The sequence below is a fragment of the Artibeus jamaicensis genome, unplaced genomic scaffold, assembly GCF_021234435.1.
Source record: "Artibeus jamaicensis isolate MK-2021 breed Jamaican fruit bat unplaced genomic scaffold, CSHL_Jam_final scaffold_1283, whole genome shotgun sequence".
Classification (NCBI taxonomy): domain Eukaryota; kingdom Metazoa; phylum Chordata; class Mammalia; order Chiroptera; family Phyllostomidae; genus Artibeus; species Artibeus jamaicensis.
Genome location: NW_026522028.1, coordinates 1,304,680 through 1,448,858, shown reverse-complemented (window position 1 = coordinate 1,448,858; position 144,179 = coordinate 1,304,680). Strand labels below are relative to the sequence as shown.

Below are 144,179 nucleotides of genomic sequence, written 5' to 3'. Positions count from 1 at the left end.
TGTTGCATAGCAATGACATTGCTTCCACAGACAATAAACAGAATGTGTCAAGGGACTAAACTGCCAGCCCTATATTGATAGTCCCCGTCAGAGAGTTATAAAATGGGTTAAGTAAATAAAAATAAACAAGATAAAAAGATGCTATTTCAGTTCTTTTAGAATATATGAGTGTGGATGGATGGGGAAGATGATGACAGAGTAGGACGGAGCAAATTCCATTTCCCGTACACATGGGAGAAAATCCTGGCAGATCTAGGGAGGAACAGTGCAAACAGCCAACAGTTCGCCAGCATTTATGAAAATAAGAGACCAGAGATTGTGACGGACACTGAAGGACCAGACAGTGGCAGGTCAGTGAGGTCTCGAGACCTGAGTAAAGACAAGACCAGTGGCAGCGGGGACCAGTGCCCTCAGCCAGCACCTCGCGGCCTCAGTCAGGGTCCAGAAGCCTCAGACTGCAACCAGCGCTGGGGGCATCTGCCATGGACTCTTCAGGAGCCCCAGCACCCAGCGGGTCTACAGCAGACTCTTTGAGAGCCTTGGGCCTCCTTCAGGATTCTTGGGAGAGAACTGGGGCAGCTCCCTCCCTTCCTGTCTAAGCAAGGCTGGGCAACACCTGGCAGAGACCTGTCTGTTTGAGTTTACAGAGAGGGTAACAACAACAAAGGGCCGTATTCAACTGTGGACTCTGTGGTCACCAGCCCGGGAGAATTGAGAGGCACATTGTCCTCACCGGTGTGGCTGGGGATTGGGCTGGGCTGAGAGGCAGGCTTCCTGGAGAAGTGTTTTTGGAAACTGGACTGAGGTGTTCTCCTCTGACTGCAGTTTGACTTGCTTCACACCCAGCCTGGCAGCCATCCAGAGGAGGGGCAGAAGCACTGGACTTCCCCCGGAACTGGGAAGGACCGTGCCACATCCCGAGAGACCCAGGCAGCCTGGCCGGTGCGTGGGCGCCCTCACCCCAGTCTGGCAGCCTGGCTAGCGCCTGTGCACCCACACCCCAGCCCACAGAGAGGACCCCCGGGGAAAATGCGCTGAAAAGAACCTAGATAACCTTCGTGTAGCACTGAGAAGAGGCGACGGGGTAGCTCTTGGGAGAGCACTCTCCGAAAGCCCACACCAATGGACACGCAGCCTACTGCAAATAGAAAACCAGTTTGGAAAGTTTGAAACCAACAAGAGATGTTTTTGGTGGGGTTTTTTAGTTTTTGTTTTTTTTTTAGTAATCTTATATCTTTTTAATTTTATTATTGTTTTATCTTTCAATACTTTTTTCCTCTCCTTTCTTTTTTCCTGCTTTAGCCCTTCTTCCTTTCTTTCCAAACTTATCGCTTTTTCCTCCCTTCTCCTGCCTTTGTTTGTTTGTTTGTTTGTTTGTTGTTTTGCTTTCTTTTACCCACAAGGGACACAAAAAACTAGGGACTGCTAAAATGCTAGAGTGGGACCCAAAGGGGGGGAATCCCAACAGTAGAGACAAAGAGACAGATTTCACTTCGCTATTACAGAGAAATGGCAAGGTGCTACATATTTATATTATTATTTTCATTATTCTCACATCTTTTATTTTAATAGTATTTTTGTATTCTTCTCCTTTTTGTATAGTTTTCTTTGCTTGGTTGGTTATATTGTATCATCTGACAGGTTTCCCCTGTTCTCTCCTCCACAGTATATTGCTAATTTTCCATACTTGACACCACTTATTTTCCTTTAGCACACTACCCAAAGTTCTATACCCCCTATTCATAGAGATCACATAGAGTCTGTCATGATTGTTGCTCTACTATTATTGTAAATAATAGTTGTTCAATACAATTGTAAATACTTCACAACACATATCCTGGATCTCAGCCCACTTTACAGGTTCCTGAATTCTATTACTGTAGTGATTAACTCTATTTCCTCACACACTAAACCTATTTACTATTCTTTACTCTCACTTTACCTCAAAATCTGACCACCTGCAACCTTACTGCTTTCTAGATCCAAATCATGAGCCTTCCCTCCCCAACAGGAGACTTATCTGTTGTCCGTCATTTCTTAAAAGTGGCAAGTTGGGTTGAATATTATGGTTAACACTATATATAGCCTAAAGATCTTCTATCCCTTATCTACTGGCTGTGACTATAAATATCATAAAATAATCTCCAGCTGTCATAAAACATTTCGACTCCCCCTCCAACTGATCAAAAAAAAAAAAAAGAGTAGGTGGAAGCAGAGAACATCAGGATACCTGAAGGAGACTGTACCACTGATTTTCACAGGTATTCTACCACAGAAGTTCACACCATAAACCCAGGGAGTCAGAACAGATCAATTTAAGAAGCTGAAGCTGACAAGAAGAGTCTCACAAACAATAGGAAGACAAAGAAACAATCCCCCAATGAAAGTAAAGGAGGAAGCCTCAGAAAGAATGTTAGATGACATAGAGTCAAGTCAACTATCAGACACTGAATACAAAGAACTGGTTATCAGGAAATTTAAAGAGCTCACAATGAGCTACAAGAAATTAGAGGGGACCTACAATAAACTCACCACAAACTACATCAACATGAAAAAGAAAATAAAAACTCAGCAAAAGCCAAGAGAAAATGAAGGATACAATTTCTGGATTGAAGAGCACAGTAGAAGGAATCAAAAGCAGGATCGATGAAGCAGAAGATTGGATCAGTGAGTTGGAGGGCAAAGTAGAAAAAAACTCCTAGAAAGAGCAAGAAAAGGAAAAGAGGCTCAGAAAGCATAAAGAGAGATTCAGAGAAATGTAAGACAATATGAAATGTAATAATATCCAAATAATGGGGATAACAAAAGGAGAAGAAGAAGAACAAGGGATAGAAAACACATTTGAAAAAGTCATGCAAGAAAACTTTCTTAATTTGATGAGAGAAAAAATCACACAAGTCCTAGAATCACAGAGAGTCCCAATCAAGAGGAACCCAAAGAGGCCCACTTCAAAATACATCATCATTAAAATGGCAAAATTCCAAGACAAAGAGAGAATCTTAAAGGCAGCAAGGGAGAAAAAGGAAGTATCATATCGGGGAGCCCCAATAAGGTAAGCTACTGACTTATCAATGGAAACACTCCAAGCAAGAAGAGAATGGCAAGAAATATTCCAACTAATGAAAACCAGAGGCCTGAAACCAAGGCTACTTTACTGAGCAATGCTCTTAATTAAGATAGAAAGCCAAATAAAAAGCTTCCAAGGCAAAAGAAGTCTAAAAGAATATACCTCCACCAAACCAGCTCTGCAAGAGATGTGAAAATGACTGCTTTAAGAAAAGGAGAGAGACAGAGAGGAACACAGGTACAAAATTGGCAATGAATAAGTACCTATTATAAATAAACTTAAATGTAGATAGATAGGGAAGGGAACTTAAGGGGAAAAAGGGGGAGGGATTTTGAGGAACAAGTATGAAAGACACAGAGATGAGGACTGGGGGGGGGAATGGGAGGGAGTGGGGGAGACCGGGCGGGGGGGGGGAGAGAAAAAAATGTACTTGAAAAGTAACTAAATAAAATTTAATATTTAAAAAAAACTGAAAAAAAAAATGTAGATAGATTAAATGCTCCAGCTAAAAGACATAGAATAGCTGAATGGATAAGAAAGCATGACCCACACATATACTACATACAAGAAACACATCTCAGGACAAAAGACCTACACAAACTAAAAGTGAAAGCCTAGAAACAAATTTTCCAAGCAAACAGACAAAAAAAACCCAAAAAACCCAGGTTAGCAATTCTCGTATTAGACAAAATAGACTTCAAAAAAAGGGCCATAAAGACAGACCCAGAAAGTCAGTTCGTAATACTGAAGGGAAGAATCCACCAAGAAAATATTAACATCATAAATATATATGCACCCAACATAGAAGCACCCAAGTATATAAAGAAAATTATAGATGACTTCAAGAAAGATATTGACAGCAACACAATTATAGTAGGGGATTTGAACACCCCACTGTCAAAAAATGGACAGATATTCCAAACAAAATATCAACAAAGACATTGCGGCATTAAACAACACCCTTGATGAAATGGACCTAACTGATATATACAGAGCTCTTCACCCCAAAGAAGCTAAATAAACATTCTTTTCAAATGCACATGGAAGATTTTCAAAGATAGACCACATGATAGGATACAAAACCAGCCTCAACAAATTCAAGAAAATTCAAATCATACCAAGCATTTTCTCAGACCACAAAGGAATGAAATTAGAAACCAACCCCAAAGGAAAAACACCAAAAATCATGGAGACTGAATGGTATGCTATTAAACAATGAATGGGTCAAGAATGAAATTAGGGAAGAAATCAAAAGATTTATGGAAACAAATGAAAATGAACTCACAACAACCCAAAACTTATGGGACACAGTGAAGGCAGTCCTGAGAGGGAAGTTCATAGCAATACAGGCCTACCTAAAGAAGACAGAAACATTTCAAACAAACGACCTAACCCTACTCCTACAAGAACTCGAGGAACAGCAACAAAGACAGCCCAGAGCAAGTAGAAGTAAAGAAATAACCAAGATCAGAGCAGAATTAAATAACATAGAGACTAAAAGCACAATTATAAGGATCAATGAAGCCAAGAGCTACTTTTTAAAAAGATTTAAAAAACCAACAAGCCATTAAGTAGTCTCATCAAGAAAAGAAGAGAGAGAACATAAATAAATGCAATCAGAAATGAAAGAGGAGAGATTACACCTGACACCACAGAAATAGAAAGGGTTGTAAGAGATTACTATGAAGAACTGTATGCCAAGAAATTTAAAAACCTAGGGTAAATGAACAAATTTCTAGAAAAATATAATCTCCCAAACTCAATAAAAAAGAAGCAGAAAACCTGAATAGACCAATAACAGCAAAAGAAATTGAAGCAGTAATCAAAAAACTGACATCACACTAAAGCCCTAGACCAGATGGTTTCACAGGAGAATTTTACAAAGCATTTAAGGAAGAGCTAACCCCTATTCTCCACAGACTATTCCAAAAAATTCAAAGAGATGGAAAACTCCCAAAATCCTTTTATGAATCCAGCATCATCCTAATTCCAAAACCAGATAGAGACATAACAAAGAAAGAAAACTTCAGGCCAATATTGCTGATGAACATAGACACTACAATCCTCAACAAAATATTGGCAAATCACATCCAACAATATATCCAAAAGATCATACACCATGATCAAGTGGGATTCATCCCAGGGATGCAAGGATGGTTCAATATTCACAAATCAGTAAATGTAATACATCACATAAACAAAAGCAAAGACAAAAATCATATGATCATATCAATAGGTGTGGAAAAAGCTTTTGATAAGGTACAAAACCCATTTATGATAAAAACACACAGCAAAGTGGGAATAGAGGGAGCATTCCTCAATATAATAAAGGACATATATGTGAGACCTACAGCCAACATCATACTCAATGGGAAAAAACTAAAACTTTTTCCATTAAGATCAGGGACAAGACAAGGATGTCCACTTTCACCACTTCTTTTCAATATAATATTGGAAGTTGTAGCCACAGCGATCATACAAGAAAAGGAAATAAAAGGCATCCAAATTGGAAAGGAGGAAACAAAACTGCCATTGTTTTCCGATAACATGATAGTTAACATGGAAAATCCTATGGACTCTACTCAAAAACTGCTTGAATTAATAAATGAATTTGGTAAAACAGCAGGTTACAAAGTCATTATCCAGAAATCAAAGGCATTTTATATACTAACAAGAAATCAGCAGAAGCAGAAATCAAGAAAACAATCCCATTCGCTATAGCAAAAACAAAAATAAAATATCTGGGAATAAACCTAACTAAGGAGGTAAAAGACCTGTATGCAGAAAACTACACAATACTGAAGAACGAAATCAAGGAAGACACAAACAAATGGAAACATATACTGTGTTCATGGATTTGAAGAATTAACATTATCAAAATGGCCATACTACCCAGAGCAATATACAGATTCAATGCAATACCTATTAAAGTACCAATGGCATATTTCACAGACATAGAACAAACACTTCGAAAATTTATATGGAACCATAAATGGCCTCGAATAGCAGCTGCTCTTTTGAGAAAGAAGAACAAAGTAGGGGGGATCACAATACCTGATATCAAACTGTATTACTAGGCCACTGTAATCAAAACAGCCTGGTACTGGCATAAAAACAGGCACATAGACCAATGGAACAGAACAGAGAGCCCAGAAATCAACCCGACTCTCTACAGTCAATTAATATTCGACAAAGGGGGCAGTAACATAAAATGGAGTAAAGATAGCCTCTTCAACAAATGGTGTTGGGAGAACTGGACAGCTACGTGCAAAAAAATGAAACTTGAGCACCAACCTACACCATACAGCAAAATAAATTCAAGGTGGATAAAAGACTTAAATGTAAGCCGTGACACCATTAAAGTCCTAGAGGAGAACATTGGCAAGAAAATCTCAGATATTTCAGGCAGCAACTTTTTTACTCATATGTCCCCTAGAGCAAGGAATGTAAAGGAAAGAATAAACAAATGGGATCTCATTAAAATAAAAAGCTTCTGCATGGCTAAAGAAAACAGTATTAAAATAAAAAGACAACCAACTGTATGGGAAAACATATTTGCCAATGATACCTCAGACAAGGGTCTAATCTCCAAAATATACAAAGAACTCACATGACTCCACTCTAAGAAGACAACTAAACCAATTAAAAAATGAGAAAAGGAATTGAACAGACACTTCTCCAAGGAGGATATACAGAAGATCCAGAGACACATGAAGAGATGCTCAATACGGCTAGCTATCAGAGAGATGCAAATTAAAACCACAATGAGATACCACTTTACACCAGTCAGAATGGCTATAATAAACAAAGCAACAAACAACAGATTTTGGAGAGGTTGTGGGGAAAAGGGGTCCCTAGTTCACTGCTGGTGTGAAGGCAGACTGGTACAACGATTATGGAAAACAGTATGGAATTTTCTCAGAAAACTAAAAATTGACCTGCCTTTTGACCCAGCAATTCCACTGCTAGGATTTTATCCTAAGGACCCTGAAACACCAATCCAAAGAACCTATGCACCCTAATGTTCATAGCAGCACATTTTACAATAGCCAAGAGTTGGAAGCAACCTACGTGCCCATCAGTAAATGAATGGATCCAAAAACTATGGTACATTTACAGAGTGGAATTCTATGCAGCAGAAAGAAAAAAGGAGCTCCTACCCTTTGCAACAGCATGGATGGAAGTGGAAAGCATTATGCTGAGTGAAATAAGCCAGGTGTTGAAAGACAAATACCATATGATCTCACCTTTTACAGGAAGCTAAACAACAAAACAAACAAGCAAGCAAAATATGCCCAAAGACACTGAAATAGAGAATAAGATGACAGGGATTAGAGAGGGGAGAGGAGGGAATTTAGGAGGAAAAGGGGAAGGATTCACAGGAACAATCATAAAGGACACATGGATAAAAAATAACGTGGGAAGGGAATGGGAAAGAGGTGGGGAGCACTGGGGTGGGTGGGCTGGGTTGCATGCAAAAGACAAAAAACTGTACATTAACAATAACCAAATAAATTAAAAAATAATTAAATAGAAGCATATATAATGTTAAAAAAGAATATATGAGTGTGGTTGTTTATTTGCTAGGTAATTTTGGCTTCTGCTTGTTATTTAAAAAAACTTGAATGAAAACAGATGTCTAATAAATAAAACCAATGAGTAGTAAAATGATGATAGAGAATAAGGGATTTGAAGTTATTATTTCAGGCCAATTTTTTAAAAGTAAGAACATAATAGGAGGTGCATTGTATACTTGAATTCAGGTCAATAATTTTATTTTCTAACTTCTTATTTAAAAGACAGAAATTTCATGAAATACCTGTAGTTAAAATTTTCAGAGGGATTATCAAAAGTGACAGCAATAATAAGGTCACTTCTGATATATTTTAATAGACAGAAGAAGAATCAAAATTGGAAAAACTGCCAGGCAATTCTGAGATCCTTTAAAGTATAAACATTCACATGAAATTCTATAGATTAACTAGTTTTCAGCTGCTATGCACCAAGTCAGTATGCATTACAGCATTTTGCATAACCAATTTAATTGCAAATTAACCCCATTTAACAAATATCCTTTCTTAGTTGATTATTTTAACTAATAACGAGTAGAAGCAAAGTTGAGATGTGATAGTATAAAGAATGATAATTTTAAACATTTGATACAAACATGTCAAAGGCATATATAACTACAATCTCTGAATGAGTTCATGTACATCTTTTTTCTCCTGAATTCTACAGTGAAAGCTAACATAATTAGTTGCATAATTACGTGTTTTATCCTGGATACCAGAACTTAGCAATTTAAAAAGATAGAACCTAAAAATGGTGAATCATTGATCTCTGACATGGCAGTTTTGTTGTTTCAAGAGGGGAGCGAATTTCAGGAGAAAAGGGGAAGGATTTACAGGAACTAGTATAAAGGACCCAAGGACAAAAACTAAGCAGGGTGGAAATGGGAGGGAGGTGGGGAGCACTGGGAGGTGGGCTGGGATGGGAGTAAAAGACAGAAAACTGTACATGAACAACAATTAAATAAAAAATAAGCACTATCTCTAAAATTCTAATAAAATTTTGTTGTTTTGGGGCATAGTCTCTGATCCACACTTCAGAAATGTATATAGGCATATAAATGGTGGAATACAGTTTCTAGGCTAATATAAAGATTTAAAAAATAAACTAAATTTGGGGGGAAGATGAATACATTCAGAAAGTTTCTGACATAAAAGTAGTAGTAGCTTATGTCTCCATATTACTGTCATAGGAAACATTGTGATGTGCACCCAGTTACCTCTTCAATGAAGGAATTGTCCTAGCTGCTGAAAGTGCTCTGGAAAGAATATCTTTGTCAGTCTCTTAAGGAATTGTCTCAATTAAAGAGAACCACCTCCTCTAAGGTTGTATTGCTTTCCAGATTTATCTACATCAAATATCAGGTCAGTACTGGTGTGTAAATTCTTGGCCAGATCAGCCCTACTCTAGACAACTCTAAAGGTATATTCTAGCAGCAAAAGAATATCTCTCATTTTGAGAGTTCTGGCCAAGATGGAGGAGTAAGTAGAAATGCTTTACTTTCTGGCAAATCCAAAAGAAGAATAATAACCAATCTAAAGATAATAAACAATCAGAAGTGCCATAAAATCAAACTGTATGAAACCCCAACAACCAAGGATTTAAAGAAACATTCATCCAGACCAGTAGGAGGGGCAGAGACATGAGATGGCCAGCTAGTCAGAGAGGACATGCATGCAGCAAGGTGGCAGACCACGCAGGTGAGCCAGGGCTGGTGGGACAGGAAACTAAATATTCAAAGTTAGCTATAAACTATTGTGGGAGTTGGCACAGTGGACAAAACTCCCAGTCTTATGCAAAAGTTCTTTGGAAAGTGGGGCTAGAGCAGAGCAAGTGAGGGTCATTGTTCCCTCTCTGACCCCTCCCCCACAGACAGCACCACAATGCAGCAAAAAGGCTTGCCTCACCCTAGTGAATATCTAAGGTCCAGCCCCCTTACAACATAACAGGTGTGCCAAGACAAATAAATATGGCCCAAATGAAAGAACAGATTAAAACTCTAGAAAGAGAGCTAAGTGATGAAGAGACAGCCAACCTATCTGATGCAGAGTTCAAAACATGGGTAATCAGGATGCTCACAGAAACGATTCAGCTCAGTTGCAAAATGAAGGCTACACAAAGTGAAATAAAGCAAAATATACAGTGAACCAACCATGAAGGGAAGAAAACCAAGACTCAAATCAACAATTTGGCACAAAAGGAAGAAATAAACATCCAACTGGAACAGAATAAAGGAACAAGAATTTTTTTAAAATGAGGAGAGGCTTATGAACCTCTGGGACAACTTTAAGCACTTCAGCATCTGAATCATAGGAGTGCCAGAAGAATAGGAAGAGGAAGAAATTGAAAACTTACTTGAACAAATAATGAAGTAAATCTTCCCCAGTCTGGTGAAGTCCAGGAAGCCCAGAGAGTCCCAAAGAAGTTGGACCCAAGGAGTAATGCAAGAAGGTACATCATCGTCAAGTTACTCAAGATTAAAGATAAATAGAGAATCTTAAAAGCGGCAAGAGGAAAAGAGAGAGTTACCTACAAAGGAGTTCTTATAAGACTATCAGCTGATTTCTCAAAAGAAATCTTACAGGAAAGAAGGGACTGGAAAGAAGTATTTGAAGTCATGAAAGGCAAGGACTTACCTTTCCAAGATTATTCTATCCAGCAAAGTTATCATTTAGAATGGAAGGGCAGATAAATTACTTCCCAGATAAGGTAAAGGAATTCATCACTACCAAGCCCTTATTATATGAAATAATAAAAGGACTTATCTAAGTAATAGAAGAAGATCAAAAACTATGAACAGTAAAATGACAACAAACTCACAACTCTCAACAACTGAACCTAAAACAAACAAACAAACAAAAAATAAAACTAAGCAAACAACTACAATAGGAACAAAACCAGATAAGTGGAGATCACATGGAGAGTTTTCAGTGAGTAGAGGGAGGGAGAGAAGGGGGGGGTAAGGTACATAGAATAAAAAGCATAATTGGCAGGCATAAAGTAAGCAGGGAGAAGTTAAGAATGGTATAGGAATAGAGAAGTCAAAGAGTTATAGGTACCTAAACATGGACCTAAACTAAAGTAGGGGGAATGATGGAGAGTTGGAGGGTGCAGAAAGGAGGGTGGATAAAGGGGAGAAAAAAATTGGAAAATTCTAACAGCATAATCAATCAAATATACCTTTAAAATATCCCTCATTTTGAGTCTCTTTTGCTCTGATCTTCTCTCTTCAGGAAAGACTTGATCCTCTTTAGAATGTTTCCCCTGATTAAGTCAAGCTCAGACTTTACAATCTCACTTTTGATTGTGTCAAAGACTTCATATGGAGGGCACAGAGACATATGCAGACAACTGTGCTTGAACAACAATAAAATATTTTCCTAAAAAAGAAAAGACACTCAGCATCATTAGCCATCAGAGAGATGAAAATTAAAACTACAATGAGATACCACTTCTCACAGGTCAGAATAGCCACCATAAACAAATCAATAAACAACAAGCACTGGTGAGGTTGTGGAGCAAAGGGAACACTAGTGCACTGTTGGTGGGATTGCAGACTGGTGCAACCACTGTGGAAAACAGTATGGGATTTCCTCAGAAAACTAAAAATGGATCTGCCTTTTGACCCAACAATTCCATTGTTGGAACTATACCCTAAAGAACAGTGAAATGCCAATTCAAAATAACCTATGCACACCAATGTTCATAGCAGCACAATTTACAATAGCCAAGTGTTGGAAACAACCTAAGTGCCCATCAGTAAATGAATGGATTCAAAAACTATGGTACATTTGCACAATGAAATTCCATGCAGCAGAAAGAAAGAAGGAGCTACTACCCTTTTGACATCATGGGTATAACTGGAAAGCATTATGCTAAGTGAAATAAGCTAGGCATAAAAAGACAAATGCCATATGATCTCACATTTAACAGGAACCTAATCAATAAAACAAACAAGCAGGCAAAATATAACCAAAGGCACTGAAATTGAGGACAGGCTGACAGTGACCAGAGGGGAGAGAGGAGGGGATTATAGGGGGAAAGGATGAAGGGTTTGTAGGAACTATTATAAAGGACACGTGGACAATAACAAGGGGGGTGGAAACAGGGGAGGGAGGTGGGCAGGGCTGGAATGGTGGGGAGGGATGGGGAGGGAAAAAGGCATAACTATACTTGAACAACAATAAAAATTGTTTAAAAATAAATAAAGACTGTTCATTAGTAAATTTGATTAAAACCACAAAATCTTTTCACATTCATGATGCATAATAACCTAATTGAGGAGAGAAATCTCATTCTATTTACAGGTCTGCACACACTCAAGGGGAACAGATTATAGAAAGTCTATGTACATGGGGGAGAAGATTTTTGGAGTCTATATTAGAATTCTGCCTACCACATATTGGTTTTGTATTTGTAAACACCATATTTTCCAATAAATTAAATAACTTCATATATCTACTTCTTTCAACTGATACTTTAAAGCTTTTCAAGTTAATTGCCATACATTTTATGTGAGGTGTGTGTGTGTGTGTGTGTGTGCATGTATGTATGGAGTATAAAAAATTAGAGGGAAGAAGAGAACAAATTTGGGGAAAAGAGCAATGTGCTACCAATATAATAGAAGTCACAGGTTTACCTCAAGATTAATTTGAGGAGGAAATTTTTTTGGCTAATTGTTTCCAGACATGATGCAGAACAAAGGGTTGCTAGTTCATGGTCAGGGCACATGCCTGGTTGGGGGCATGAATGACAAACATTCAATATTTCTCTCCCTTTCTCTCTTCTTCCCTTCCCCTCTCTCTAGAAATAAATAAAGTCTTTTTAAAAAGACATGATGATATTACACATTAAATTATTGATTTTCATTTATAAGTGCAAATAATTGGAAAGAACTAGCCCAGAAGTTACAGTTTATAACCCTATAAATTAATAACCAGTTTTGTATATAATCTAGCAATTTTATATATTTCTTTATTATATTACTTCTACATAACTCTCCAATTTCTCTTTTAATCTCAACATTGTGCTGGTTCCCTCATAAATAAATTATTTAAATAAGTATTCTACTTCATATATTTGTATGAAAGTCATCCCAATTATATGAATTATCTATTTAAATGGTTATATAATACAGCTATTTACCTGAAACTTCAATATTTTTATACTACTGCTACCAAATTCTTTTTAAGTTTGAGCATTATCTGTCTTGAGGAATCACGTTATTTGTTCATGCTTCCTTTCACTTGTAAATTGACAGAATGTTACTCCTATAATGAGAGATGATTGTGCGTTTTTCAAGTGATATCTACCTATATGTATACAAGATCAGATGAACTTTAGCAGCCTATAGAATATACTCAATGAATATTATTGAACCATTGGATAAATTATTGAAATGAGAGAAAGAATTGCTATTTTAGGTGAAGATTTTTAAAGAATACTATTTCATGGCAGTCTTGTAAAAGTTTCATAAAGAGATTATTTGAAAGGATAGAAGTTATTTAGAAGTCTAGTTTAATTGGATTAATTAGCAGTAATCCTTCCCCCAAAACCAAATGTTCTTCATGAAAATATTAACAGAAATACATTCACAATTATTTTATTGCTACACAGGTCCTTGAGTCCTGTTTTTTCCCCAGTATTTTTTCATTCTTTTTTTTATTAATTTTATTTAGTTATTTTTCAAGTACATTTTTTTTCTATTTTTCCCATCCCAGCCTACCCCGCCCCTTGCTCCCCACCTCCCTCCCATTTCCACCCTCCTTACTTCTCGTCCCGGTGTCCTTCCTATTTGTTCCTCCAAATCCCTCCCCCTCTTTCCCCTTAACTTCCCTTCCTTCTCCCCTCTGGTCACTATCCCCTTGTTCTCTATTTCAGTGTCTTTGTTTTTTTCTTTTTTCTGCTTGCTTGTTTGTTTTGTCACTTAGCTTCCTGTTAAAGGTGAGATCATATGGTATTTGTCTTTCAGCACCTGGCCTATTTCACTCAGCATAATGCTTTCCAGTTCCATCCATGTTGTTGCAAAAGGTAGTAGCTCCTTCTTTCTCTCTGCAGCATAGAATTCCATTGTGTATATGTACCACAATTTTTGGATCCATTCATTTACTGATGGGCACCTAGGTTGCTTCCAACTCTTGGCTATTGTAAATTGTGCTGCTATGAACATTGTGGTGCATAGGTTCTTTGATATTGATGTTTTAGGATTCTTAGGATATAATCCCAGCAGTGGAATTGCTGAGTCAAAAGGCAGGTCGATTTTTATTTTTCTGAGAAAATTCCATACTGTTTTCCATAATGGTTGGACCAGTCTGCAATACCACCAACAATGGACTAAGGACCCCTTTTCCCCACAACCTCTCCAACATTTGTTGTTTATTGCTTTGTTTATGATAGCCATCCTGACTGGTGTAAAGTGGTATCTCATTGTGGTTTTAATTTGCATCTCTCTGATAGCTAACGATATTGAGCATCTCTTCATGTGTCTCTGAATGTTCTGTATGTCCTCCTTGGAGAAGTGTTTGTTCAAGTCCTTTTCCCATTTTTTAATTGGGTTGGGTGTCTTCTTACAGTGGAGTCATGTAAGTTCTTTGTATATTTTGGATATTAAACCTTTGTCTGAGGTATCATTGGCAAATATGTTTTCCCATACAGTTGGTTGTCTTTTTAATTTAATACTATTTTCTTTAGCCATGCAGAAGCTTTTAATTTTGATGAGATCCCATTTGTTTATTCTTTCCTTTACATTCCTTGCTCTAGGGGACATATCAGTAAAGAAGTTGCTGCGTGAAATATCTGAGATTTTCTTGCCAATGTTCTCCTCTAGGACTTTAATGGTGTCACGACTTACATTTAAGTCTTTTATCCACCTTGAATTTATTTTGGTGTATGGTGTAAGTCTGTGCTCAACTTTCATTTTTTTGCACGTAGCTGTCCAGTTCTCCCAACACCATTTGTTGAAGAGGCTATCTTTACTCCATTTTATGTTACTGCCCCCTTTGTCAAATATTAATTGACTGTAGATAGTTGGTTGATTTCTGGGCTCTCTGTTCTGTTCCATTGGTCTATGTGCCTGTTTTTATGCCAGTACCAGGCTGTTTTGATTACAGTGGCCTTGGAATACAGTTTGATATCAGGTATTGTGATCCCCCCTACTTTGTTCTTCTTTCTCAAAAGAGCAACTGCTATTCCGGGTCGTTTATGGTTCCATATAAATTTTTGAAGTGTTTGTTCTATGTCTGTGAAATATGCCATTGGTACTTTAATAAGTATTGCATTGAATCTGTATATTGCTTTGGGTAGTATGGACATTTTGATGATATTAATTCTTCCAATCCATGAACAAGGTATATGTTTCCATTTGTTTGTGTCTTCCTTGATTTCGTTCTTCAGGGCTGTGTAGTTTTCTGCATACAGGTTTTTTACCTCCTTAGTTAGGTTTATTCCCAGATATTTTATTTTTCTTTTTGCTATATCAAATGGGATTTTTCTCTTTATTTCTGCTTCTGCTGATTCACTGTTGGTATACAAAAATGCCTTTGATTTCTGGATATTGACTTTGTGACCAGCTGTTTTGCCAAACTCGTTAATTAGTTTGAGCAGTTTTGGGGTAGAGTCTATAGGATTTTCAATGTATACCCTCATGTCATCTGCAAACAGTGACAATTTTGCTTCCTCCTTTCCTATTTGGATGCCTTTTATTTCCTTTTCCTGCCTGATAGCTGTGGCTAAAACTTCCAATTCTATTTTGAATAGAAGTGGTGGAAGTGGACAACCTTGTCTTATTCCTGATCTTAGTGGAAAAGCTTTTAGTTTTTTCCCATTGAGTATGATATTGGCTGTAGGTCTCTCATATATGGCCTTTATTATTTTGAGAAATGCTCCCTGTATTCCCACTTTACTGAGTGTTTTTATTATAAATGGGTATTGTACCTTATCAAAAGCTTTTTTCCCATCTATTGATATGATCATATGATTTTTGTCTTTGCTTTTGTTTATGTGATGTATTGCATTTACTGATTTGTGAATATTGAACCATCCTTGATTCCCTGGGATGAATCCCACTTGATCATGGTGTATAATCTTTTTGATATATTTTTGGATGCAATTTGCCAATATTTTGTTGAGGATTTTAGCATCTATGTTCATCAGCGATATTGGCCTGAAGTTTTCTTTCTTAGTTGTGTCTCTATCTGGTTTTGGAATTAAGATGGTGCTGGCTTCATAAAAAGAATTTGGGAGTTTTCCATCTCTTTGAATTTTTTGGAATAGTCTGTGGAGAATAGGGGTTAGCTCTTCCTTAAATGCTTTGTAGAATTCTCCTGTGAAACCATCTGGTCTGGGGCTTTTTGTGTGATGGGAGTTTTTTGATTACTGCTTCAATTTCTTTTGCTGTTATTGGTGTATTTAGATTTTCTGCTTCTTTTTCACTGATTTTTGAAGATTGTATTTTTCTAGAAATGTGTCCATTTCCCCTAGGTTCTCAAATTTCTTGGCATACAGTTCTTCATAGTAATTTCTTACAATCCCTTCTATTTCTGTGGTATCAGTTGTAATCTCTCCTTTTTCATTTCTGATTGTGTTTATTTGTGTCCTCTCTCTTCTTTTCTTGATTAGCCTACTTAAAGGCTTGTCTATTTTGTTTATCTTTTCAAAGAACCAAATCCTGGATTCATTGATCCTTAAAATTATGCTTTTAGTTTCTATGTCATTTAATTCTGCTCTAATCTTGGTTATTTCCTTCCTTCTGCTTGCTCTGGGCTGTCTTTGTTTTTGTTCCTCGAGTTCTTCCAGGCGTAGGGATAGGTTGTTTGTTTCAAATGTTTCTATTTTCTTTAGGTAGGCCTGTATTGCTATAAACTTCCCTCTCAGGACTGCCTTCGCTGTGTCCCAAAAGTTTTGGGTTGTTGTGAGATCATTTTCATTTGTTTCCAGAAATGTTTTGATTTCTTCCCTAATTTCATTGTTGACCCATTCGTTGTTTAATAGCATACCATTTAGTCTCCATGTTTTTGGGTACTTTGGGTTTTTTTCCTTGGGGTCGGTTTCTAATTTCAGTCCCTTGTGGTTAGAGAAGATGCTTGGTATGATTTCAATTTTCTTGAATTTTTTGAGGCTCGTTTTGTGTCCTATCATGTGGTCTATCTTTGAAAATGTTCCATGTGCATTTGAAAAGAATATGTATTTAACTTCTTTGGGATGAAGGGCTCTATATATATCAGTTAAGTCCATTTCATCTAGGGTGTTGTTTAATGCCACAATATCTTTGTTGATATTTTGTTTGGAAGATCTGTCCATTTTTCATAGTGGGGTGTTCAAATCCCCTACTATAATTGTGTTGCTGTCAATATCTTTCTTGAAGTCCTCTAAGATTTTCTTGATATATTTGGGTGCCCCTATGTTTGGTGCATATATGTTTACAATGTTAATGTCTTCTTGGTGAATTCTTCCCTTGAGTGTAATGAAGTGACCATCTGGGTCTCTCTTTATAGCCTTTTTTTTGAAGTCTATTTTGTCCGATATGAGAATTGCTACCCCAGGTTTTTTTTCTTGTCCGTTTGCTTGGAAAACTTGTTTCCAGCCTTTCACTTTTAGTCTGTGATGGTCTTTTGTCCTGAGGTAGGTCTCTTGTAGGCAGCATATGTGTGGGTCATGCTTTCTTATCCATTGAGCTATTCTTTGTCTTTTGATTGGAGCATTTAATCCATTTACGTTAAAGATTATTATTGATAGGTACTTATTCATTGCCATTTTTGTACTGTGTTCCTCTCTGTCTCCCTCTTATCCTTCCTTTCCTTAAAGCAGTCCTTTTAGTATTTCTTGTAGAGCTGGTTTGGTGGAGGCATATTCTTTTAGACTTCTTTTGTCTTGGAAGCTCTTTATTTGGCCATCTATCTTGATTGAGAGCCTTGCTGGGTAAAGTAGCCTTGGTTGTAGGCCTCTGGTTCTCATTACTTGAAATATTTCTTGCCATTCTCTTCTTGCTTGAAGTATTTCCATTGAGAAGTCAGTAGCTAACCTTATTGGGGCTCCCTTGTATGTTATTTCTTTTTTCTCCCTTGCTGCCTTTAAGATTCTCTCTTTGTCTTGGAATTTTGGCATTTTGATGATGATGTGTCTTGAAGTGGGCCTCCTTGGGTTCCTCTTGGTTGGGACTCTCTGTGATTCCTGGATTTGTGAGACTTTTTCTCTTATCAAATTAGGAAAATTTTCTCTCATTACTCGTTCAAATACGTTTTCTATCCCTTGTTCTTCTTCTTCTCCTTCTGGTGGTCCTATTATTCGGATATTATTACGTTTCATATTATCTTGCATTTCTCTTAATCCCTCTTCATTCTCTCTGAGCCTCTTTTCATTCTCTTGCTCTTTCTGTGACATGCTTTCTACCTTGTCCTCCAACTCACTAATGCTATCCTCCACTTCATCTATCCTACTTTGGAAACTTTCTACTGTGTACTTCAATTCGGAAATTGTGTTCATTTCCTCTTGTCTCTTGTTGATAGTTTCCATTTCCTTTTTGATGTTGCTGTAGTTTCCAGAGAGATCATTATAGTTCCCCTGTAGTTTCTGGTAGTTCACTGTGAGCTCTTTGAACTTTGTAATAACCCGTGCTTTGAATTCACTATCTGATAGTTGATCAGCCTCTATTTCATCTAACATTCTTTCTGAAGTTTCTGCCTTTTCTTTCATTTGGGGATTGTTTCTTTGTCTTCCCATTGTTTGAGACTCTTCTTGTTAGTCTCTGCTTCTAAAATTGATTTGTTCTGAAACCCTGGTTTTATGGAGTAAACTTCTGTGGTATGATCCTTGTGAAGTTCAGTGGTGCAGACTCCTTGAAGTTTCTTGATGTTCTTCGTCTCCACCTACACTCACGCTGGTCCTCGTGCTTGTCCCTGAGTTGGTCGCCTACCACTGCTGAATGTCCCGGCTCTAGTAGCCACCTCCTCAAACACCCAGGCCCATTACTACGGCAGTGGCACAGGGTCTGGGAATGTCCAGGCTCCCGTATCTGGCTCTCTCTGCCACCCAGGCCCGTCACAGGGGTTTGGAGTGTCCCAGTTTCCGTACCTGACTCCCCGGAGTCTAGTCCTGTCTCTATGGCAGTGGCACAGTGGCTTAGAATGTCCCAACTCCCGTACCTGATTCCCCAGTGTCCAGTCCCGTCACTATGGCAGCAGCACAGGGGCTGAGAACACCCCAGTTCCCGTAGAGGGCTCCTCTGCCACCCAGGGCTGTCTCAGGTGTTTGGAGTGTCCTGGCTTCCGTGCCTGACTCCCAAGTGTCCAGTCCTGTCGCTATGGCAGCGGCACAGGATCTGAGAACATCCCGGCTCCCGTAGCTGGCTCCTCAGGGCCCAGGCCTGTCTCTATGGCGGCATCACAGGGGCCTTTGGTGTCCCAGCCCCTGCAACTGACCCTTCCGTTGCCCAGGCCGGTAGCTATGGCATCGGCACAAGGGCCGAGAATGTCCCCGCTCCGGTTCTTGACTCTTCTGTCTCCCAGGACCATCACAGGGGCTTGGAGTGTCCAGCTTCCGTACCTGACTCTTCGGCTCCCAGGCCTGTTGCTCTGGTGGCAGCACAGGGGCTGCGTGAGACCCAGCTCCAGTAGCTGACTCTGCCGCCGTCTGGTGTTTCAGCATCGGTCACAATCTCTGGTCTTTTAATTTCATAAATGCTGGGTAACCGATGGTTTATTGTTCTGTTTCTCTATAGATCTGCCAGGATTTTAACCCATGAGTACAGGAGCTAGTATCACCTCCATCTTACTCCGTCGCCATCTTCCCAGCATCCCTCATTCTTCACATTATATAATTTCTATTGCTCTGTCTTTAAATTCACAATTTTCCCCTGTCATCTTTATCTTCAATCTGCCATTAATTCATTCAATGATTATTTCTTTTAAATTTCAGACTTTTTTTAGTTCTAAAATGTCTATTGATTTGTTTAGGGTTTAATTTTTCTCCTGATAATGTATATCTTTTCATTTCTAAATATGTTCACCATGGCCTCATTGAATATAGTTATAATAGATGACTTTAAGTATTTGTCTAATAATCCCAACATCTGTATTATCTGAGGGCTGGCAATTGTTGGTCTTTTCCTTTAACTTTAATCACATTTCTCAACTTCTTTGTATGCTGAGTAAGTTTGGAGTGTATCTTGGATATTTTTAATATTGTGCTGTGAAACTCTGAGTCTATTAATATCATTTGGAGACTGTTGCTTTTGTATGTTTCTTTTACTTGGAAATCAACCCAGTTAGTTTCAGAATGCAACTTCTGTCTCACTGTCTGTGTGTGGTGGCTCTGATGCCAATTGAGTTTTTTAAGCTCTTTCATGCTGTTTGGGTCTGACTACCGCATGCCTCTCAGAGGCCAGTCTGCTACTTAGGCAGTTGTTTATATAGTAAGTTTCTTAAGTTTGGCACATTTATTTGGATTTGTACTGCTCATTAACAGCTGAAGACTCAGACTGGAATTTTATGTTGCTTCATATACAGGTTTAAGAGATGCTTTTCTTCACATCTCTTCTCTCCCATACTTCTCCCACACATTCCAACTCTCCAAGCCCTTTTTAGTGATGCCTCTGGCTGGAAAATGAAGTTCTCTTAGAGTTCTAGGCTTTCATGCTGAAGATTTCAAATCTTAAAGACAAAGTGGTGAGGGAAAAAGTAAAGAAAAAATAACAAGAATTGTCTTCACATTTTTTGGCCAATAAGAGTTCCTTTTTCTATTTCCTCTGGCCAAAGAGACGGGTCGTCTTTGTGGTTTTAAGTACTTGTATTGCAGACACCATCACCGTGCACTTCTATGACTATGGCTGTCCTCAAGACAGTGCTGAAAGAAAAAAAGGGAGGAAAAAAAGACATTTTCCTCCTATTCTTCGATGTGAGCTGCTTTACTTGTTCTTTAACTAAACCAGGTGGGTTTTGCTATTTCAGAATTTGGGTGAAGGCCAGAAGACAAAAAAAAAATCATAATATTGATTTTCACTATGGGTTATTATTCAGGCTTTGATTTCTGTCTTCAATCTACCTGCTCTTGTTTACATTGCAGATTTCTCAGATGGTTGCCTTCTTTGTCCAAAGATGTTAGTTGTAATCAATGGGAGATATAGGCCAACATGGCTGATTATTTTAAATGGATAAAATATAATGTGTTGCACATCTAACCCAAACTCCCAATTTTATAAAATGTATTGAAACTATAGATAGATGGATAGATAGATATCATATTGCTCTGCCAAATCCTGATTTTTTATATCATCAAATAATATGGTTAGTATGGTGAATGCTTGATATATAAATAAGAGCTTATTCTCTTTCATTGTAATCTCTTTGTCTCTCCCTTTGCTTTCTTTTTTACAATCTTGTTAAGTTAAACAAAAACAACATCTAAATATAATAGATTCTGTGGGAATGCTCTCATAAAAATGAATGATGACAGAAAATGGCTCACACTGAGTATGAGATTGTGATTCCACTCTTAATACCATGGATATCTAAGGGGAAAATCCTCTTCATTGAAATTCAATGAAATGTCTTTAGCACAATTTCTCTAAGAGTTGGGGTTATAAATGTAAAAATTGGAGAAAAAAGGTTACATTAACAAGTATCTTTATTCTATAAAAGTTGATATTACATACTAACAGGTATTCTACTAGAAATATGCTAATTGAGAGATATGATTTATGGGTATGGTTATCTAAACATTCTGAATTTTCTCCATAATTGCACATGAGCTAATTTGGAAATACTTACAATGTATTTTATTGTTAACAGGACAGAATTCTAGCATTAAATTGAGAGGAACTACAGATGTAGCTGCATAGGGAGTCCTTGTTTATCAAAGATATAAGCTGATCTGAAGTTTGGGAGAATATTTTAATTAAACTTGAAATTTAGTTTGTATGCCAGGATCTTTGTTAAATTATTAATTAGAGGATAAGAAGCAACTCTTACCATAAATAAGAAATAGGGCAAATGAAGTTCAAATCTCATTTAATGAGGAGAAAAGAAGAAGAAATACAGAGATGAGGCACTGAAAAAAATAAGAGGAAGAAAGATAGAGTCTCAGATTAGTAAGTTCAACTCTATGCTTTGCACATGAGGAAAAACAAATTCTAATTTAATAAAAATATTTAATATAGATCATGGAAGCACTGGGAGAGAGAATTCAGGAAGAGGTAAGGTCAGGGAACTTTCTTTGTAAAAGAGACAGATAGTAAATATTAAGGCTTTGTAGGCTACATGGTCTCTGCCACTGCAATGTAAAAGCAGCCATAAACAATAGGGAAATAAATGGGCATGGCTAAATGCCAATAGAAATTTGTTTTGTGATACAGGTAATGAGCCAGAGCTAGCACGTGGGCTGTAGGTTGCTGAACCCTGGTCTAGAGTACAAAACTCTTGATTCCCCATTGGATTACATCTGCATACCTTGTGCAGGCAAAGGGGCTTTACTTTTCTAGAAGAGTACAGGAATTAAAATTTAATATGACAGGGGTCAATATTTCTGCTCTCTGCAACTTACTTTAAAATGCATTTAAAAATAAGATGGATTGGTGGATAGATTAATGTGATGAGCAGCTACACTAAATGTTAATTATAGAATCTATGTGATAGGCATATGTATATTCCCTATATAATTATTTCAATTTTTCAATATGCTTGAAAATTTTCATATAGGAAGAAATTATTTTTAAAGATTTTATTTATTTATTTTTAGAGAGAGGGGAATGGAGGAACAAAGTGAGGGAGAGAAACATGAATGTGTAATTGTCTTTGATACACCCCCACTGGAGACCTGGCCCACAATCCAGGCATGTGCCCTGACTGTGAACCAAACTGGGGACCCTTTGGTTTGCAGGCCAGCACTTAATCCATTGAGCCACACCAGTCAGGGTTCAAATTTCTTAAAATGGATAAGGTTCTCTATAAAATAAGAGGTATTTCTTGTTAAAAATTTTAGTGAAATATTCTTATGACATTTAAAACATGGAATTTAACAAATAATATTTTCAAAGAATTATATATGAATTATACTTCACATTAGCCATAAATTTTGAATACTATTTCTTGATGTGTCTTTAATTTATTATAGAGCTCAGTTTATTGCCAAAAAGGGCAACAACAGATAGTTAAGTTAGATGACATAAATTTGGTTACTAATCCACTTTGTAAGATTTGTTTTACCCAGTCATACAAACATTAATTTTATTTGGAGTTTTAAGGAAAATCATATTGTGATTTTTATTCAAAATTCTGTTAAAAATAAAGTCATAAGAAATTATTATATTACTTGGTACACATACATTGAAAAGTTAAGAGAATCCACCCCATGGATAATTAACTGTAGCCTTCATATATTTTTTCCAGAAAGTATCCAGTCATGTAATATGAATAATCAACAAAATAAACAAGTAAGGAAAATACAACCAGAGATATTGAAATAAAGAACAAATTGACAGTAACTAGAGAGGAAGGGGGAGAGGGATAATAGGAGAAGGGCCATGAAGGAACACATATAAAGGACACATGGACAAAGCCAAAGGAGGAGGGCTGAGGGTGGGAGGTAAGGATGGGTGGGGCAAGGGGCATGGTGGGGTGAAAATGAAGACAACTATACTTGAACAACAATAAAAAAGAAACATTAATTATTCTAACAGTAAAAAAAGAAAAATTAAAATAGAGACATTTATTGAAGAAGATACAAGGAAAAGGAAACATTTTACATAGGACAATGACACCTCAGTCCCTGTCAAAGTAGGTACCTTGCGACCTTACACAGTTCTCCCAATCACCATCAGCTGCCCCATCATATTTTCCTGAATCTCAGCCGTGGTCTGAACTCTTCTCTTTCAAAGGTGATTTTTAGTTTTGTGAAAAGCCAGAAGTTGCAGGGTGCTAAATATGGGCTGTTGGGGGGGCTGAGTCACCTGAGTGATTTGATGTTTCACCAAAATCTCTGCACAAGACATGATGGATGACTTGGCACATTGTTGTGACGAAGCTACTGATCACCAGTCACTCATAGCTGCAGACTTCTGAATCATACAAATAGTTTCCATGGAAGAATGTTCAATGAAGCTTAACACAAAATTTGATGCAGATAACCTTACTCTACTTGCTCAATCATTTTTAATGCGATGGCCACACAGTACACACTCTCACTCAACAGTGTTTACCACCCCCACTGACCAGTACACTGAAGTGGTCATTGTTCATGCACGTGCATTCCAGTTCGCTCCAGTTCTTGTTTGCCAGGTTACTTCAACGTCACCCAAACCCTTCTTGTTATAGTAAACACAGGTTGGACTTTCTCTGGCCGACTTTACACATAATTTTTTTCTCAGAGGAGAAAGCTAAATGGAATTAGAAAGTGACTTCTTGCCACTCTTGTTGTAATAGTATGGCTAATTTGAAAGTTATTATTGTTCTTGTTACAGTATAATCCCATTAAAGACAAATTGGGCATTATTTTTTCCAGTGAAACATTATTCTTAATGACACCATCCATTAGAGTTTATATAGATTTTTGTAGTATTTGCCTTTAACTAAGTGCATATGCAATGTATTGTTTTTAAATATTTTGATCAATATGGATAATATGAAAACAATTGACTGATGCTTTTTATTTTCATATCTTGTCAACTCAAATAGTTAATGAGGAAATGTACCAGAGAGTAGCAAAATGGGTTAATCAATCATGAAGAAAATCACTCCTACTTTCTCTGTTATCACATTAACACTTAGATGTGGTGTTGATACATATATATATTTGATAACATCCTTGAAAACAAGCATGAGAAATTATTCCCAAAGCTAAATACATGAAAATCATTTAAAATTTCAAGTTGTTCAAATATTAAAAATAGCAATAATTCTCAAAATTTCTGTGTATCTTAACACTGTTAAAATCAGGCCAAAAGCATGTTCCTTTTGCCTGGGTTGCTCAGGTAGTCAACACCTCATATTTGAATTAATAACTCACAATTTTGAGCCTTCGTTTTTTTAATTAGCAGGCTAGCAAGTAGAAAGAAAAAATAGAGCAAATCATCTGAAATAATAATCACTCACAAACAGTTAAGGAAATATAATTTAGCAAACAAAGGATGAAACCTGGCTACTTTTTAACCATTGAGTTAAATAGAGACCAGAGTTGCATTTGTTCAACCTAGTAAAGCTGAGGGTTTTCACTGTTGATTTTTCTCTGGACAGTTACTTAGCCACTACCTTAAGAATAACAAAGCATATGCGGTCAAGTGGAGTTCAATTCCACTTCGAAAAGTACATTAAATAACACTACTGAACCAAAGCTTATAAATAATAAACATGTAAAAAATCAAAAGGAGATTGCATACATCTTATTATAGGTCTAGAACTATTTGGTTGGAAGGCATGCAAAAAAGTTTAAAGAAAAAACTGCATGACAGAAATGAGAAGTGACAACTTAAAGACGACGTTAATCCTAATACAACTGCAATAGAATTTCTATTTATTTAATACAGTCTCCTAATTAGGTGGACTTTTAAACACACTGAGCATGATATAAGCAACAAAGAAAGTTTCTGTGTGTTTTTTTAAATTCTTTTAAAAATGTTGTATTTTTATTTTTTTAAAGATTTTATTTATTTATCTTTAGAGTGGAAGGGAAGAAGAGAGGGAGAGAAATACAATGTATGGTTGCCTCTCATGCATCCCTTGCTGGGGACTGGCCTGCAACCAAGCCATGTGCCCTGACTGGGAATCGAACCGCAATCTTTTGGTTTACAGGCCCACGCTCAATCCACTGAGCTACACCAGCCAGGGCTTATTTTTATTATTTAAATAAAAGTATAATATTTCTAGCTTAGTTGATCAATATTTCTTTCATTTAGTAATTCACTACAGTGAACATATGTCAGAATAAGGAGCAAGGAGAGCACTTCAGCAACCTCTAAAAATTTACATCCATGTTACTGCATGGCATTTGTGAAGCAATAGCACCAGCTGAATCTACCATACATCCTAACACTTGATCTTAGGTTGATAATTCACTGTATATTGTAAGAAACTGTGACTTAAGAGTAACGTAGGCCTCAGTTAAAATCTCTGCTCTGTCTCTCACAAGTAGTTTGATCACAGAAAAGCTACTTTACCTCTTAGAGTCATTTTATTTCTCAGGATGAAGAAATGCATATTGTGGAACAATTCAAGTATGTGCTAAATGGTTGTTCTTTTCCTTATACCAGCATCACCAAAATTGGGTTTAAAATATCACTTACTGCTTTTCCAGCAATATCCTAGACTAGATATCCTGGGGAAAATATAAAACATTTCATCTAAGCACATTGCAATTCATGATTAAAATAATGTAATAAATGCAGAGATGAACACTTTCAATAAACAGATAAAAGAATCTCATAAGGAATCACGGAAATAAAAACAAAAGTAGACATTAGGGGGAAAAGAGAGGTGAGCTAGGGAAGATGCTAAGGCTATCTTGAGGGGTATTGGCTGATTTCATGAGCAGATTCTAATGTGTGGCAATGAGAAGCAAGAATTGACATCATAAGGAGTCAAAGCTGAGGCTGCAATTTAAAGCCAAGTGCCTTGAAGGGCTACACTTTCCGTGAAAAGGTAGATCAAGTCTACGTGCCAGAAAATAATATGATTAGGAAAACTGAGAATTTATAACCACATGCAAAACCTCATGTTGTGCGAGTGTTTGAATGTGCAATATCTCTATGATTTAAGAAATCTCCAAATCAAGATAGTACCATAAACCTGACTCAGGTTTACATTGTCAATAGCAAATCCTTCTAAGGATCACCTAGTATTCCCACAGTTAGAGCCCAATGAACAAGAAATCACAAATAAAGATTGCAAATACATGAGAAAACAAGCCATATGAACAAAAGTTAAAAAATTTAAACAGCAGAAATAAAATTTCCAAAACTACAATTAATTGGATATAGATTTGAAAATGTACTTTGGGGATCAGTCAGTTGAGAACTGGGGGTATGGAGTGGTATTTATTTTATCATAAGCAAAGCACGAACAAAGCTCAGAGGAGTTCAGTTTTGCTAGCATTTAAAAATATATATGTGTGTTAATTATCATCATCACCCAGATAGTGTTTATAGAAGATAATAATTATAGGGACTCAGTGTGGAGTCCTGGCTCTGTCAAGAAATATGGCTTTGGGAAAGCAACTTTTACTATCAGTGATACAGTTTCCTCACTTGTAAAATGAAGTTAAGTATAATATCTGAAATTAGTGGTTTTATAAGGACAGAATGAAATTGTAAAAGCACACAGGTAGTTGTTCAAAAAATATCAATAAATAGTCAATAGGGATGTTTAAATGTATTCATATTCAGGCATGCATTCAAAACATTTTACTACATGATGAATAGCATTAAACATTGGGGAAAAAAGCTGGTTAAGACAAAAGAAACAGTCAAGTGAGAAAAATAGTCATATAAGCTAGAAATTATAATGCAATTAATATCTTTGCCTTAGTATAGATGTAGATAAATTGAAACTAAAGTCTGGAAAAGTGAAAGGCAAAGATTTCATCACAATACAGTCAGCCAATGCTCCACATGAAAGGAAATATTCAAGCTGAATTGAAAATGGTTAATAAGAATTTCTTGGCTGAAAAAGAAAGGAATGCAGAGAACACTATGGGCAAAGTAAACAAGGCACACCAGATTATATCTAGATAATGACAAGTAATGACTTATGGGTAAAGTTTACTGTATTAAAGGGAATATAGAATAAAATAATGTAGATTAAAACAAGAGTGATATGGACCTGCAATGTGAATCTTCGGAAATGAGAACAAATATTAAGTGTCAGGAAATTTCCATTATTTAAATTATTTCTCATATAGACTTCAGTGTTTAGAGTTTACAGCAAAATTGAATAGAAGATACAGAAAATGTCCCCTGTCCTCACATATGCACAAACTCCTCACCATCAACATCCTGCACCAGGGTGGTACCTTTGTTACAATCACCGAATCACCATTGACACATCATTAACACCAGAATTCCATAGTTTACATTAGCATTCACTGTTGGTGTTGTACATTCTGTGGGTTTGGACAAATATAAAGTGACACGTATCCACAATTTTAATATACAGTACAAGATAGTTTTGCTGCTTTAAAAAAACATCTCTGTGTTCTGCCTAATTATCTATCGCTCCCTCCTAAACTCTGGCAAACATTGATCTTTTTACTCTTTCCTTAGTTTTGCCATATAGATGGAATCATAAAACATGCATTCTTTTCAGATGGGCTTCTTTTATTTATAATATGCACTTGATTTCTTTTATGTCTTTTCTTGGCTTGATAGCTCATTTCTTTTTAGTGTTTAAGCAATAATTCATTCTCTCAATGTTTATTTATCTATTCACCTATTGAAGAACATCTTGGTTGCTTGAAGTTTTAGCAATTATGAATAAAGCTATTATAAACTTGCAGGGTTTTGTGTGGACATAAGTTTTCAGCTCCTTTGGGTAAATGCCAAGGAGCATTACTGGTGAGTTACATAGTTAAGAGTATGTTTAGTTTTGTAAGAAACTGCCAACTATCCTCCAAAGTGGCTGTACCGTTTTACATTCTCACCAGCAATGAGTAAGCGTTCCTTTGTCCATCATCCTGAACAGCATTTGGTGTTGTCAATGTTCTGGACCTTAGTCATTTTAATAAGTAATAGTAGTATCTCTGTTGTTTTATTTTTCCCAGCTTTATTGACATATAATTAGAACATAACATTATATAAGTTTAAAATGTACAAAGTGATGATTGGATATATATATATTGTGAAATTCTCACCACAATAAGATTAGTAAACATCTCTGTAACTTCACACAATTACTATTTTTTTCGAGGGGTAAGAATTTTAAGATCTATTCCCTTGGCAGTTTTCAACTACATAAAACAATATTTCAAGTCACCATGCTAAACATTAGGTCAGAATATACTCATCTTATAACTGGAAGTATGTACCCTTCTCCCCATTTACTCTACCTCCCAGCCCTTGACAGTCACCATACTACTCTGTTTTTGTCAGTTTGGCTTTTAAAGATTCTTTATATTAAGTAAGATGATACCATATTTGTCTAATGTATTTCACTTAGCATAATGTGCTCAGGGTCCATCTGTTATGGGAGAAACTCCCAGAAATTCAGTTCTTCTCACTGACTCAGTAAAGAAATACAGACCAGTGAGCCTCATGGCATGCAACCAAAGTTTGTTTATTTATTTATTTATTTATTTATTTATTTATTGTATTTTTTAATAAAGTTTGTAATCCAATGGACACACAAAACAAAACTGCACTGAGAAAAACAGTTTCATAAATTAAAAAGTGTTAGGAAGTTGTGGGAGAGGTCAAGGTCACATAGGAAGTGGGAAGCCAGTCTTTTTGTAGTCTGTGTGTGTGTATATCTGTGTGTGTGTGTATGTGTGTATGTGACACTTCCAGATGGCGGGACACTAAGTTCTAATGGGAAAGCAAAGCAAAGGTGACTAGAATATGGGTGGCAAAAGTAGGGTGCCAAAGGTCAGGTAGCCAGGGCCCCATGCTGTGTGCTAAAAAGGGTCAGGAGAGAGTCCTTTGTTCTCAGAATTTACATAGTTGTCAGGATGGGTGTGAGGGACTTCCATTTTGATTGTCAGGTAAATGTGGTGCCAGCTTTCCCTGAGAGACGTGACTACTCAAAGGTAGGTATGTGTAGGGGTCAGTTAGTGGGAATGCTTATCTTGCTCCAGGCTTCAGTTGTTCATTTCACATATGTGATCAGAGGCAGGCAGTTAACCAAAATTGTTTATAGGCTCTTTCTTTGGACACTGTAGGCCGTTTCTTTTTCCCACTTTCAGGCCATGGGATGAATACACAGTCTCAAGGTTTCCTATTTCCCAGTTTGTGGAGATGATACACACAGACTTTCAAGGGCACCCTCTTTTGCACTATCATAGTTTACTTTGTCTTATGCAGAATGGTTGGCAGCCTTATGAGACCAGACTCCAAATTACTGGGTTAATTGGTGAGACATGTCTTCCTTTGCTTTTAGCCTCCTCTACTAAGTTCTTAATTAGATTGCAATGATAAGGTCCCTGCCTTTTTCTCCCCTCTGGCCACTCATTCCACCGCCACCATAACATATCTATGTTGTCACTAAATGGCAATTTTTCTTTTTAATGGCTAAATGAAATTCTATTGCATTTTATTTTATATATATATATATATATATACACACACACACACACACACACACACACACACACACATTTTCTTTAACCATTCACACGTGAAAGGACACTTAAGTTGTTTCCATGGCTTGTCTATTGTAAATAATGCTGCAATGAAAATAGGAGTGTAGATTGCAAATAACTCTTCAAGGTGGTGATTTCAGTTCCTTTAGATATATACCCAAATTTGGGAACGTTAGATCATGTGATAATTCTACTTGTAATCTTTTGAGGAATCTCCATACTGTTTCTCATAGTGGCTAGAGCAATTTGCATTGCCACTCATACTGATACAGGGTGCAGCCGGGGGGGGGGGCCAAAAAAAAGATTTGGAATGGTGTCCAGAATTCAAAGTGTATAGGAATATTGGAGAGACATATAAGATGTCCTCAACCCCCCCCCAGCAGGGGGAAGTGGAGCAGGGCCATTGAGAGCTGTTTTGCATAGCAACAGTTTTGCAGCTAACCTCTGGAGTGATTATTTAACATATCTATAACCTTTAACTGGTTTCATAGATATGTTACATAGCTGTGGCCAAGTTTTGAGCCAGGAAGAAGGGAGTGGTGGGGACCCAGGATGGAACTAGGGGCTGCGCCCTGGAGTGAGAAGCACCTGTGTGAGAGCTTGGAAAAGATGGGCTCCAGGACATGAGGGGATAACTGCCCAGGTGAGGAGAGGGCCACGCCGTTTAGGGCAGAATGGAGATCCCTACAGCCAGGTGAAGAAGAAAGCCACATGCTTTGGGTGGAGTGAGAACCCCTGCAGCTTTGGTAGAAGAGGCCCACGTGGCTTTGGGGTGCCCCTTTTGGCTGCGTGGCCTGGAAAGCAAGAGAGACTTTGACTGGAACTGGGTACAAAGAACTCTTGCCAGTGGACCTTGAGAGGGTACCACAGTACTTTGGATTAACTAGAGAGAGATCCTGCCTGCACGGTGACACAGCTGACGGTGCCAGTGGCCTGCAACACAGACGTGTGCTCTTTTCCTGATGTACGGTACCCGGAGTTGGGACAGTGGGAGAAGGGAGAGCTGTGTGGGTTTAGGTGTATACCCTAAAGGACTTTGCTATTTTAGTGGTGGTGTTAGGCCTGAATAGCATTAAATAAACATTTTGTTTCCTTTTTACAAATCTCTGGCATTGAGAGATGTCTTTCCAATTGGCAGCGGACAAAAGAGCCCAGTAGAATTTAGTATTATACCCTTGGGAGGGGCCCCTGTTGTGTAGCAGTTTTTGGCACCCCTAGGTGGGCCAAATATTGTATTGCCCCTCCCTCAGACCTCTTGCTCAGTAACAGTTTTGGGCGACTCCGCCGGGACAATAATTGTCGGTGGCAGACCGACCCCCTCAGGTGCAAGAGAGAGGCTTCAGAGTTATCTCAGTCTCTGAGGATTTCTCTGTGCTCTTGAGGGTATCGGCCGCCTAATCACGCCAGAAAGGTGAAAAGGAAACAAAGCGGGGAGGGAGCAGAGACGTCAAAGTGTTTGGGGTTGAAAAACTTGTTTCTGACTGCTCTTTTGCAATAATGGAGCTGGAATTGTGGGCGATAGCAGGGGAAATACCTGGTCTTTACGCCATCTGTATTCTTTTTGTTCCGAACCTTTGTTTGCTTTGATGGAACTGTGTGAGTAGCTCTACAGAGAAGTGTGTAATGGTTCAGAAGGAGAAAGGGGTCTTAGAATCCCTCCCTGATAGTAGATCACAGGAGGAGAATGATGATGAGGAAAGAAACCTCATTAATGATCTGAACCCAGGGAATGAGGGACCCCAGACAGCAGTAACTCCTGTGGTGACACTGCTTTCTGGGGAGGCAAGGCCCACTATGGCTTCTCCTGCCCTGCTAGTGGGAGAAGTCTCCACCATGGATTCGCAGCCTCTGCAAGAGGGCTCTGCTCACCTACCGCAACAGGGGTTGCCAGGAGCTGCATTAGCTCCCGATAATGGAGCTGCAGAGCCTCCACCTTCAAAGGTGGGTGGAGCCTGCTCTCCACCTGCATTTGTGACTGCAGCCTCAGTGAACCACCCCCACTGGGTGGAGGGTAGCTTTGTGGTGCTCCCATGCCTATGGGTGGAAGGGGCCTTGGGGGCTTTCAGGGCTCCTGAAACTGGAGTCTTGGAACCTACCCAGGTGGGTGGAACCAGAGTTGGGGTGCTGCCATTTTGGGTAAAATGGATGAGCCACGTGAGTGCCCCACCGTGGAGGACAGAGCATGCATGGGTGCCACTAACTGGGACAACCCCTCAGGCTTGGGTGCCGCCATGTTGGATGACCCCACGTGCATGGGCGCTGCCATGTTGGAACTGGATAAGGCTTCTCTTCTGATATATGGGCTGTATGCTGCTGCTCTGTGGGCACTGCAGCAGTCAGGTTCTCTGTGTAACTAGTTCTGATAGAAATGGCTCTGGTTTTGAAGGTCATGAACTGAGGTCCAAGAGTAACCATCTGATTTATAGGGTATTTGCAAGTTCTAAGCTTCAGAAAGTTGCAAAATGTCCCTGCAAATCTAGAGACTTTTAGTGGAAGATACCTATAGTGCTAGGGACTTTTAGCTACCACATACTGAGTTTAAGTACTGAGTTTAAGTATAGCCCTTCCCAGTGTGGGAAATGGACTGAGATTAAAAGATAGTGATGGTTAAATCTAGATGAGTAGAAATATGCATAAAGGATATGAACGTTTTAAACCTGGAGTAAAGGAAACCTCAACTACTTGTTTTCTAATTTCATGGGAAAAGCAAATTTCTCAAATGTGGTTCTGTTTCTGATCAGAAACCTGTACTGTAAGACCTGGGAAAGGTTGCTGTAGCCGGTTGGGGAGAATACCTTTGCCACCTGGGACCCAGGAAGGGTCATTTGGGGCTGATGAGTGTTTCAGCCTGAGGCAAAGCAGCATGTCTCTGCCATGAGACCGGGCCTGAAGGAGCATGTCTCCGTACTTGTATTGTAAGACCTAGGAAAGGTCACTGTAGCCGGTTGGGGAGAATGCTTTTGCCACCCAGGACCCAGGAAGGGTCAATTGTGGCTGATGAGTGTTTCAGCCTGTGGCAAAGCAGCATGTCTCTGCCATGAGACCGGATTGGAAGAGAGCAAGTCTCTGCCATTGGTTCTGCTTTCTGATCAGAAATCCTGTGTATCTGAAGACCTAATAAAGGTCGCTATAGCCAGTTGGGAAGAATGCCTTTGCTACCTGGGACCCAGGAAGGGTCATTTGGGGCTGATACGTGTTTCAGCCTGAGGCAAAGCAGCATGTCTTTGCCAAGAGACCGGGCCTGCAGGAGCATGTCTCTGCGAGGCACCAGTGGACGCATTGGTGCAGGAGAATGCCTCTACCTGTGTATTGATTCGGAACTCTATGTTTCGGATTTTGCTCTGTATCTGCTCTGAAAAAGAAATTAAAGGTTCCAAGAAAGGTTAAAACTTCATACTCTGTAAGAAAGTGAACAAAAGAAAGTGTAAGATATGTAAATGAAGAAGTGTATAAAAGGTTGTAGAAGTTTTTTGAATGTTGCTGAAGGGCTGTGAGAAGCTGTGAAGATAGCAGAGGGTGTGTAAAAGGTTGTAGAAATTTGCAAAAGTTTTGGAAAGGAGTTATGTGGAGTTAGTAATGGAAGGTATAAAGCATGGAGATGCAATCTTAGTGGGTATCAGAAGGAAAAGGATTTTCCATCACGCTTTGTATTATTTTCCTTACCTGATCCCTCCACAATTTGGCATTCTGAAGGAATGAGCGATGACGTAAGGTTTCTTTGCATAAAACCAGTAAGACCAATCTTTAATAGTGGTTTTGTTAACCAGGACTTTGACTGGAATGTCACGCCCAAAGGAGGCATGTATGGGTTCTGGTCATTACCAAAAAGTCCTGAGGAACCGAGAGTGACCCGTGAAGCTAGTGAAAGCCCATGAGAAAAGCCTGGTACTTTGGTTGGTTGTGTGGTTCGTGCCAGTATTTCTAGGGAAGGAACGAAGGTTGCTTTCCTGAAAAATGGCTAAAAAAGGAACCTTTAGGCACAATAGAGGCTCAAGGATTTGAGTGAAACAACTGGTACAGGTGAAGCCAGATGGCAGATGTGTGGCTCTGCTTCTGTGCCCTGAGGGGCGGACTGAGAAGTCAATCTAAGGGTTCCCTGTGTGAGTTCCAGCAAAGCAGACTTAAGGATCATAAGTGATCCAGGCTGCTCTTGGTGTGTTTATGCAAACAAACAGTCAAAATCAAAAGCAGGACTCAAAGCAGTTTTTGTAATAACAGTGAGGGTGATCTTAAGGAGAAAAATTGTAGTTCAAGGAAAATCACAGTGCTCAATATCGGACATCAGAATGGCACAGCTGTCTTGAAAGTTTGTTTTCATTAAAGAGTTGAAACCAGGTTTGTGATGTCACCAAAGATGTACAATTTACAGGTGCAAAGGACCTTGCAATGGAATGTCTTCCCAAAAGACAGTCTCACAGGCACAGAGATGGTTTGGGGATTATTGTGTGAATTAACCTGTGTGTTCTTCTGTTTTCATAGAGTGTATGCCTATGACCTGCCTATGCCTATGAGTGATTGGTTGCAATATAGGCCTCACCTAAGGAACCCATCTTTGTCATCGCCCCCCTGAGACTCAACAGTTTGGCTGAACTAAGTAGTTGGGTTGGTGAAGAGCTGGGCAGTCTGTGGGTTTCACTTTAGAACTGATTTTCCCTTTTTTGTCTTGATGGCTGGGACATAAAGGGCTCAGAAATCTGAAAGGAGGGAAATCCTAATGTATTTTCCTCAGCCTGAGTGGAGTATAGTGGAGCACAAGAGTTTTTAGATAGGTGTAGCATGCCTTGTACACCTTCCACTAGATAAGCCATTCTTTACTAAAGTGTCTGCCTTTGTCAATTAATGGTTATGATTTAATTGTGCTTCCAATTTCTTGCCTAATCTGTCACCTCCAGAATATGACCTGACCAGAATGCCAACAGTCCAGTAATGCCAGCCTTTGCACACCAAGCCTGCAAAGTCCAGGTGACAGCCAACTGACTAGGACCCTGTAAGGTCTTTCCCCTTACAGGAAGGACTCCCTCCGTGCAGCACCCGTCCCCCTTTCAGGACACCCCTGACCCAGGAGTAGGTAGGACAGCATCCATTTCCAGCCAGAAGCAGTTACAAGAAGATGAGACCTTCGTCCATTTTCCTATATATGATTATAAAGTGGGTGTATATCTGAAAGGAGGGATATTGATACAGGGTGCAGCGGGGGGGGGGGTCCAAAAAAAAAGATTTGGAATGGTGTCCAGAATTCAAAGTGTATAGGAATATTGGAGAGACATATAAGCTGTCCTCACCCCCCCAGGGGGAAGGGTTGAATGGAGCAGAGCCATTGAGAGCTATTTTGCATAGCAACAGTTTTTCAGCTAACCTCTAGAATGGCCATTTAACATATCTATAACCTTTAACTGGTTTCATAGATATGTTAAATAGCTGTGACCATGCTCTGAGCCAGGAGGAAGGGAGTGGCTTCTACCCAAGATATAACTAGGGGCAGGCCCCCTGAGTTACAGTGCCTGTGTGAACGCTTTGGAAAAGATGGGCTCTGGGACATGAGGGGATAACTGCGCAGGTGAAAGGGAAAACCACGCAGCTTTGCCAGAATGGAGATCTCTGCAGCCAGGTGAAGAAGAAGCCACATGATTTTGGTGGAGTGCGAACACCTGCAGCTTTGGTAGAAGAGGCCCATGCAGCTTTTGGGTGCTCCCTTTGGCCTCATGGCCTGGAAAGCAGGAGAGACTTTGACTGGAACTGGGTACAAAGAACTCTTGCCAGTGGACCTTGAGAAGGTGTCACATAACTTTGGATTAACTAGAGATCCTACCTGACACAGGGGACGATTCTAGCGGCCTGAGAAACAGACGTGTGCTCTTTTTCTGATTTACGGTACCTAGAGTTGGGACAGTGGGAGAAGGGAGAGCTGTGTGTGTGTAGGAGTATACCCTAAAGGATTTTGATATTTTAGTGGAGGTGTTAGGCCTAAATAGCATTAAATAAACATTTTGTTTCCTTTTCACAAATCTCTGGCATTGAGAGATGTCTTTCCAATTGTCGGTGGACAGAAGAACCCAGTAGATATTAGTATTCTGTCCTTGGGAGGGGCCCCTGTTGTATAGCAGTTTTTGGCATCCCTAGTTGGGCCAAATATAATATTGCCCCCTCCCTGGACCTCTTGTTCGGTAACAATACTACACAAGGTTTCCCTTTTCTCCACATTTTAACCAACAATTATCTCTTGTCTTCTTTATGAAAGTCAATCTAACAGCTATGAGGTGATATTTTGCTGTTGTTTTGATTTACATTTCCCTGAGAATCAATGATGTTGAGGATGTTTTCATATTTCAGTTGGCCTTTGTATATCTTCTTTGAGAGGAGGGCAAAGGGGAAAAATTGTGACAACTTTAATAGAATAACAATAAAAATGATTTTTAAAATGCCTATTCAGTTTTTCTGTTCTTCATTTGCAGTATGCCCTTAGGGCCACTTTAAGTGGTGGTCTTTTAAAGTAATTTTTACCAATTTTTATGGCAAGTTAGTCTATGGAGCTCCTCACACTGTCATGCCAGATATAAAATCTCATTTTTTTCATCATAACCAGATTTAACAATGTATTTTGTGTTATGACCCAGCAAACACATGACACACATATACAGCTGAAACCAGATTTTACAAAACAATACTTTTCTCACTAAGTGTGATTCTCTCCGATATTTTTCTATTTTATTTTGCTTAATTAACAGCAGCCAGAGGGTCCAGGGTTTGGGGGCTATGTGAAAAAGTGAAAGGATTAAGTAAAAATAAAAACTCATAGACACAGACAAGAGTACGGTGATTATCAGAGGAAAACAGGATGGACAGAGAACTAGGAAAGCATAAAGGGCAGATAAATGGTGAAGGAAGGAGACTTGGCTTAGGGTGGTGAACACACAGTACAATATACAGAGATGTTGTAGTATAGAACTCAATACCTGAAACCTATATAATTTTATTAACCAATGCCACCCCAATAAATTCAATAAAAATAAGTACTTAAAATTAAAATAAATAAATAAATAATATGCAAAAGTAAAATAGAAATAAATAAAATTTTAAAATAAAGTGGAATAACCAGAGGGGAGAAGGAAGGGAAGCTAAGGGGAAAAAGGGGGAGGGATTTGGAGGAACAAATAGGAAGGACACAGGGACGAGAACTAAGGGGGGTGGAAATGGGAGGGAGGTGGGGAGCAAGGGGCGGGGGAGGCTGGGATGGGAGAAATAGACAAAAAACTGTACTTGAAAAATAACTAAATAAAATTAATTAAAATAAAATAAAATAAAGTGGAACAGTGAAATAAATAAATTAAATTAAAAAATACTAGTTAGCAATATTTGGATTAATTTTAGCACTTAGTAATAGATTGTGATTAACACATTCAAAAACACTTTGATCATGTTGATTTGCAATCTTGATTTGTCCAACTAATTCCTGTTAATTAAACCTATAATTATTTAACATAGTAGTTCAATTTATACTTTTGAAAGTAAAAATATAAATGAAATACAATTCTTTATTCAAGGAAGTTTAAAATCTACTTGGATATTATGTTAATTGTAAAAATGCTATTGACAAGAGACATACCATTGGAAGTTTTTAAGTAGAGGGATAATGTAATAATGTACCTATGTTTCAGGAATTCAAATTTGGTAGTGGTTTATAGATTAAATAGGTAGTAGGGAGAAACTACAATCTGGCATATCAGTTTATAGACTTTTGCATTTAGTCCATAAACATGGTATGAACCCAAATTTAAAAGTTATACTAGAATCATATAAGAGAGAGAGTTAAGGGATGAGAATTCAACACAGAGTCAAAAAATGCAGTGATAGTTGGCTTTTAGGATGGTGTTTTCTTGTGCTGTGGAGGGTGCATGTTGCATTATTTACTTTAGATGGGAATATGAGGAAGAAAGAATATGTTTAGTGGGGAATGGAAAAGAAAGTGCTGATAATTTGTTCATAATTGAGAAAATGTGAACGGTAAGAAATTGATTAAGTAAAATTCTGGTAGAAATTTTAGGAATTTAACAGAAAATGAGACACAATTAAGTGAAAATAAAAATTATTGAGCAGCCCTGACATTTGGGAAATTAAATAATTTTGATTACAATATGTATAATGTAAATGTTTAGCACTATTGTTTTTGTGTCTTTGGTGTAATGCATATTGTGACTCATTTTAGTGAAAGTAGTAGTTTATTTAAAAAGAAAGCAATTAATTTAAAGAGTTAAGGTACATTAAAGTACAATGGTTTTATTTGAAATCATTTATGAACTAAATAATTTGCAAGGAGACTATGTTATCACTATATTTTGACATGAATAATAATGATGAACTATTTTAAAGTAAATTAAATAACTGAGTTTAAACATTTGCCACAGTGATCTTGATACTTCTAGGCTTATTAAATGTAGCAAAATAGAATTATTTAGACTTGCATATTATCTCTCTCTTTCTACCTACCCATTTTGTAGCTGAAGTAACATCTGCTCTGGCATGACCACTCACTTTGAAAATGAAATGTAATTTGATTCTTTAAAACTTGTTTATTCATCTATAAGTGAAAAGTAATACCAGCTCCCTCCTAGAGCTATTGTGAGGATTCGATACAGGAAGTAAATGAAAGGACCAGTCCCCACACCTGGCATTTAGTTGGTACAAATGAGTGAAATACAGGAAAAGATCTGTATTCACACATCAAACTTAGTAGTTCAAATGAGCAAACTGCTAAATCTGACACGCACAGCATATCTGGAAGCAATGCAAGGCAAGCATTATTCTCCCAGTTTAATAGCCATGTTGCCATGGTGCAGGCTAACTATTGTGTTTGGTGAAAACAATATTGTTGTTCAGATCATGCCATTTTAGTCAACGGTAATGAATGTAATGCCAAAAATTTGAGGACAAAGATAAATACATTAGAAACTACTGCCCAGTTAAATGTTTATCCATTAAAGTTGCTTATACAACATATTCCTATGAATTCACTAATTCTCAGCATTTCAAATAGGTCATAACATTAGGAACTGTTTTATCATTAGTAAATGACTAAAGTATGCCAATAATTTTCTAAATGATTACACATGATGTTCTAATATCTATGGAAAAAATGTCATATATGAGCTTCTATTAAATTAATTTTGTGTTATTTGAACATGAGAATATTATATATGAAGTTGTGGTTACCAACAATTTTTAATAAATTAGCTTAAATATCTTACCATAAGTGATGTTTCTACATAGTATATTTCCTTATAAAGTTAAATAATATAATTTGGGGGATTATTATATGAAAATAATTATCTTCAAGGGTCCTTTAGAAATAATAACCTATAAATGTACTCATTTAAACCCTTAATTGTGTATTTTGATTAAGTTTCAAGTACATTATATATATTTATTTATTTTTCTGTATCTCTCTATTTATTATCTATCTGTCTATCCATGTACTATGTGCCAGATATTGTGATAGATGGTACTAGGCATAAAATGAAGAACAAAATAAACAAGCAATATTACATTTTCTCATATTATTAGAAGCAATGATTTACAACAGGAATCACAAAATCAGTTAGTAGAAAGTCAATCATGTTTATAATCCAATATCCTGTATGCTGATAAATATATGGTTTCCTTTATAAAAATAAATGTTAATAGTAGATAAGTAAAATATCCAATATCACTTCCAGCTATTAATGAGAGATTTACTTTTCCCAACACTTCACCTATAGGGGTTCAAATATAATCCTACTACTTATAAATACTTCCCTAAACCCTCTGAGACTTCAGTTGGCCTTACAACTGCTGGCAGTGATGGCCGGACAGCCTGTAACTGAGACACAGCGGGCAGAATGATATTTCAGCTTTAGTCATTTCTTTTTGGTGTTCTTGGAGTAGTGTCACTGAATAATTTCCATTTGCCTGACCTTGGTGCAAAATGACTATCGGAGAGGAAAATAGACAGGGAACATGTAAATAAATGGTATCATATAGAAGTATAATAAACATTTTTCTCCCCTTTATTCCCCTCCACCTTACACTGCCCCTCCCACCAGCATTCCTACCAGAATTAGATATGGAAGTAGTACCACCCACGTATAATGTGCATCCTTATTTTTCCCCTTAAATATTTGTGCAAAAAGTGCACATTGAACACAGTAAAATATGGTGCTTTCAAAATTATCCCTTTGTCCTTGACTTTTGACAATTTAATATGTCTTGGTGAAGCTCTATTTGGGATTGTTCTGAATTCTTTGACAAACATTTGACATACCTACATTTCTTGAGTATTAGTTGTTGGACCTTTACTAGTTTCCTTCATGGGTGTAACGTTTTTTTATTCTTTGTGATCCTTGTATCCTTGCACTGATATCTGCACATTTGAGCAAGCATTCTCTTTTTTTCAGCCTTTATAGACTTCTTTTGACAAGGAAAGACCATTACCACTGTCTCAACCTGAAGTTCTGGATGGCCAACTGGTAGCCTCTTTGGGCAGGTGGGGTTTACTCTCTATTTGAGTATAGTCACTGTCCACATTCTGAGGCCTGAAGGAGCCACTGGTTGGGTTCCAGTCAAGCAGCTTTGTCAGCTGGTCTCCATGGTCAGGTGAGGCCATTGGCTGGGCTTTGCAATCACCTCTGGTCAAGCAAGGTCACTAGCTATATTCCCCAGTCAGGTATTGCTGCTGGCTGCACTCTGAATTTAGGCAAGGTACCAGGCTGTCCTTTGAGATCCTATGGGCCACTGGATGCACTCCAGAATTGGGCAGGTTTTGCTGACTGAGCTTGCGGCCTGGTCAAGGCTGTAGGCTGTCACCAGCCATCTAGCAGAGCTGTATGCTAGGCTCTATAGTCAGGTAGGTCTGTAAGCCGGATTCCAAGGTTTTGCAGGGGCATTCTTTGGGATTCCTAGTTGGACAGGCTGAGAGATGATGCTCTGCAGCTGGATGAGGCTGCTGGCTTGCCAACCTCTCTGGGTAGGGCTATATATAGAATGAGCTCCATGTGCCACACTGCTGGCTGGGGACCCAATCTGGTCAGAACTTCTGATCTGTGCCCTGGCTAGAGGAAACCACTGGCTCTATTCCACAGGTGGGCAGAACAGCTGAGAACCTCTGGCTATGCTTCTGATCAGGCACCACTGCCATCAGGTACACATTCCACCAAGACCTACATGCTAGTTGCTGTGAGCCCCATATCCCTTCCTTATATCTAGCTTATCTCAGGTTGTTTAGCCTTCCTGATTCTGCCAGTGTTCTTCATGAGATGATATAGGAGTGGGTCTTATGTGAAGTTTTCCGAATGCTGGGGAACTTGGATGTTCACATTGGGGTCTCTTTTCTCTACTGGAGAAGCCTCTTGGCACTTCAGCCTCACTCCCAGGTTCTGGGATTTTCACAAAGCCATTCTTTTGTGTGAATAGTTTCTAGTTGGTCTTTCTGTGAGAGAAACTGAAGCCAGGAACCTTCTCTTTTGTCATCTTGCTGATTTTGCTCCACCAATCAGACTTTCTAATATCCATAGGGAAATAACTAACTTCTAAATAATCACTTGAATCTACTACACATTTGCATATTTGTGTTTTTTCCTTCATTTCCTTAAATAAAAACATATTAAGCCTTGTGAATATTCATATTTTTCACATTACAATATGTGTATTTAGTGGATCTGTATTCAATAGATTAAGACCTATATTCTTTAAATAATTTTACATAATATCTACTACTTGACTACTATACTAAAATAAGAAAATTTAAATAAGATGATTAAAATAAGATCACTCACTCTTTAATAATAATAGAGAAAGCTCTTCAATAGAAATATAGATAATCAAATGGTCGTGACTTTAGGAAGTTTACATTTTTGTTAGAGTGAAAAGACAGATACTCTTGAAATTAAATAGCAATTAAAGACAATAATATTATAAATGTCTGAGTGATATACAAATTTATACTTTTCATAACCTACTTTTTGAAATTTAATTCCTTTCTCATATTAAGCTTCGAGATTTATTGATTCTGAAAGCTATTCATATTTTGGAACTGCATTACCTGCTAACCTTTCTACCACAAATAACATAAAAGAGATTCAGTGTCTAGCTAAAAAATATAAAGAACAAAGTAAGAGGAAAGAGAAAAAGTATATTAGCCTTTTGGAATTCTAACAGAAGAATCTAAAATAAAAAATAAGGTGAGATTTTATATGAGTAGACAAAATTCTCAGGATCAGTCTAGTTCTTAATAGCTACCATATATTGATTGCAATCAATGAGTTACATGTAATAAGTATCATCTTAAATGCATCACCTAATGTAATCCTTATAACATCTCATATCATTAGTCCCATTTTTTCTGATGTGTAATTATTCACTATAAACAAGTTCACACAGTTCGGAAGGCATGGAGTCAGGCTTTCAAGTGAGGACTATTTGACACAGAACCCCAAAAGTTTCATTGCTTTCTTATTTCATTTAAAAAATATATTTAATTGTATATTTTCCATTATCAAACCCATAGAATGGGAGAACATATTTGCCATTACATCTGATAAAATGTTAATACCCCAAATTTAAAAAACGTATAAAACTCAAAATCAAAGAAATCCCCCAAACAACCCAATTTAAAAATGGACAAAGGACCAGAATAGATACTTCTCCAAAGAGGATGTGTAGATAGCCAATACACATATGAAAAAATGCTCAATATCATTAATCATTAGAGGGATGCAAATTAAAACCATGAGAGATATCACCTCGCACCTGTCAGGATGTCTATCATCAATAAATCAACAAAAAAAACAAGTGCTGGTGAGGATGTGGAGAAAATGAAACCTTTGTTCACTGTTGGTGGGAATACAGACTGGTACAGCCAACTAGGAAGACTCAGCCTGCCCCACCAGGAAGTCTGTGTATCGGTGCCTCTGTAAAACAGTATGGAGTTTTATCAAAATATTGAAAATGAAACTAACTGCCTTTTGACCCAATGATCCCATTTCTGGGAGTATATCCTAAAAATCCCCACACACTAATTTGAAAGAATGTATGCATCCCTATGTTCATTGCAGTATTATTTACAATAGCCACAATCTGGAAATGATCCAAGTGCCCATCAGTAGATGAGTGGATTACAAATCTGCTGTACATTTACATGATATAATATGACTGGGCTGTAAAAATAAGAAAATCTTACCCTTTGGGACAGTGTGGGTGGACTGCAGATTATTATGCTAAGTGAAATGAGCCTGTCAGAGAAAGACAAACACTATATGATCTCATTTATATGTGGAATCTAATAAAATCTAATAAAAATCTAATAAAAATAAACTGACAAAATATAAACAGAGGCATGGATACATGGAACAGATTGACAGCTCTCAGAAGGGAAGGGTTTTGGAGACTGGATGTAAGAAGGTCAAGGGATTAAGCAAAAAAATACACACAAACACATATATAAAACACATAAACACAACAGTGTAGTGATAGGGAAAGAGGGCTGGGGTAGGTGGAGTTGGGCAAAGGGGGGATAAAATGGAGATGGAAAGAGACTTTGCTTCGAGGGGTGGGGGCATGATGCAGTATGCAGATGATGTTTTACTGAGGTGTACACTTGAAACCTGTATAGTTTTGTGAAAAAATATCATCCCCAATAAATTAATTTTTTTTAAAAAGCCATGGTGTATGTATATAATGGAATACCACTCAGCCATAAAAAGGAAGGAAATCTTACCTTTTGTGACAGCATGGATAGACCTAGAGAGCATTATGCTAAGTGAAATATGTCAGTCAGAGTAAGACAAGAACCATATTATTTCACTCATGTGGAATCTAGTAAACAAAATAAACTGTCAAAATAAAAACAGACTTACAGATAGAGAAAAGAGTGACAGATGTCATCGAGAATGGAGAGTTGCAGGGCTGAGTGAAGGAATTAAGAAAAAAATAAACCTCATAGACACAGACAACAGTATGTTTATTACCAGAGGTGGGGGAGGTAGAAAAGAGTATAGCAGGGGAATATATGGTGTTGGAAGAGGACTTGAGGTGGTGAACATACAATACACAGATAATGTATTATAGAACTGCATAGCTGAAACCTATATAATTTTATTAACCAATATCACCCCCAAAATCAATTTAAGTAATTTTAAAATTTTAGAAATAATGTATAGGATGAAAACAATGACATTTGGAAGGCTCTTGTCCTTCTCAGTCAAGATATTGACTGACAAATACAAGCAAAAAAATCTCCACTGCTCTTCTTAGAGAAGAGCAGTGAAGGTGGAGATGGTGAGGAGTAGTCACTTGAGAAGACATAGTGAAGTTATACCAAAGTGCAGAATAAAATTAGAGAAGTCAACATTGGTCTGAGCAAACTGGTGATTAGTGATGACAATTCACTAATTCCCCAACATGGGGAATATGGCAAGAAGAATAAATTTAGAGGTAGAAAATTATGAATGCCCTTGTGATCATGCTTTGTTTCAAATTTCTATTACACATACTGGTAGAGGTGTCACGTGCACAATTGATTGTTACAGTCTAGAGTTCTACAGCAAAGACACAAATTTGCAGATCAAAATGTACATATAATAGACACAATCATGATGATTGAATTACCTAGTTAGAGAGTCCTAAGACTGAGTTCTGGGTGAATCCAACCCTGACGTCAGAAACAGAAGAATTTCAAAAGAGAACTGAGAAGAGCAGAATGACAAGGAGCATGGTATTAGAAGTACAAAATGTATTTTTTTAAGTATTTCAAAAGGGAATGAGTTACTTACGAGGTTAAATGATCTTGAAGAAGATGAAAATTTTAGTTGGATTTTGTCATTTTCACCCTACTGGTGACCTGGACAAGACAGTCTCACTGGGATCATGGGACAAATCCTGATTTGCATGGATTCAAGAGAACATGGGAGATAAAGTGAACACTGGAATTTATAAAAAAAAACATTTTCTGGTAATTTTTCTATAAAATAGAATAGAAAATATAGACTGGTATCTAGAGATAAAAGTTATGTAAAGATAATTTTTATTTTGTTTTGTTCATTTCACATGATGTGAGTTTTAAGAGCTTTTTTTCTTATTTTTTAATGGTGGTAATTATCTCAAAAAAGAAAAATAAGGAGGCAAATTCAGGACAAATATTCGATTAGGCAAAATTTGGAGATCCAATACATAGATAAAAGGTTTTGCTTTGATAAAGAGTTCACCCTTTGTTTCAGAAAGAAGAGAGAATATGGCTACCTATGTAGCTGGCCTGGTAGATGTGGTGATTGGAGGAAAGGAGATTCTCTTGTATGTTTATTTTATCTATGAGTTGAAACAGTGCTCTGATAGGGAGGGACAGACACAGCATGTAGAGCAATTGATGACAGATGACAAATGAATTGATGACAAATAAAATTGTCATATTGGAAAATGGGAGAATATATTGAAGTGGGAAATGGTATAGAACTTTCAGATGCTGTTGAGGCTCATTTAAGGTTTACATCATATATTTATTTATTGTTCACTTATGTATTTTATCCTCACCCAGAGACATGCTTATTGATTTTTAGAAGGAAGGGAAGGGAGGGACAGAAAGAGGGAGAGAAACATCAATGTGAGAGAGAAATACTAATAAGTTGCCCCTCGGACACACCTCAACCAGAGATCAAACCCATGACCTAGGCATGTACTCTGACCAGGAACTGAACCCTTTGGTCTATGAGATGATGCTCCAACCAACTGAGCCACACTGACCAGGGCAAGATTTGTGCTATATATTTAACCAGTAAGCGTGGTATGTGACTTTCTCTAGCTATATTTAACTGTTTGGGCACAGGTACAAAAATAGCAGAGAAAAATATTTAACCAGGGTTGTAGTTTTATCAGAAGAATACAAGAGTGGGAGAACAGGGCAACAGAATTAAAAGTATCCTCCTGCAAGAAGTGATAGTGCACAATGGAATCTAAGATGGGAAAGTAAGAAACTGAAAACGTAAGGCATGATTAATGCTGAAAACGTGGTAAGAATTATTGGTTTGGAAATCACAGTAGAATTAAAGAATTAGAGATTTGGGAATATTGAAAAAGGTGGTAAAAAAGGTAAAAAGCAGGAATCAAAAAGCCACTGTAATTAAAACTGAGAGTTGAATGGGTGTATATTGCCAATGACAAACTATAGAATCTGGTTGCAGAGATTGGTGTCTAGTTATTTGAGGATAAGACTAGTAGAGGTAATGAGCTCAGAGAGCTCATACCAGGATTTAAATGGTCTCTGAGAATAATTAATTTATCAAGAATATTAAAGTGAGTAGTCAGAGGGAGCAAAACACTAAAAAACCTCAATGAGGGCCCTGGCTGGTGTAGCTCAGTGGATTGAGCATGGGCCTGCGAACCAGACAATTACGGTTCGATTCCTGGTCAGGGCACATTCCTGGGTTGCAGGCCAGTTCCCTGCAGGCCAATTCCCAGCAGGGGACGCACGAAAGGCAACCATACATTGATGTTTCTCTCCCTCTCTCCTTCCCTTTCCCTCTAAAGATAAATAAATAAAAATCTTAAAAAAAAAAACACCTCAATGAAAAAAGGGAAATTGAGTGAAAGGGAAGAAGTTATTGCAGCAAGAGTATTAGTGGATGATACAACATAATGGCTTGTGTTCCTTTCTTACAAGGATAAAGCATATAAATAGATTATATTTACAGATATATTCCTTTGTTACTGGAAGCAGAAGTACACTTCAGATCTGTACTAAGAATTTTTGAAGCTGTAAATTTTTCTGTCCCAAACAATTTTACCTACTATGTTAGACATATAAAGAAGATGCTTGATTTCTTATTTTAAATATATTAGTGAATTTTAAGTTGACATTCATGAGACCTCTGGCCAAGATGGACACATAGGTATACTTGCTTTGCCTCCTCATACAACCATAAGAGAGATAACGACAAACCTAAAAACAAAAAGCATCCAGAACTGGCAGAAAGTTGAATTGTATGAGTCTGACAACCAAAAATTTAAAGAAGAAACATTTATATAGATGGGTAGGAAGGGCGGAGAGGACACAGTATAGTGCAATGCCATGGTGGCGGCTGGAGGAATGAGTGGTCCCACATTCACATGTGGTGGGTAAAAACTGGGAGGGACAACTGGGGATACAGCTATCCCAGCTCCAGGCCACACTGGGCAGCTCAGTGTTCCAGTGCCAGGAAAATAAAGCCTCATAACTTCTGGTTGTAAAAACCAGTGCAGGTTGGGGCAGTAGAAAAAACTGTCAGTCTCTCTGGAAAGACCATTTAAAAAAGGCCCACAGGGTCCTAGAACATATGCAATCCCACCCACTCAAGGAATCAGCATCAGGGCAGCAACTGGAAGGGCACCAATCACTAATGGGAAGTGGGGGAAGTGACTGGAAATGTGGCAAGAGCCAAGCAAGCAGCTTTGTTCCCTCTCTGACCCCTGTCCCACATACAGAGCCATAATGTGCTGGTTGCACCATCTTGACAAATACCTAAGGCTCTGCCCCTTTCAACACAAAGGGTGTGCCAACATGAGGATTCAAAGGATATCATGCAAGGGCTGTAAGGGGAGCTGCCTCCCAGTTACAGAATGGGTTAAAGGCACACCTACCTCCCTAATCAACGTACTATGGATTTGCAAAATAACCATTTTTGGATAGCTGGTATGAAGTTGGCCAGCTGTTGGTAAGAAAAATAACCCTCAGTGGGAGAGAGGAAGATGGCGACAGAGTAGGACAGAGTGGATTCCACTTCCCCCTACACATGGGAGAAAAACCTGGCTAGTCTACAGAGGAACAGAGCAAACAGCCAACAGCACTCCGGCATATATGACAATAAGAGACCAGAAATTGTAGCAGACACTGAAAAACCAGATGGTAAGGAGACAGCTGCAGGAAAATAAGGTCCCAGGGACCAGCACAGAGACAGGCGGTAGCCTCAGCCCACGACCTGAGCCTGGGGCCCTTTGCTGGGTCTACTAGGGACTCTTTGGGGCTGCAGGGTCCTTGGGAGAGAGCTGGGTCATCAGTTCCCTCCCTCCCGGGGCAAGCAGTGTTTCAGCAACACCGGGAAAGACCTGTTTGCTTGAAGTTGAAGAGAGGGGAATAAGGACAAGGAGGCAAATACAAGGGTCATGATCACCCACGGATCTGTGGTCTCTGGCTTGGGAGAATTGAGAGACACAGTGTCCTGCTCAAAACCCGATGGTAACCGGTCTGGCTGGAGAATTAGGCCTTGCTGAGTGGCAGGGCTGAGTGGGAGGAATTTCTCAAAAAGTAAACTGTTTGGGGGATCCTCCTGTGACACAGCCCATTGGCCCAATCCCCACCCAGCCTGGCTGTGACCCTGAGGTTGTGCAGAAGGCCTTGCATTCCCCTACAGCACTGGGAAGAGTTCACGACCAAACCTGCGGGACCCAGGCAGCCTGGCCCAGCGTGTGCGTACCTGCACCCCAGCACATAGCAATGACTTCTGGGGAGAGAGTGCTCTGAAGAAGACCTGCATTCCCTGAGTGGGGCACTGGGGAGAGGCCCCAGACTAGCTCGTAGGAGAGTGCTCCCTAGACTGGCTGAGTACATATCAGGAAGAGAGAAAGGCCAAACCAATTGCCCCTCAACCTGCTACAGCCAGTGAAATGAGAAAAAACAGTTTGGCCAGTTTGAAATTAAGAGGTATTATCTTTTATTTTTAAAAATTTTACTATTGTTTTATCTTTCAATACCTATTTCCTCTCTTTCCTTCTTTCTTCTTCCTTTCTTTCCAAACTTTCCACTTCTTCCTCGCTTCTCCTGCCTTTTTTCCCCACAAATGAGACAAAAAACTTGGAACTGTGAAAAGACCAGAGTTGGACCCAAAGAGGGGGCATCCCAACAGTAGAAACAGAGAAACAAATTTCACTTTCCTATAGCAGAGAAACTACAAATTGCTGCGTATTTGTATTTTTCATTATTCTTACATATTTTATTTTAATACTACTTTTGTATTCTTTCTGTATAGTCTTCTTTGCTTGGATGGTTATATTGCATCATTTGACAGGTTTCCCCATTCTCTCTTCCACAGTGTATTGCTAGTTTAATAACTTTCACATCACTTCACTTCTTTTCCTTTAGCAACATTACTAAAAATTTATACCCCCTATTCTTGTTATCAAGATCACATAGATTGTCATACAACTGTTGCTCTAATGTTATTGTAAATAATAGCTGCTCCATACAATTGTAAATACTTCACAACACCCCTCCTGGATCTTAGCCTAGTTCACAGTTTCTTCAACTCTATTATTGTAATGGTTAACTTTATTCTCACACACACTACACCTACTTACTATCATTTACTCTCACCTTACCTCAGAATCTAACATCCAACAACCTCATTACTTTCGAGATCCAAGCCTGCCCTCCCCAACAAGAGTTTTATCTTCTATCCATTCTTTCTAAAAAGTGGCTAATTGGGTTGAAGATTACGGTTAACACTACACATACCCTAAAAATCTCCTACCTATTCTCTACTGGCTGCTACTGTGAATATCACAGAATACTCTCCTGCTGTCATAAACCATTTTTCCTTCCCCTCCAACTGATCACACACACACACAAAAAGAGTAGGTGGAAGCGGTAAACACCAGGATACCTACTGGAAGAGGAAACCCAACAACAAAGTAATCACCAACAGATAACAACAGCAGAAGGTGAAGGAGAGAGTGGAAACCACACAAACTTTAAACCAACACCTATCTGTAAATACAACTAAACAGTGGAGAAACTACCAAGTTCAAACAACTGAACAATTTCAAAAGAGAATCCTCAAAACCTTGTACACATGAAAGAACTAGCTTCAACACAACCTGCCTTCACCAGCACAACAAACTACAACAAGTGGTGGACAGAGGGACCATCAGTTATCCAGCTGGTGGGAAGGACCCACAAAAGAAAGACCCCAAAACACTCAAAACCAAAAGACAAACACAGAGCCAACTTAAAGGACAGCCCAAGACCAGTGACATCAGGACATCAAGGAGACTACACCACTGAATCTCACAGGTGTTCTACCACAGAACTTCACACCATAAACCCAGGAAGCCAGAAGAAATCAGTTTAAGAAGCTGAAGCTAACAAGAAGAGTCTCACAAACAATGGGAAGACAAAGAAACAATCCCCAAAATAAAAGAAAGGAGGAAGCCTCAGAAAGAATGCTAGATGAAATACAGTCCAGTCAGATATAAGATATTGAATTCAAAGCACTGGTTATCAGGAAGTTCAAAGAGCTCACAATGAGCTACCAGAAACTACAGTGGAGTTACGATGAACTAACTGCAAACTATATCAACATGAAAAAGGAAATAGAAACTATCAGCAAAGGCCAAGAGGAAGTGAAGAATACAATTTCTGAACTGAAGAACACAGTGGAAAAAATCCAAAGAAGGATTGATGAAACAGAAGATCAGATAAGTGAGTTGGAAGACAAAGTAAAAAAAGACACCCAGAAAGAACAAGAAATGGAAAAGAAGCTCAGAAAGCATAAAGAGAGATTCAGAGAAATGTAAGACAATATGAAATGTAATAATATCCAAATAATATGGATACCAGAAGGAGAAGAAGAAGAGGTAGGGATAGAAAACCTATTTTAAAAAGTCATGAGAGAAAATTTCCCTAATTTGATGAGAGAAAAAAAAATCACACAAGTCCTGGAATCACAGAGAGTCCTAATTAAGAGGACCCCAAAGAGTCCACTTCAAGACACATCATCATTAAAATGGCAAAATTCCAAGACAAAGAGAGAATCTTAGAGGCAGCAAGGGACAAAAAGGAAGTAACATACAAGGGAGCCACAATGTTAGCTACTGACTTCTCAATGGAAATGCCCCAAGCAAGAAGAGAATGGCAAGAAATATTCTAAGCAATGAGAACCAGCAGCCTGCAACCAAGGCTACTTTACCCAACGAGGCTCTCAATCAAGATAGAAGGCCAAATAAAGAGCTTTCAAGAAAAAAAAAGTCTAAAACAATACACCTTCACTAAACCAGTTCTACAAGAAATACTAAAAGGACTGCTTTAAGGAAAGGAAGGAAAAGAGAAACAGAGAGGTACAAAATGGCAATGAGTAAGTACTTATCAATAATAAGCTTAAATGTAAAATGATTGCATGCTCCAATCAAAAGACATACAATAGCTTAATGGATAAGAAAGCATGACCCACACATATGCTGCCTACAAGAGACCCACCTCAGGACAAATGACCATCACAGATCAAAAGTGAAAGGCTGGAAACAATGAATGAAGAAAAAGTCATGAGAGATGACTTTTTCATGCCAAAAATATGAAAACCTAGGTGAAATTGACAAATTTCTAGAAAAATATAATCTTCCAAAACTCAATGAAGAAGAATCAGAAAGCCTGAACAGACCAATAACAGCAGATGAAATTGAAGCAGTAATCAACAAATCCCAACACACAAAAGCCCTGGACCAGATGGTTTTGCAGAATTCTACAAAGCATTTAAGAAAGAGCTAATCCCTATTCTCCACAGACTTTTCCAAAAAATCCAGAAGGATGGAAAACTCCCAAATTCTTTTTATGAAGCCAGCATCATCCTAATTCCAAAACCAGATAGAGACACAACAAAGAAAGAAAACTTCAGGCCAATATCGCTGATGAACATAGATGCTAAAATCCTCAACAAAATATTGGCAAATCTCATCCGACAACATATCGAAAAGATCATACACCATGACCAAGTGGGATTCATCCCAAGGATGCAAGGATGGTTCAATATTCACAAATCAATAAATGTAATACATCACATAAACAAAAGCAAAGACAAAAACCACATGATCGTATCAATAGATGCAGAAAAAGCTTTTGATAAAGTACAACACCCATTGATGATAAAAACACTCACCAAAGTGGGAATAGAGGGAGCATTCCTCAATATAATAAAGGCCACATATGAGAAACCTACATCCAACATCATACTCAATAGGCAAAAACTAAAAACTTTTCCACTAAGATCAAGAAGAAGATAAGGTTGCCCACTTTCACCACTTCTATTCAATATAGTATGGGAAGTTTTAGCCACAGTGATCAGACAAGGAAAGAAAATGAAAGGCATCCAAATTGTAAAGGAGGGAACAAAACTGTCACTCTCTGCAGATGACATGATAGTATACATGGAAAATCTTACAGACTCCACCCCAAAATTTCTCAACCTAATAAATAAATTTGGCAAAACAGCAAGATACAAAATCAATATCCAGAAATCACAGGCATTTTTTTAAATTTTATTTAGTTATTTTTCAAGTACAGTTTTTTGTCTATTTTTCCCATCCCAGCCTCCCCCGCCCCTTGCTCCCCACCTCCCTCCCATTTCCACGCCCCTTAGTTCTCGTCCCTGTGTCCTTCCTATTTGTTCCTCCAAATCCCTCCCCCATTTTCCCCTTAACTTCCCTTCCTTCTCCCCTCTGGTTACTATCCCTTGTTCTCTATTTCAGTTTCTTTGTTTTTTGTTTGTTTTTTTTCTGCTTGTTTGTTTGTTTTGTTGTTTAGCTTCCTGTTAAAGGTGAGATCATATGGTATTTGTCTTTCAACCCCTGGCCTATTTCACTCAGCATAATGCTTTCCAGTTCCATCCATGTTGTTGCAAAGGGTAGGAGCTCCTTCTTTCTCTCTGCAGCATAGAATTCCATTGTGTATATGTACCACAATTTTTGGATCCATTCATTTACTGATGGGCACCTAGGTTGCTTCCAACTCTTGGCTATTGTAAATTGTGCTGCTATGAACATTGTGGTGCATAGGTTCTTTGATATTGATGTTTTAGGATTCTTAGGATATAATCCCAGCAGTGGAATTGCTGGGTCAAAAGGCAGGTCGATTTTTATTTTTCTGAGAAAATTCCATACTGTTTTCCATAATGGTTGTACCAGTCTGCACTCCCACCAACAGTGAACTAAGGACCCCTTTTCCCCACAATCCCTCCAACATTTGTTGTTTGTTGCTTTCTTTATGATAGCCATCCTGACTGGTGTAAAGTGGTATCTCATTGTGGTTTTAATTTGCATCTCTCTGATAGCTAATGATCACAGGCATTTTTGTATACCAGCAATAAAACAGCAGAAGCAGAAATCAAGAAAAAATCCCATTCGATATAGCAAAAAGAAAAATAAAGTACCTAGGAATAAACCTAACCAAGGAGGTAAAAGACCTGTATGCAGAAAACTACACTACAGTGAAGGAAAAAATCAAGGGAGACACAAAAAATTGGAAACATATACTGTGTTCATGGATTGGAAGAATTAACATCACCAAAATGTCCATACTACCCAAAGCAATTCACAGATTCAATGCAATACCTATTAAAGTACCAATGACATATTTCACAGACATAAAACTAACACTTCAACAATTTATATGCAACCATAAATGACCCCGAATAGCAGCTGCAATTTTGAGAAAGAAGAATAAAGTAGGAGGGATCATACTATCTGTTACCAAACTGTATTACAAGGCCAGTGTAATCTAAGCAGCCTGGTACTGGCATAAAAACATGCACATACCCCTGGCTGGTGTAGCTCAGAGGATTGAGTGTGGGCCTGTGAACTAAAGGATCGCAGTTCAATTCCCAGTCAGGGCACATGCCTGGGTTGCCGGCCAGTTCCCAGCAAGGGATGCATGAGAGGCAACCGTACATTGATATTTCTCTCCCTTTTTCCCTCCCTTCTCCTCTAAAGATAAATAAATAAAATCTTAAAAAAAAAACCAGTCACATAGACCAATAGAACAGAACAGAGAGCTCAGGAATAAACCCATATCTCTATGGTCAATTAATATTTGACAAAGGGGGCAGCAACATAAAATGGACTAAAAATAGCCTCTTCAACAAATGGTGTTGGGAGAACTGGACAACTACATGCAAAAAAAATTAAACTCAAGCACCAACTTACACCATATACCAAAATAAATTCAAGGTGGATAAAAGGCTTAAATATAAGCTCTAACACCATTAAAGTCCTAGAGAAAAACATTGTCAGGAAAATCTCAGACATTTCACGCAGCAACATTTTTACTGATATGTCCCCTAGGGCATGGGACATAAAGGAAAAAATAAAGAAATGGGATATCATCAAAATAAAAACCTTCCGCACAGCTAAAGAAAACAGTATTACAATGAAAAGAGAACCAACTCTATGGGAAAACATATTGCCAATGATACCTCAGACAAGGGTTTAATCTCCAAAATATACAAAGAACTTACATGACTCCGCTCTAAGAAGACAAGCAACCCAATTAAAAAGTGGGCAAAGGACTTGAACAGACAATTCTCCAAGGAAAACATACAGAAGATACAGAGAAACATGAACAGATGCTCACTATCACTAGCTATCAGAGATGCAAATTAAAACCAAACCGAGATACTACTTTACACCAGTCAGAATGGCCATCATAAAGAAAGCAACAAACAAGTGTTGGAGAGGTTGTGGATAAAAGGGGACCCTGGTTCATTATTGGTGGGATTGCAGAGTGCTACAATTACTATGGAAATCAGTATGGAATTTTCTAAGAAAACTAAAAATGAATCTGCCTTTTGACCCAGCAATTCCACTGTTAGGAGTATATCCTAAGGACCCTGAAACACCAGTCCGAAAGAACCTATGCACCCCAATGTTCATAGCAGCACAATTTACAATAGCCAAGAGTTGGAAGCATCCTAGGTGCCCATCAGTAAATGAGTGGATCCAAAAACTATGGTACATTTACAGAATGGAATTCTATGCAGCAGAAAGAAAGAAGGAGCTCCTACCCTTTGCAACAGCATGGATGGAACTGGAAAGCATTATGCTGAGTGAAATAAGCCAGGCGATGAAAGACAAATACCATATGATCTCACCTTTGACAGGAAGCTAAACAACAAAACAAACAAGCAAGCAAAACATGACCAAAGGCACTGAAACAGAGAACAGGCTGACAGTAACCAGAGGGGAGAGGGGAGGGAATTTCAGAGGAAAAGGGGAAGGGTTTGTAGGAACAAGTATAAAGGACACATGGACAAAAACTAAGGGGGATGGAAATGGGAGGGAGGTGGGGAACACTGGTGGGTTAGCTGGGATGTGAGTAAAAGACAGAAAACTGTACTTGAACAATTAAATAAATCATTTAAGTACATTTAAAATTTGTCATTCTGCAAAAAATAAAAATAACCCTCAATGGCCTTGCTTTATATGTCCCACCCCCAGTCCAGACTTGTGGGTGTGAGGATAACCTATATTTTTATATATCCTGGATATCCCAAATTCTAGACTGCATTTCAAATCCTTTGTTTCGGAGGGCCCTGGCTATATCCCATTACAGTATGTTTGGTTGGTCATTTTAATTTTGCATGTTTGAATAGGTGTGTAGTAGTTTGTCATTGTGGATTTAATTTTCATTCCCGTAATAGTAGTGTTGAGCATCTGTTTATATGCATATTGGCCATTTATACTCTTCTAGGGTGAAGTATCTGTTCAACATTTATGCACATTTTAAAACTGTGTTGATTAGTATTTCACTGAGTCTTTTTCTTTTAATTTTTAGAGAGGGGGGAAGGGAAGCGGAAAGAGAGGGAGAGAAACATCCCTGTGAGGGAGAAACATTGCTCAGTTGCCTCTCATACATGTCCCAATCAGGCACAAAACTCAGTCAGGTGTTCTGACCATGAATTGAAACTTTTGCTTTGAGGGCTGACACTCAAGCAAATGAGCCATGTCAGTCAGGGGTCTTGTTGAATCTTGAGGGTTCCTTGTGTATGTTGGATGGAAATTGTTTATCAAATATATGTTTTGTAAAATTTTCTCTGTCTATGGCTTGTCTTTTATTGTCTTAACAGTCTTTCAAAGAGCTGAGTTTTTTACATTTGATGAAGTCCAATTTATGGATTTGTTATTTGATGGATTGTTCTCTGTGTTGTAGCTAAGGAAACTTTGCCTAGCCAAAGGTCACAAAGGTTTTTTCTTTTTTTTCTCTGTGCTAAAAGTTTGATAATCTTAGGTTTTACAGTTAGATCTGTCATCTGTTTAAATTTTATTTTTTAGATGATGTAAGATACCAAAGTTTTCATTTTTATTTTTTTGCCTGTGGATATGCAATAGTTCCAGATTTTCATTTTTTTAGATACTAATTTTTATTTTACTGCTTTACTGATTTTTTCTTTTGCATCTGGTTATATTTTAAGTGTATTTTATTGATTATGCTATTATAGGTTTCCCATTTATCCCCCTTTATCATCCTTCTGCTCTGTACCCCCCCAACCCTCCAGCATTCCCCTGCTTTAGTTCATGTCCATGAGTTGTACTTATAAGTCATCTGAATTCTGTTTCCTATACCATTTTTGACTTCTCCCTGTCTATTTTATGCCTACCAATTATGCTTATTATTCCCTGTACCTCCCCCCCATTCCTCCCTTTCCACTCCCCACTGAAAACACTCCATGTGATGTCTATTTCTCTGATTCTGTTCCTGTTCTAGTTATTTGCTTAGATTTTGTCTTCATTGTTTTTCTTTTTTAGATTCATTTGTTGATCGTTCTGAGTTTGTTGTCATTTCACTGTTCATAGTTTTTTATCTTCTTCTGTTTCTTAGATACGTCCCTTTAACATTTCATATAATAACGACTTAATAATGATGAACACCTTTAACTTGACTTGATCTGAGAAGCACTTTATCTGCCCTTCCATTTTAAATGATAGCTTTGCTGGATTGAGTCATCTTGGATGTAGGTCCTTGCCTTTCATAATTTCAAATACTTCTTTACAACCCCTTCTTGCCTGCAAGTTTTCTTTTGAGAAATCAGCTGATAGCCTTATGAGCATTCCTTTGTATATAACCCTCCTTTCCTCTTGCTACTTTTGAGATTCTTTATTTTTAATTTTGGGTAACTTAATGATGATGTGCCCTGGTGTGTTCTACTTTGGGTCCATCTTCTTTGGAACTCTCTGGGATTCCTGGACTTCCTGGAAGTCTATTTCCTTCACCAGATTGGAGAAGTTTTCCTTCATTATTTTTTCAAATAAGTTTTCAATTTCTTGCTCATGTTTTTCTCCTTCTGGTACCCTTATAATTCAGATATGGGAATGTTTCAAGTTGTCCCAGTGATTCCTAAGAGTCTCTTCATTTTTTTGAATTCTCGTTTCTTTATTCAGTTTCAGTTAAATGATTATTTCTTCCTTTTGTCACAAATCATTGATGTGAGTCCTGGTTTCCTTCCTGTTACTGTTGGTTCCCTGAATATTTTGCTTTATTTCACTTTGGGTATCTTTTAATTGTTATTTCATCAAGCTCAATCAGTTCTGTGAACATTTTGATTATTAGGACTTTGAACTCTCCATCAGATAGGTTATCTATTTCCTCATCAATTAGCTCTCTTTCTGGAGTTTTTCTCTATTCTTTCATTTGGGCCACATTTCTTTGTCTTCATGTACCTGTTAAGGTGCACCAGGGCAGGGCAACCCTCCTTGCTGCATTGTGGTGCTGTCTATGGGAGAGGGGCCAGAGAGGGAACAATACAGCTAGCCTTCTTGCCTCTAGCCCACTTTCCAATGAACCCTTGTGTGAGACTGGGAGTTTCTCCGATCACTGCAAACCCTGCCATACTCCACATTCAGCTCTGAGTCCGTTTCCCATTCAGCCAGCCCCTCCCACATAATCCACCACCTCGCCCCATTTTCTATCAGTGGGCCCTGCTCTCCGGGTCCACAACCTCACTGCAGACTCTCTCCATCCACTTGTTTTACTAGTCTGGTTGGTCTGGTTGACTGCTTCTTTAATTTCTTGGTTGTCGGAATTCCAGGCAGTTTGATTTTCTGGCGCGTTGGGTTGTTTATTGATTTTAGATTGGCTGTTATCCTCCTTTTGGTTGTGCAAGGAAACAAAGGGTTTCTACCAACACCTCCATTTTGGCCAAATTGTGCCTAGATTTTCATTTGGAAAAGAGGAGATTTCTGCACTGAATTACCTTTGTTACTTTGTAGTTGTAAGCTGTCTATATTTCTGGGGGTCCAATTATTTTTTAAAATATACTTAATTGACTATGCTATTATCGTTCTTCCATTTTTTCTGCCCATTATTCCCATCTTCCCTGCACCCCCCTCCCACCAGTATTCAGCCCCCTCAGTTCATATCCATGGGTCGTACTTATAAATTCTTTGGCTTCTCCATTTCTTATGCTGTTCTTAACCTCCCCCTGCCTATTTTGTACCTACCAATTATGCCTCTTATTCCCTGTACTTACCCCCCATCCTCCCCCTTCCATCTCCTCACTTATAATGCTGTGTGAACTCCATTTCTGTGGTTCTGTTCCTCTTCTGGTTGTTTGTTTAGTTATTTTTTTAGGTTCAGTTGTTGATAATTTTGAGTTTGTTTTCATTTTACTGTTGATATTTTTATCATCTTTTTCTTACATAAGTTCCTTTAAAATTTCATACAAGAAGGGCTTGGTGATGATGAACTCCTTAACTTTGCCTTATCTGGGAAGCACAGTAGCATAATCAATAAAATGTAATTTAAAAAAGACAAAATATACCAGTGAGGATGTGAAGAAAATGGATTCCCTGTACACTATTGGTGGGAATATAAACTATTTCAACCACTATGGAAAACAGTACGAAGTTTCCTTAAAAAATTAAAAATGCAACTACCATATTATACAACAATTCCACTTCAAGGGAAATGAAATCAGAATTGCAAAGATATGTCTATGCTACCATGTTTACTACAACATTATTCACAATAGGCAAGGTATGGAAATAACCCGTGTCTGCTGATGAATGAATGGATAAAGAAAATGTGGTGCACATAAAAAACAACAACATAAACTCATACAAACAGACAGTAGAATGCTGGTTAGATTACATTTTGTAACCTGCTTTTATTCACTTAATAATATATTTGATGCTTTTCTATGCCAATAAACATATATGGACATAAAAAGGAGTATAATAAACAAATACATATACTTGACTTCCTTTTTTTCTCTATCAGTCCTTCTTTTCATCTCTGCTTTTGGAAGAAGGGGCTTTGAAACTGAAGATGAAGACATATCAATTGGGATTTTCATACATGTGTGCAGCAGCTAAGGAAGCAAAGTTTCAGGACAGCTTCAGGTACTCTGGGGCCCAGCCAACACACTGTCAGTCACTGTCTCTCTCACACACACACCACATATGTGCACATGTAGGGATGATGTCACCTACTCATTAACTTTATAAGCTCTTAAATTAAAGTTTCTATACTTATATTTAACATTCCTTAATCAAATTAGAGTTGAGCCTTAAACAATACAACGATTAGGGGCAACAAAACGACCACCTACCCTGAAGTAAAAAAATCCACATACAACTTTTGACTCTCCCAAACACTTTACTAATAGCTGCTGTTGACCAGAAGATTTAACAAGAACATAAACAGTTGATTAACATGCATTTTATATTACGTATACTATATACTGTATTCTTAGACTGAAATATGCTAGTGGAAAGAAAATATTATTTAAAAATATTAAGGAGGAGTAAATAACATTTGCAGTATTTATTGAAAAAAATGCACTTGTAAGTGGACCTCTGCTGTTCAAACACTTGCTGTTCAAGAGTCAACTGTATAGACTATTCCAAAAAAGTCCAGAAGGATGGAAAACTCCATAATTCTTTTTATGAAGCCAGCATCATCTTAATTCCAAAACCAGATAGAGACACAACGAAGAAAGAAAACTTCAGGCCAATATCGCTGATGAACATAGATGCTAAAATCCTCAACAAAATATTGGCAAATCGCATCCAACAACATATAAAAAAGATCATACACCATGACCAAGTGGGATTCATCCCAGGAATGCAAAGATGGTTCAATATTCACAAATCAGTAAATGTAATACATCACATAAACAAAAGCAAAGACAAAAATCACATGATCATATCAATAGATGTGGAAAAAGCATTTGATAAGATACAACACCCATTTATGATAAAAACACTCAGCAAAGTGGAAACACAGGGAGCATTTCTCAAAATAATAAAGGCCATATATGAGAGAACTACAGCCAATATCATACTCAATGGGAAAAAACTAAAAGCTTTTCCACTAAGATCAGGAACAAGACAAGGATGTCCACTTTCACCACTTCTATTCAATATAGTATTGGATGTTTTAGCCACAGCGATCAGGCAAGAAAAGGAAATAAAAGGCATCCAAATAGGAAAGGAGGAAGCAAAACTGTCACTGTTTGCAGATGACATGATAGTGTACATGCAAAATCCTATAAACTCTACCAAAAAACTGCTCAAACTAATCAGTGAATTTGGTAAAACAGCTGGTTACAAAGTCAATATCCAGAAATCAAAGGCATTTTTGTATACCAACAGTGAATCAGCAGAAGCAGAAATCAAGGAAAAAATCCCATTTGATATAGCAAAAAGAAAAATAAAATATCTGGGAATAAACCTAACTAAGGAGGTAAAAAACCTGTATGCAGAAAACTACACAGCCCTGAAGAATGAAATCAAGGAAGACACAAACAAATGGAAACATATACCTTGTTCACGGATTGGAAGAATTAACATCATCAAAATGTCCATACTACCCAAAGCAATGTACAGAGTCAATGCAATACCTATTAAAGTACCAATGGCATATTTCACAGACATAGAACAAACACTTCAAAAATTTATATCGAATCATAAACGACCCGGAATAGCAGCTGCTCTTTTAAGAAAGAAGAACAAAGTAGGAGGGATCACAATACCTGATATCAAACTGTATTACAAGGCCACTGTAATCAAAACAGCCTGGTACTGGCATAAAAACAGGCACATAGACCAATGGAACAGAACAGAGAGCCCAGAAATCAACCCAACTCTCTACAGTCAATTAGTATTGGACAAAGGGGGCAGTAACATAAAATGGAGTAAAGATAGCCTCTTCAACAAATGGTGTTGAGAGAACTGGACAGCTACTTGCAAAAAAATGAAACTTGAGCACAGACTTACACCATACACCAAAATAAATTCAAGGTGGATGAAAGACTTAAATATAATCTGTGACACCATTAAAGTCCTAGAGGAGAACATTGGCAAGAAAATCTCAGATATTTCACGCAGCAACTTTTTTACTGATATGTCCCCTAGAGCAAGGAATGTAAAGGAAAGAATGAACAAATGGGATCTCATCAAAATAAAAAGCTTCTGTGTGGCTAAAGAAAACAGCATTAAATTAGCAAGACAACCAATTGTATGGGAAAACATATTTGCCAATGATACCTCAGACAAAGGTTTAATATCCAAAATATACAAAGAACTTACATGACTCCACTCTAAGAAGACACCCAACCCAATTAAAAATGGGAAAAGGACTTGAACAAACACTTCTCCAAGGAGGACATACAGAACATTCAGAGACACATGAAGAGATGCTCAATATCATTAGCTATCAGAGAGATGCAAATTAAAACCACAATGAGATACCACTTTACACCAGTCAGGATGGCTATCATAAAGAAAGCAACAAACAACAAATGTTGGAGAGGTTGTGGGGAAAAGGGGTCCTTAGTCCATTGTTGGTGGGATTGCAGACTGGTACAACCATTATGGAAAACAGAATGGAATTTTCTCGGAAAAATAAAAATTGACCTGCCTTTTGACCCAGCAATTCCACTGCTAGGATTATATCGTAAGAATCCTAAAACATCAATTTCAAAGAACTTATGCACCAAAATGTTCATAGCAGCACAACTGACAATAGCCAAGAGTTGGAAGCAACCTAGGTGCCCATCAGTAAATGAATGGATCCAAAAATTGTGGTACATATACACAATGGAATTCTATGCTGCAGAGAGAAAGAAGGGAGCTCCTACCCTTTGCAACAACATGGATGGAACTGGAAAGCATTATGCTGAGTGAAAATAGGCCAGGTGCTGAAAGACAAATACCATATGATCTCACCTTTAACAGGAAGCTAAACAACAAAACAAACAAGTAAGCAGAAAAAAAAAACCCCAAAAAACAAAGACACTGAAATAGAGAACAAGGGGATAGTGACCAGAGGGGAGAAGGAAGGGAAGTCAAGGGGAAAAAGGGGGAGGGATTTGGAGGAACAAATAGGAAGGACACAGGGACGAGAACTAAGGGGGGGGAGGAAATGGGAGGGAGGTGGGGAGCAAGGGGCAGGGGAGGCTGGGATGGGAAAAATAGACAAAAAACTGTACTTGAAAAATAACTAAATAAAATTTTTAAAAAAATTAAAAAAAAAAGAAAAAAGAACTTCCAAGAAAAAAAAATAGCCATAGAAATTATAACCATTCTTTTTTTTTCATTGTTTAATTTAATTATTGTTCAAGTACAGTTTTCTGTCTTTTACTCCCATCACAGCCAACCTTCCCAGTGCTCCCCACCTCCCTCCCATTTTCACCCCCTTAGTTGTTGTCCATGTGTCCTCTATACTAGTTCCTGTAAATCCTTCCCCTTTTCCTCCTGAAATTGCCTCCCCTCAAGTCACTGTCCCCCTGTTTTCTATTTCAGTGTCTTTGGTTATATTTTGCTTGCTGTTTCTTTTGTTGCTAGCTTCTTGTTAAAGGTGAGATCATGTGGTATTTGTCTTTCACCACCAGGCTTATTTCACTCAGCATAATGCTTTCCAGTTCCATCCATGTTGTTGCAAAAGGTAGTAGCTCCTTCTTTCTCTCTGCAGCATAGAATTCCATTGTGTATATGTACCGAAATTTTTTGATCCATTCATTTACTGATGGGCACCTAGGTTGCTTCCAACTCTTGGCTATTGTCAGTTGTGCTGCTATGAACATTGTGGTGCATAGGTTCTTTGATATTGATGTTTTAGGGTTCTTAGGATATAATCCCAGCAGTGGAATTGCTGGGTCAAAAGGCAGGTCGATTTTTATTTTTCTGAGAAAATTCCACACTGTTTTCCATAATGGTTGTACCAGTCTGCACTCCCACCAACAGTGAACTAAGGACCCCTTTTCCCCACACCCTCTCCAACATTTGTTGTTTGTTGCTTTGTCTATTATAGCCATCCTGACTGGTGTAAAGTGGTATCTCATTGTGGTTTTAATTTGCATCTCTCTGATAGCTAACGATATTGAGCATCTCTTCATTTGTCTCTGGATATTCTGTATGTCCTCTTTAGAGAAGTGTCTGTTCAAGTCCTTTTCCCATTTTTAACTGGGTTCAATGTCTTCCTAGAGTGGAGTCGTGTAAGTTCTTTGTATATTTTGGAGATTAAACCTTTGTCTGAGGTATCATTGGCAAATATGTTTTCCCATGCAGTTGGTTGTCTTTTAATTTAATACTGTTTTCTTTAGCCATGCAGAAGCTTTTTATTTTGATGAGATCCCCATTTGTTTATTCTTTCCTTTATATTCCTTGCTCTAGGGGACATATCCGTAAAACTGTTGCTGCATGGAATATCTGAGATTTTCTTGCCAATGTTCTCCTCTAGGACTTTAATGGTGTCATGGCTTATATTTAAGTCTTTTATCCACCTTGAATTTATTTTGGTGTATGGTGTAAGTCTGTGCTCAACTTTCATTTTTTTGCAAGTAGCTGTCCAGTTCTCCCAACACCATTTGCTGAAGAGGCTATCTTTACTCCATTTTATGTTACTGCCCCCTTTGTCGAATATTAATTGACTGTAGAGGGTTGGGTTGATTTCTGGGCTCTCTGTTCTGTTCCATTGGTCTATGTGCCTGTTTTTATGCCAGTACCAGGCTGTTTTGATTACAGTGGCTTTGTAATACAGTTTGATATCAGGTATTGTGATCCCTCCTACTTTGTTCTTCTTTCTCAAAAGAGCAGTTGCTATTCGGGCTCGTTTACGACTCGATATAAATTTTTGAAGTGTTTGTTCTATGTCTTTGAAATATGCCATTGGTACTTTAATAGGTATTGCATTGACTCTGTACATTGCTTTGGGTAGTATGGACATTTTGATGATGTTAATTCTTCCAATCCATGAACACGGTATATGTTTCCATTTGTTTGTGTCTTCCCTGATTTCTTTCTTCAGGGCTGTGTAGTTTTCTGCATACAGGTCTTTTACCTCTTTGTATAGGTTTATTCCCAGATATTTTATTTTTCTTTTTGCTATATCAAATGGGATTTTTTCCTTGATTTCTGCTTCTGCTGATTCACTGTTTGTATACAAAAATGCCTTTGATTTCTGGATATTGACTTTGTATCCTGCTGTTTTGCCAAATTCATTAATTAGGTTGAGCAGTTTTTTGGTAGAGTTTATAGGATTTTGCATGTACACTATCATGTCATCTGCAAACAGTGACAGTTTTGTTTCCTCCTTTCCTATTTGGATGCCTTTTATTTCCTTTTCCTGCCTGATCGCTGTGGCCAAAACTTCTAATACTATATTGAATACAAGTGGTGAAAGTGGACATCCTTGTCTTGTTCCTGATCTTAGTGGAAAAGCTTTTAGTTTTTGCCCATTGAGTATGATATTGGCTGTAGGTCTCTCATAAATAGCCTTTATTATATTGAGGAATGTTCCCTCTATTCCCATTTTGCTGAGTGTTTTTATCATAAATGGGTGTTGTACCTTATCGAAAGCTTTTTCTGCATCTATTGATATGATCATGTGATTTTTGTCTTTGCTTTTGTTTATGTGATGTATTACATTTACTGATTTTCGAATATTGAACCATCCTTGCATCCCTGGGATGAATCCCACTTGGTCAAGGTGTATAATCTTTTGGATATATTGTTGGATGGGATTTGCCAATATCTTGTTGAGGATTTTACCGTCTATGTTCATCAGCGATATTGGCCTGAAGTTTTCTTTCTTTGTTGTATCTCTATCTGGTTTTGGAATTAGGATGATGCTGGCTTCATAAAAGGAGTTTGGGAGTTTTCCATCCTTTTGGATTTTTTTGGAATAGTCTGTGAAGAATGGGGTTTAGCTCTTCCTTAAATGCTTTGTAGAATTCTCCTGTGAATCCATCTGGTCCGGGGCTTTTGTGTGATGGGAGTTTTTTGATTACTGCTTCAATTTCTTTTGCTGTTATTGGTCTATTCAGGTGTTCTACTTCTTTTTCATTGAGTTTTGGGAGATTATATTTTTCTAGAAATGTGTCCTAGGTTCTCAAATTTCTTGGCATACAGTTCTTCATAGTAATTTCTTACAATCCTTCCTATTTCTGTGGTATCAGTTGTAATCTCTCCTCTTTCATTTCTGATTGTGTTTATTTGTGTCCATTCCCTTCTTTTCTTGATGAGCCTACTTAAAGGCTTGTCTATTTTGTTTATTTTTTCAAAGAACCAACTCCTGGATTCATTGATCTTTAGAATTGTACTTTTGGTCTCTATGTCATTTACTTCTGCTCTGATCTTAGTTATTCCCTTCCTTCTACTTGCTTTGGGCTGTGTTTCTTGTTGTTCCTCAAGTTCTTGCAAGAGTAGAGTAAGGTCATTTGTTTGAAATGTTTCAGTTTTCTTTAGGTAGGCCTGTATTGCTATAAACTTCCCTCTCAAGACTGCCTTGGCTGTATCCCATAAGTTTTGAGTTGTTGTGAGATCATTTTCATTTGTTTCCTGAAACTTTTTGATTTCTTCCCTAATTTCATTCTTGACCCATTCATTGTTTAATAGCATACCATTCAGTCTACATGATTTTGGGTGTTTTGGTTTTTTTCCTTTGGGGTTGGTTTCCAGTTTCAGTCCCTTATGGTCAGAGAAAATGCTTGGTATGATTTCAATATTCTTGAATTTGTTGAGGCTTGTTTTGTGCCCTATCATGTGGTCTATCTTTGAGAATTTTCCATGTGCATTTGAAAAGAATGTGTATTTAGCTTCTTTGGGGTGAAGAGCTCTGTATATATCAGTTAGGTCCATTTCATCTAGGGTGTTGTTTAATGCCGCAATGTCTTTGTTGATATTTTGTTTGGAAGTTCTGTCCATTTTTAATAGTGGGGTGTTAAAATCCCCCACTATAATTGTGTTGCTGTCTATATCTTTCTTGAATTCCTCTAAGATTTTCCTTACACATTTTGGTGCTCCTATGTTGGGTGCATATATATTTATGATGTTAATGTCTTCTTGGTGGATTCTTCCCTTGAGTATTATGAAGTGACCTTCTTGGTCACTCTTTATGGCTCTTTTTTTGAAGTCTATTTTGTCTGATATGAGAATTGCTACCCCAGCATTTTTTTTCTTGTCCATTTGCTTGGAAAATTTGTTTCCAGCCTTTCACTTTTAGTCTGTGATGGTCTTTTGTCCTGAGGTGTGTCTCTTGTAGGCAGCATATGTGTGGGTCATGCTTTCTTATCCATGTAGCTATTATGTGTCTTTTGATTGGAGCATTTAATCCATTTACATTTAAGGTTATTATTGAGAAGTACTTATTCATTGCCATTTTTGTACCTGTGTTCCTCTCTGTCTGTCTCTTTTCCTTCCTTTCCTTAAAGCAGACCTTTTACTATTTCTTGTAGAGCTGGCTTGGTGGCAGCAAATTCTTTTAGACTTCTTTTGTCTTGGAAGCTCTTTATTTGGCCTTCTATCTTGATTGAGAGCCTTGCTGGGTAAAGTAGCCTTGGTTGTAGGCCTGTGGTTCTCATTACTTGGAATATTTCTTGCCAATCTCTTCTTGCTTGGAGTGTTTCCATTGAGAAGTCTGTGGCTAACCTTATTGTGATGCCCTTGTATGTTATTTCTTTTTTCTCCCTTGCTGCCTTTAAGATTCTCTCTTTGTCTTGGTATTTTGCCATTTTAATGATGATGTGTCTGGAAGTGGGCCTCTTTGGGTTCCTCTTGAATAGGACTCTGTGTGATTCCTGGATTTGTGTGACTTTTTCTTTTGTCAAATTAGGGAAATTTTCTCTCATTACTCTTTCAAATATGTTTTCTATCCCTTGTTCTTCTTCTTCTCCTTCTGGTATTCCTATTATTCGGATATTATTACGTTTCATATTGTCTTGCATTTCTCTTAATCTCTCTTCATTCTTTCTGAGCCTCTTTTCCCTTTCCTGTTCTTTGTGTGAGATGCTTTCTACTTTGTCCTCCAATTCACTAATCCGATCTTCTGTTTCATCCACCCTATTTTTAATGCTTTCCACTGTTTTTTAATTCAGAAATTGTATTCTTCATTTCCTCTTGGCCCTTGCTAATAATTTCCATTTCCTTTTTCATGTTGATATAGTTCACAGTGAGATCATTGCAGCTTCCCTGTAGTTTCTGGTAGCTGATTGTGAGCTCTTTGAACTTCCTGATAACCAGTGCTTTGAATTCAGTATCTGATAGTTGACTTGCCTCTATTTCATCTAACATTCTTTCTGAGGATTCCTCCTTTCCTTTCATTTGGGGATTATTTCTTTGTCTTCCCATTGTTTGTGAGACTCTTCTTGTTAGCCTCAGCTTTTTAGATTAATCTGTTTTGACACCCTGGGTTTATGGTATGAACTTTTGTGGTGGAATGCCTGTGAATTTCAATGGTGCAGCCTCTTTTGGTTATCCTGTTGTTCTCTGCTTCCACCTACTCAAATATGCAGCAACTTGTGGCTTCTCTCCTACAACAATGTGCAATTTGTCTCTCTGACTCTACTATTGGGAGGCCTCTTCTATGGGTCCAGCTCTGGTCTTTTCATATTTTCAAGTTGATTGTGACTCGTCTGGTTCCTCCGTGACCGATGAGGTTTCTGGTCTCTTATTTTCATATATGCTTGGCAACGGCTGGCTTGCTGGCCTCACCTCCTCCGATCAGAAAGGTTTCTGTCTCTTTTGTACTAGGAACTGGTATCTGCTCCGTCCTAGTCCATGGCCATCTTGAAACCCCCCTATTTAGTTATTTTTTAAGTACAGTTTTTTGTCTATTTTTCCCACCCTAGCCTCCCCCACCCTTCGCTCCCAACCTCCCTCCCTTTTCCACCCCCCTTAGTTCTCGTCCCTCTGTCCTTCCTATTCGTTCCACCAAATCCCTCCCCCTTTTTCCCCTTAACTTCCCTTCCTTCTCCCCTCTGGTCACTATCCCCTTGTTCTCTATTTCCGTGTCTTTGTTTTCTTTTTTTTTTTTCCTGCTTGCTTGTTTGTTTTGTTGTTTAGCTTCCTGTTAAAGGTGAGATCATATGGTATTTGTCTTTCAGCACCTGGCCTATTTCACTCAGCATAATGCTTTCCAGTTCCATCCATGTTGTTGCAAAAGGTAGTAGCTCCTTCTTTCTCTCTGCAGCATAGAATTCCATTGTGTATATGTACCACAATTTTTGGATCCATTCATTTACTGATGGGCACCTAGGTTGCTTCCAACTCTTGGCTATTGTCAGTTGTGCTGCTATGAACATTGTGGTGCATAGGTTCTTTGATATTGATGTTTTAGGGTTCTTAGGATATAATCCCAGCAGTGGCATTGCTGGGTCAAAAGGCAGGTCAATTTTTATTTTTCTGAGAAAATTCCATACTGTTTTCCATAATGATTGTACCAGTCTGCAATCCCACCAACAGTGAACTAAGGACCCCTTTTCCCCACAACCTCTCCAACATTTGTTGTTTGTTGCTCTGTTTATGACAGCCATCCTGACTGGTGTAAAGTGGTATCTCATTGTGGTTTTAATTTGCATTTCTCTGGTAGCTAATGGTATTGAGCATCTCTTCATGTATCTCTGAATGTTCTGTATGTCCTCCTTGGAGAAGTGTTTATTCAAGTCCTTTTCCCATTTTTTAATTGGGTTGGGTGTCTTCTTAGAGTGGAGTCGTGTAAGTTCTTTGTATATTTTGGAGATTAAACCTTTGTCTGAGGTATCATTGGCAAATATGTTTTCCCATACATTTGGTTGTCTTGCTAATTTAATACTGTTTTCTATAGCCACGCAGAAGCTTTTTATTTTGATGAGATCCCATTTGTTTATTCTTTCCTTTACATTCCTTATTCTAGGGGACATATCAGTAAAGAAGTTGCTGCGTGAAATATCTGAGATTTTCTTGCCGATGTTCTCCTCTAGGACTTTAATGGTGTCACGACTTACATTTAAGTCTTTTATCCACCTTGAATTTATTTTGGTGTATGGTGTAAGTCTGTGCTCAAGTTTCATTTTTTTGCAAGTAGCTGTCCAGTTCTCCCAACATCATTTGTTGAAGAGGCTATCTTTACTCCATTTTATGTTACTGCCCCCTTCGTCCAATACTAATTGACTGTGGAGAGTTGGGTTGATTTCTAGGCTCTCTGTTCTGTTCCATTGGTCTATGTGCCTGTTTTTATGCCAGTACCAGGCTGTTTTGATTATAGTGGCCTTGTAATACAGTTTGATATCAGGTATTGTGATCCCCCCTACTTTGTTCTTCTTTCTCAAAAGAGCAGCTGCTATTCTGGCTCGTTTATGGTTCCATATAAATTTTTGAAGTGTTTGTTCTATGTCTGTGAAATATGCCATTGGTACTTTAATAGGTATTGCATTGACTCTGTACATTGCTTTTGGTAGTATGGACATTTTGATGATGTTAATTCTTCCAATCCATGAACAAGGTATATGTTTCCATTTGTTTGTGTCTTCCTTGATTTCGTTCTTCAAGGCTGTGTAGTTTTCTGCATACAGGTTTTTTACGTCCTTAGTTAGGTTTATTCCCAGATATTTTATTTTTCTTTTTGCTATATCAAATGGGATTTTTTCTTTATTTCTGCTTCTGCTGATTCACTGTTGGTATACAAAAATGCCTTTGATTTCTGGATATTGACTTTGTAACCAGCTGTTTTACCAAATTCACTGATTAGTTTGAGCAGTTTTTGGGTAGAGTCTATAGGATTTTCCATGTACACTATCATGTCACCTGCAAACAGTGATGGTTTTGCTTCCTCCTTTCCTATTTGGATTCCTTTTATTTCCTTTTCTTGCCTGATCACTGTGGCTAAAACTTCCAATACTATATTGAATAGAAGTGGTGAAAGTGGACAACCTTGTCTTGTTCCTGATTTAGTGGAAAAGCTTTTAGTTTTTTCCCATTGAGTATGATATTGGCTGTAGTTCTCTCATATATGGCCTTTATTATTTTGAGAAATGCTCCCTGTATTCCCACTTTGCTGAGTGTTTTTATCATAAATGGGTGTTGTACCTTATCGAAAGCTTTTTCTGCATCTATTGATATGATCATGTGATTTTTGTCTTTGCTTTTGTTTATGTGATGTATTACATTTACTGATTTTCGAATATTGAACCATCCTTGCATCCCTGGGATGAATCCCACTTGGTCATGGTGTATCATCTTTTCGATATGTTGTCGGATGAGATTTGCCAATATTTTGTTGAGAATTTTAGCATTTTTGTTCATCAACGATATTGGCCTGAAGTTTTCTTTCTTTGTTGTGTCTCTATCTGGTTTTGGAATTAGGACGATGCTGGCTGCATAAAAAGAATTTGGGAGTTTTCCATCCTTCTGGATTTTTTGGAAAAGTCTGTGGAGGATAGGGGTTAGCTCTTCCTTAAATGCTTTGTAGAATTCTCCTGTGAAACCATCTGGTCTGGGGCTTTTGTGTGATGGGAGTTTTTTGATTACTGCTTCAATTTCTTTTGCTGTTATTGATGTGTTTTGATTTTCTGCTTCTTTTTCATTGAGTTTTGGAAGACTGTATTTTTCTAAAAATGTGTCCATTTCCCCTAGGTTCTCAAATTTCTTAGCATACAGTTCTTTATAGTAATTTCTTACAATCGCTTCTATTTATGTGGTATCAGTTGTAATCTCTCCTCTTTCCTTTCTGATTGTGTTTATTTGTGTCTTCTCTCTTCTTTTCTTGATGAGCCTGCTTAAAGGCTTGTCTGTTTTGTTTATCTTCTCAAAGAACCAACTCCTGGATTCATTGATCCTTAGAATTGTGCTTTTAGTTTCTATGTCATTTAATTTTGCTCTAATCTTGGTTATTTCCTTCCTTTTGCTTGCTCTGGGCTGTCTTTGTTATTGTTCCTCGAGTTCCTTCAGGCGTAGGTTTAGGTTGTTGTTTTGAAATGTTTCTATCTTCTCCAGGTAGGCCTGTGTTGCTATAAACTTCCCTCTCAGGACTGCCTTCGCTGTGTCCCATAAGTTTTGGGTTATTGTGAGATCATTTTAATTTGCTTCCAGAAATGTTTTGATTTCTTCCCTAATTTCATTGTTGACCCATTCGTTGTTTAATAGCATACCATTCAGTCTCCATGATTTGGGGTGCTTTTGGTTTTTTCCTTTGGGGTTGGTTTCCCATTTCAGTCCCTTGTAGTCAGAGAAGATGCTTGGTATGATTTCAATATTCTTGAATTTTATGAGGCTTGTTTTGTGTCCTATCATGTGGTCTATCTTTGAAAACGTTCCATGTGCATTTGAAAAGGATGTGTATTTAGCTTCTCTATGATGAAGGGCTCTGCCTATATCAGTTAGGTCCATTTCATCAAGGTTGTTGTTTAATGCCGCAATGTCTTTGTTATTTTGTTTGGAAGATCTGTGCATTTTTGACAGTGGGGTGTTAAAATCCCCTACTATAATTGTGTTCCTGTCAATATCTTTCTTGAAGTCCTCTAAGAGTTTCTTGATATATTTGGGTGCCCCTATGTTTGGTGCCTATATATTTATGATGTTAATGTCTTCTTGGTGGATTCTTCCATTATGTATAATTAAGTGACTTTCTGGGTCTCTCTTTATGACGTTTTTTGAAGTCTATTTTGTCTGATATGAGAATTGCTACTCCAGCTTTTTTTTCTTGTCCCTTTGCTTGGAAAACTTGTTTCCAGACTTTCACTTTTAGTCTGTGCTGGTCTTTTGTCCTGAGGTAGGTCTCTTGTAGGCAGCATATGTGTGGGTCATGCTTTCTTATCCATTCAGGTATTCCGTGTCTTTTGATTTGATCATTTTATCCATTTATGTTTAAGGTTATTATTGATAAGTATTTATTCATTGCCATTTTTTTTACCTGTGTTCCTCTCTGTCTTTCTCTTTTCTTTCCTTTCCTTAAAGCAGTCCTTTTAGTACTTTCTTGTAGAGCTGATTTGGTAGAGGCATATTCTTTTAGACTTCTTCTGTCTTGGAAGCTCTTTATTTGGCCTTCTGTCTTGATTGAGAGCCTTTCTGGGTAAAATATCCTTGGTTGTAGGCCTCTGGTTCTCATTACTTGGAATATTTCTTGCCATGCTCTTCTTGCTTGGAGTGTTTCCATTGAGAAATCAATAGCTAACCTTATTGGGGCTCCCTTGTATGTTACTTCTTTTTTCTCCTTTGGTGCCTTTAAGATTCTCTCTTTGTCTTGAAATTTTGCCATTTTGATGCTGATGTGTCTTGAAGTGGGCCTCCTTGGGTTCCTCTTGATTGGGACTCTCTGTGATTCCTGAATTAGTGTGACTTTTTCTCTCATCAAATTAGGAAAATTTGGGGACTTCCGCCAAGATGGAGGTATAGGTAGATGTGCCGTGCCTTCTCACACAACCAAGTTTGGGGACAACTAAATATTAGCATCAGAAAACACAACCAGAACACGGAAAATTGAACTTTTCGGAAGTCCATTAACAACAAATTCCTCAGCCCGACCGGTAAGGGGCGAAACCGGCGTCTCGTGAGGGGTTGCACAGGAGGACTGAGTCGGACCCGGGCACGGAATCCAGACGCGCGAATCCAGATGCACGGGTTCCAAACGCAGGACTGAACCTAGTGAGCGACCGAGCAACCCACCGGGTGAGCGACTGCAGAGGAGACAGTGGGGAGGCGGTGCTGCGTGTTGACTATGGTTGCCTGTTTGCGGGCTAGCGGACAGGCGAGGGAGTGGGCGGTTGGACCGGGGCCCAGTGTCCCCGCGGCAAGTGGCGGTAGAGGGCGCCGCCATTTCCCCGCTCTGACCATGCCCCCACATACAGCGTCACAACCCAGCGACCTGGGAGTCCAAGGCGCCGCTTCTCACATTTAAAGGGCCAGAACAGACCAAAAATGTTGCAGGAAGACCTCAAAGCCCCAGAGATAAATCTAAGCGATGAAGAAATAGCAAAACTCTCAGACGCACAGTTTAAAACACTGGTCATCAGGATCCTCACAGATCTGGTTGATTATACCGACAAATTAGACAAATATATGAAGGCTAAACTAATGGAAATGAATGGAATTCCACAGGAAACCCATAGCGTTGAAAAGGAAACTGAGACTCAAATCAATGGAGTGGACCAGAAGAAAGCAAATAATGGCCAAACAGAAAAGAGTCAAGGAGCAAGAATTCAAAGAAATGAGGAGAGACTTAGGAACCTCCAGGACATCTTTAAACACTCCAATATCCGAATTATAGGGGTACCAGAAGGGGGAAAGACACAACCACCAGTGGAAAACTTATTTGAACAAATAATAAAAGAAAATTTCCCCAATCTGGGAAAGGAAATAGACTTCCAAGAAATCAAAGAAGCTCAGAGAGTACCAAAAAAGTTGGACTCAAGAAGAAACACACCAAGGCATATCATAATTACATTAGCCAAAATTAAAATGAAGGAGAGAATCCTAGAAGCAGCAAGAGCTAAGGGGACAATCACCTACAAAGGAGTCCCCATCAGACTGTCAGCAGATTTCTCAAAAGAGACCTTACAGGCAAGAAGGGGCTGGAAAGAAATATTCCAAGTCATGAAAGCTAAAGCCCTACAACCAAGATTGCTCTATCCAGCAAAACTTTCATTTAGAATGGAAGGACAGATAAGGTGCTTCTCAGATAAGATCAAATTCAAGGAGTTCATCATCACCAAGTCCTTATTACATGAAATGTTAAAGGGACTTATCGAAGAAAAAGAAGTTAAAGAAACATGAACAGTGAAAGAACAACAAGCTCACAGTTATTAACAACCACACCTAAAACGAAAGCAAACTAAAAGAACAGCTAGATCAGGAGTGGAAACATAGAAATGAAGATCTCAAGGAGGATTAGCAACAGGGGAGTGGGAGGAGGAGATAGGGGGAGAGGGTACAGAAAATAAGTAGCATAGACAGTAGATAGAAAATAGATGGGGGGGCAAGAATAGCATGGGAAATATAGAACCTAAAGGACTTGAGACACATGGACATAAACTAAAGGGGGGTAATGGTGGGGATGGGGTGGCAGGGTGGAGGGGAATGAAGGGGGGAATAGAACAACTGTAACAGCATAATCAATTTAAAAAAATAAATTTAAAAAAAAGGAAAAAAAATTAGGAAAATTTTCTCTCATTACACTTTCAAATACGTTTTCTATCCCTTGTTCTTCTTCTTCTCCTTCTGGTATTCCTATTATTCAGATATATTACGTTTCATATTGTCTTGCATTTCTCTAAATCCCTCTTCATTCTTTCTGAGCCTCTTTTCATTTTCTTGCTCTTTCTGTGAGATGCTTTCTACTTTGTCCTCCAACTCGCTAATCTGATCCTCTGCTTCATCTATCCTACTTTTAAAACTATCTACTGTGTTCTTCAATTCGGAAATTGTATTCTTCATTTCCTCTTGTCCTTTGCTGATATTTTCTATTTCCGTTTTCATGTTGATGTAGTTTGCAGAGAGATCATTGTAGTTCCCCTGTATTTTCTGATTGCTCATTTTGAGCTCTTTGAACTTCATAATAACCAGTGCTTTGAATTTACTATCTGACAGTTGATTAGCCTCTATTTCATCTAACATTCTTTCTGAAGTTCCTGCTTTTTTCTTTCATTTGGGGATTGTTTCTTTGTCTTCCCATTATTTGAGACTTCTTGTTAGTCTCAGCTTCTAAAATTGATCTCTTCTGACTCCCTGAGTTTATGGTATGAACTTCTGTGGTATGATACCTGTGAAGTTAAGTGGCGCAGACTCCTTCAGGTATTTTGATGTTCTCTGTCTCCACCTACTCTCACACTGGTCCCTGCACTGGTCTCCTACCACTGCTGAGTGTCCTAGCTCCTATAGCCAACTCCTTCAGCTCCCAGGCCCATTGCTACCGCAGCAGCACAGGGGCTATGCAAGTCCCAGCTCCCTTAGCTGACTCCTAGGTGCCCGCAGCTGACTCCCAGGCACCCAGGCCCGTTGCTATGGCAGCGGCACAGGGGCCAAGAATGTCCCAACTCCTGTAGCTGACTCGTCTGGCGCCCAGGTCCGTCACAGGGGCCTCCAGTGTCCCGGCTCCCATACCTGACTCTGCTGCTGTCTGGTGTTGCAGTGTCGGTCACAATCTCTGGTCTTTTAATTTCATAAATGCTGGGTAACCGATGGTTTATTGTGCTGTTTCTCTATAGATCTGCCAAGATTTTCACCCAAGAGTACGGGAGCTAGAATCCGCTCCATCCTACTCCGTTGCCATCTTCCCAACATCCTCATTCTTAAAAATTTGTGATCACATCTGAATTTCTGGTAAATCAAATCGGGCTTCTCTCTTAGATTGACTACCAGAATTCAATCCTTCCCAGCCTGTCCAGCTAGATCTGCCACAGCTTCCAAATGCCACCTCTCTCCCAGTGGCCTAGACTCCTCACTCGCATATCACATTTCTTAATAAGCAAATTCTACAATATGATCACTTTATTTTTTAATATTTTATTTATTTATTTTTAGAGAGAGGGAAAGGGAAGGAGAGAGGGAGAGAAATATCAATGTGTGGTTATCTCTCATGTGTCCCCCACTGGCAACTGGCCTGCAACCTAAACATGTACCCTGTCTGGGAATCGAACCTCGATCCTTTGCTTCACAGGCCCGCGCTCAATCCACTGAGCTACAACAGCCAGGTACAATATGATCACTTTAAATGAAGTATCAATGCAGGCAAAGGGGTATGGGAAACAAGGTTCCCATCTTGTATTTTTTTTATTACCTAGGTTGTAAAGTCTTAGAAATCTAGAAAAATAGAAACAATTTCTTAAACTACATTGAGCCTTTTTTATTAAGAGAGTAGCAACATATTTTGCTACTGATGGCACTAACCAATCAGTGTCTGATTTAAGAGTCTAATAATCACTTTGGAAGCAAAAGTTCTGTCTTGAAAAATGTCCTTTGTGCTGATGAATGTACTTTGTGCTCATGCTACTGAACATAGACATTGGCAATAAGCCTCTACTTGGAAATAATTTGAAAACTTTTTTAAACCTGAAAGTTTTCAGTAAAATGAACATGTGTAAAATTTGTAGAGAAAGTGTATCTACCTGTGATAATTGATAAATTATATTTATCTTTACTATTAATGAAATGATAGTTTTAATGCACTTTTATACATTAATGCTTTATTTTACATTTTATTTTATCAATTTAAAAACATTTTAATCTTATATTTAATTTACTTCAATATTTCTGACTCATTTTTTTTGTTTACAATTCTGTATTGCCTTAATTAGTTTCTAAACATTCTAGCTCAACTACCTATACTTAATAAAGTCCTTGAAAAAGTACATTATGGAAAATACTTTTTTAATACCAAAATCACTTTATGGTTATTATTTGTTTCTTCCGCATTTCCATAATGTGAAAGAAAAGTAATTTCTTACTTTCCACTCATGTAGAAAACCTTTTAGTTAAATTCTATAATTAAAACATTTTGCTGGAGGTCGCCACCACTGTTCATGGCAAGGCTGCAGCCCCATTTCTACTGGAGGAGACGCCGCCGCCACCATAGACTAGAGAGGGAAGGAGGATGCTGCCGGTGCCTGATAAAAACCAGGGTGGGGGCCACGCGGACGACGGGGTGGGCGCGCGAGTCCCGACAGGGACTTCGAGGGCACGGGCTAGGGAAGAGAAAGTGGCGGCTGCGAGGAGGTGGAGATGGCGGAAGTACAACCTGTTACTTGTGAAGCTAAGTGTCGACTTGAATGAAAAGGACGAAAGTGACGGAATGCAAACGGTCATTTTGAGGTGCTGCACCTGGGGACGAAGCCCAAGATTCTGCTCTTATGTGAAGAGGTTTCATCCTTTTTGCCACACGTCCTATATTTTCATCACCCTGCTTTTTCCCTTTCCCCATGAATGTGATGACAACTATGGGACTGATTACATTCTGGGCGTTTTGTTTATTTTTTTAAGTGTTAATTTAGACAAATCCCCTGCTCTGTGCAGCACATATATTCTCTTGCTTTATGTTACTGAAAGGCTTCGATAAAAGGTGAAAAATAACATGCCACCTGGGAACACTGCCTAGGCATCACCGGATGATTTCATTTATAAATGTATTAGGATGCTTTTCTCAGCCTAGCCTTGATTTGAAATCTTTTTTTTTTCTTTCCTATTGATTTTATAGAGGTAGGGGGAGAGAGAGAAACATCTATTTGTTGTCCTGGTTATTTATGCATTCATTGGGTAATTCTTGTATGTGCCCTGACTAGAGATTGAGCCCACAACCTTGGAGGACACTGGCCAACTGAGCTACTTCGTCAGGGCTTGAAATTCATTTTTAAAAGACACTTTTTACCCTAAGATCTCTGGTGTTTTGCTCTGCTATATATTTTTTAAAGTTTTAAAGAATTGCTATGAAGGGATAAGTAATTGTAGCAGTCTTTCTCCTTTGTAAAGGATTTTCTTAAAAAGCAGTATGGCGGTTACTAAGGGATGGGAAAAATATTTGTTGGTAGTATTTAAAAAACTGTGGCGAATAGAAGAGGTCACAGAAAAACAGATGTAAGCAAGTGTGCCACACTGCCAAAGGGGGGGAAGTTCATTCCATAAACCACAAACTGGTGAGCCTGGTGACGTTCCTTAACCACATTAGAAAAAATAACATTGTATTATGTTTTTAAACATTTCCCATATTTATGTATTCAACAAATATTTATTAAGCTGGGGAAGTAAAAGTAAACAATATGCAGTTCTTGCCTGAGTTCAAGTGGCTTGTTTATCCTTTGGATGGGGAGGTAGAAAGTACACAGGCAATTATAAATCAGTGTCTTGGGAGCTAACCTTATCACATTGGTTGTTAGAGGATTTTACAGATGTTATATATACTTGGGGGAGAAAGTTGATACCTTAATAGCAGGAGTTGAAAAGTGCTTTCAATCCAGACAAATCAGAGTTCAGAACCCAGTGCCCGTACTTAATAGCTGTGTTACTCTGGGTAAGTTGTTTCACTTCTATGCCTTATCTGTACAACAAATAATTAGTGCCTAATTCCTAAAGCATAAACAAATGTATATAAAGTATCCCCCCCTGCTTAGTCAGAATCCAGTAGGTTGCAGTTGTTGCTATTAGTAATATTGTGGCTGGTAGTAGTCAACAAACCAGAATACAGGAAAGAGCATTCCAGGCAAAATAAACAACTCATACAAAAGGACCGGAGAAGTAAGAAAGATTAAATTGTTGATTAGTGATCATGCAGAACTGAGCAGGGATCATATCACAGAAGTCCTTACAAGGCACGTCAAAGGATTAGACTTTTTCTTGAGGACAATAGAGAATTATTACAGGGTTTTTAAAAGTCGATGACATGATCACATTTCCCTTTAGAAGAAAATTTTTGATCCTTCTAAGAATGTATAAGGAAAGTAAAGAAGATGGGTTATCACCATTTTGTAGATGAACCAACTAAGACTTAGAGTTATACAAAATTACCAGCTGAAAGTTGCAAAGCCAGGACTTTAACTCAGAACTTCCAATTACAAAACATGCATTTCAATTCATTACACATTTTGCTATTTCTAAATGAAAGTTTACGTTCATTGATGGGTTGGAAAATGGTGTCTTTTGGTGAGACAACAAGTTCATTAAGTTCATAACAAATTAAGCATATCATTCAAACCTTTATTGAGAATCTACTGTATATTATACTACATACCAATCAAGTTCTGTTCTATACTCCAATGTACAAAAATGTGTAAGGTATAACCTATCCCAAAGAGTTACTGAGAACAATGAGGGAAGTGCCAAAAATAAAGTATATCATTCCTCAGAACCACATTTGACAGAGTTTCCTATTAAATCCTCTGGACAAGGTGGAAGAAAGTAGGCTGGGTTTCTACAGCTTGGTGACTTCAGTACTCTGATTAGTCATAAAGTATTGATGAAGATGATTTTGGAGCTCCCTGAACAATATCCAAAGAGTATTAATAAACTAATGTATTTTAACATGGTCATTACAAGAGTCCTCTTGTGGACTCTACCCTTAGCCTGCTTTTATCGAAAAAAATGTTATCTACTGCCTAGATGAAGAAATAAATAGCATATTTAGAAGATCTTTAATATGTTGCAAAACTGGTGGTGATAGATAATTCAATAAATAGCAGATTAGGATTTGTAAATCACTATTAGCTGGAAAAATTGACTAGTGCTAACAAAACCTGAATTAAATAGGGGAAAACAGGGCTGTCACTTTAATATGCTGTTAATGATGCAGTCTCTTCCCCCACTCCACTTCACCCCAGTCGTTAGCAGTGTTTTTTTCAAAAGCCCTTTAATGTGCATTGCCTTTGAAATACTATTATTCTACTCAGCAAATAATAATTCCTAAGAAAATAACTAAGAAATTTTATGTTTCTGTGTGTTCATTGCAATATTACATATGAAAGATAAAAGAGAAAAAGTTGTAAACAACCTAAATTCTAAAAACAAAGGGAATGGTTAAATACTGAACTATTTAACCATTCAAAATTATAACATTGGAAATGTACAACAGTGCTTATAATGCAATGTAAATATTTAACATAATACAACATTATATATGCTATGTTATTGTAATGACGTAAACAATGTAAAAACTCTACTAGAAATGAAGATTAAAGTAACTACCTCAGAACATTAACAGTGGTTTTACTGAGGTGGGAAGATGACAAAGTAGGTATTTCCTGTTTTTTCTTCTACTTCCCAAATTTGTATCACGACATATTATTTCTATAACAAAAATAAGCATTAAAATTTAACTTAATTCTGAGGAGTACATGGATGTTTGTTAATTTGCACTCTGTATTTTGGGTTTTTTTTTCTTTCAAATTTATTTTATGAATACAATTGGATACTCATTGTTGGCCATTCAAATTTTCATTAGTGTTTCTCAAAGTATATTTCTTTTTTTTAAATTTATTGAGTAATTTTTCAAGAACAGTTTTCTTTTGTCAATTTCTCCAATCCCAACCCCCCTCCACCCCGTCTCCCCACCTCTCTCCCATCCCCCCCCTCCCCACAGACCTCATCCCTGTGTCTTTCATACTTGTTCTTCAAAATCCCTCCTCGTTTTTCCCCTTAAATTCCCTTCCCTCTCCCCTCTGGTCACTGCCCACTTGTTCTCTATTTTAGTGTCTTTGTTTTTATTCTATTTGCTTGTTTATTTTATTATTTAGCTTCCTGTTAAAGGTGAGATCATATGGTATTTGTCCTTCAATGCCTGGCTTATTTTACTCAGCATAATGCTTTCCAGTTCCATCCATGTTGTTGCAAAAGGTAGTAGCTCCTTCTTTCTCTCTGCAGCATAGAATTCCATTGTGCATATGTACCACAATTTTTTGATCCAGTCATTTACTGATGGGCACCTAGGATGCTTCCAACTCTTGGCTATTGTAAATTGTGCTGCTATGAACATTGTGGTGCATAGATTCTTTGAAATTGATGTTTTAGGATTCTTGGGATATAATCCTAGCAGTGGAATTGCTGGGTCAAAAGGCAGGTCGATTTTTATTTTTCTGAGAAAATTCCATACTGTTCTCCATAATGGTTGTACCAGTCTGAAATCCCACCAACAGTGAACTAAGGACCCCTTTTCCCTACAACCTCTCCAACATTTGTTGTTTATTGCTTTGTTTATGATAGCCATCCTGACTGGTGTAAAGTGGTATCTCATTGTGGTTTTAATTTGCATCTCTCTGATAGCTAACGATATTGAGCACCTCTTCATGTGTCTCTGGATATTCTGTATGTCCTCTTTAGAGAAGTGTCTGTTCAAGTCCTTTTCCCATTTTTTAATTGGGTTCGATGTCTTCCTAGAGTGGAGTCTTGTAAGTTCTTTGTATATTTTGGAGATTAAACCTTTGTCTGAGGTATCATTGGCAAATATGTTTTCCCATACAGTTGGTTGTCTTGCTAATTTAATACTGTTTTCTTGTCCATACTACCCAAAGCAATATACAGATTTAATGCAATACCTATTAAAGTACCAATGGCATATTTCACAGACATAGAACAAACACTTCAAAAATTTATATGGAGCCATAAACGAGCCCGAATAGCAGCTGCACTTTTGAGAAAGAAGAACAAAGTAGGAGGGATCACAATACCTGATATCAAACTGTATTACAAAGCCACTGTAATCAAAACAGCCTGGTACTGGCATAAAAACAGGCACATAGACCAATGGAACAGAACAGAGAGCCCAGAAATCAACCCAACTCTCTACAGTCAATTAATATTTGACAAAGGGGGCAGTAACATAAAATGGAGTAAAGATAGCCTCTTCAACAAATGGTGTTGGGAGAACTGGACAGCTACGTACAAAAAAATGAAACTTGAGCACCAACTTACACCATACACCAAAATAAATTCAAGGTGGATAAAAAACTTAAATATAAGCTGTGACACCATTGAAGTCCTAGAGGAGAACATCGGCAAGAAAATCTCAGATATTCCACGCAGCAACATTTTTACCGATATGTCCCCTAGAGCAAGGGATATACAGGAAAGAATAAACAAATGGGATCTCATCAAAATAAAAATCTTCTGCATGGTCAAAGTATATTTCTTGAAAGACTGGTTCAACAGTATATTAATTGGTATTACACAAAGAAAGGTTCTATTGTTGAGAAGTTTGAGAAACACTGAATTAAACAACTTTATTGACTTGAAAAAAAAATTTTGCTGAACAAAAGAAAAGTGCTTCCATGTAAAACAATAATCTGCTCCCATGTATAATATGTATCCACCTTTCTCACCCAAACTTTCAGGGAAAAAAAACTCTCATTTTAAGTTTTCAATTCAATTTTTTATATTTAGAAACAAAACTGATTATCATATTCCAGGGTATTATTTTGCATATGAATATCATTATTTCTTTCTAGAGTTACACTTTTAACACATAAGCATAAATAAAAGAATTAAAAACATTTATATAGGTACAGAATTAGTACTGCCCATATACAATGTGCTTCTTTAATTTTCCCTCAGAAATTTGGGTAGTGTGCACATATCACATGGCAAAATACGGTAAGTTGACTTTGGCAAGGTAATCTTGTGATTACTTATCTGTTATCATTTGGTGAAACCTTTTTTCTTAGTTCATTTAATGCCTTTAGTCCCATCAAACATTCTTGACTATTGCCTTTATATACCTCACCTATATTACCAATGTTGCTTTGTGTTTCCTGCTTGTCTTTGGGTTTTAAATCCCACAATGATGAGAGTTTCAACAGTGTCAAATGAAAGAAGTGATCCAACTTAAACTTTTATGAAAAACTCCAGACCAGCCCTGGATGGAGTGGCTCAGTGGACTGAGTGCTAGCCTGCAAACCAAGGGGTCACCAGTTTGATTCCCAGTCAGAGCACGTGCCTGGGTTGCAGGCCAGGTCCCCAGTAGGGGACACAGGACAGGTGACCAAACACTGATCTTTTTCTCCCTCCCTTTCTCTCTCTCCTCCCCTCTCTCTAAAAATAAATCAATAAAACCTTAAAAAAAAACCCTCCAGATCACTGCCAGGCAGAAAGTTTATGGGAAATATTAAAGAATGTATCTTGCTGCAATAACATGACAGTTAAATACTAATGCTGCCATGATGCTATGAGTCTGATACCTGTTACTTTATGAAGTTCTTAAAGAATAATAATCAGAAGACATTTTTAAATTACTGGAGAGTGTCATGCTTCCCATGGTAACAAAATGGAATCCTAAAGATTTTTTCACTCACATCTTATATGTATAGTGTACAAAGAAAAAAATTCAGTCAGTCCCTATAAAAATTAAAAGAATTCAATATTCCAAATAAAAATTCAGTCATTTGCAAATTCACAGCTATCAGAATGTCTTTTGTTTGTATCATTATTCCATTGTGATATTTATTCTTCTTCAGTTTTTCACTTGCTGATGTAAAAAAAAAAAACACTTTACAGGCAAGTATTCTTGGGGCTGCAGATGGGTTGCAAGATCTGAAGTGAATCAAGTGACATTTAAGGCTCGGGTGATCATCTTCATGCCAAGGTTGATTACACTTGAAATGAAGGGTGTGTGTGAAAGTAGTTGAATAAAACAGGACAGAGGCACGGTGCATGGGAAATTGTACATGAGAGACTTAAAATCCAAACTGATGGGAGATAAGGTAGAAAGTAAAGGGCAGCCCCCAAAATAGGTCCAACGTTGAAACACAGCTCAAAAGACAGAGCACATTTAGGTTGGAACTCAATGATCCAGGCAGAGGGTTTGAAGGTAGATTGTGCAATAATAGTTTAACAACTAGGTATGGTGCCAGGCTGGTACTGGCAATATCAGCGGACCACTGTGTAAAGTATATGATTATCTAACCACTGTACCACACACCTGAAATCAATACAAAATGACATGGAATGTAAAGTACATTTAAAAATAAAATAGAAAAGAAAAGAAAAGAAAAGGAAAAGAAAAGAAAAGAAAAGAAAAGAAAAGAAAAGAAAAGAAAAGAAAAGAAAAGAAAAGAAAAGAAAAGAAAAAAGAAAAGAAAGTATACTGTGCCAATGGATGGCCTGGATTGGAATCTTGGTTCTATCAAGGTGCATGACTTCAGGTCATTTGTTTACCCTTTCTGCACTTCATCTGTTAAACGAACTTAAAAACCCCTATAAAACCATCAGATCATTCCTTGACATATGGAAAGTGTCAAAGATTAATCAATATCAATACAGTATTCATTTTCATTGTTGTTATTTTTTAACATTTTTCACTAATGCTAGGCAAAGATGAATAAGCAAATAACTGAGAAAAGAGTATGATAGTGTCCATTCCCAAGAAGCTCACACTAGTGCAGTGTTTTTAAATAATCAACTTAAAAGCAGTATACCATTTAAAATACCTTAAATACATTTGTAAAATATAAGGTATATATAATATAAGGGAATTGTTACCTTGAAAGTTGTAACAGAGAACCAATTAGGATATATATTGTTGCTGTAATGTTTGTTCTTTATTGTAAGTATTTAATCATTAAGAATTAAATATGTGGCTTGTGATAATCCAAATGCTTCCTAGTATTTTGCTGGGATGTGTTCATAATCAGAGTTTAAGAAGTTTCAGCCCTGGCTGGCATAGCTCAGTGGATTGAGCGCGGGCCTGTGAACCACAGTATCGCGGTTCGATTCCCAGTCAGGGCACATGCCTGGGTTGCAGGCCAGTTCCCAGCAGAGGACGCATGAGAGGCAACCATACATTGATATTTCTCTCCCACTCTTTCTCCTTCCCTTCCCCTCTCTCTAAAAATAAATAAATACCAAAAAACAAAGACACCGAAATAGAGAACAAGGGGATAGTGACCAGAGGGGAGAAGGAAGGGAAGTTAAGGGGAAAAAGGGGGAGGGATTTGGAGGAACAAATAGGAAGGACACAGGGACGAGAACTAAGGGGGGGAGGAAATGGGAGGGAGGTGGGGAGCAAGGGGCAGGGGAGGCTGGGATGGGAAAAATAGACAAAAAACTGTACTTGAAAAATAACTAAATAAAATTTAAAAATTAAAAAAAAAAATATTTAAAAAAAAAAAGAAGTTTCATGTCTCTGAACTGACTTCATTACCTGTGATTTCCAGTCATTTTACATTCTAATAGAATAATATGCAAAATATCCAAGAAAATTAAACAAAAAATAAGATCTTAATTACAAAACTTTAGAAACTGAAAAGTCCCAAATATTTAGAACATATACATCAATGACATAAGAATTACAGATACCTGGGAACTAACTCTATAATAAGTTCAGAAATAAAAAAGTTTGTTTATTAAAAGTTTAAAATTAATATGTTAACAAGGAAGCTTTATGTTATTTATTGCAGACATATATAATTTGGTATAATTCTAAACAGCAACTGCTTGTAGGAAAGTGTTACCCACATCTCTGTATTTCTAACATTGAGACACAGAAACCAAGCCTTGGATCTTCAGAAGAATATCTTTATGGACATCAGTGAGCTATGCAATTTGTTTTTCCTTTATATCTTCTGCTGTTTTAGTAAATAAAACCCAAGCAGATCATTAAGGCTATGCCTGGAACTGAGAAAAAATTTGTTGATGAATGGCTCTATGCATGGATAATACGAATAATAGCCACCATTTATTAAACTTCTGTCACATTAGATTTCAATCAAATCTCTTAAATTAACTTGGGAGAAAACTTTAGCCAGAATTAGGGAGGATTTTTACTCGTTTACAAGAGGGTGCAGGGAAGATAGGGGTCTGGGGTCTAGAAGTGTATCCCTTGGGGGAATAGGGAAGTTGGATCCACTACAAAGGAAAAATTACAAGTACTATTCTCTCTCTTTAAAAAAATGTTCAATTGAATTTACTGTGGTGACATTGGTTCACAAAACCATACATGGTTGAAGTGTATGACTCAACAAAATATCATCTGTACTTTTTGCCCCAAGCACAGTCTGTTTCTGTCCCCATTTCCCTTTTCTGCTCACTTCACCTACTCTTCAGCCTCCTTTCACTCTGGCTAACACCAGACTGTTGTCTTTGTCTATGTGTTATATACCTGTATGTGTGTGTGTGTGTGTGTGTGTGTGTGTTTGTGTAACCCCTTTACCTTCTTTCATTAAGCCCCCCAAACACTCTCCCTTATGACAACTGTCAGTCTGTTCCATGTATCCATGCCTTAGTTTCTATTTTTGTCAGTTTTTTTTATTCATTAGTAAATGAGATCATATGGTATAGGTTTTCTCTAACTTATTTCACTTTGTATAATAATCTCCAAGTTCATCATGCTGTTGTAAAAAGTAAGATTTCTTTCTATCTTACAGCCAAGTAGCATTCTATTGTGTAAATGTACCACAACTTGTTAATCCATTCATCTATTGATGGGCACTTAGGCCGTTTCCAGATACTGACTATTGTAAATAATGCTGCAATGAGTATAGGAGTGCATATATTCTTTTGAATGAGTGTTTTAGGTATTTTCAGATATATTTCCAGAAGTGGGATTGTTGGGTCAGAAGACAGTTCCATTTTTAGTATTTTGAGGAAACTCCATGCTGTTTCCACAGTGGTTACACCAGTCTGCATTCCTACCATCAATGTACTACGGTTCTCATTCCTTCACGTCCTGGCAATTGCCTGCTTTTTGTTGATTAATTGATGATAGTCATTCCAACAAGAGTGAGATGATATGCCATTGCAGTTTTAATATGAATCTCTCTCATGATAAGTGATGTTGAGCACTTTTTCATATGTCTATTACCCATCTGTATGTCCCCTTTGGAGACATACAGTATATATTCAAGCCATTTACCCATTTTTTAAAAATTATGTTGTTTGTGTTCTTGGTGTTGAGTAATAAAGACCCCAAATAGCCTCAGTAATCTTGAAAAAGAAATGAAAAAGTTGGAAGTATTGTAATACCTGATATCAAACTATACTACAAGGCCATAGTAATTAAAACAGCCTGGTACTGGCACAAGAACAAGCATATAGATCAATGGAACAGGATAGAGGGTACAGAAATAAATTCACACTTTTATGGTCAATTAGTATTTGAAAATTAGAAAAGAATACACAACAAGGTAAAGACAGTCTCTTCACTAAAAGGTATTAGGAAAATTGAAAAGATATGTGCAGAAAAATGAAACTAGACCAACTAACACCATGTACAAGAATAAACTCAAAATGAATTAAATACTTATATGTAAGTCATGAAACCATAAAAATCTTAGAAGAAAACATAAGCAGTAAAATTTCACACATTTCTCATAGCAATATTTTTGCCCATATACCTCCTTAGGCAAGGAAAACAAATAAAATATTTTTCTTTGTTTTGTAACAAATGGGGCTACAACACATTAAAAAGATTTTGCACAACCAAAGAAACTTGTTTATTTCTCTTTGATGAAAAAGAAAGTATTTTCATCAACAAAATTAAAAGGGAACCCACTGAATGGGAGGACATTTTTGCAAATGATACATCTGATAAGGGGCTAATTTCCAAAATACATAAGTATTGCTCCCTTGATGTCAGTGATAGGGGCTGATGAATACAGAAATTTACTTCCAGGATATGGTGATTGTCTGCCCTTAACACACATAGCACCTGCTAGTTGTGAAAGCAGTCATCACATCTTGGGGTGATATTATTACCTAACCATCAGTAACAGTGTCCCACTCCTGTCTACTCTGAGATTGTGCATGTACACAAGCTTCTCGAAGCCCCACTGGAATGCTGGGCTCCTGTCAAATGAAGAGAAAGTCTAAGCAGGGGCATCACTGGCTTTGAGGAAGACCGAAAATTTAATAGACAAAGGACTCTTCTGGAAGCTCATGGGTCCATGGTAGAACTATGTCAGTCAGACAAATGCAGTATGAGAAAAGTAAGAGGATGGCATGTATGAGACATCTCCTAAATACCTTCCTTTTAGAGATAAAAAGAAGAAACAGGAGGAACCCAGACTCAGAACAGTGGATGTGTTATAAATGTATAACCAAACTGTAATCCTAAATGTAGGCTTTGTCCAGTTCCCTGTAAGACAGCTAACAGTGCTTATTTATTATTATAGTTTTTGTATTATTGTGTTTAGACTTATGCTTAATGATATAATTATCTAGATTTCCTTTGCGAGATAAATCTTTTTAAATGCCTGCTTTTAAACTGACTTCTTAACTAAACACCTTTGTTTCCTGGTACTGACAGATATGGCTTGTGTAGTCACAAGCATTCATGACAAGCATATGGCACTAGAAGAGTGGTTTGTAACTTCATGGTGGCATGGATTTGAATTACAAAAACCAGGGGAAAAGTAACAAGTCGCTGAGCCTGGTCTGTTCTTGACCATCACCAGCAAAACAATGTTCTGTCCCAGTCATCCCATTTGCAATGGCAAACCAATGTTTTATTTTGAAAGCAAGTAAAATAGGACCAGAGACATTGAAATAAAGAACAAACTGACAGTAATCTGTGGGGAGGAGGAAGGCAGATAACAGAGGAAAGAAAGGGACGGGTCATCAAGGAACATGTATGAAGGACACATGGACAAAGACAATGGGAGGGGTAGGATTAAGGGTGGGGGTGTGTGGGGCAGGGGAAAATAGAGACCACTGTACTTGAACAACAATTTAAAAAAAGAAAACTAGATAAAAATTAAAGATGTCAGTTATTGCTGATGATGAGAAAGACAAAAAATTAAGTAATTGGTAAAATTTATGTCTTTTAGAAGGAAAAATTGCTGGTAACATTTGAGAATGCAGTGTTAAAGCAAGTTTCAACTTGTGGTTTATGATATGATTGGACCTTCTATAGGTTATATGAGGAAACAAGAAAAAAAAGCTTTTCTAAAATGACTTTAGTGGATGCTCTGCTCTGTGCGAAATATACTCATCTAATTTTTTTTTCATCAGAGAAAATTGGAGAGTCATTTTAATCGAGGTTCAGGAAATGTGTAACTTTCAAAAGAAATACAATTTTAAAGACACTCAGCAGGTATTCCTTTATCATTATTATCTCCATTTTGTTATAATAAGCTAAGTTCATCTTTAACCCAAGTCATAATACACAGAAAGATGGGTATGGTAGTAGCATATTTGTTTCAATAGATTTACACAAAATGCACTCTATACTTATAGAATCATTGAAAGTTTTAAGAGATCAATTTTAATTTTCTTACATGTTACCATTCTTTATGGGGAAAATTATATACTAGAGTGACGTTCACAATATTGGAATTCCAAGAACATAAGACATCTCCACTTACAATATTAAAGACATATTTTACCTCCAATTATTTATTTTATTTGGCAAAAGTACTAGAGTTCCTGTGTTTATGATATATCTTTAATGGGGGATACAAACGAATGTAACAAATGGTTCCTGTATGAAGTACCTGATAATCAACTTGGGAAAATGAGCTACAGAGACAAATACCTGTAAAAACAAAACCAATTACAATTTGAAAAGATAGCAAATATCAACAACTAAATGAATACTGCAGAAAATAAGGATTTTAGGAACTCACCAAAAAAGGAATCTATGAAGCTGACTGGTCAAAAAAAAATGGTGAAAACTATACTTCAAAAGAATCACTCTGGTTTTTATTTGTCCATCTTAGCAAGGCTACAATGGTAGCAGCTGCTATCTGAGCTTTGCTGTGCTGCCCACAGACAACAAGAAGAAACATGCTGGTAAGTCACCCAAGAAAGACAAATCTGGGGGCAAGGCTGAAAAGGAGTTGTCCAAATACAAAGTTCAGGACAAGCTCAGTAACCTAGTCTTTTTTGACAAAGCAACATATGACCAACTGTAAGGAAGTTCCCAACTATAAGCTTATAACCCCAGCTTTTACCTCTGAGAGACAGATCTGCAGTTTCTTGGCCAGGATAGCACTTCAGAACCTCCTTGCTAAAGGATGTATTCAACTAGTTTCAGAGCATAGAGCTCAAGTCACTTAATCAGAAACACCAAAGGTGGGGATGCGCCAGCTTCTGGTGAGAATGGATAAACAGCAAGTCCCACCAGCTGTGCATTTTGAAAAATAAAACTTTATTAAATAGAAAAAAAAGAATCACTCTGGCTATTCTGAGGCTAGACTATAGTTGGAAAAAGTAAAAAGAGACAAGTAAAGAAACTACATAGTAATCAGGCTGGAGATTTTGGTGGCTTAAATCAAGACAGCAGTAGTAGCAGTGGTGAAAAGCATTGGATTTTGTTTATATTTTGTAGACTGTATTGATAAATTTGTTAATGGATCAGATGAGGAGTGCAACAGAGACAGCAGAATCAAAATTTGCTCAAAGTCTTGGCCTGAAAGAATGCAAGATTAAAATTATCATTTACTGAGTGAGAAGACTTCAAAATGAATCACTTTGGGAAGAAATTCAAGAATTTGAGGAGATGTCATGATAAAGATGAATATTAGTATACAAATAGTGATTTTGACTACATAATCGGTTATATGAGTCAGGAAAGTTTAGAGAAGAGGCCTCCACTGGAAATACAATTTTTGGTTTCTTTAGAGCATAGATGGTAAAAAAAAATTAGACTGCTAAAATCACCTAGAGCCGGAGTGTGGATACAAGAAAAGTCTGAAATCAAGTTCTGGGGCAACGAATAAAATATGATTTTTTAAAAAAGATTAGGGAAATGAGCAAGCATAAGTGAATGAATCTGAGAGAGTGGCCAGTAGCAAAAGAGAAAATCTAAGAAAGTAAGATGTTCTGAGGGTGATGTGAGGGCATTGTTCCAAAAGAAAAAGAGAGGTGAACTGCATCAGATGATGCACACGAGTAAAGTGAGATGAGGAGGAAGACTTGATCTTTTACTGAAAATGCAGAGCAGAACAAACCAAGAGGTAATGATACTGGATGCTTTATTTGAGTGGGAAGTGAAGTCATGAAGAACCATGCTAGGAATGGTGCAGGAAAGAGTGATATTGAACTATTTCTTAAGAGGGAGCTGCTACCATGTCTTTAAAATGACTATATCAAGAAAGAGTAGAGGTAGGAGATTTGGATGACATAAGCCTCAAAGCTGGCATTGGGTAAGGAGGACAGTGAATAATGTAGAGTGTCAGTAATGAGGAAGTACCTGCCCAACACTAGGCCCAGTAATCTGTGGAGTACTGGGAATGGCAGGACATTTAATGACCCTTTTATGAGGCTTTAAATATCTGTAATATCCAACCAAACATCCCAACCCCCATGGATTTTTAAATGCCCTTTAAGAGTAGTATTATGGCCCCTGGTTGAAAAACACTGGACCTAGTTCCAAAGCTCATGCACTTTCTTGCCTTTTGTTGGCACTGTATCAACTATATAATCTTTTCAAACTTGTAAAGTTCTAATTACATCTACATCGCAATTATCTTTACATACCCTAACAAGACCATTTTATTTTATTTTTAAAAGATTTTATTTATTTATTTTTAGAGAGAAGGGAAGGGAGGGAGAAAGAGAAAGAGAGAAACATCGATGTGTGGTTGCCTCTCATGCATCCCTTACTGGGGACCTAGCCTGCAACTGAGACATGTATGTGCCTTAGACTGGGATTCGAACCGATAACCCTTTTGTTGGTAGACCCGCACTCAACCCACTGAGCTAAATCAGCCAGAGCCTAGCAAGTCCATTTTAATTGTGGTTGGCGTGTCTTCCAGGAGATTCTCCTTTTTTACTTAATCATGCGTAAGACATCTGTTTTATTGATTTACATTTTTAGCCATGGACTCCTTTGCTGAAATAAGTTATATGGAAGCATAAATTAATAAAATAGATTAAATAAAGCTTTTCTGTTTTTTCTATTTTATTTATTTTTAATAGAGAGGGGAAGGGAGGAAGAAAGTGAGGGAGAGAAACATCAATATGTGGTTGCCTCTCACACACCTCATACTGGGAACCTGGCCTGCAACCCAGGCATGTGCCCTGACTGGTGATCGAGCTGGCGACCATTTAATTTACTGGCTGGTGCTCAATCCACTGAGGCAGACCAGCCAGGGAAGCTTTTCTATTTAAATAATAAGGGGTTGTGTATGCTTTGGAGGGGGCGACTGGAGAAAAAATAGAATAGCAGGTTTTGAAAATAAACTTTTATACAAAAGGATGACACTCTGATAGAATTTTAGAGCCCAGTGTGTGGTGACTGGTATTTATAGAAATTATTCTTTCTGTGTGTGGTATTCCTTAAATTATACTGCCCAGTAGGATACACCCATTCTTCCAACATCTACCAAAGCTAATGTTGAAGATAACTCTAATGGAACAGGAATGTTTAATAGCTTTCTCAGGGCTTTTGGAATGGACAATACAGCTGGCAAATCTGTTATTTAGTATACCACAGACTGAAATGCCTGAATCTGAAATTCACAGAACACTGAACTGGAGTAAGGATATAAATAAGGGTGTCTCTGTTGAAATGTACCTAGAGGGAGGTGAATAAGACTCTCTCCTTGAACAGATTTTAGACAGACTCCCCTGCAACCTCTTCTCAGCTAGGTTTGACCTTGGGATCCCACATACATCCTTGCTGATTCTGATTCTAGTAAGAGTCCTGCTAAGTTAGTTTAGAGTGAATGCCACACCATTAATATATGACCACCCTAGCCTGCCTTCAGTAAAAATTCTATTAAGTCAATTTAATGAAAATTCTTCTAGTCTTATCCTCTTACTAACTTTCCATCTACTTATTCCCTCATGCTGTTGTCTATGAATTCTCACTTGTCCTTATATTTGCATTTGAACTCAGTTCTATGCTGAAGTCTCTTTTCCTCCATTGCAATAGTTTCTCACTAAAATCTGCCTTTGCGGCTTTAACTGGTATCTGGCTCTGATTCTCTTTAATAGAGGAGAGGCAGGAGCTAAGGTATTGTGCCTAAATTACAATAGCTAAGGCAGCCAGCAAACTACAGACTGCCAAGTCTAACAACTTACTTCATTCTTCACTGTGATTGTGTAAATACAAATGTATGCTAGTGTGTGTGTTTCAGTAAATACTATACTTTATAGTATTACTATAAAAATTAAATGATTATATATGATAAACATCTAGTAAGCATGCTACAAAGATTTATTATTATAATTCCATGGTGCACATGTAGGGAAGAAAAAAGAATAAGAAAACTGTGGTGATTATGACTAATCATGTAAGCAGTCTCATGTCATCAATTTGACACAGCTCTGCCTTTTACTGGAAATAGATTATTTTAAGTACCTTTTCATTATAAGATAATTGTTAACAGTAGTACATGGACTATTTTCATACTTTAGATTCTATTATCTGTTTATCCTCACTCTTCAGAACATGTCACAGTCCTGAATCATCATGCCTAAAATTATCCCTTGACAAACTTTGGTCCTTTTTATAATGAAAACATATTAAAGTGGAGTGTATTTCTTAAAATGGCCTTTCTCTACCCCTTCTCTCTCCTCCTCTCCTGGGTACCTTGATGTTTTATAAAACATTTAATTTAGGAGAAAGACTAGTCACCACCACATGGCTTTCATATAATATTTTCTCCTCCTTTTTCCCTCCCTGAATGCTCAGTAAAACAAGAAAAGTGTGTAACTATCAGAGTATGGGGCGGGGTTTCCTCATGACAACTTATTGTCTTCTTGATCTCTGAGGAAAATGGAGATGTTGATTTAATTCAGGGGGAAGCAAATCAAATCCTGAATATGATTAGGTTAGCCTATGTTCCCACACCACCCAGTATCTCTCCTATACATTCCCCATTAGTTTTCAGAGTGATCTGAGATTTCACATACCAACTTTGGAATATCTTCCCCAAGGCAAAAAGTAAGTTGGATATATTCAGCAACTTATTCACATCATTAGATTACCTATACAACTTTTAACATGTTTATCTTTGAAAGGTGGTCCCTGTGTTCTGTTTCTAAATTGTAACCAATAGAATGTGGCTTAAGAGATGCTGCCTAACTTCTGTCATCTAGGTCAGAAAATGCTCTACTATCTTCCACCTGGTTATCTTGGGATACACACTCTATGGGAAACCAATGATCATGTAGAAAATCTAACTACATGGAATATGCATAACAGAGAGATTGCATGTAGGCATTTCTGTTGACAGCACAAGCTGAGCTACCAACCCACAGCCAGCATAAATCACCAATCATGAGAGTTAGCCATTTTGAATGTCCCACTTAGTCAAATCTTAAAATAACTGTGGACATGACCAATATATGATTGCAACTGTATGAGAGAATTTCAATCATTAAAATATACACCAAACCTATGAATCCAATGTAGTTAATGAAGAAAATTCTATTTGCTATTAAATATTTTTAAATGCTCCAGTATCAATATGTACAAGGTTTGCATTATTACATTCTCAGAGCCAGAGTTATACAAAATTAAAATCTTTATTAAATATTATATTGACATTTCTAGGTTACTTGTTAATTCTAAGTAACTCATTCAATATAAGAGGCTCAAGGCAAAACAATCAAATTTTATTCCATATTTCAGGGTTCAGTGCAGAAGAATCAATTTTATTTCATATTTTCAATTCATTTGACATATATTATAGAATTCCTGATAAATACATTCATTTCTGTAGAAAAACATTTATTAAAAATTAATAAAGTAGGTCAATTTTATATTTCTTTTGAGGCTGTTTTTAAAATTAACACTTACAGAAACATGCTTGATTAAAAGATAAAAGCTGCTTCTAATTTTAAACAAACACCCAGTATTATATTAGGGATATTAATTAAAATAAACTCAGCCATTAAGTACATGTAAAATAAAAGTATTGCTTCTTCTTTGTTTCCTCTGTACAAATATTTTGATGTACTTTCCTCTTTGATTCTCTCTTCCTCTAAATATCAGGGCATAAGTAAGCAGACCTTATTTATTATATAAGAAACTGCATCTTATGCTACACATTTTCTCATAGTAACCATAGCCAAATAACCACAAAGACATTAAAAACATCAAGACACACAGTAAGAATACAAAATTAAACCAACTGCTAATATGAAGAAATTAATCTGTAATTATCTTAGTGTTCTCTAAAGGCCTAGAGAAAATAAAAAGTCAGCCTGGGAGTCAACTTGGAATTGGGTTGTAAATGAATAAATGAATAAATGTAGGGAAACAAAGAAAGCAAAGCTTGAGCTCCAAATATATTACTCTGAGAAGCTGAGCAAGACTTAAATTCAATATTATCAGTTTCATTGTGGGGAATAGAATGGTAAGCAAAAATGCAAAATATTAACATTAATACTACTACTATTGCACTAGAGTCCACCAAAATTAGGATGATACCCCCCATATTGAAGGAAAGTCTTATTAGCATCTGAATTAAATTGTATATTTACTAAGATGTGACATACTCCTGTTCTTCCTTACCCTCTTTCTGACCCTAAATGTGGGCCTGTTTTCTGTTTCCAATTAAGTAACTGTAGGCAGAGTTTCAGATCACATTTAAAGCCAAATTATACTAATTAATTTTTGTTCAATTTAGACATAAATAATCATTGTGGCATTCTTGCAGAAGACTCATACATTTCATTTTAGATATTTATTGAGAGTTTTCCTTTGTGAGCATCATCCAGAATTTTAAGACTTGTCTTGATTGTAATCTTTTACAACTGATGATTGAATTATTTAATTGTATCTGTCAAAAGCAATCACAAGTGAGGCAATGGAGAATGGAATTGTTTTATTTTAATAGAACTTATTTGATTACTCAGTTTCATCAAATTACATGCAAGATGATATTACAGGATGATTAATTAGCAAGGGCACAAATATAATAGTTAAATTACTCTGAACTCTATGATCTATTTTTTACAACCAAGAAAGAATAAAAAATTTACATGTTTAGAGGCCCATAAAAGCTATGAAATCAGTTTAATTTATTATATTTTAGGTGGAATATATCTGAAATATGTTTAGTTAATTTTCACCTATACTAGAAACTTGTAACGGTGATCATTTAAAATAGACTCCTAGTAGCAAAGGCTCTGGGCAAACTCCAAGTGCTATGAAGACCAGATGAACATACAGAATTGAATGAAAGAAAACCAATTTCCTACCCCAGAGGCAAATTTCTCAGAGTAAACATGTAGTATAGTACAGTGTGCTGCTTACCAAATCAGCAGAAATTCACTGTTGTCCTCCTGATTCCAAAGGAAATACTTTCAACCTTACCAAACTAGGAAAGTTAAGAACATTTCATTAATTAACAGAGGAGTTCATGTCCATAACTGTTTCTTTTGAGCTGATTAATGCAATAAGTAAAATCCTTTTTTTAAATAAACAATTAACTTTAAAAGGACTCTCCATATATATAGATGCAATGACTTCATCCGGTAAATAAGGATAAGGATTGCCACAACATAAAACAAACATATGGCTGTTCTCTTTTAAAAATGTTTTTTAAAGTTCCACAACATTACCTGATTACAAATACTAATTACTTATACATTCCAGTAATCACCAGAAACCCAAGAAATATCCCAAGGCTCTCGTGTTACCTAAGTGTACTCAAGGCAGATTTACATTGAACAATTACTGAAGACATCACAAACTTGTTTGTTACTGTAGAAATAAAAGTGCTTGGGGATTTCCATTCTTTCCAGGTATACTTACTAAGACTCTCTTACATGCTTGGCACTGTACTGATTGCTAGGGATACCATGATTGAACAAGTTGCCACAGTTAAAAGTGCACTTTTTGCATGATATATACTTAATACATTGAATGAATGATAAAATGAAATAATGACTGAAAGCAACCTGATCCATTATTGAATGGAGTGGTCACACTGTTTCTTAGATTTGAAAATTCAGCACACAGGACAGTTTTTGTTTTTTAGGGATTTGTGGGTTTTGGGTTTTTGGGATCTTGTTTTTATTTTATTTTATTTTTGCTTTTGCATTACCTGGATGAGGTGATTTTTATATCTCTTTTTTTCCTTCTTATCACATTTCTAGATACCCTAGAAATTTATAGTAACCATCTTACAATACAAAATTTGGAATGGATCAATTATTGATATCTCTGAGCAGCCTGTTGTAGCCACAGGCTTCAAAATATCCAGCTTCGATTTCTACATGATTAACTTCTTCCATATGGATCAGAACTAACTTCAGAAAGTAGTGACCATTCTAAGCATAGACCCATCAGTGAGACAGTTAATTTAAGCAAATAGACCAATACAGAAAACAGTGATCACTGCTCTGTGTTGCTTCCTGACATTTTTTATCATCAGCATAAAGGCTTGTGTCATGCCAAGTGACTTATAATGTAATTGCTTTTCTTATTTCTTAACACAAACAAATCAAGTCTTGTTACCACACAAAAAACCCACATAATATGCCTTGTATCTATTCATATATTTTGCATGTTCTAAATATTATCCACTATTTTTTAGAAAAATCATATGTTTTTGCCACATGTGGTATGAATTGACCCAATGTATTTTTAATTAACAATTAAACCCTGCATAGTGTGGCTCAGTTAACTGGATATCCTTTTGGAAAACAAAAGGTATATGGATCATTCCTGGTCAGGGCACATGCCTGGGTTGCCAGCCAGGTCTCTGGTTGAAGTGTGTATGTGAGACAACCAATGGATGTTTCTTTTTTGCATGGATGTTTCTCTTCCCCTCTTTTTTTCTACCTTCCCCTCTCTCTAAATAAATAAATAAAATATTTTAATTAACATAATTTCTCCTATTATCTAAAACAATATTTATATTCTGTTCTCTAATAAAGGCATAGACAAATAACTTCTAATACTTATGAAATAGAAAAGTGATTTTTATTTTTCTTAACAGTAGAGATATCATAGTCTTCCATTGTGGTCTCTCTTTTTTCAGGGGTAACCACAAGGATTCAGACTTTATTATACCTTTTGAGGAAATATTAGTGTTCCACAGAGCTATCATATAACTACCAGCAAATTTCATTTCACTATTGAAATTGCTTCATTTTTGTTGTTCTCCTACAAGAGTACATTTTGAAATCTGATCACATGTTCATTTTGCTACAAAGATTTTCAAAGTACATAAATATCTTATTCACTTACAGTCTTCCCACATTTCTAAGTGTCCATTTTAAATTTACACTTTAAAAATATTTTAATACACCTGGCTGGTGTAGCTAAGTGAATTGAGCATGGGCCTGTGAACCACAGGATCATGGTTCGATTCCCAGTCAGGGCACATGCCTGGGTTGCAAGCCAGTTCCCAGCAGGGGACTCATGAGAGGCAAGCATACATCGATATTTCTCTCCTTCCTTTCCCCTCTAAATATAAATAAAATCTTTAAAAAAATGTTCTTCAGTCTTTTAAAAAATATTTTAATATAAGGATCAGTAAGTGCCCAGGTAGACAGTGAATCCCTGAATTATCTTTTTGATCTATTTTCATAATTTCATTTATGTATTCACTAATCAGCAATTCCCAAATTCTAACACGTATCATTTCCTCTGCTAGGTATTGGGTCTTATGCTCTAGGAGCCAAGAATCCTGTCAGCGAGAGAAATAAATATGAAAATATGACAACAAGAAATATTTGCTGTAATTGCAAAGGTGGTCCTGTGGGCACAGAAGACTGGAACAAGAAATTGGCATAGTAATTCTTTATTGAACAAATAAATGAAGAACATTGTCAAAATCATACTATATTACCCCACTTTAAATAATGGATAGAACAATTAGAAGATCAGAAAGGAAATAGAACCACACAGTAAGCCAACTTAACCCAACCAACACCTGTAGATCGCTCCATTCAACAGCAGCAGATACATATTAATTTCAACTGCATATGAAACACTCTGTGGAATAGATGACATGCTAGGCTATAAAACAAGCAATAATAAATATAAAAAAATACAAATCACACAAAGTATGCTGTTAGACCACAACAGAATGCAATTAAAAGTGAACAACAGGACTTCCACCAAGATGGAGGCGTAGGTGGAAGCACTGTGCCTCCTCCCACAACCAAGTATAAAAACAACAAAGTTTTACATCAATTTCAAAGAACCTATGCACCACAATGTTCATAGCAGCACAATTTACAATAGCCAAGAGTTGGAAGCAACCTAGGTGCCCATCAGTAAATGAATGGATCAAAAAATTGTAGTACATATACAGAATGGAATTCTATGCAGCAGAGAGAAAGAAGGAGCTCCTATCCTTTGCAACAACATGGATGGAACTGGAAAGCATTATGCTGAGTGAAATAGGCCAGGTGTTGAAAGACAAATACCATATGATCTCACCTTTAACAGGAAGGTAAACAACAAAATAAACAAGCAAGCAGAATAAAAACAAAGACACTGAAATAGAGAACAAGGGGACAGTCACCAGAGGGGAGAGGGAAGGAAATCTAAGGGGGAAAGGGGGAGGGATTTGGGGGGACAAATGTGAGGGACGCAGGGATGAAGGCTGGGGGGGTAGGGGGCAGGTGGGGAGCGCGGGATGGGGGGCTTGGATAGGAGAAATAGACAAAAAACTGTACTTAAAAAATAACTAAATTTAAAAAATGAGGAAAAAAAAACCAACAAAGTTTTAGCAACAAAAACACAGCCAAAACCACAGAAAATTGAACTTCACAGAAGTCTGACAACAACAAATTCTTCAGCCAAACCAATAAACTGGTGAAGGAGGGAGTGGTGAGACAGACCGTGCAGGCCCCAGTGGAAGGAAGTGGCAGAGGGGACCACGATTGTCCCTCTCTGACCCCGCCCCCACCTACAGCATCATAAACCAGCAACCTGGGTGGCCCCACCCTGGTGAACAACTAAGGCTCCGCTCCTCATACCTAACAGGCACAAACAGATCAAAACATGGCTCAAGAAGAACTTAGAGCCCCAGAGCCGACAAATCTAAGAGATGAAGAAATAGCCAAACTTTCAGATGCACAGTTCAAAACACTGGTGATCAGGATGCTCACAGAACTGGTTGATTTTAGTCACAAATTAGAGAAACATATGAAGGGTAAACTAATTGAAATGAATGGAAATGCACAGGAAACCAATAGTAATGGAAAGGAAACTGGGACTCAAATCAAAGGAGTGGACCAGAAAGAGGAAAAAAATGACCAAACAGAAAAGAATGTAGAAACAAGAATTCAAAAAAATGAGGAGAGGCTTAGGAACCTTCAGGACATCTTTAAACATTCCAACATCAGAATTATAGGGGTGCCAGAAGGGGAAGAGGAACAGCCATGAGTGGAAAACTTATTTGAACAAATAATAAAGGAGAACTTCCCCAATATGGCAAAGGAAATAGACTTCCAGGAAATCCAGGAAGCTCAGAGAGTCCCAAAGAAGTTGGACCCAAGAAGGAACACACCAAGGCACATCATCATTACATTAGCCAAGATTAAAATGAAAGAGAGGATTCTAGAAGCAGCAAGGGATAAGGGGACAGTCACCTACAAAGGACTTCCCACCAGATAGTCAGTGGATTTCTCAAAAGAGACCTTACAGGCAAGAAGGGGCTGGAAAGAAGTATTCCAAGTCATGAAATCCAAAGACCTACAACCAAGATTGCTCTACCCAGCAAAGCTTTCATTTAGAATGGAAGGACAGATAAAGTGCTTCTCAGATAAGATCAAATTCAAGTTCATCATCACCAAGCCCTTATTATATGAAATGTTAAAGGGACTTATCTAAGAAAATGAAGATAAAAAATATGAACAGTGAAAGGACAGCAAACTCACAGGTATTAACAACCATGCCTAAAACAAAAGCAAACTAAGAGGATAGCTAGATCAGGAGCAGAACCATAGAAATGAAGATCACATGGAGGGTTAGCAACAGGGAAGTGGGAGAAGAAGAAGGGGGGAGAAGGTACAGAAAATAAGTAGCATAGATGGCAGGTAGAAAATAGATAGGGGGAGGGCAAGAATAGGAGGGGAGATATAGAATCTAAAGAACTTGAGACACGTGGTCATAAACTAAAGGGAGGAATGGTAGGGGAGGGGGTGTGCAGGGTGGAGGGGAATGAAGGGGGGAGTAGAACAACTGTAATGGCATAATCAATAAAATATATAAATAAAAATAAAATAAATAAATAAAAATAAAAGTGAACAACAAAAGAAAATATATCATAGGCAAATATGTGAAATTTACCACACAATCTTAAATAACTGTGAGGTTTAAGAAGAAATCAAAAATGAATTAGAAAACACTCTGAGTTAAATGAAAATGAAGACAGAACTTGCTAAATTTAAGGTATGCTACAAAAGCAGTGCTTAGAAATTTATCACTGTAACTAAAAATTATCTATGTTAAAAAACAGAAATATCTCAAATCAATAATCTAACTTTCCACCTTAAGGACCTAGGGAAAAAAGATCAACTTAAACCTAAAACTAACATGAGAAAATAATTAAGTATTAGAATGAAAATGAATAAAACGTAAGATGGAAAAGCAATAGATAAATGTCAATAAAAACAAAAATAGGTTCTTTGAACAATAAATCAAGTTATTAATGAACATTTAGCTACACTGACTAAAGGGAAAAATAAGGAAGATTCCACTAGCTAAAATCTGGGGTTAAAAGAGTGGGCAATATGATCAACCTTGAACAAATAAAAAGGATTTTACTGTAAATAATTGTATAACAACAAATTATATATCCTAACTGAGATAAAGAAACTGAAATAAAGAAAGACTCAAACTACTGAAATTGACTCAAGCAAAAATAAAAAATATGATTAGGTTTATAACATAAACTGCCTAAAATCATAATTGTAATCATCAACATTATCATCTATATAACTGACAGTATCAAGTACTGGGAATGATGTGGAAAAACTGGAATTCTCACATATTAATGATGAGAATGCCAAATAGCACAGACATTCTGGATAACAGTTTTTCATAAAATTAAATGTAAATTTATCAGAAATAATATCAAAATTACAGTGAAGGAAGTGAGGCATTCAGCTAAAGAACAAAATATAAGGTCGTGTCAGAAAACTCAGTAATCAGCCCTGGCCAGGTGGTTCAGTTGGTTGGACCATTGTCACATACACCAAAAGGTTGAGGGTTCAATTTCAGTCAGGGCAAATAACTAGGCTGCAGGCTTGATATCTGTTCTGGGCACATACAGAAGGTAACTGATCAATGTTTCTCTCTCTCTCTCTTCTTCTTCTCTCTCTCAATCTCTTTTTTTTCTCTGGAATCAATAAACATATCCTCCAGTGAGTATAAAAAAATAAACTCAGTAATCAAAATTAACATTATTTTAGTGTAATATTGTAAAATAGTAAAATTAATGCAAATATCCATGAAGAAAAATATGTACAAATTTAAATTAGAGAATCACTGTTAGTTATTTTTTTCCCTTATTTGTCTAACTCCAATATGTCTCAGCATAGCCCTGTCCAGCACTATCACCTAGATAGTTTTCTAGGAAAATGAAAATATGTTTACACATAAACCTGTATACAAATGTTTACAGCAATTTTGTTTATAATTGCCAAAACATGGAGGAATTACAGAAGTCTTTGAAGGCCTGAATAGTTAATAAACCATGGTAAACCCATGTAATGGAATACCTACTCATAAAAGAAAAAGAAACAAATCATTGATACCTGCAACAACTTGAATGAATCTTAGAAGCATTATGATAAGTGAAAGAAAATAGTCTCAAAATATTATGTGCTGTATAATTCCATGCATATGACATTCTAAACAAAACCAAATTTAGAAATTAATAACAGATCAGTGACTATCAGAGACTGAGTGTGAAAGAAATATTTGATGAAAAATGTGCAACACAGAGGAGTTTTTAGCAGTGATTGGATTTTTATGTATCTTTATTGTGGTGGTGGTGGTGGTGGTGGTGGTGGTGGTGGTGGTAATTACAGGAATATGTACTTTTGTTAAAACTCAGAACTACAAGCCAAATAGTAAGAATTTACTCAGTGAGTAAATATGTACATATATACATACATAAAGGCATACATACATACATACATACATACATACACAAAACAAGTCAATTTATCTCTAAGTAATTAAAAATAACCTCTTGGTATGTAAAGTGTTGCAGAAATTTATGACAGAACAGAGATCTCTGTGCTTTACTGCTCATCTAACATTACATTGGCATCATCAAATAAGATGCAAACCTTGAAAAATAGAATTTAAATAGATGGAAAGGAGGTAAGAAGAGTATTTTGGAAGTCTAAAGAAAATGAAGACAACTGAGAAGAAGGAATGCTTCAAATGATAATATTATGATTGAAATATATTTTAAAAATTAGAGTGGGAAATGGTTTCAATATTGTATATAATTGAAAAATACATAATTTCTTGTGACTTATTTTCAACTGTTCTTTGTTAATAATTCAAAGTGAGCAAGTGCTTCTAACATTTGTTCTGAGAATCATATTGATTACTGATGAAACCAGTTGAAAATGTTTTCCTAAGCCTGAAAAACTCCTTCAGAGTCATTGAATATATTTACATTTTTTAAAAAGAATCTAACAACTTGCAATATTTACAGTTAAATGGCATAAAATGACTTGGTGACAATATTACAATATAGTCAAAATGGCCAATTGAGAACCTGTGTTATCAAAGTTGAGAATTCCAGTTATAGTAGACAATCAGGCATTTCACTGTTTGTTCATTTTGACCTAAGTACATAAAATTTATTCATATATATCCAGTGCCTTTGTAAAAATTCAGTTTTTATGGTAAATACAGGAACCATCCTCAGCTCCATAAAGCAAAGACATGCAAGTCATGCCAAAATCATTCTTCTGACAGTTATAAAATGAAAAATAATAATAATTTAGGTCCTGATCTCCCAAATTCATATCTCTCTTATCTTTTTCAGCACCAGTGTGGGAAGTACACAGTATGACGTGGGGCCATAAATCTCACTTCTACAGTCATCAAGGTTTAGCTGTCTATAGAAAAAAGTTGGAGGGATCATGATACCTCACATCAAACTATATTACACGGCCACAGTAATCAAAATAGTCTGGTACTGGCCTAAGAACAGACACATAGACCAATGGAACAGAATAGAGAGCTCAGAAATAAACCCCTGTCTCTATGGTCAATTAATACTCAACAAAAGGGGCAGAAGCATAAAATGGAGTAAAAATATCCTCTTCAACAAATGGTATTGGGAGATCTGGACAGCTACATGCAAAAACAATGAAACCTGACCACCAAATTATACCATACACAAAAATAAATTTAAGGTGGATAAAATACTTAAATATAAGTCTTGACACCATAAAAGTCCTAGAGGAGAGCATAGACAGGAAAAATCTCGGGTAGCCCAAGCAACAATATTTTCACTGATATGTCCCCTAGAGCAATGGACACAAAGGAGAGAATAAACAGGACCTCACCAAATTAAAAAGCTTCTGCACAGCTAAAGAAAACATCAACAAAATGAAAAGGGAACCAACCATATTGGAAAATATATTTACCAATGATGCCTCAGACAAGGGTTTGATCTCCAAAATATATAAAGAACTCACATGACTCCACTCCAGGAACATATACAACCAAATTAAAAAATGGTCAAAGAACCTGAACAGACACTTCTCCAAGGACATACAGAGGGCCCAAAGACATATGAAAAGATGCTCAGCATCACTAGCCATCAGGGATGAAAATTAAAACCACAATAAGATACCATGTCACACTGGTCAGAGAGGCCATCATAAACAAATCAACAAACAAGTGTTGAAGAAGTTGTGGGCAAAAGGGAACGCTAGTGAACTCTTAGTGGGAATGCAGACTGGCGCAGCCATTGTGGAAAACAGTATGGAATTTCCTCAGAAAACTAAAAATGAAACTGCCTTTTTACATGGCAATTCTGCTGCTGGGATTATACCTAAGAATCCTGAAACACCAATTCAAAATAAACTATGCACCCCAATGTTAATAGCAGTGCAATTTACAATAGCCAAGTGCTGGGAGCAACCTAAGTGCCCATCAGTAAATGAGTGGATAAAAAAATATGATGTCTTTGTACAATGGAATTCTAAGCAGAAGAAAGAAAGAAGGAGTTCTTACCTTTTGTGACAGAATGGATGGAACTGGAGATCATTATCCTAAGTGAAATCAGCCAGGCAGTGAAAGACAAAAGACCATGTGATCTCACTTATAAATGGAAGCTAAGCAACAAAACAAGCAGACAGACTTCCGCCAAGATGGAGGCATAGGTGGATGTGCAGTGCCTTCTCACACAACCAAGTTTAGAGACAACTAAATATTAGCAACAGAAAACATAGCCAGAACACAGAAAATTGAACTTTTCGGAAGTCCGTTAACAACAAATTCTTCAGCCTGACCGGTAAGGGGCGAAACCAGCGGATGGTGAAGTGGGATTGCACAGGAGGACTCGGTCAGATGGACTCAGGCGCACGGAATCCAGGCACAGGGTTGGACCTAGTGAGCTACCCAGCGAGCCACCAGGTGAGCGACCTCAGGGGAGACAGCGGGGGAGCGGTGCTGCGTGTTGACTGTGGTCGCGCATTTGTGCGCGGGCAGACAGGCGAGGGAGTGGGCGGTTGGACCGGGGCCCAGTGGGTCCCCGTGGCAAGCGGCAGTGGAGGGGCGCTGCCATTTCCCCGCTCTGACCCCACCTCCACATACAGCGTCATAACCCAGCGACTCTGAGTGGCCTGGCCCAGGTGAACCACCTAAGATGCTAATCCTCACCCAGCTGTGAGAAACAGCAGAGGGGGTTGCCATTTCCCCGCTCTGACCACGCCCCCACATACAGCGTCACAACCCAGCGACCTGGGAGTCCAAGGCCCTGCTTCTCACACTTAAAGGGCCAGAACAGACCAAAAATGGCGCAAGATCTCAAAGCCCCAGAGCCCATAGATCTAAGTGATGAAGAAATAGCAAAACTCTCAGACGCACAGTTTAAAACACTGGTCATCAGGATCCTCACAGAACTGGTTGATTATACCAACAAATTAGACAAATATATGAAGGCGAAACTAATTGAAATGAATGGAATTGCACAGGACACCAATAGCAATGAAAAGGAAACTGGAACTCAAATCAATGGAGTGGACCAGAAGAAAGCAAATAATGGCCAAACAGAAAAGAGTCAAGAAGCAAGAATTCAAAGAAATGAGGAGAGTCTTAGGAACCTCCAGGACATCTTTAAATGCTCCAACATCCGAATTATAGGGGTACCAGAAGGGGGAAAGGCACAGCCACCAGTGGAAAACTTATTTGAACAAATAATAAGGGAGAATTTCCCCAATCTGGCAAAGGAAATAGACTTCCAGGAAATCCAGGAAGCTCAGAGAGTACCAAAGAAGTTGGACCCAAGAAGGAACACACCAAGGCACATCATAACTACATTAGCCAAAATTAAAATGAAGGAGAGAATTCTAGAAGCAGCAAGAGCTAAGGGGACAGTCACCTACAAAGGAGTCCCCATCAGACTGTCAGCAGATTTCTCAAAAGAGACCTTCCAGGCAAGAAGGGGCTGGAAAGAGGTATTCCAAGTCATGAAATCCAAAGACCTACAACCAAGATTGCTCTATCCAGCAAAACTTTCATTTAGAATGGAAGGACAGATAAGGTACTTCTCAGATAAGATCAAATTCAAGGAGTTCATCATCACCAAGCCCTTATTATATGAAATGTTAAAGGGACTTATCTAAGAAAAAGAAGTTAAAAGAAACATGAACAGTGAAAGGACAACAAACTCACAGTTATTAACAACCACACCTAAAACAAAAGCAAACTAAAAGGGCAGCTAGATCAGGAGTGGAAACATAGAAATGAAGATCTCAAGGAGGGTTAGCAACAGGGCGGTGGGAGGAGGAGAAGGGGGGAGAAGGTACAGAAAATAAGTAGCATAGACAGTAGATAGAAAATAGATGGGGGGGCAAGAATAGCATGGGAAATATAGAATCTAAAGGAACTGAGACACATGGTCATAAACTAAAGGGGGGTAATGGTGGGGATTGGGGGGGTAGGGTGGAGGGGAATGAAGGGGGGAATAGAACAACTGTAACAGCATAATCAATAAAAAAAAATTAAAAAAAAAACAAGCAAGCAAAATATAACCAGAGACATTGATATAAAGAACAAACTAACAGTAACCAGAGAGGTGGAGGCAGAGGAATAATAGGGGAAGGACCATCAAGGAAAATGTGTAAAGGACATACGGACAAAGCCAAAAGGGATAATTCATGGGTGGGAGGTGGGGATGGGTGAGGCAGGGGGTGTGTTTGGGGAAAAACATTGACAACTTTACTTGAACAATGATAAAAAAATATTTTAAAAGTTTAGCTGTCTGTGTTGGTTAGACAATATTAACATTTATTGTGGAACAATCTGACTTATTCAAACAGAAACATAACATTTCTTTAGCATGTGGTGGAGAAAATTAAAATAAAATACCAGCCAGTTCCTAAACAACATTTCAAATATTAGAGGGAAGGGAACTTAAGGGGAAAAAGGGGGAGGGATTTTGAGGAACAAGTATGAAGGACACAGAGATGAGGACTGGGTGGGGGGAATGGGAGGGAGGGGGGAGACCGGGCGGGGGGGTGGGGTGGGATGGGAGAAATAGATAAAAAAATGTACTTGAAAAGTAACTAAATAAAATTTAATATTAAAAAATAAATAAATAAATAAAAACAAATATTAAATATAAAATTAAATTAAATTAAATAACACTTATACTCTACCAAAGTGTACTTAAAATATGTTGTCCATGTCCATGTGAGAGAGGCTGAAATGTTATTGTCATGTGGTATATAATATTACAAGCACAATAAGGGCAGTTATTGTACAGCAGGAATAAAAACAGAGTTAGTATGTCACTGAACCATCTGCTTAGTTAAAGCATTTCATAAAATAGAACCTTTAAATATCTGTGAAAAAATCCATTTTTGTTGAGAAATAATATGCATTGAGATAGCCATTGATAACCAAGAGAAATATTTTCCTCACAATCAATATCTGGTTATTTCCTTTTGCCTCTAACTTTTTTTTCTTTTCATCTAGCAGACACTATTTTTTCTATATTTTAGTGACTATGCAAATGCATAAATTTTGAGCAAAAAAGCAATGCTGCTCTGACTTAAGCAGCAAAAAAAGATGTAATGGGATTTTCCATCTTAAATTCTGTTTTGCAGTTAAGCATAAATTGCTTTTGGAAAAGTGAGGCATGTATTTTTTGCTTGCTATATTACCTCCTCTTACTTGTCAGCCTAATGTCAGTAATAAATTACTTCAGGAAGCTGAGCCTTTCAACTTCAATAACCGGGACCACTTCAAGCTCAGTGATGACCAACATTATGGGAAACTCCCACATCCTATCATGTACTGTATTATCACTGTGACTTGAGACACTGAATAAACTAAGAGTTGTGTAAAAAAGCGACTCATTTGGAAAACAAAGAAAGAGAACCATAGCATGCTAAATCAATGCCAAAGTGAAAACATAAGCCTTGAAATTTTTGGAAAGTCATTATACTTTTTAATTTTTTAAAAGTGTGTGTGGTTGTCAATTAGATTTCAGAAAGAATTTTTATGCTGCATTCATATTATTGTTTCCACTTGGGTGATCATCTTGCAGGGCATCTTACGTGGTCTTCACTTGTCTACTAAGAGCTGGTAGCACATATGTAACAGAGCCTGCACATTTAACCAGCAGAGGATACTTTATAAAGAATACAGAGAAAATTTTGAAAATAAGGCTGTTTCAGGATAATAGGCATGATGCATGAGTTTTTTGTTGTTGTTGTTCAAAATAGTTGATTGTGAAACTGTCATTTTAACTCTTTTTTGTTTACATGTCAAAATGCCCGATTTCTGCTAATACTTGCAAAGTCTCATGTCATTGCTTGAGAAAAGCTTTTATTTTTAAAATTAAATTACATTTACTAATGACCAAAGACACACTAAAACATAACACTCTATTTTTAGTATCACTTCAATTTATTAAAGTTGCTGAGATTGTAATTCATGGTAGAATAGGGCCAAACTTTTTTTAGGTCAAACGGTAAATTTGGTGCTTGTCAAAAAGGGAGATTATGCTTTTCTGACTGTTAGCAGCTATTGAGCTGACGGCTTCCTGCAATTTTTCCTAGGTTTAGTATGTGTGGATATGCACATAGATACTACTGAGACAAGATCCCAAACATAGACAGTAATCTGTAATGACCAAGCCACATGGGTATAATAAAGAGAAGCTGCAAACAACTTGTTTGGGCTCATATACAAATGATACAGAGGCTTTTACTGTTGATCTGTTATGGGAAAATACTCCAAGAACTCTCACCAGTGTGGTAAGTTGGGTTTTGTTTAATATACATGCTTCAAGGGTTGGCTCAACCTAGCCAAGCGTTTAAGGTCTACCAAGATTGTCATCATATTCTTTAAGCCATACTTAAAGGATTAGCCCCTTTTCAATGACAATTGTGATTATGGTAGTTTCTTTGAGTCTTTTGTGGATAAAAAGCTAGTCATATTAACCTTGGGAGGAACTAAAATTTAAGGTTAAACATATATGGAGTGTATAGTTATAAGGTATACTCTATGTAACCTTGGACAAATTATGTAATTCCTTTAAGTCTGAAATTAAGCAACACATATAGCACATAACACAGTATTTGGTATATCATAAATTCTCTAGATATATTAACTTTCTTCCCTTGCTGGTGTTCATTCTACTGACAAAATGCAAAATAAGTTAAATTATAAGTAAAGGTGAAATAATTTCTGAAATATATAAATGGTTACTATCAGTGTATCTGTGGATCAAAAAATGAGTTCCATCTCAATCCCACGTTATTGACATCCCTGTTATAATTAGAATAGCTTTGGCAAGTGGATACCTTTTTTAGTCATTTTTTACTTTTTCACACTTTTAAAAATGAGTTAGATTTTTATATCCACTAAAATAACTTTCTTTATGACACTTGCCAGTCAATCACCCATTCCACAGTCAACTTCTCTTCCAATTTTTTTACCATGGGTTAGTTTTGCCTGTTCTACAATTTTATATAAATGTCATCACACAGTATGAGTATGTACTTAATTTTTTTCACACAGTAAGAAATGTTTAAGACACTTGAAAAATAACTAAATAAAATTTAAAATAAAATAAAATAAAAAGAACTGAATGGTAAAAAAAAGACTCATACATGTTAATCCACATATCACTAGGTTATTGTTTTTTTATTGGAGAGTGGTACTCAGTACTATAATCAGAGGACTTTTTAATCCATTCCCCTCCATTTTTGAACTTATTTTTCTGTCAGTGATTCAGTTTGGAATGTACTATTGATCACTGATTAACTGATAAAAAGTTACAGAATGGAATATAGTCAATAATGTTAATCTCACAGGTTATGGAGCCAAGTGGGTGCTTGAGACAGCAGGGGTACGCTTTGTACAGTGCATGGTTTTTCTGGCCACTCTGATATGTATGTGACAGTGGTGTGGAATGGTATTGAATGTAAACTGTGTTTTAAAATTTTTTCAATATATCCTTACAGAATATGGAACAATATACTACATAATAGTCTTTCAATAAAGGCTTGTTGAATTTTTTGAAGTTAAATGTGGATATACAGAGTGGATTCAGATAATGAGATACTTGTGACCACTTCTGCAAACAGTTTACTACACAGTACTACAACTGTTCATTCTGTACTTCGTTAATCTCTTAGAATCTTTTTCTATTTTTATCATTGGTTAATTAAATATACACACACAGATTTGAACAATGGATCGAATTACCATGATGTCTCTAAAAAGTCCAGATTATTTCTTCATTGTTCATGGGAACAATAGAAGCAACATAGTCTTATCAGTGGCTGGATACCTGTTTTAAGATTACAAGTGTATTCTGTATTAATTGTGTCCCAAGTGATGGACTCATAAGTACATGTGAGTCTTAGAAGCACTTTTGTGTGCTGTGTTTTTTTAAGTTGTCACATTAAGTGTTGCAGAAAACTACCCACTCTGCTATGAGTGTCCACATGACAGGTTTTCACCTTGTTCATCACTGTCTGCTGCCTCCTGTCATGTCATAGAGGGCTGGTCAGAGGCTGGCCTGCCAGCTTCAACAATGGGGCCAGAGGACCTGACTGGGCCATCCCAGGTCACCACTGTCTGGCCATGGGTCCTGGACATTCATCCATTCCCTCTGAGCAGCAGTTCCCTCCTGTGTAATATGGGGATAGATAGTAAGAGTTCTTCCATATTTGGGTTTTCCCAAAGATGAAGCCAGTGTGTGCCAGTAACTTCTGTACAACACAGGGCCCAGCGCAGAGTGCGCCCTTCCCAGTAGCTGCCTATGTCTCCCTCCCTGTAGGCCAGACCTTGAATGACTATAAGACACTTTTATATTAATGTGGTTTACATCATCTCCCATTTCCTGGCAGAGAGCCAATCAGCTATCTCAAGCAGTTCCAATGACAACAAATGCATACAATATTTGACATAGTTTAACCCATTTTCACTATTATCATGCTCATAATGAAGAAACATTTAATACCTGTGATTTGACTTATGAATCTATCCCTGAAGCAATGTGGAATTCACACAACATGGTAAATGTGTTTTTGCCATGTCCTAAGTGTGAAGTGAAGAGAATTCTGTGCCTGCAGAGGAAGAAAATCTGCTGCTTGTCTGGACTTGCAACATTTCAGTTCCTGGAATGTTTTTTTTTTCTCTTATTGTATCTTGTGAACTTGGTTAATGTCAGTAGAACCTGATCTACTTTTAGTATGCTGATAGGGATTGAGTCAATAATGTTTCTGAGCCTGGCTAAGGGTGGAATCCTTAAGATATTTTTACCAGGGTCATAACTGGTACTATGAAACCTCACAGTAAACAAACTATTGGGACTCTGGTGAGAACTCACCACTGTGATCTTGCTGCATGGACCATAAACATCTTGACAATACTCGTACCCTATTCTGATTCAGTTAAGCATAAAATACTATGAGAACAATTGGAAGAGCAGCTGAGCCATATCTGTTGAGACTATTTTCTAGAGTCAGAAGACATTAGAACTCATTTCAAAAGATAGAGGAAGAGTTGTCCAGGCAAAGTTGGATATCGGGGGTGGGGCACAGTGCATGTACTAAGGAGAAGGAGCATTATGAATGATGTCACCAAAGCATGAAAGAACCTGAGATTTGGAGCAACTGCAAGGGATTGTGTGACTTCTTTACATTTTTTCAACTTTAGTGAGGTATGCTTTATGTCATAAACTGTATCCACTTAAATATGCAATTTGATAAGGTATTTTTTAAAATCTACCTTATTGTGATTATTTACATACAATAAAATGCACATATTTAATTATATGGTTCTCTAAGGGGTTTTTAAAGATTTTATTTATTTACTTTTAGAGAGAGGGGAAGGGAGGGAGAAAGGAATAGAAACAGCAATGTGCGAGAGATACATGGTTGCCTCTCTCATGCCCCCAACTGGGGACCTGGCCCACAACCCAGGCATGTGCCCTGATGGGGAATCGAACCTGTGACCTTTCAGTTCTCAGGCTAGCACTCAATCCACTGAGCCACTCCAACTCAGTGGCAACTCAGACATGGCAATTCTCTGAGTTTTTTAAATTATGGTATAAAACACATAACATAATACACCATCTTAAGCATTCTTAAGTTTACAGTTTGGTAATATTAAATATATTCACATTGTGGTGCACAATCTATTTTGAGTAACAATAAACCCCTTGCTCAACTGCCTGCATAGGACTTCAACAAGGAATATAATGTAATATTAACCTTTAAACTTTTCATAGCACTTGGATTGAAAGTACATGGGTAATGAGGATTTTGATTAATGGAACTCATACTTTAAAATCATTAGAGCAATTTTATTTTCCCCCATGTCTATCCCAATAAACTAAATGCAAATACTTTTTTCCCTCACCCATCATGAAACTCAAGCAGGCTTCATACTGTTTTTCCTCATTTATACATAACAGAAAGTCTTGTGGTCACTATAAATAAGGCCATGGACACAGATAAATTAATAAATTGACTGTGCCCAAGAAATTTGTATGTAGGACAGAAATAATTAAAATAAAATTCCTTTCATTCTGACTGTGAAAATCTGTCCCCCACCCTTATCTAAAAATACATAGCACACAAGGATCCTCCTTAACAATCAGCCCCATATTCATGCTCTCCGTGGTGGTGAAATGTTGACAGTAAAATAAATAAAACTAGTGCTGTTAATTTGAATGTTTTAGTCTGGTTATTCAGTTTTTATTTAATTAATTAACTGATTAGTTCATTTTTAGAGCTGCATAGAAGCTGGAGTGAAAGACATGTTTTTTTAATGTATTTGAACATACTTAAATAATGACTTAGTAAAAATTGTGAAAGCAATATACATGGAGACACCTCACAATGGAGTCCAAGTCGCCATCCCAGAGGAGCTGCCCTGCATGGCTTTCTCCTCAAGTCTTTGCATGGTTTCAAGTGGGAAAAATCACATTTGGATTGAGAAAAGCAATGTTTATTCCAAACAACAGCATGCAAAGCTAACAGGGAGGCAGCCATTCCGGCTGCCAGAGTAAAAATTAAAGATGTTATTTAGAATATGCTCCACCATGTATAGCTAAAAAATAACTTTGCTTGTTTGCACCTATAAAAATTCCTTCCTTGCCTTGTTAATGCCAGTGGGAGTTCCTGCTATCCATGTAATGATTTTCCTTCTCTCGCTCATAAGTACACCTTGCCTTAACCTCCTAATCATAACACTATGTGGGGTTCTGCCTGAATTAGCATTTCCCAGAATTGCAGTTCTTTTTTATCTTGTATAATCATTTGTTGCCTCTCAATGTGGCCTTTTATTTTTAAGCTCACAAAATAATTGAAGACCACAGAGAGAGACAAAACAACTTCTTTCCTTTTCTTAAATTGCCTGAACAATGACCATGTTTTAGAAGCATAACTTTCAAGAAGTAACAAATATTGTTAAGGCAGTCCCTTTGACAGCAGAATAATAAAAAGTCATCATGTCAAAGCAAACTTGAAAATAACACCGAACATCTTCCATCACCTATCAGATTGGCAAAAAAATCAAAAATAAAAATCAAAGTTTGGCCATTCACTATTTTGTGACACTATGGAGCACCACACAATGTCCTGCAATTGCTAGTGTCAAATGGTACCCCCTATGGAAGGAAATCTGGCAACATTTACCAAAACTACCATTCAATCCAGCAATCTGACCTCCAGAAATCTACCCTACAGAAACACCTGCATATGCACAAATCGAGAATCTGTTAGCTAGATAAATGATTTTGAAAGGAGTGAAGGGAAGTGATTTTTTTCTTTCCCAAGTAGGTATTTGGCAAAGAGTGAAGACATTTTTGGTTGTCACAAATGGGTGAGTGGGTGCTAGTGGTATCTAGTGGTTAGAGGCCTTGGATCCTGCTAAACATCCTACAATGCAGAAGACAACCCCCTAAGAAAAGAATTGTCTGTCCCAAATATCAATAGTGCCAATGCTGAGAAACCATAATATGAATCAATTCTTTTATTTAAATGATAAACTGTGCTACTTTCTGTTGTTCATATCTTCTCTTTTGCTTCATATTTCCAGTAAGCATTTATGATTTAGATTGGTTTTGCTTTGACCACTATGTGAAAACAATGAACTTAGATTCAGAATATGTTAATAATTACAGCATCACAAGGAAAGAGTCAAAGTGACAAAATAAAATCAATGGTGAGCATTTATTTACTGTCCCTTACTTAGATTTTTATATCCTTGCACTGAAAATCTAACTTAAAGATTTAAAAGCAGTAAAACATAATTAGATTTTCAACAGGTACACAAACACTAAATGGTACTACATTTTCCTCTCATTTTTTCTTTCTGTGAATATTCTAAATTTGTTTTTAGAGGGTTCTTTTATATAATTGCTGCCTAAACAATTGCTTGAGGCAAAGAGGTTATGCACCTTCACTGAAAATTGTGAGCTTTATGACACGCATGTGGTCATTGTACAGAGCCCAAAATCCTTTTAGATGTTTATTAAAAACAGCTAACACATAGAATATCAAAAGTGACTGCCTTATGAAAATGCTGTGCTGTGGTAGCTAACACATAAAGTTTATGTCTCCTTCTCAAAGAATGTGTACACATTTATACTTAAAAAAATGAAGGGCCTTTTAACTTTGTTTCTCAAAAACTGGAGTGTGCAAAAGCCTATTTTTAGGATTTAACTCTCCCTCTCCCTCTAAATATAGAAAAATATTTAGAAACTGAAAAACCTCTGCAAAAATGAAATCACACATTCCCTCAGTTTCTTCCTTTCTCTCCCTTCTGCACCTTTTCATTTCCCTTCAGCCTCACATTTTCACTGTACATACTAATCTACATCCAGACATGCAAATATATGTGTAGTTGGTATCTGCATGTATTTGCATTTAATTATTGGAACTTTTATGAAAATGGTAGTGTCAAATGAAGCTAAAGAATGGGAAGCTACTTTTAGTTTCAGAATCTGTCTCTATGGTTGTTACAATTATAATTATAAAAATATCCATTCGTAAACAGATGTGATTATCAACTGAGGGACACAGGGTGAAGCAAGTAAGAAATGGTGAATATATTTTCATTACATATATAGGGTCAGGCACAAAAATGCCCCTTTTCTTTTCGTATTAAAAATATTTTATTGCAAAATCATAGGCACGTAATTCTGTAACATTATGATATCACAGTCAAGTACACCATTTGGCATTTTAGGTGATATGTTTCAATTAGAACTATAAATTATTACATCTATGCTATTACCCTGCCAACCACACTCAAGCAGGCCTTACTTCTGCTGGACCCTGTATATCCCCCCTTGTCTATAACTCAAAAATATTGTATATAAACCCTTAAGCAGGGGGGGTACAGAATCACCATTGACAAAAAAAGTCGTGATAAAGCTACATTTTACATAGTATTTCAAAGCTGATCTGTTGCAGTCTTAGTATTTTATTTTAAAAGTCTTATTCTCAGTTAAGATACATGCCCAATTTGGCTGGAATGTATACAGTAGTTTTATGTGGATTGGGTAGATCAGAGCTTAGTCAGTAAAATACCACCTGGTTGTTGAATAAAATCAACCTCTTTACGATAAACGTAGCTGACAACTTGAACAGAATAAAGATAAGCTTCTAAACTAAGTATTTAACTTCAGTTGTGTTTAAACAGGTAAGTATATACTAACCTCTGTTGTTGTTTTCTCTTATCTTACAATATACAGGGGTGGGCAGAAGTAGGTTTATAGCTGTTCATATGGAAAATAATGCAATAGTTAATAAATAATAATACAAGAGTAAACTAAACTGGATTTCATGCACTTACAACTATAAACCTACTTTTACCCACCTTGTATAATAGTTAGCACAGGGTTACACATTCAAAGCACATCCCATTGTCAGTTTTTGTCAGTCACCTCCCATTCTCTGATGATTATCATGAACCACTAAGACCTATACATTCCACCACAGTTTAACTGTCCAACTGTGGCTAAATTAATGAATATAAAGTAGATAGTTTTGTTTCAATAGGCAATAACTATGTATACTCTGAAAACATTTTTATGATTTACATTTATATTTTCATTCCTTTCCCTCAGGAGATAGTGATTAAGGACTTTTATTGAAGTGAAAACTACGAATCTTGTCATCAGCCACTTATGCTCAATAAAAGAGAATTGATGATAATCTGCCAGTGACACAAGTGGTCTTCAAATGACTACTGTGATAACTGCTGCCATGAGTAAGTAAAGGAGGCTGTGAGAACAGAGGTTTTGGGACCCCAACTGCTAAGGATTCTTCAGGAGATCAATACAATAAACCCAAAGGGTAAGAGTTAACCAGATACAGAGAAGGAGAAATCCCCTTCTAGGTATCAGAACAGCTTGTGAGAATTTTCTGTGATGGAAACCAGCTTGGCCTATCTGAGGAAGAACTTATGTGGGTGCAATAGTAGAACTCCTCAAGAGATGAAGTGGGCAAAGTTGGCAAGACAATGCTGGGTATGGTGAAGATTTGGGACTTGTAAGGATAGTATGGGAGTGATGTGCTTTTTAAAATGGTAAATTGCGTAAAGGAGATTCAATAAGAGAAATTAATGAAGTTTCCCAAGCAGTTCAGGCCAGGTAGTTGCATGCACAAGGATGAGAAAAATATGTAGATTACATCAAGAACTACTCAGCTATGTATAAAGCAGGAGCTACATGGGAAATGATGACTGGTACCTAGACTCATTCTTATCACTTCAGTATTATATTAATCCTCCAAATAGATATAAATAACATTTAATCAAGCAGTTTTCAGAGAATTGCAGATTATACAAGTGTGTGTATAGCCATACAACACAAATGGTAAATATCATTTGGATGTGCCAATGAAGTCTTCATATTGATCAAAAGGGTAAGGGTCCCATCCAGATACTGTCACTGCACAATTGCTATTCAACCTAATGCCTGTATCATAGTGCCAAATGACAATAGGGCAGGAGCTCTGCTGGTCAAGGGTGCCTGTTACTTGGATAAACTTTCTCAAAACAATGATTCAGTTTTAATCAATATGGTAGAACCAGTACCTTTTTAAAAATATATTTTATTGATTATGCCATTACAGTTGTTCTATTTCCCCCCTTCATTCCCCTCCACCCTGCACACCCCATCCCCCACCATCCCCCATTTAGTTTATGGTCACACGTCTTAAGTTATTTAGATTCTATATTTTCCCTACTATTCTTGCTCTCCCCCTATCTATTTTCTACCTACCATCTATGCTACTTATTTTCTGTACCTTCTCCCCCCTTCTCCTCCTCCCACTCCCCTGTTGCTAATCCTCCATGTGATCTTCATTTCTATGGTTCTGCTCCTGATCTAGCTGTCTGCTTAGTTTGCTTTTGTTTTAGGTGTGGTTGTTTATAACTGTGAGTTTGCTGTCCTTTCACTGTTCATCTTTTTTATCTTCTTTTTCTTAGATAAGTCCCTTTAACATTTCATATAATAAGGGCTTGGTGATGATGAACTCCTTGAATTTGACCTCACCCGAGAAGCACTTTATCTGTCCTTCCATTCTAAATGAAAGCTTTGCTGGATAGAGCAACCTTGGTTGTAGGTCTTTGGATTTCGTGACTTGGAATACTTCTTTCCAGCCCCTTCTTGCCTGTAAGGTCTCTTTTGAGAAATCTGCTGAGTCTCATGGGAACTCCTTTGTAGGTGACTGTCCCCTTATCTCTTGATGCTTCTAGGATTCTCTCCTTCATTTTAATCTTGGCTAATGTAATTATGATGTGCCTTGGTGTGTTCCTTCTTGGGTCCAACTTCTTTGGGATTCTCTGAGTTTCCTGGAAGTCTATTTCCTTTGCCAGATTGGGGAAGTTCTCCTTTATTATTTGTTCAAATACGTTTTCCACTTGCTCTTCCTCTTCCTCTTCTGGTACCCCTATAATTCGGATGTTGGAACGTTTAAAGATGTCCTTAAGGTTCCTAAGCCTCTCCTCATTTTTTTGAATTCTTGTTTCTTCATCCTTTTCTGTTTGGTCATTTTTTTCTTCTTTCTGGTCCACTCCCATGATTTGAGTCCCAGTTTTCTTTCCATCACTATTGTGCATTTCCCTTCATTTCAATTAGTTTAGCCTTCATTTGTCCCTCTAACTTGTGACTAAATGGAGGCATAGGTGGAAACAGTGTGCCTTCTCACACAACCAAGTTTAAAGACAACAAAGTTTTAGTAACAAAAAATGCAGCCAAAACACAGAAAATTGAACTATGTGGAAGTTTGGAAACAACGAACCATTCAGCGAGACCGGTAAGAGGGGCGGAGGCAACAGCAGAGCGGTCAGGCAGGAAAGATCCCCTGACCCAGGCACACAGGCAGCTGTGGGAGGATGCCAGGTGTGGGGTAGCGACGGGGGGACCCAGTGAGGGAGCAAGGTGGCAGGCTGGGGTCACATATTCATGTGCAGATAAACCAGCAAAGGAGCGAGCAGTGAGATAGACCACGCAGGCCCCAGTGGCAGGAAGCAGCAGAGGGGACCGTTATTGCCCCTCTTTGACCCAGCCCCCACATAGTGTCACAACCCAGCGACCTGGGTGGCCCTGCCCTGGTGAACACCTAAGGCTCTGCTCCTCATACAGAACAAGTACTTTTTAGAAAACAGAATATTTGATTAAATGTGATAAATAATATAAACTATTGAACTACAGTAAATTAATTTCCAAATCAATAAACATTTTAATTTGTAAGAAGTATACTTATGGCAAACTCAAAAGAAATATCTCAATGATAGAGAAATGAATATCAAAGTATAAAGGAAATAGGTCCTGGCTGGTGTAGCTCAGTGGATTGAGCACAGGCCTGCGAACCAGAGGATCGAGGTTCAATTCCCAGTCAGGGCACATGCCTGGGTTGCAGGCCAGTTCCCTGCAGGCCAGTTCCCAGCAGGAGGCACACGAAAGGCGACCCTACATTGATGTTTCTCTCCCTGTCTCCTTCCTCTCTAAAGATAAATAAATAAAATATTTTTAAAAAAGTATAAAGGAAATAGTTATCCATGTCATTTCCCTCAATTTCTGTAGTATCCTGTGTTTTAATAATAATTATATGCATTTATTTAACAGAACATAATAAGCATATGAGAAATAAATGAAATCACTGAAGACAAATTTGAAATCAGGTAAAAATCACAAGGCACTCAGAGAAAATAAAGGATGATGGATAAATTTCCAGAAGCCATTCTTTGACTGTATAATTAAGAAATGTCAGTTCTTTACAAATATTCGGTAGTAAACTCTTATAGATGTATTGGAAAATACATTCTCCCATTTTGGGGGTTGTCTTTTTATTTGTTGATATTTTCCTTTGCTGTGCAAAACCTTTTAAGTTTGATGCAGTCCCATTTGTTTACTTTTTATTTTGTTCCCCTTGCCTGAGGAGATATATGGGATAAAATATTGCTACAAGCTATGTCCAAGATTTTGCTGCCTATATTTACCTCTGGGATTTTTGTGGTTTAAGGTTTAACATTGAAGTCTTCAATCCACTTTTTAATTTATTCACTAATATACCCAATAAGGGGATAATATCTAAAATGTATAAAAAATCTTACAAAACACAGCACAAAAAACCCCCAAAACCCAATTAAAATATGGGCAAAGGACCTGAATAGACACTTCTCCAAAGAAGACATACAAATGGCCAATAGACACATGAAAAGATATTCAATGTCACTAATCATCAGAGAAATACAAATTAAAACCACAATGAGATATCATTACAAATCTGTCAAAATGGCTATCATCAATAAAGCAACAAACAAAGAGTGTTGGAGAGGATGTGGAGAAAGAGAGCCCCTTTTTTACAGTTCCTGGAAATGCAGACCAGTTCAGCCACTGTGGAAAGGAGTATGGACATACCTCAAAAAATTAAAAATGGATCTTCTTTTTCGCCCAGTGATCCCACTTCTGGGAATGTATCTAAAGAAACCAAAAACACTAATTCAAAGGGACATAAGCACCACTATGTTCATTGAAGCATTCTTTGCAATCATGAAAATGTGGAAGCAACCCAAGTGTCCACCAGTAGATGAGTGGATAAACCACTTATGGGGCATTTGCACAATGGAATACTACTCAGCCATGAAAAAGAACAACATTTTACCCTTTGTGACAGTATGAATGGACCTGGATAATATTATGCTAAGAGAAATAAGCCAGTCAGAGAAAGATTAATACCATATGATTTCACTCATATGTGTAATCTAATGAACAAATTGAACTAACAAGCAAAATACAGACAGACTCATAGATAGAGAGGAGTATGACAGCTAAGGGGGTGAGGGAAGGTGCAGGGGTAGAAGGACTGAGCGAAAATGAAATAGGACTCACAGACATGGACCACAGTTTGGTGTTTGTAGGAGTGGGAGAGTATATGGAGACTAAATGATAATGGAAAAAATATCATTAAAACATTCAAAAAATCAATTGTAGTGGAGAATGCAAGTGATTTAGCAGGTACATGTATGGTTAGGCTAAAAATAAAGGCTTTTGAGTATAAAAAAATAAATGCCACCTCCACGCTCATATTTTTATAAAATTGCATGCATTTTTGTAGAAATATTTTTAATTTATTAAATTATTGTTCAAGTACAGTTTTCTGTCTTTTACTCCCATCCCAGCCCACCCCCCCAGTGCAGAGGTATTTTTTTTATATGTATTTACTTCACTTTCATAAGGTCACTTAAAAGACTGGGCATTTTTCATTAATTTAACTGCATTTTCCTCATCTATGGCTGGAAGAACAGGTGGTGACATAATGAAAATTGGAGAAAATTGGCTACACATCCAAGGATCTTCTTACATTTTTCTTCTTTTTAAGGTACCAGAAATGAAAAATAAAGGGACTTCCTGAAACATACGCATTTTATCTGTCTTTTAGCAATTAGCATTCAATTTTAAATCTACCCGAGATTTAGGCATGATATTTTTGTACTTCATTTTCATAGACTATTATTCTGCATAGTTCTGAGAAAACTCGCTGAAGATGGAAGTTGGCAGTGTAGTAAATCACTATTGCAGAATACCCAACTCAGGTTTAAATAATAATAATGGTAATATCTAACACGCAACATTCACTGAGAACAATGAACTTCCTAAGTGCTTCACACATGCATTTATATATTGAATTCTCAAAAACAACTTGCATAACATATACTGGCATCATTAAACATTAAGTAGAAGACACTAAGTTTCTAGTGAGGTAATTTTCTCAAGGTCATTACAGACCAATGGAAGAATGCAAGCTGTCTGACTTCAGACTTCTCAGCCTCAGATATCAGGTGTGTCACAGGACATAATTGCTGAGAATGTGCCATTAGTTTCATCACCTGGGGGTGTGCAGAATATGACCTATAACCTGTGTGATGGAGTGAGTGCCGTGGGCCTCAGGGTGAGAGACAAAGGGAAGAGAAGGCAGCAATAAAGGTAGTGAAATAATAAATCCATAAATCTAGCCATAAAAGCCAAGAGCAGAAATAACTTCAACTAGTTAAAGGGTAAATGCTGTTGATAGTTTGAGTAAGCTCATAACACAAATTTGAGGCATAATAGACAAAGTCAGCCTTCTTGTCAAGGGTGGTCCTATTAAACTGAGGTGGACAGCAGCCTTAATGAAACAAATTGATCGAGAAAACAATGAGGAAAAACAGAGCAAAATGTCAAGGTCTGGAGGATAATGTGAGGTCACAGGAGAACCAGTGAGAATATTCTCAGCACCTACTTGTGATTACAGACCAAATATTAACAAGAGAATATGTGCAATATACAAATGAAACACAGCAAGCTCACTGGCTGTGGATGAATTGAGACTAGCATGACACATAAATGAGCAAATCAGGCACACACACACACAAAGATAAGTTAGTCAAAGAATAATGTTCTTGAGCTACAGAACTCTTGGGAAATAGAGCGAAAGGCCTTGAATCTGATGTGCAGTTAAACAGTAAAACACAGAGAACATTCCGGAAATAGTCACCAAACTACTCCCCAGAGAAGGACAAAGAACATGTGGCCAAGAGTTACTTAGGAAGAAAGAATACAAGCATAGGGAAGATTCTGCCCATGGAGAATGATATGTAACCTTATAGAAGTGACAAGTGAAACAAAGTCTAAATATCTCAGGAGAGAAATACCCTGACAGCAGAGACCAACTCATTTAATAGAAAAAATGCAAAATAAAAATGTTGGCTGGATGTTCATTGAACCTGTTGACAACAGAGTCTATTTTTTGTTCACTTTATACTCTCTGACACTGAGCACCGCATCTGGCAGCAAAGGATGCTCACTCTGTTGTTGAATGATAAAGGAGTTAAAGTGATCGATGGAGTGGGGGTTGAGAGAGAACAAGGGGGTCCTGACATTTTTATTTGATGAGGCTTGATACTTTAATTGTACTGGGGGAAAGAAAATGATACAAATAAAAGGAAGCAAATGAAAAGTGAATGATAAGAATTCTTATCTCTTACTTACCATGTTTACATAGAAGAGCTTATTCACTCCCCCAAATGGAAAATTATGGAATAAGAAAACCCCAACTTCAACCTGCCTCCTCCCTCATAACTTGCCATGGAAGGAAAAGCAACATATGTGATCAGTGAATTTGGGTGAAGGAATGGAACATGTGCAGATGAGTAGACCCTTTTGTTCCTTTCCAAATGATTTGAATCCAGGATGCACACTTTCCCTCCTCCTTTATGTGTAGGTTGTTTTTCCCTGCAGGTAGTCTACAACTGAACAGTTTGGTATGACTCCTCTCAACACCGGTGGAAAGTATTAGTAAGCCCATTATGTCAAAAATTCAAAACTATTTTCTAATTCATCTTTGTAAATGATTAGCTGACTTCCTAATTTTCCACCTACATTATTTCTACACTTAATTCTCAGTTGGCTTTACTCTTGGATGAGGTAAAGCAAGGTCTGATTAATTGGTGATTAATGATTGTTCCTAAAACACCATGAGAGTTCAAGTCACAGAGTGAAGGGCCTTAATTTTCACCATGAAGGATTTAAGTGATTGTAGAATGGCAAAATAGCATGGACAATGTGACTCTTTCTAACACTATTTAATGTTCTGAGTAAACTGTAATTAAATATACTTCATGGGAAAAACAGTTGTTTTGCTTTTGCATATACCAAAGAATAAAATTATATTTAGATTTGTGGCCACGCCTGTCCTTTCATAAAGAAATAGGTGAGAAGAGAATGGCAAGCAAGGAGATATAAAAAGAGGGCAAGCAAGTTGGTTACATTATTGGAAGGAGGGGGGAGGGAAGGTATTAAGTTATTACTAGATGCCTCTAAGAAGATCAGACAAGAGAGAGGTCAGCTGATTTTATCAAATATTCAAGTCTCATAAATACAGAGAAAAATATTAAAGCTGAGAGGAGACTGTTCAAATCCACTTCTGGATAGTAGGACAGGCTTCAGGAGAACAAAAATGAATATTTACAAGTTAAAGTGTCTTTAGCCAAAGAATCATGAGCTTATTGAGTTTGGTAGCACTCAGTAGAGAAAAAGATTACTTCAGAGAGAATAATGGGTGAAGGTAAGCCTTTCCATAGAGTTGTTTACAATAGCAATTATTATTTCAATTGTGAAAAGTAATAAAGCAGTAAAATTAGGGTCACGTTAAAATATATATTTTCAAAAGCTGTTTGAGAGATTATTTTCCTAATCTGCCTTTCAAATTTTCCAAAATGATGTTGGCAGATTCCTTATAGATCTTACTCATCTAGGAGAAAGTGGATGTTTCGGATAGTAACTTTATTTTTATTCTTTCAGTTTTATTGAGATAGGATTGCCATATAATAAGCACTATATAAAATTAAGATGTACAGCATAACTTGACTTACAATACATTCAATTAACATTCATCACCTCATATAGATACAAAAGATGTTTATTTATTTGTGATAAGAACTTTTAGGGTCTACTCTCTTAGCATGGTTCAAATATTTTAGGTAGCAACTTTCAATCAGTTCCTACTATCTGGTTAATAACTTCTTTACTTAACAACCTGACAAATTTATAGGTACTAAAATAGTGAGAACATGTTACAATGGGTTGTCAAGGAACACATATAAATGGCGCATGAACAAAGCCAAAGGTGGGTAGGATCAATGTTGGGAGGTAGGGATGGCTGGGGAAGGAGTGCGTGTGGGGGAAATGGAGACAACTGTGCTTGAACAACAATTAATTAATTTTAAAAAAGAAGTCTATGAAGAAAAAGGATGGTTTTATAATAGTGTGGACAACTACAAGAGTAAGAAAAATGGAGAAAAAATAGTAAGAACACATTACAATGGATATTATGTAGCAGCACTTAAGTCTATCATTTTTTATACAGAGACTCATTTTCCTTCATCAGGATAAGCTTCCAATAGAAATCAAGGTTTGAACACTTAATCCCAGATAAATTTCTAAAATGAACTTAACCTTTAAATTGCAGGTAACTGTAGCAGAATTACACAAAACAATCTTTTTATGCCTGGGTGAAACTGGACATTCCTAGAGTATATAAGTATCATTTGCATACTTACTTAAATTTAGTTCCATCTTAATCATGATATAGTTAAGAAATTTATTTAGCCCTGAAAATTGGCAATTAAGTGTTACACACTTGAACCCTGAGGTTAATCCACTCTAGTATCTGCTTTCCTGATCTGCCTATTAATCAGTTTTTGCTACTAGTCGAAGAAACAAAGCTTACAGGGTTTCATTTATTCAAAATTCTACTTCTAAAAGTTCTATTATTTTACTAAAGCAAATTCTGGATGCAGGTTACAGCAATATTTCCAAGATAAGTGGGTTTGCTTTCCATCTGTCTAATTTTAATTTGAAGAAATAATTCCACAAATTGAAGAGCAATTGAAAAAGTTGGTAATAGAAGATTCTACTCTTTCCATGTGGATATATTCCAATTCTATTTATAAATTTAAGCCCTAAGTGATTAATCTGGCAATTATTTACAATTACAAAATTAAGTTAGTCAAACAGATTGAAGGAGTTAGCAACCATTAATAATAACATCATTAAAGTATATGATCTAACAATAATGTCTCCTTTCGCAAAATTTGTATTACTGATTAGCCATAGAAGAAGGAAAGTTATGTGAGATATCAAACATTTTTGACATATGGAATATAATTGGGTGCATATAATAGGAACTATTCATTTCATAATTCTTTCTGCACTTTTAAGAAAAAATAATTACTTTCATCTCATTCAGTAAAGATGGGGAAGTTATTCTTACAATTGTAATTTAATGACCAAATAAACTGGCAAACAAAATAGAAACAGAGGCATGGTTGAAGACTGACAGCTGTAAGAGGGTATGGGGGGGAGACTGGATGAAAGAAAGGGAAGGCACTAGCCAAAGAACATATGTGCATGACACATAGACGGGGACAACACTGTGGTGATGGTCAGAGGGAAGGGGACGGGTGCTGGGTGGAGGTGGGCAAAGGGTGGAGAAAGTGGGACATCTGTAATAGTGTCAATAATACAAACTAACTAAAAAGAATATTTAACATTCCCTGAACTCTACCATGTACCTTTCAAGAGTACTGTTCACAAGAAACAGCACTCTCTGAAAGTCCTTTTCCTGGGAAATGACTCAGTCACCAGGAGACTGCAATTAGTAACTCTATTCCTTGTCTACTCCGTGGGGCTTGGAGAGAATGTCTAGTCTTAGTAGGGGGTGCTACCTGCCAACTAGAACCTGATGGGGTGTCTTAAAGAGTAGAGAAACCAGTCTGGAGAGGGAGATGGTGAGGCTGCCCAGGGGAGGGAGCGTGAGTTGCAAGCACATTGTGTCACCAGGTTTTGCCAGTGGAAGTGAAGCTCTTTCAGTGGATGGAGAGGAAAGTATTTCACTCACCCACACATGTGGGATTATGGTATGGCAAGGTTTATTTGGGTGGAAGGCTGCCCCCGTGTTATATCTCTATCTGCCCTGCCATGGCAAAAGTCCAGAGCAAGACCACAACAAAGGCCAGTTTCCACAATTATGCCATATTAAAGCTTAGTCCTTTGGAGTCCACAGACAGCTGCTAAGCAGTCTCAGTCCCCATCCAAACAGCTTAGCTTGTGTTCCTGGCTGCAATCTGTTTCTGTGTGCAGTGCTCAGCCTGCTGCCTGGAGCCTGCATTTGTGGTTTGCTAGGGCCACATGGTTATGGAAGTACAACACGTGAGCACTTGGGCTAGTGTGGGTTCCTACGTGAGGAGAGAGAGAGAGCTTCTTTATTAAGTTGGGATTATATTTTTACTGCTTGGAAAGGACCAAATGCTTTTTCAAAAAAAGACAATCAAGTTTTCAAGCTTTTGTGGGCTTCTGTTGGGCCCGCTTCCTAGCCAATGGATCTCCTTCTCAGGTTAGAGTGGCAGGCTTCTATGGCCAAGCACCTCCCCCTGCATCTTTTTGACTTCTACTGCCACTTGCTTATCTCCTCCTGCTCCTCCAAAACCACTACTGGAGCGGGGAAGGGAGGGGTTTTAATCCTTGGCAGGGCAATGCTGTGGTCCCCTGGAGTGTGTGAAGCTGTAGCTTCCTGGTGAAGTAAACAGGCTTATGCTCCCTGGTTGATTATGCTCAACAATGCCCAATTCCCTTTGCTACCTTCCTTATTCATAATTACCTAACTATGTAAAGTAACGCAGAAGTATACTTCATGTGTAATAGGTTCTCAATAAGTACTTTTGAATAGAGGGATAAGTTTCATAAATCTATAATAAAGTATGGCAGATACTGCTGTCTACCCAGTATTTATTTTTGTTCCTATTTTCAGATAATAGAAGATAATTAATTTTATCTGGGCCTGTCAAGAAACGTTTTCCAGCCTCAATTGCAGCTAGATGCATCCATATGAGTTGTAACCAATGGGATCCAAGTAGAAATTATGTGTGTATCTTCAGGTCATGGCTTTATAGAGAACCAGTTTGCTTCTCCATGGAAATAAGATTGTACAACTGATCATGCAGATGAGGACAGTGCAGTGGGTGGGGTGGGGAGGTAGAACAATGAGAGAAAAAGAATGTGAGTCCCTGGAAGATGCCAAGGGGCATGGGCACTATACTCCCTGGACCACCTAGAAGTCCAAGCTTACATGAGAGAGAGAAATAAGCCTGTTCTCTTTGTCACTGCTATTTGGTCATTGTTAAAATAGCTAAAGTACATTCCCAACTAACATGTATAATGACTCATTGATTTTCTGTTGAAAAAATATTTCAGCCTTACAGGTATGCATGCAAGAAAATATGCCTAAATGATTATGGTGTAATCTCATGTGAGTGAGATTAAATTGGGGAGAGGCTAATTTATGTTAGTTAACAAATTTCTGGAACAGCTAAAAATGAACATTTTTAGTTAAGTATTAGAAATAGCCTTTATTATAAAATGTTACAACTATTTTGCCTTCTCTCTCATAAGCCCTTCAGATATATCTCATTTATATTTTTATCATTGAAGTAATTACATCAGAACAGAGTTAATATAACTGCAAACTAAAACAAAATATATATGGATGAAGCAAACTAGGGAAGATATTTTTGTTCCTGCAGGGAAATTCATGTCCAATTTTGTGGTCAACTTGCTTTATAAATAATATATAAACATAGCCCTGGCTGGAGTGACTCAGTGGACTGAGCACCAACCTGAGGGCCAAGAGGTTGCTGGTTTGAGTCCCAGTCAGGGCACATGCCTGGGTAGTGGACTGGGTTGCCAGTTGGGGCCAGGTGAGAGGCAACCTATCAATGCATGTTTTTCTCCCTCTCTTTCTCCCTTCCTTCCCTTGTCTCTAAAAAATAAATAAAATATTTAACAAATAAAGTAAAGTAATATATAAACATAGGTTTTCTTACCCTTTAATTTAATGAAATACTGTTTGAGGAATTTCGCTTTCAATATGAATTAGGCTCATTCCAATTTAGTTCATTTGGAAACCAACTGAAAAAGTTTGCATCATTGGGGTTTGATTTGCCAGGCCATCATATTAACTTTTTGAGGAGCCTTAAGACTAAGTGTCAGAGGCATTATGAAGGCCCAAGTCACTGTCTGAAATTTAAATCAAGATGGTTTTGTCCATCTGTACGAATTGGTTGTTTCAGTCCTCACTAAATTTACTTGCAGACAAGTTTGGCAAAAAAAAAAAAAAAAACCCAAAAAACCCTGAGTTCTGAAGCTGAACTTTTAAACAGATCTTCTTCTAATTATTATTAGCATCTATCTGTAGCTAAAACAAAAACAGAAAAAAACATCCTGCTTGTTAAGCACTATATAGATTTCAGAAGCAAGCATCACTTTAGATGAGAGGAACAGAAAGAGAATTGCCTTGCCATTATGTTAGCAGTTCAATATTTATTTATTTTTTACTGGTATCATGCAAAACACAAACACTATGCTATTAAATTTGACTTGTTAGCAGGCATCGGATGCTTCTGAAAATAATGACTGACATGAACATAAATTGCTATCCTATTAGCAGGGTAAAAACACTTCATTACCAGTGCTTATCTAAAAAGATAAAGTGCCCCAAATCAATATCTTAGTATGTACTCAAGAGGACAAAATTTATAAGAACATTCCATGGCTTTTTCAAAATGTGTGTTTTCCATTTCTCTGACAGCATATTAATTATTTCAAGTGAAAACATGAATATTTGAGAAATTATACACATTTTAAATCATTTTGAATTAAAATTAGATGCCAAATTTACAAATAAAAAGCTGTAATTTACATGTAATACATGGCTTAATGCTTGATTATAAAAAATGCTTGGCATTGTATCTAATTTATGTCAAATTTTCTAATTCTTTGAATAGGAGGAGTTTGATCCAAGCTTGTGCTTCTCAAATTTAGTCTGCAAAACATGATCTCAAACATACTGCCTAAAGCAAAAAGATGCCACAAAGACAAAGAAAGAAACTAAAGTAGACTGAAAGTGGAAATTGCAGTTGTTACACATTGTCCTGTATTCACTGCTGATAGGATCACAATCAATGTCTTATAAATGTATTAATAATCTTAATTACTGTCATTTGGTAGTGTGACAACTAAGTGAAGATAGCAAATGTAAGAACTGAGCATTCATTGAACACTTCCCACATGATATATTGTATAAGAAAAGTTAAGTAGATAATCAGCACTTTGCAACTCAAGCACAGTACATTTTTATGTTTTAAAAATACTCATGATTGCACTTCTCTTACGCTGACATCTTTATTACAATGATCTGAACTCCTTTTTAAAAATACTGCACAATCTGTCAGTTTTGAGGCAAGACTGTTCAAAAGTAATTCACCAGTGAGGGTGACTTCTATCTTATTCTCTACCTGATTTCAAGAGAGAAGTATTTTCAGTTCCTTTAACTCTTCGTTTATGTGGTCATACTTGTGATCTGAGAAAATAAACTATATCATGAAATATGAAACTTTCTTGCTATACTTTATCTTGTAATTCCCTCTGGTATTTATATATAAGTGAACACCTAATATGAAACTATGAATATACAGGGTTCGGCACAAATGATGCCCCTTTTTATTACAAAAACTTTTATTACAAAATCATAAGCATGTAATTTTGTAACAAAACAAATATCCCACTCAAGCACACCATATGACATTTTAGGTGAAATGTTCAAATTAAAACTAGACATTATTACACCCATATGATTACCCTACCAACCACACTTAAGCAGGCCTTACTTCTCCCGGACTTTGTATATAAATATTTGAGTGAGCTCAAGTGCATTTGCATGCACACACACACACAAAATCTTCCCCTCAAAAGAGAATGACTGGTAACTGGTAAACAATACAAGACAACACAAATGAATACAAAATAATATAAAAATATATTACTATGAAGAATACATCTGAAAGATATAGGCTATATTAGAAAACACTAGATTAGCACATGGAAAATCTACTTTATGTATATAATTATATGACAAATGCCAACGGTCATAGTGGACACATGAATTTGTTCATTGTGGCAACAATCTCTAATTTATGACAATTTTACAAAAATTAGTGTGACACTATAACAAATGCTTTTATGCTTTGTGCTTTATAATTTTTCCTATTCAAGTAATTCTTTACTCAGAATACTTATTCCAATACAACTTATTAATGTATGTTTAAATTAATGTATGAAAATATTTTTAAAAATTTTGAATTGTCTTTCTGTTTACAAAATGAGCACTATTATGTTTTTTTTAATTTTTTATTGATTATGCTGTTACAGTTGTTCTATTCCCCCCTTCATTCCCCTCCACCCTAGCCCCCCATCCCCACCATTACCCCTCCTTTAGTTTATGACCATGTGTCTCAATTCCTTTAGATTCTATATTTCCCATGCTATTCTTGCCCCCCCATCTATTTTCTATCTACTGTCTATGCTACTTATTTTCTGTATCTTCTCCCCCCTTCTCCTCCTCTCACTCCCCTGTTGCTAACCCTCCTTGAGATCTTCATTTCTATATTTCCACTCGTGATCTAGCTGTCCTTTTAGTTTGCTTTTGTTTTAGGTGTGGTTGTTAATAACTATGAGTTTGTTGTCCTTTCACTGTTCATGTTTCTTTAATTTCTTTTTCTTAGATAAGTCCCTTTAACATTTCATATAATAAGGGCTTGGTGATGATGAACTCCTTGAATTTGATCTTATCTGAGAAGCACCTTATCTGTCCTTCCATTCTAAATGAAAGTTTTGCTGGATAGAGCAATCTTGGTTGTAGGTCTTTGGATTTCATGACTTGGAATACCTCTTTCCAGCCCCTTCTTGCCTGGAAGGTCTCTTTTGAGAAATCTGCTGACAGTCTGATGGGGACTCCTTTGTAGGTGACTGTCCCCTTAGCTCTTGCTGCTTCTAGAATTCTCTCCTTCATTTTAATCTTGGCTAATGTAATTATGATGTGCCTTGGTGTGTTCCTTCTTGGGTCCAACTTCTTTGGTACTCTCTGAGCTTCCTGGATTTCCTGGAAGTCTATTCCCTTTGCCAGATTGGGGAAATTCTCCTTTATTATTTCTTCAAATAAGTTTTCCACTGGTGGCTGTGCCTTTCCCCCTTCTGGTACCCCTATAATTCGGATGTTGGAGCATTTAAAGATGTCCTGGAGGTTCCTAAGACTCTCCTCATTTCTTTGAATTCTTGCTTCTTGACTCTTTTCTGTTTGGCCATTATTTGCTTTCTTCTGGTCCACTCCATTGATTTGAGTCCAAGTTTCCTTTTCATTGCTATTGGTGCCCTGTGCAATTCCATTCATTTCAATTAGTTTCGCCTTCATATATTTGTCTAATTTGTCGGTAAAATCAACCAGTTCTGTGAGGATCCTGATGACCAGTGTTTTAAACTGTGCGTCTGAGAGTTTTGCTATTTCTTCATCACTTAGATCTATGGGCTCTGGGGCTTTGAGATCTTCTTGCGCCATTTTTGGTCTGTTCTGGCCCTTTATGTGTGAGAAGCAGGGCCTTGGACTCCCAGGTCACTGGGTTGTGACGCTGTATGTGGGGGCGTGGTCAGAGCGGGGAAATGGCAACCCCCTCTGCTGTTTCTCACAGCTGGGTGAGGATTAGCATCTTAGGTGGTTCTCCTGGGCCGGGCCACTCAGAGTCGCTGGGTTATGACGCTGTATGTGGAGGTGGGGTCAGAGCGGGGAAATGGCGGCGCCCCTTCACTGCCGCTTGCCGCAGGGACCCACTGGGCCCCAGTCCAACCGCCCACTCCCTCGCCTGTCTGCCCGCGCACAAATGCGCGACCACAGTCAACACGCAGCACCGCTCCCCCGCTGTCTCCCCTGCGGTCGCTCGCCTGGTGGCTCGCTGGGTAGCTCACTAGGTCCAACCCTGCGCCTGGATTCCGCGCGCCTGAGTCCATCTGACCGAGTCCTCCAGTGCAATCCCGCTTTACCAGCCGCTGGTTTCGCCCCTTACCGGTCAGGCTGAAGAATTTGTTGTTAACGGACTTCTGAAAAGTTCAATTTTCCGTGTTCTGGCTGTATTTTCTGTTGCTAATATTTAGTTGTCTCTAAACTTGGTTGTGTGAGAAGGCACTGCACATCCACCTATGCCTCCATCTTGGCGGAAGTTCCCACTATTATGTTTTGAATTGTGAAAAATAAATATAATTTTAATTAATTGTCTCAAAAATCTTAAATATAAGATTATATATTTATATAGCACATATTTTTCAATATAGATGTAGGAGAAATTGCTAATGATCTTGTGAGAAATAAAAATATAATTTATTTGTACAGACATTAATTACACAAAGACATGGTATGAATATTTTCTTTGTGTCTCAGCTCTACAGTACTTTGATACTATGTGCACCAGAGGCCAAATAAATAGTGTACTTATGCTCCTCAGAAATATGTCAGGTATTATACTTTTAAAAGTGAGATGCAGCCCTGGCTGCTGTAGCTCAGTGAACCAAGCATGGGCTGTGAACCAAAGGGTCGCTGGTTTGATTCCCAGTCAGGGCACATACCTGGGTTGAAGGCCAGGTTCCCAGTGGGGGCCACATAAGAGGCAATCACACATTGATGTTTCCCTACCTCTTTTTCTTCCTCCCTTCGCCCTTCTCTAAAAATAAATAAGTAAAATTTTTTAAAAAGTGACTTGCACAGAAAATATATTGAACCTATGAAAGGGAAAACAATAGTGATAGAGTTTTTAAAATCTATTATGCTTTATGTTTTTTAAGATTTTATTTACTTATCTTTGGAGAGGGGAAGGGAGCAAGGAAGAGAGGGCGAGAAACATTGATGTGAGAGAGAAACATGGATCAGTTGCCTCCCATACAAGACCTGACCAGGACTGGACCCACATTCCAGGCATGTGCCCTGACAGGAAATCGAACTGGTGACCTTTTGCTATGTAGGGAACTGCTAGCCAGGGTTATTATGCTAAATTCTTGTTTTATGAATAATCTTGTACCTACTAAAACTTCAAAATTGGTAAGCATGGTCAAATTTATGTGTATTTGCAACATGTAGCACATTTGTATTATCATGAAATATCTAAAATAAATTTATTTTTCATTCTAAACTTTACAGGCTGGTATTGAAGACTCTGATTCTTGAATGTAAACTAAACGATCAACATGCAATTAGATGTAAATTGAAAGAATAATTGCGGGAACTATATAAACTATTCTGGTTATAATTAGGTTCACTGTGTTAGAGCCTTAAGTTGGAAATTAATGTGATGAAAATTACACTTATTATATCACTGATCTTGTCTTATAGGTCTTTAAGAAATTAGTGCCATGACAATGCAAGCATCACTCAATTACTATGAATTCACTTTCCATTGTATTTCCACTACAACAGGTAGTGGAGTCCTTTTTTGATGATCTCTCTCAATTGACATGAGCAGATGGGAATCTACAGAGAAAAAAGGTGGCTCACAGAATAACAACATCAAAAAAGGAACCTAGGTTTGAATATAACCTGAGTGATAGATACAGAAAACTAGACATACATTAATAAAAGTACAATATCAATACATTATCCAGTTGAAAGAGAAAATTCACAGTTAATCTCCAATGACCTACTAAGTAAATAATAGAGAATGGCTCTACATAATTTATATAACACATATTGTACAATTACATCAATGTGCTGTTTACAAACATCTGTTGATAAAAGTTATAGAATATCTTTGAGCTCTTTGACAAAATCGCCCAATAACTAGTAAACAGTCTGTTTCTGTATCTCTATTTCTGTATCACAATTTGGTTTTTCTAGTATACTACAACATAGGCTAGGTAAAGACCTCACATTTAATTTTTTAAAGATTTTATTTATTTATCTTTAGAGGGGAAGGGAAGGAGAGAGGGAGAAAAATATCAATGTATAGTTGCCTCTTGTGAGTCCCCCGCTGGGAACCAGCCTGCAACCCAGGCATGTGCCCTGACTGGGAATTGAACCGCAATCGTGTGGTTCACAGGCCCACGCTCAATCCACTGAGCTACACCAGCCAAGGCTAATTTTAATCACATAATTACCAAGCCAGCTGCATAAAGGGAACATGCCTAATACTCTACATCCCTAAAACTCTCTGGATCTTGAGCAGAAACTCTTAGGGGGGAAAAGATATGCAAGAAATTTATATTTTTATGTTCTTACAGGCCTTGTTTTAGACTGAAATTTTCTGCTTCACATTTTTAATTTGGGGAAAGGAAAACAGTGTCTGAAGAAGACGTAAGCAACATTACTGTTAAAATTCCAACAGAACAATATGTAGGATTGATTACAGAACTTTGATCAGATGACTATTATAAATTTTTAACTTCATCTCTATGGAAACTATACAGTCAATTATCTTCTAGAAATAAGAGAAATATCTTGACATGTTTCTAAAACATCCTGAAAATAATTTAGCAGTTATGAAATATTTATATATGCTGCATATTTTTCAACCCAAGAATAACAATACTGGAAGTAAAAAATGTGATGTTATTGTTAAAGGCACGGCAAGATATGTGGATTTTCATTAAAATTATTACAATTAGAACTATATAAATTATTGTCTTGGCTTTCAACCATCCTAGGTTTTAGAAATTTGAAAGGAGTGTTGCTTTTACCCTTACAATAAAAAAGAGCCCAACCAACCTCAAATTCGATGGCTTCTCTAAACAAATAAGGGCTACTTGAACACAAACATTGTGATACCACAACAGTCCCTCTGATAACCAAGATGGCGACCAAGTGGCTAATAGGCTGGCAACGTCTGTGCATCATCAATACTGTACACAAAGGGATTATTCACATCCTCAATGGAATGGAGCAGGACAGCTAGAGCTTTCATCATGTGACTCAGAAGTTAAAACTAACGAATTCTTTCTTTATGAAATTTTCCACTTAATATTTTTAAAACTTGGTTGACTCTGGGTAACTGAAACCCTAAAAAGAGAGGGGGGGGAGGGCTGGGATGGGAGTAAAAGACAGAAAACTGTACTTGAACAACAAATAAATAAATAAGAAACCCTAAAAAGAGGTATTGTTACCTCAATAAACATTTTTAAGAAATTCCTTTGCATCCAACAATATATTAAAAAGATCATACACCATGACCAAGTGGGATTCATCCCAGGGATGCAAGGATGGTTCAATATTCGCAAATCAGTAAATGTAATACATCACATAAACAAAAGCAAAGACAAAAACCACATGATCATATCAATAGATGTGGAAAAAGCTTTTGATAAGGTACAACACCCATTTATGATAAAAACACTCAGCAAAGTGGGAATAGAGGGAGCATTCCTCAATATAATAAAGACCATATATGAGAGACCTACAGCCAATATCATATTCAATGGGAAAAAATTAAAAGCTTTTCCACTAAGATCAGGAACAAGATAAGGATGTCCACTTTCACCACTTCTATTCAATATAGTTTTGGAAGTTTTGGGCACAGTGATCAGGCAAGAAGAGAAAATAAAAGGCATCCAAATAGGAAAGGAGGAAACAAAACCATCACTGTTTGCATATGACATGATAGTGTACATGGAAAATCCTATAAACTCTACCAAAAAACTGCTCAACCTAATTAATGAATTTGGCAAAACAGCAGGATACAAAGTCAATATCCAGAAATCAAAGGCATTTTTGTATACAAACAATGAATCAACAGAAGCAGAAATCAAGGAAAAAATCCGATTTGATATAGCAAAAAGAAAAATAAAATATCTGGGAATAAACCTAACCAAAGAGGTAACAGACCTGTATGCAGAAAACTACACAGCACTGAAGGAAGAAATCAGGGAAGACACAAACAAATGGAAACATATACCTTGTTCATGGATTGGAAGAATTAACATCACCAAAATGTCCATACTACCCAAGGCAATATACAGATTCAATGCAATACCTACTAAAGAACCAATGGCATATTTCACAGACATAGAACAAACACTTCAAAATTTTATATGGAACCATAAACGACCCGGAATAGCAGCTGCACTTTTCAGAAAGAAGAACAAAGTAGGAGGGATCACAATACCTGATATCAAACTGTATTACAAAGCCACTGTAATCAAAACAGCCTGGTACTGGCATAAAAACAGGCACATAGACCAATGGAACAGAACAGAGAGCCCAGAAATCAACCCAACTCTCTACAGTCAATTAATATTTGACAAAGGGGGCAGTAACATAAAATGGACTAAAGATAGCCTCTTCAGCAAATGGTGTTGGGAGAACTGGACAGCTACTTGAAAAAAATGAAACTTGAGCACCAACTTACACCATACACCAAAATAAATTCAAGGTGGATAAAAGACTTAAATATAAACCGTGACACCATTAAAGTCCTAGAGGAGAACATCGGCAAGAAAATCTCAGATATTTTACACAGCAGCATATTTACTGATATGTCCCCTAGAGCAAGGAATGTAAAGGAAAGAATAAACAAATGGGATCTCATTAAAATAAAAAGCTTCTGTGTGGCTAAAGAAAACGGTATTAAATTAAAAAGACAACCAACTGTATGGGAAAACATATTTGCCAATGATACCTCAGACAAAGGTTTAATCTCCAAAATATACAAAGAACTTACATGACTCCACTCTAAGAAGACATCTAACCCAATTAAAAAATGGGAAAAGGACTTGAACAGACACTTCTCCAAGGAGGACATACAGAATATCCAGAGTCACATGAAGAGATGCTCAATATCGTTAGCTATCAGAGAGATGCAAATTAAAACCACAATGAGATACCACTTTACACCAGTCAGGATGGCTATAATAGACAAAGCAACAAACAACAAATGTTGGAGAGGTTGTGGGGAAAAGGGGACCTTAGTTCACTGTTGGTGGGATTGCAGGCTGGTGCAACCATTATGGAAAACAGTATGGAATTTTCTCAGAAAAATAAAAATCAACCTGCCTTTTGACCCAGCAATTCCACTGCTAGGATTATATCCTAAGAATCCTAAAACATCAATTTCAAAGAACCTATGCACCACAATGTTCATAGCAGCCCAATTTACAATAGCCAAGAGTTGGAAGCATCCTAGGTGCCCATCAGTAAACGAATGGATCAAAAAATTGTGGTACATATACACAATGGAATTCTATGCAGCAGAGAGAAAGAAGGAGCTACTACCCTTTGCAACAACATGGATGGAACTGGAAAGCATTATGCTGAGTGAAATAGGCCAGGCATTGAAGGACAAATACCATATGATCTCACCTTTGACAGGAAGCTAAAGAATAAAACAAACAAGCAAACAGAATAAAAACAAAGACACTGAAATGGAGAACAAATGGGCAGCGACCAGAGGGGAGAGGGAAGGGAACTTAAGGGGAAAAAGAGGGAGGAATTTGGAGGAACAAGTATGAAAGACACAGAGATGAGGACTGGGGGGGGGAATGGGAGGGAGGGGGGAGACCGGGCAGGGGAGTGGGGTGGGATGGGAGAAATAGATTTAAAAAAATGTACTTGAAAAGTAATTAAATAAAATTTAATATTAAAAAAAGTTTAAATAAAAATGTATATTCTTTTAAAAAAATTGTGGTATATATACGCAATGGAATTCTATGCAGCAGAGAGAAAGAAGGAGCGCCAACCTTTTGCAACAACATGGATGGAACTGGAAAGCATTATGCTGAGTGAAATAGGCCAGGTGTTGAAAGACAAATACCATATGATCTCACCTTTAACAGGAAGCTAAATAACAAAACAAAAAAGCAAGCAGAATAAAAACAAAGACACTGAAATAGAGAACAAGGGGACAGTGACCAGAGGGGAGAGGGGAGGGTATTTAAGGGGAAAAAGGGAGGGATTTGGAGGAACAAGTATGAAGGACACAAGGACAAGAACCAAGGGGGGTGGAAATGGGAGGGAGGTGGGGAGCACAGGGCAGGTTGGGCTGGGATGGGAGAAATAGACAGAAAACTGTACTTGAAAAATAAGTAAATAAAATTTAAAAAGTAAATACAATTTTAAAAAAAGAAATTCCTTTTTGTTAAAGATTTTATTTATTTATTTTTAGAGATAGGGGAAGTGAAGGAGAAAGAGAAAGAGAAACATCAATGTGTGGCTGCCACTCATATGCCCCTTAATGGGGACCTAGCCTGCAACCCAAGTAGGTGCCCTGACTGGGAGTCAAACTAGTGACACCTTGGTTAGCAGGCAGAAATTACTTTTTCCAGACAGCCCTTCATACCTGCTGGTCTCTGTTCTGGGTATTCTCATTTAATTATCAGAAAAACCCCTGTGAGTTAAGTGATGTAATTTTTCTCATTTTATGATTAGGAAAATTGACATAGCAAGATTAAAACATGTGTGCAAAGTCATAAATCTTACAAGTTATAGTAGCAAAAGAATTTTTCAGAGAATAGTATATGGTTAAGTAGACAAATAAATAAGTTTAACTATACTAACAAATAGTATAAGGTTAACTTGAATATCTATACATAAGGCTTTTATCTTCCAGTTTGTCTTCCTAAGTTCTACATTTCTCATGAATCATTGTTTTGTGAGATATATTTAGTAAATAAGAAGAACATATTTTCTAAAACATAATACAGTAGAAAATATTATGTTGTGATTAAATTACACATGCACTGAATTCACTAGTCCCATTTGAATCTAAAATTATTCTTTCTACTTTTACCAATGTTTTACTTGATTCTTGATCATTCATAGCAAAGCAAGAGATACTTTATGTTACTGATTTAAGTCTATGAATTCCCTTGCAGAGTTATAAAAGATTAATGTAGCTGACTTCATATTTCAAAGGTCACAAGTACAAACTGGCTAAGTATATAGTTTATGAAAATCCACCTCTTCTATTTCATTATACTACAATAACAGATTAGTTCATTAAAAGATCTTTGAGCACAAAGTGTCAAGAGCTGATTCAAATCAACCATGCATCTCAAAATAATCAAGTTTAGGAAGTACCGTTTAAACTCACAAAAGTTACTTTATCACTAAAACCATACTTGGATATTTACATATTCTGAGGAGGGAAGGCACAGATAGAAGGTTATCCATTCTTTTTACATCACACTTGCTTGTAATAATAATGAGATCACTGAAAATATAATAGTAGATACAGGTAATAAGATATCCAAAGATTAAGTCCTGGCAAAGTCCAACATTTAGAGGACATAAGAAGACGAAGAATGAGGCAACACAGTAACACTGTAGAAAGCAAAAAAGAAAAAACTGGGACTGTATTTCATCTTGGAAAACAAGTGAAAAACTGCTTCAGAGTGGAAGAGATAATCATTGGGCGAAGCAAGGTAAGATGGGAAGTATAATTTAGTAATAAAATTTAGCAACATAAAGAGAGTAATGACCTTGACAATAGTTGTTTAGATGAAATGTAATAATAAATCTTGGATAAACTAGTTCAACAGGAAACAAGAGGTGATAAATTGGAGCTCTCAGCTCTTCAGGTCTCCTCAATTCTTTTGAAGGGCTTTGCTATGCATAAAGAGGGTAGGAAATGGGAAGTTATCTTCCAAGGAGATGGTGTGGGCATAGAAATTTTTTCTAAAGACAGGAGAAATCATAGTATTTTATATGCAAATGAGAATGAATTAGAAGGAGAAACATTTGAAGTGAGTGATAAAGAATGTCTGGAGCCAGTAGAAATGGTACTTAGTGAACACAGAGAGAGAATGACCTAAACAAAAGTTCTGGCAATTCCTCCACAATAAAAGGAGGGAACTCTGACCATATGGTCACATGTACATTTGTCTGCGTTGTTGAGGTGATAAGGGCTTTTGGAAGTCCCCATTCGATTGTCCCTGTACTCTCAATAAATGAGAATTATCAGTCATTAGTTGAGAGTAAGGATGTGGGAGGTGGTTTGGGCTGTATGAGAAGAAAGGAAAAGGTATGAAATGGGCAGAGGGAGAAAGCTCAGAAGATGTGATATGATTTTAAGGTGTCATTTAGGACCCATTTAGGATTAATAGTTGTGGATTGAAAGTGAGACCTTTCGGCATGATTGTATGCTTTTCTTCAGCCACACTCGTGTGAACAGACAAGCAGGCTTGGATGAAATCACCATTTACAAGTACATCAAGTAAGGTGGGAGCAGAGAGACAAGTACTGAAGATGCGAGTTTATGCATGAGAGTTAATGGTAGTTATGGATCACAGAATTGAGGACATCAGGAGGGAAGAAATTTGAAGAGTGCTTGGAACTGGGATATCAAAAGGTGGTAGTAAGAGGATGAGAAACTAAAAACTGAGATTATGGAGGAATTTCAGTTGTTGAGAATCACTCGATCTAGGGTTTGAAACAAGGAGTGAATGGCTGTAATGGGTTCAAGAGCAAGATGAACTGGAGACAGTTACAGACAGGATAGTAAAATCTCCAAGAATTATATAAGGAGTTGGAGATGGAACTATCAAACCTTCTAGGAAGGAGAGACTGATGTAGAGTTAATAATTAGCTAAATTTGTTAGGCAATTTTGTTTGATGGCCTAAGATTGAAAGGTTAAGATTTTTAGGGGAGAGGGAAGGTATAGGAGAGAAAAGAACCACCATATGAAACAGCTGGGCAGGGAAAGCATTGTCCTCACCGGGGAGAGAACCAGGTGTCAAGTAGTGCAAGAAGGCACAAAGAACATTAGAGACATTGAGATAGGGGATATAAGTGATTTTCCTGATGACAGATTAAAATTTCCAGAATATGGTGTGGTATGAATTTAAAATTTAGGAATGGATGAGAATCATAGCCAGGAAAGGAGATGTACACTGCCCTTGGTGTTAACAGTTCAGAAAATGAAGGATGACTCATATGATTGGGCTTTCATGGGGTGACAGATATAATGGGGATGAATACATAATGAGATACTTCTTGATGGTAAAAAAGATAGATGGTGGTAATAAGATGTCACACCCCCACTATTTGGGAGGTGAGTCTTGGGTTTGAGAAAAATAGAGAGCCTCAGAAGTACAAATCATAAATAAGGAACTGAAAGTGGTTAGAATGTAATCTACCCATTATCTAACACTTTTTAACTACCTAAACATGTGTGTATATAGAGATAAATACATTATACATGTTATGCTAGATGTAATTATATGTTATATAGAATGCTGCATATTCTGTATATAACATTCTATATACATAATAAATATATGTATATGTAACTAAATATCAGAATTATATATATTATAATCATTATGTATGTATATAATTTCTTATTTACCAGCTTAGTCCTCACAAATAAACCAATTTCTTATATGCAGAGTTTGCTAATATATCCAGGAATTAATTGCTTGTGTACAAGAATATCCCACCAATTGCCTTCTTTCTCCTGTCAGTTTTTCTTGTGATAGAATTTGTGATTAACATCAGAGCATTGTTTACATGTGATAAAAACATAAATTAACTCAGTAATGACTCTGTCTTCTTGTGTCAAGAAGGCAGGGGAACCAGTACCTGCCCAGTTGCCATAAGAAAGGCAGTCATTTTAGCTACAATTCAGAAAGAGTAAACGGTAGCAAAAGGTCATGAGTTCTGTGTCTAGGCAAAAGAGGAAAATATAAGACTAGATGTTTCACATCGAATGGAATAATCATTTCCCCTATATAACTAAAAACATATGAAACTAATCCATAGTGTATGATTAAATGTAGACTTGCTCATTGCCCTGCCTGGTATGGCTCAATGGATTGAGCACTGGCCTGTGAACCAAAGGGTCTCTGGTTCGAATCCCAGTCAGGGCACATGCCTGGGTTGCAGGCCAGGTCCCCACTGAGGGACGTGAAAGAGGCAACACACATTGATGTTTCTCTCCCTCTCTTTCTCCTTCCCTTCCCCTCTCTCTAAAAATAAATAAATAAATGTAAAAAATGTTGAATTGCTCAAATAACTGGTGAGAGTAAAGTTTGTTATTTGTATGGAGTCTTGGATATGACACAAAAGCCCCACCTCAGTTATCTGGACCCCAGTTAACCCAAACATATGGGTTAGTGTAAAGTCTTGTCCTTTAAAGTCAGAGAATTTTAAAGTAGATTTGTTTTTCAGAAAATTGGAACAATAGCTAATAGAGACACTGGAGTTGATCTTACTGTGGGGATAACTGCAGTATTCCACACACAGCACTTTTCTCCGGAGGTCTAATGACTAAATGAGTGAACAATTAAAAATCAAAAGTTAGATTTCACCATTAATTAACACCAATTATGATGTTGGGAATTACGTTTCTAATATAAAGAATGTCCTTACATTTTACCCTGGCTACAGTGTCCCTTAATTAAACACTATCCATTATATATATCTGAGTTAGAAAATGTTACCCTTTTTATCTGACAATTTCATACACACGTTACTGGCTATATTTTTAATTTTATTTAATAAACTTCTACATGGACCTATATGTTTGTGTTCTAAGCACTTAAAATATTAATTCCATCCCCATAGAATTATTGACATGAGGTATTTTCCTTATTTTAATTTTAAACATAATGAAACTGATTATAAGGGACCCATGGACAAAGCCAAAGGGGGGTAGGATTGAGGGTGGTGGAAGGTGAGGTGGGTGGGGCAGGGGAGAGTGGGGGGGAAATGGAGACAACTGTACTTGAACAACAATAAAAAATGTAATAAAACTGAGGCTCCCAAGTTTCAACACCTTTCCTAAAGTAATTGCACATTAAGTAGTGAAGCTTGGTCTGAATGCAGGCAGTCTGGCTTTAGGGTCTGGCCTTTTAACCCAATAAACAGTACTGCTATAAATTATCTATAACTGTAAAACGTTAATGAATAATTTAATTCAATTAAAAAATACCTGTATATTATTCAGAATTATCATAATTAATACAGTTCAATATCCAGGAACAAAGCATATGTCAAAAACATTAGTCCTGAAAGTTTATCAAGGAGTCCATTCAGGAACATCTGTAGTGGAAGAGAATGAAACAGGATTAAGCAGAGGGTGGGCCGTGATTCATTCACCAGAAGTTCTTAGCTGACCCCATGTGAACCTCTGACTGTAGAAAGGCTCTTCAAATTAGTCCTAAATTGGGTGTTAAATCAAGATTGTATACCCCTGCACCAACCAGTCATTGGATGTAATCTGCCCATGAAAAAAAGACCTGACCTTGGCTCTCTTCTCTTCATGAGGGATAATTCTCCAAAAGGGCTGACAGTTGCAAACTCTCAACGAGCAGTACTTCCACTAGCTGGGCTTCAGTTTTGAAGGGTTGTCTGGGTAGGATATAATAGCCTCCACTCCAACTTGCAAAAATACAAAGTCTGGCAGAAGTAAGGCCTGCTTGAGTATGGTCAGTATGGTAACAATATGGGTATAATAATTTATAGTGTTAATTTGAACACATCACCTAAAATATCCTCTGGTGTGCTTGAGTGTGATATAGCTATTTTGCAGATTTACATGCTTATGCTTTTGTAATAAAAGAGTTTGTAATAAAACAGGGGTGCTAATTGTGCCAGACCCTGTATAAGAACCACACTTTTGCTCCCACACCCTGTACAAAAACATGCTTGAACTATTTCAAATTTCAGTAAGAACAGGCAAAATGTAATTGCTTAATAAAACCAACTTGTTTGAAAGCCAACTCTTTCAGAACACCAAACCAAGAGAAGGAAAAATCAAGATGAAGGTAGACTTGGAAAAAAAGGAGTTGTCGACTGTTACACTAAGGTTACATGATTTTTTAGACATTTTAATTTTCACTGTCATATAGTATATAGGACATAAACTTGGCCATTTTACCCATTTTAATGTACAATTGTGTGGCATTCAGTACATTTGGAATGTTGCATATCTACATCATTGTTTCCAAAACTTTTTCTTCACCTTAAATATAAATTATGTCACCATTAATCAATGATTCTGATTCTCCCCTCCATCCAGTCCTGATAACCTCTAACTACATTCTGATTATGTGACTTATATTCCTTTCCAGATAGTTAATATAAGTGGAATCATATAATATTTATCATTTTGCATCTGGATAATATTCATGTAGCATAATATTTTTAATATTTATCCATGTGTTAGCATGTATGAGAACTTAAGTTCCCTTAGGGTTGAATAATATTGCCTTGTGGGTATATTCCACATTTATTTATCTGTTCATCTGTGGGTAGGACTTGGTATTTCTCCATCTTTGGCTATTGTGAATAATGTTACAGTGAATAATGACATGCAGTATCTGAGTGTTTTCAGTTATTCTGTGTACATATCTAAAAGTAAAATTT

At 37.3% G+C, this 144,179-nt stretch overlaps 1 pseudogene; it reads left to right on the top strand.

Moving 5' to 3' along the window:
• The first annotated feature begins 31,738 nt into the window (after positions 1–31,738).
• Positions 31,739–89,421, top strand: LOC119047551 (40S ribosomal protein S25-like; annotated as a pseudogene).
• The last annotated feature ends 54,758 nt before the right edge of the window (positions 89,422–144,179 follow it).